At 29.2% G+C, this 122,673-nt stretch overlaps 8 protein-coding genes across 10 annotated transcripts; 3 read left to right on the plus strand and 5 right to left on the minus strand.

Moving 5' to 3' along the window:
• Positions 1 to 1,155: 1,155 nt before the first annotated feature.
• On the plus strand, positions 1,156 to 28,371 carry LOC105254340. The gene is made up of 2 exons (XM_011262962.3): positions 1,156 to 1,317; positions 26,780 to 28,371. Exons 1-2 carry the CDS (start codon positions 1,301 to 1,303, stop codon positions 27,744 to 27,746), a joined length of 984 nt encoding a protein of 327 aa, XP_011261264.1. The 5' UTR covers positions 1,156 to 1,300; the 3' UTR covers positions 27,747 to 28,371.
• A 4,774-nt stretch (positions 28,372 to 33,145) lies between these two features.
• On the minus strand, positions 33,146 to 58,723 carry LOC112638430. Its single transcript, XM_025410150.1, has 2 exons — positions 58,306 to 58,723; positions 33,146 to 34,727 (listed from the first exon to the last, which is right to left on the minus strand). The coding sequence occupies exon 2, from the start codon at positions 34,714 to 34,716 to the stop codon at positions 33,766 to 33,768; it is 951 nt and encodes a 316-aa protein (XP_025265935.1). The 5' UTR covers positions 34,717 to 34,727; positions 58,306 to 58,723; the 3' UTR covers positions 33,146 to 33,765.
• Positions 58,724 to 65,091: 6,368 nt separating this feature from the next.
• On the minus strand, positions 65,092 to 68,949 carry LOC105254342 (DNA primase small subunit). Its single transcript, XM_011262964.3, has 7 exons — positions 68,766 to 68,949; positions 68,441 to 68,591; positions 67,784 to 67,959; positions 67,509 to 67,707; positions 66,372 to 66,582; positions 65,899 to 66,292; positions 65,092 to 65,796 (listed from the first exon to the last, which is right to left on the minus strand). The coding sequence occupies exons 1-7, from the start codon at positions 68,860 to 68,862 to the stop codon at positions 65,771 to 65,773; spliced, it is 1,254 nt and encodes a 417-aa protein (XP_011261266.1). The 5' UTR covers positions 68,863 to 68,949; the 3' UTR covers positions 65,092 to 65,770.
• A 2,012-nt stretch (positions 68,950 to 70,961) lies between these two features.
• Positions 70,962 to 82,838, minus strand: LOC105254343 (cyclic AMP response element-binding protein A). The gene is made up of 5 exons (XM_011262965.2): positions 82,364 to 82,838; positions 78,627 to 79,077; positions 78,219 to 78,490; positions 76,254 to 76,794; positions 70,962 to 71,640 (listed from the first exon to the last, which is right to left on the minus strand). The coding sequence occupies exons 1-5, from the start codon at positions 82,469 to 82,471 to the stop codon at positions 71,225 to 71,227; spliced, it is 1,788 nt and encodes a 595-aa protein (XP_011261267.1). The 5' UTR covers positions 82,472 to 82,838; the 3' UTR covers positions 70,962 to 71,224.
• An 8,566-nt stretch (positions 82,839 to 91,404) lies between these two features.
• Positions 91,405 to 98,501, plus strand: LOC105254344 (tyrosine-protein phosphatase corkscrew). The gene is made up of 11 exons (XM_011262966.3): positions 91,405 to 91,640; positions 92,358 to 92,480; positions 92,593 to 92,787; positions 92,944 to 93,106; positions 95,091 to 95,203; positions 95,386 to 95,734; positions 96,184 to 96,351; positions 96,422 to 96,598; positions 97,389 to 97,605; positions 97,881 to 98,032; positions 98,118 to 98,501. The coding sequence occupies exons 1-11, from the start codon at positions 91,627 to 91,629 to the stop codon at positions 98,274 to 98,276; spliced, it is 1,830 nt and encodes a 609-aa protein (XP_011261268.1). The 5' UTR covers positions 91,405 to 91,626; the 3' UTR covers positions 98,277 to 98,501.
• Positions 98,502 to 99,743: 1,242 nt separating this feature from the next.
• LOC105254347 (transmembrane protein 26) lies at positions 99,744 to 105,243 on the plus strand. The gene is made up of 6 exons (XM_025410111.1): positions 99,744 to 99,940; positions 102,070 to 102,247; positions 102,801 to 103,205; positions 103,512 to 103,879; positions 104,147 to 104,473; positions 105,080 to 105,243. Exons 1-6 carry the CDS (start codon positions 99,747 to 99,749, stop codon positions 105,123 to 105,125), a joined length of 1,518 nt encoding a protein of 505 aa, XP_025265896.1. The 5' UTR covers positions 99,744 to 99,746; the 3' UTR covers positions 105,126 to 105,243.
• A 2,192-nt stretch (positions 105,244 to 107,435) lies between these two features.
• Positions 107,436 to 111,387, minus strand: LOC112638414. Its single transcript, XM_025410074.1, has 3 exons — positions 110,888 to 111,387; positions 109,843 to 110,128; positions 107,436 to 109,168 (listed from the first exon to the last, which is right to left on the minus strand). The coding sequence occupies exons 1-3, from the start codon at positions 111,385 to 111,387 to the stop codon at positions 107,453 to 107,455; spliced, it is 2,502 nt and encodes an 833-aa protein (XP_025265859.1). The 3' UTR covers positions 107,436 to 107,452.
• A 1,343-nt stretch (positions 111,388 to 112,730) lies between these two features.
• LOC105254345 lies at positions 112,731 to 116,318 on the minus strand. 3 transcript variants are annotated; one of them, XM_011262968.3, is made up of 5 exons: positions 115,974 to 116,318; positions 114,568 to 114,725; positions 114,384 to 114,495; positions 113,640 to 113,848; positions 112,731 to 113,060 (listed from the first exon to the last, which is right to left on the minus strand). In XM_011262968.3, the coding sequence occupies exons 1-5, from the start codon at positions 116,078 to 116,080 to the stop codon at positions 112,954 to 112,956; spliced, it is 693 nt and encodes a 230-aa protein (XP_011261270.1). In that variant the 5' UTR covers positions 116,081 to 116,318; the 3' UTR covers positions 112,731 to 112,953. The 3 variants fall into 3 exon arrangements, with proteins under 3 accessions (XP_011261270.1, XP_011261269.1, XP_025265831.1); XM_011262967.3 differs by having other exon boundaries at positions 113,640 to 113,851; XM_025410046.1 differs by having other exon boundaries at positions 113,640 to 113,869.
• Positions 116,319 to 122,673: the final 6,355 nt, after the last annotated feature.

Genomic DNA, 122,673 nt, shown 5'->3' on the forward strand with positions numbered 1-122,673 from the left:
AGGTTATCCGATTTTATGGATTTTTGACTATGATAATTTTTACGTATTTTTGCGTGGGATCTAGTTTTATTTTGCTTAAACATTTTGACAAAATTTAGTATCCGAATAATTTATTCATAATAAAGTAAAAATTATTTAAATCTTCTATTTAAAATTGTGATAAACATAAGTTGCAAATTTTTATTGAAATAATTCCTCCCTAAAATAATCGTTATTATTTTGTTTACCAACTATATCCTTTAATCAATTATCCCTATCATCTTATTTAATAATTTATTTTATTGAACGTCTAATTATTTTCGAATTCATTCAGATAATCAGGAGTTATATATTTTATTCCATATAATTATTATTATTACATTTTATTATTATTATCATTATTATTATTATTATATTCTATATAATTATTATATAGGTATATGCTATATATTTTATATAATTAATGTATAGTTTGTTTACAAAATAAGAATTGTAGTAATTGTATAAAATGAATGATTTTAGTGATTCTTGACTCGCGTGCGTCGCAAATATTTTAGAGCAAAATATTGAAAAAAGGCAGAAAAAGAGGGAGAGGGGTCTTAAGGACGTTCGGGCATTAAGTTTATTATTAGATAAAAATTCAAATCTTTGATATTTAGCAAGAATAATAACATTGTGATCGCTCTTACAAAATTCGTGGTATGTTATCCGTCACTAAAAATAGTTATTAACGATGAAAAATGTTTTTCTTAACATAGGCTGTTATGAAAAACCATAACTTTTTACGTTTCAAATTTAAGAAAAAAATATTATTCATATATTATTAAAATATTATTTAATATTATTTAAATATTATTTATTTAATTAATTTAATTTATTTATTATTGAAATATTTTTAAACAATTAACAAACTGTAAATAAAATTTGTAAATGATAGTCCTCATTTGACTCACGATTACCGCATGAACGTCCTTAACGCATGTAAATAAAAAAAAAAAGTGAGAAGCACTGTCGCATACTCTCATATATTCGAGCAAAGTTTACAAATAAAAGATCGAGACGAGAGACCGCGATACAATCGGCTTTTCAAACGTAACCTCGGCCATCTTCGGCGCACTTCGTGCCGGTCTGACTCGCGCCCGGTTTACCCGGAGCCAGTGGGAGTCCAGTCGTCGTCGTGCGCTCGTTTGGTTCGCGTTGAATTTACGTCGATCCGAGTGAAACCTCCTCCGACTTTCGCGCAAACATTAGAATCAGCGACACCGAAATCCAATCGGCCGGGTTATCCTTGAAGTTGTCTGCTCATCGCCGAGGGAAAAATATGTCCAGTGAACTTAGGTAAGATTGGCCTTTTAACCTTAAGTTTTTTCGTCTCGTTATTTTGGTTCTGTCAAAAAATTTTAATTGGAGGAGAAATTTCGTTTCTTTCGTAAAAATGTTCTCCTTTCGTAAGCAACGTAAGATGGGAATTTTAATAAGAGTTTCGGCGAAAGAAAATCTATCGATTTAACAATGGCTGCCCATGAAATAAGCGCGCTAGAAATATGCGCGAGCCTTCTCCGAATTTATTATATTTTCACGCATTATCATTTTTTTGCGCTCGATAGTAACATTTTTAAAAATTCCTTATGAATATTAATAATTTGAGCAAAGTTCCCCTCGACTGTCAAAATACATTGTCAATGCAAACAACGTGATTACGAACATTTTCTCCTTCCGTACCGCACCTATTCCCCGTAACATTTATTATTTATGCCTCATTACTTATGCATGAATTTTCAAAATCGCTTATTTTTCATATAAGTCAAATTTATATACGCCACATTTGCATCATTTTCACATCATTTTATCGAGATTTATGCGACAAAAATTTTATCTCGCGTTGCTCGTTTTCTTCCAGAAAAATAAATAAATCGTACTTCAACCTCGAGCGAAATTTCACCTATTTTTCACGCGCGTGAATTTGAATTTAAATTTCAAATAACTCGAGAGAATTCGAATTCGAATCTCGCTCGCTGTTAACACACCGCCGTGTATTATTACCCCTTTCGCAACTCGGCCCCGCGGCTTTTTCGCGACGCGTATAGGATATCGAAAAGCCATAAACGCGCACGACATGCGCACGATGAAGTAAGTTTTACCCAGACGCACTTTCGGCATCCGATAAATTTTAATACCGGCAATAATTTTGACGTATCTCATCGCGCACAATATTGACTTTCCGGTCTCTCGCTCCGCCTGTTCGTTCGCCCCCTCGCCCCCTCCCTCCCCCTCCCCCCTTCTCATCCCCCATCACCGTCTCGCTCGTTCCCATACATTTTATCTCATTTTTCTCTTTTCTCTTTTCTCTTTTGACTTTATTGCGCTTGGCCCTTCCTCGTTTCCCTTTTCTTCAGGCTTCAGGCACCGAAACAGCTACACGACTTACCTTTAGGTGCTTTTATCGCATAAGATATATTACTTTATATACAGAGTGTCCCAAAAGTCCCGGACCGGAAAGAAAAAAATATGTAATTTGCAATTAACAATTACATATTTTTTTTTTTAAACAACTATGTGTTTTCTTTACACCAATTGATTCCTCTCATTATTTTGTACATAAAATTAATAAGGTAAGATAATCGAAAAATGAATATTTCACAAGATATTTTACGGTTTATGTAAAATTAAGAAATGATTTCAAGCCTCATAACTCGAAAAGTAATCAATGAAGAAATACTTTATTATAGTGTTTTGGAAAGCTCTCGAGATAAGCTACACGAATATGTAATAAAAAATAGGGGGTTCCATTTAAGAAATTGACGGTGATCTTCACGTGACTTTCAAATGACTCTCCCACGTCAAATCATTGCCACTGTCTGATGGCCCCCTTCAAGCCATACAACTTTTGTCTGAAACATTTCTTTCTAAAGTGCATAGTTTATGAAATATTCGACCGGTCCGGGACTTTTGGAACACTCTGTATATTTACATGGAATTTTATATATGTGTATACAGGGTGGGCCAGATTCGTGGAGTTGATTCTACGCCTCGAGATAAATCACTTGGATGCGTTTTGAAACGTAGAATCACCTCCCTGGGTGTGATTCATCTTGTTGAATTCTGGCCCATCCTGGTATACATGTAAGAATAAACAGATTAAGAAAGGGCGAGAGTCTCGCGCATGACTCGCGTAACATGTCTGAAATGATGTCGAAGAAGTCGTTGCGAGCGTTGCACACAATCCATAGAATTCACGTAGATTATGCGTAGAACGTCTACTGGCGGCGCCAGAGTCTACGGGAGTCTATGGTCAATATTAACTTGGAATGGAGTCCACGGAGATGAGGATTACACGAGAGTACCGATACCGCGGCTGTGTTTGCCGCGAGGCCTTGGGATTATACGACGCATAAATCATCATTAGACGATCCCTTTCGCGTTACTTTGAAACGAGCCCGAAGATATAGCGATCACCGCACTTCCAATTCCATCATTGATTGCATCATCGATCAGCTGTCGTGGCCCGATACAATCTCTGTCTTGGCTAAAGTACGACACTTAACGTGTACGTGGGGATGTTTGGCAGCTCGTGAATGAAAATTGAACGTGTTACACTGCAGTGTTTGCTGTAGATAATTTCAAAATTATCTAGGTAAAGATAAAGATAAAAATCCGTAAATTTAGCTTAGATGAGATAAAGATGATTTTGTTTTTACTTAATCTAGATGAAAGATGAGATGATTATTGCGATAATCTAGATAATTATCTAGATATTTTTGTTTATTTTATAAGACTATAAATATTTGTAAAAAATGTGAAACAGATTATAAATGGGATATTAAAATCATAAACACATATTCTTTCTCTTTTCCTAAAGAATATTTAAATAATAACAAAAAAGTATATAAATGATATGATAAATATTTATTTATTAATTTATATTTATAATATATTTATTAATATAATATATTTATTAACATATATTAATATAATAATCAATGTGTAACAATACATATATTATTTTTATAAAATATTAATACATTGCACAAATTTAAGTACAAAACAAGTACAAGATAAAGTATATTTGTAATATTATTTTCCAAATAAATATATTTTAGATATTTTAGATAGATTTTTAGAAGCTTGCCTGGAAAACTCTTTTGCATAATGAAAATGAGATTCCATCTTAGACAATTTTTAGATAAAATGACATATATTTTTTATCTAAGATAAAGATAAAGATACTTTGTATTTCTTCATCTAGCTAAAGATAAAGATGATCAATTTCATTATCTAGATAATTATCTAGATACCAGCAAACACTGCGTTATACATGCTAACTCATCGACGTGATTTACAAGGAGATTTTTCAATCTTGGACATGACACAAGTGTACGAGAATCCGAGAGAAAAATATTATTATCGAGGAGTAAAAGATATAAAGGAGAGATCGACGCAACGTATCTCCGTCCAGGCGTGCAATTTGGCGCAAGTGCATATTTTTCCTCCTTTTCTTTTCGTCAGGGGTCGCCCACGCACCGCTCCACTCGTCGTTTTTCTCTTGACGGGGTGCAATCGCCGTTGAAGGCACCACCAGCCACCTCGGCTGCGTTAGTCATCAAGACTACCGAGGGTGGAAAAAAGACTGGACCCCTCGTTACACGAGGGGGGGAAAATGAGCGAAAGAAGAAAGGTGGTATAAGAGAGCCCCTACCCCCGTGAACACGCTCTAACCGTGCAAAGTGCGTTTATTTATCTCTGTTTTTTTCCCCTCCACGCGCGCTGCATGTCAAGAGCATAATCATCCCCGTCTCGGGTCATTACGCGGATGGAAACTTCACACGATGCCCTATAATTTGCATTTGCGCCCTTTCAATTATCCTCTCTTTCGTTAAAGGAGCAAGTATCTCGATTAATCGCAACATGACAATAAAAGTATGCGCGTATCAGGGCGTTTACATGAAAATGAAATTTGAAATTGCACGTTTAAATTCTCTGCCTAAGAGGCCAAGTGTGTTGTCCGTAAAAATATAAAATATATAAAAATATATTTAATAATAAATATATAAAAATACATATATAAAAAATATATAAAAATATATAAATAAATATATAAAAATATATATAAAAATATATTTAATATATAAAAGAAAAATATATATAAAATATATAAAAATATATAATTAATTTTATTGAGAAACTTTATTTTATGAGAACCGAATATATAATATCATCAGCATTATTATTATTATTATTATTATATTTTAGCATTTATCTAATATAATAATTATCCATAATATCTTATTGCAATTAATCCATAATATCTTTTTGGACGGATGATATTTTGAAATGGTACTCCATAAGGAGGCACTTTCAAGGCAAGTGGAATCATATCATATGACCTTGAAATGAATTTTTAGACCTTTAGATTACAAAGTGTCAGATTTCTTCAGCATTATCTAAGATTCCCTACGTAAAAGTGAAATCTGACAAGCATCCCTCGTGTATATACAGGGTGTCCCAAACCATCCCTTTTAAAATGAAAATAAATGGCTTTTATCAAAAATCGCGAACAATTTCTAAGTAACTCGGATACGCTCTATCAAATGGTGATCTTTTCAATTTTTGATTCCAACCAGAAATACGCAAAATACAAAAATTGACCTTGAAAGTAACTGTGATGAAATAATGAACTTTCAATTTTAAGATTGACAGAGGCACTTTCAGAAAAAACGTTTGATACAAAAGTTTCTTACTTTTTCACGTACAATTCGATTCTGTAATAAAAAGTACCATATTTCCCTAAAAAAATTCAATTTCCGATCCGGATGGCGTATTTCCGGTCGGAATCAAAAGTTGAAAATATCACCATTTGATGGAGCGTACCTGATTTACTTCAAACTTGTTCGTGATTTTTGATAAAAGCCATTTATTTTCATTTTAAAAGGGTGGTCTGGGACACCTTGTATACTTTAAATATTAAGAAGTCTTTATCCATGAAATCTTTATCCATGAAGTCTTTATTTTTATTCCCATACAGCACGGAACATTTTTGTAATATTACAGCAATATTGCAGCAATATTGTTCTGTGTTGTATAGGCTATAAGGTACACATTCAGAGATTGTCTTCTTTATATATTCCATAATTTTAATTTGAAAAATTTTCCAATATCAATTATTTATTTATGAATTATTGAAGTGTATTATTTTATTTAGAATGTATATATTAAACACCATGATAATTAAGAAACGAGCAATAAGAGCCTTATATATTAAATATACGAGATTTATATTTATATATTATAAATATACTTGTTTCTTTTAAATAAAATAATTATTGTACGTGTGCAATAATACGCAGACGTAGGAGCTGTATCATTTTGACGCGCATGCGTACGTGACATCTCTTGTAAGCTCAACAATCGTTATATAGAAATATAGAAATTTTAAACAAATGTTTTTATCATATTAGAATCTTTAACCAATCGTTAATAACGAATATATCAGAAATGTGCATCACAATGCGATGAAAGTAACGCGATCGCAGCTCTTATATGCAAGCGCATAATGCAGAATATATGTATATATATATATATATATATATATATATATATATATATGAAAAGGAGAGAAAGAAAACAGAGAGTGAGACCATTTTCAGACGGCAGGTCTATTTGTTGGGTTAGGAGACCCTCGAGTAAAGGAGGAGTGAACGGAACGTGGGGTAGCACTTCGATTAGGACACGCGATATATTACGTGCTCGGCACGTACGTACGTATATACGTGCTGGCTGCGATGTACACAAGTAGGCACATAAATAGGATCGTAAATGCATGTCTAACAGCATGAGAGCACCGATTGGCACGTGAGCAATGCGAACATGCACATTTTAAGGATTTCCTGTGTTTCTTATTCTTCCACCGCTTATTCGTCATATTTGTCACCGATGTCGATGTCAAATTCCCTCTTCTTCATTATATCCTTTTTTATATATTTTTCGATGTATAAAGATTATATAATATCAATATATTCCATCGATAATCTAGATTATCAATTCGAAAAAATTGCAGTTTTTATATTTGTCTCTTACACGGTAAAAAACATTTTGTATTTCTGTTAAAATTTTCTCGTGTAAAAATTTTTGTGTTAAATTTTTAACATACTCTTATGTTAATATAACATATTATCATTGCGTTATTTTGACATTTCTGCGTTGAGTTAATATTCACCGTTTCTAAGAGTTAAAACAACACATTTAATATGTAAATGCACGAATTTTTGATGAAATATGTTATATGTTAAAATAAACAGATAAATTGTGTTATTTTTCTCTCTATAACAGTTTCCATATGTTAAATCGACATATCTTTTCTGTTATTTATCATAAAAATGTAAGAATAATATTTTCTTTTAATTAAATTTAACATTATAAATATGTTAATTTAACATAAACTTTATTTCCAGATAAAGTTTAAGTGTTACACTTTTGTGTTAATTTTTAAACATATTACTTGTGTTATTTATTTACATACTTGCCTTCTGTTAAATTAACATTAAAATTAGAGTGGATAAATTGGGACATGTGAAATATGTTAAATTTAACACAAAATTTTTTACTGTGTACTTGAATTCATTTGAAGATGCGATAAAAATAAGATATAAATTTCCAAAAAATTTTTTGCTTCCGTTTTATTATTTTCGATGAAGGAAGAGATACAAGACAATTTTTATAGGGGAAAATTATCCTTTTAAGATTAATGGTGTTTTTAAAAATTATCAATTTCCTAAAATTTATTTCTTTAAAATGGATAGCAAAAATAACGAATTATTAAATATATATTTGCATAAATTTTTGAATTTCCGAACTGAGCAGTTAGTTAATGCATCTTAAAATTCCTGTCATCGTGTTAGAATTAAATTGAAGAATTTTGTCGTGTTTCGCAAGGCTTGTTACTGTCTTGGAGCTTTTCGCAAGCAGCAAGGTCATAGTGATTCAAATACAAAAATTCTTCTTGTACAGAACGAATCGCAAATAACAGCCTGGCATAGGATTACCGTACATTCTGTGGGACTTGGGGAAAAATGACACTCCTACGTATTTAGAAATAATTGCAGGCTTGTGCCTGCGAATGCCCGTGAACATACATTGATATGTAGGCATTTTGCCGATGCACGTATTGAAATCTTGAAATGACAATGCTCGGTGTCTGCGAGATTGTGATGGTGCATAAATGTACCTTGTAGCGAGAAACATTCTAACTCCCTCGCTTAGATTGTTATTACAATTTTATTTTATTTTATTTTATTTTAGTTTATTCTATTTTATTTTATTTTATTCTATTTTATTTTATTTTATTTTATTATTTTATTTTACTGTATCTGATCCTTAAGATTTTTATTTCGGAGAAAGAACGAAATTTGTGAAATTCAATGTCTCTTATTCGTTGGCTGTGTTCTTCATGAGACAGTATTTTATTTTATTTTATTTTATTTTATTTTATTTTATTATTTTATTTTACTGTATCTGATCCTTAAGATTTTTATTTCGAAGAAAGAGCGAAATTTGTGAAATTCAATGTCTCTTATTCGTTGACTGTTCTTCATGAGACAGTTGAGATCTCATCGCAGGCCAGAGACGAGTCGACGTATTTTTTTCTGAATCGCAAAGATCGATCTTACGTCGTTTCTAAGAGACTCAAGAAACTTTGGTCCATATCGAGAACTTACGGTATACCGGCGACTTATCCTTATATGAATATAGTGACATAATAGGCAAACGTCCAGGCCGATGCACCGTTATGCAGAATGGTGCTGAGGTCAAAGAGCCGATATAAATGGGAGGGAAGAAGCGGCGGAGTCTGGGATTCGTTCGGAGTATGCATCGGATATGCTCGTTCGGCTGATTCACTACTCATGAATATTTCAACAGTCCACAAAGCGAAGCGAAAATGTGGTAAATGACCACATGGGTGAGTGAGTAAATTTTTATTCGACGATGAACGTGGCCGATCCAACTGGAATTACATTGTTTAGGCTCATACAATTTTGTTGCACGTTTCGTTTATTCAATTGCAAGAAGATTCTGAATCTCTTGTATATTGTATATTTTTATTTTTTCTACTATTTAAAGTTTCTACAAAACAATTAAAAATTAATATGTACACAAAATAAATAATATAATTTTAAAATTGTATTTTTTTAAAATTATTTCTATAATAATTGTTTCCTTGTTTCCAAAAATAAAATTTATAAAATATTAAATCGAAATTATATCGAAATTATATTCGAATTAATGCGAGATCTGATATCTTTGAAAAAATCATTTTTTGCATAATTTATCAAAAAAATATAGTCATAATATATTTATATTATACTTTTCATTGAAATGTATGCAATATATAATAAAATAAAATATATAATGAAATATATATAATATTTAATATTTAATAATATTAATAATATTAATAATATTTAATAATATTTAATAATATTTAATATTTAATATATATAATATTTATGATATATAATATTTAATTGACGAATAATTTCATCGGAAAGGTGACGCTATAAAAAGATGCTATAAAAGGATACATTGTCATCGAATGTAATTTGAAATTATTTAAATCTTGGTTGTTGACACTGATTTAATAAACGTTGATCGTTCCCGGACGACCATTCTCGATACAAGCGTGTGCGCGCACTCAAGTATTATGCGTATGCACGACTCTCGACTCGCACGCGCTCGTTTGCATGGCACTATAGCCATTAAAGCCATTTGATAGATACTCCGGTACACCTCTCACGAGATTGTTGAACCATGATTGACGAATCACCGCTGTGAAAATACTGTTAACTTGTGTTTCTGAATTACAGGTAATGGAACTTAATTGACTGCAAAATGATGGAAGAAATAACACATAATGTAATACTATCAATTAATTCGTTCCAATATTTTTTTCTATCTCAAAATTACCTAGCTCGGTATTTTATCCCGACACATCGGCAGTTTATAGCAGTTAATTTATACTCGCGGGGAAAAAAGTCCAAATATATAATCAAAAGTAAATATATATAATTATATGAAATATCGACGTTTTTTTCTCTCGAGTGTATCATGTATAAATTTATGTAGAATTATATGTATGGGCAATTTTTTCTCACTTCTTTTATTAAAAGAAAACAATACAAAAATTATTTTCATAATTATCTTTCAATTATTCTTCTTATTATTGTACAAAAAAACACATACGTGGATTATTTTAGATATAATTACATATATTTATATTTGTGTGATTATATATCGACTTTTATATGGATAATATATTGGAATAATTTATTGGACAAATAGAAATTAAAATTTAAAGAAATAAAACAAAACAAAAATCTCAAAAATATTCATAATTTGTACTTAAATTTTTAAATTATATTCTTTTATAAAATTCCATTTGAATATTAAACACAAAACTTTCTTGATTACTTGTAATTTCAATCTATAAATAATATGAATTAAATATATATGTAGATGAAATATTAAAGATGTATACATATTTATAATTTTCCAAACAATCTCCGATGTTTGATAGTAGCTTGGAGTAATTAAATGATGCAACATTAATGTAATTACTCGAAAGTATGTGTGCGCTCGTTTCATATTAACTCACGTAAATTTTAATTCACTCATGAATTTTTTTTTCTTTTGTACGCTTGCATCTTTCACTAATGTAATCATGGAACTGAAATTATTTCCGCCGAGTAATTTCAAAGCCACAATGCTCTTTTAATTATGCACTTTATATTGACTCCTGTTTACATATATGCAACTAATTTATATGAATACTAAATTAAACTCTCTTTAAATTTACGAGAAAAAAAGTAAAGCATAAATATTTAATGAAACTGATGATTTATCAGCGAGAAAAATTGAGAAGAGAGGAAAATGTTATTTCCATAAATTTTCTGCAGCTCAAACTTGCGCCGATATTTGAAAAATTCGGCGCTGAAAAGACGATCTCGCTTTTCTTAGAACTTTTACATCTTCAATTATCGGTGATAACGACGTCTCTCGGCGTGATCTCATGTTCTTCCTTCTTTTGCACTTTTTCGAATTTCTTCCTCAACGTTCGAAACGTATAATCAAAGTTTACTGCCGAAGATGCGTAATGACAGGGTCAGGTCTAGCGGAATTAAGAGTCTGAATCTCCCGAAACCTTCAGGCATTGTACAGACTTTCGATCGCGCAATTACATGTCTATAAAACCTAAGTATTCGATAGTGCTTTACGAAATTTTACGCTGTTTTCTCCGTATCCGATTTAATTATTAACCTTACACCGTATTATTATTTTTGACATCTTCAAAGTAGGAAGGATTATTTTTGTCCGATGCGTTCTTAAAAATGTTCAAAAAAATCTAAAAAAGTTCATATCATCTTTGATCCTTCCAAAAAAAAAGCTAGAATAAATTTGCAAAATAACTTGCTTTAATATATTATTTAATATATTTTTTAATATATTTAATATATTTTTATTATAAATATATAAAACGAAATGCTTAAAGTGCATCGCCATGAAATATTGATTAGTGAAAAAATGAAGTAAGAATTAAAAATAATATTGCAAAAACAACAATGTAAATTTTCATTTATTCATTGCTGGTTAAATTATTATTGTAAATTTTTTAAACATATAAATTCATATAAAATAACACATTGATTGATCGATTGACGTCATTGAATGTTTGATTGAAATATTTTCAGTCAAATTCGCTTGGCAATTTAAACGATGATAATTCGGCTAACGAGAATGGGTCAGAATCGCACAGACCAGATTCACCACTCGAGTCCCTCCTCTCTTTTTTTTCGTGCCGATTGCGGTTCGATTCGAGCGCAAGTTAAATCCCTCGGTAGGAAGTCTACAGAAAAGAAAGAGGAAAAAGGGCAAAAAAGATTTTTAGGACAAATGGAGGAGATGGTAAAAGAAAAGAATCAAGTATCAGAGAAAGGAGAGAGAAAAAATATTGCGAGCGGATGTTTCAGACGTGGCTGGCTGCTTCGAGAGAGTTCAGACTCCATCCTTATATATTCTCGTCCCTTTATGGCTTAGCTTCTTCTTAGTTCGAGACTACATAGTATCGTTTTATCGTTGCTTTCTTCTCTTCCACTGTTTCCACTGCTTGATATTAACGACTGTAAAATGTGGACATTTTTCACGCAATCTTTCTACTATTTAAGCACATTGATATATATATATATATATATATATATATATATATATATATCGTCGAAAAATATCTTAAATAAATATTTAAAATAAATATTTTTCTAAAAATATTTCTAAAAATATTTATTAAAATAAAATAAATATTTTTCTAAAAGAAAGTTATTTATTTTTCTGCTAAACAAAATTTTTATCAAATTAATTTGAACGGTGGAAAAATAAAAGTAAATCAACGTTATAATGATAAATTTATTTTTGCATTATTTTTTTACAAATTAGCCATGCGAGTATTCCAAGGTTGTCCGTTCGATGACTGTTTCTTGTACTAAGAATGCGAACAGGAACCTCTATTCTTCTGGTTAACAATAAGATTCCTTTGTGTTTCTTCTTCCAATCTATCAATGGACACGTGCATGACTGAGCAACCGATGGCTCTTGCGCTGTTCTAGGCAAATATTCTTATCTCTCTCGTTGTTCGAGGGCACTACAGTCTCATGAGCAAACTCTTCTTCCTTCTAGCCTCAATCCTTTAGGGAGTTACTCTTTTCAATACCATGTTTTTTTCCAAGACTTGATATTCCAAGAATGTAGATACAGAAAAAAATGCCGAACATTGTAATCAATAAAGTCAAATATTTAAAAAATGTTAAATTGGACAATTTTTTATAATAATTAATTATTATAAATTATTATAAATAATAATAATAATAATAATAATATAAATAATAATAATAATATACATTATTATAAATAATAATAATAATAATAATAATAATAATAATAATAATAATAATGATAATAATTTATTAGAATTTTAAATAATTTATTTACTTTCTAATAATAATAATTAACAACAATTTATTATTATTATAAATTATTATATAATATTATTATAAATTATTTATATAACAGTTTCGAGAAGAAGGAAAAAGAAAATAAGATTATCAAAAAATCAATAATTTATAAGAATATAAATATGTATACATAATATAAATTCTTGTATAATTATAGATTATAGATTATGCGAAGAGAACTAGATTCTACATGTATACATATGTATATTATTTGCATTCCGGACTTTCTTCTCTCATCCTTCTCACATCCTTCTCACGTATCTTACCTCCAATTCCTCAAAAAGCACGCTCGAGCGAACACCATTCAACTTTCCCGACTCGATATACAGGTAAAAACAGAAATCGATACTTTCCTTCCACAACTTTTAGTTGTTAAAGTGTCGCACATTACGCCAAGAATGTAAAATGACGTATTTATTCACGCGTCTACCTGTCACCGACTATCTTCTATCACGTACAAATAATTTATGTCTCAATTTGTTGAGATTTTTTATTCACATAAATTGATTTTACGAGTTCGTTTTCTCTCAAGTTAATTTACTGAAGGCATACTTGAAATATATATTATTAATACATTGCAATTAAAGCAATCAACGTCATTTGTGTAAGTAATTGCTCGCACATTATTTGCTCGCACATATTTTTATATTCTTTTAATTCTTATTTACAAAGTGACGTATAATTAATGTATATTAATATTAATCTATTGATTTTATTTATTTAAAGTATTTACTTATATTTAAAACATCTGTTATATAACTATATCCTTAAAAAAATATTATTTGTAGATTTTAAACACATATTCATATCTTTCTATATAAATAACTCGTAAATAATGTGAGATATAATATTCTTTTAAAAGAAATTATTTAGTGTATTTGAAATTTTGTTTTAATAAATGATATTTTCACTGATTTAATTTAATTTAGTATTTCTAGCATATTTTAATTTCACAATTAGATATATTTTTCTTATCCAGATCGTTCTTATTTTGCGGTTGACATTCAAGTATATCATCAGACATTTTTTTAAATTACTTTTCTTATGTCACACGACTTAACTTTTAAATGATATTGTCTCTTGAACAGGATACAATTGCCTTAAAAAGTAAAACAACTGTCTCAAGATACGTAGTTTAAGTGGAAATCCAGGAACACGTGCAAATGTTCCTTTCTGCTTCCTATTTTTCCTTTTATAAAATACTTTTTATCAGATACTAGGAAACCAGTCACTGATTTGTAGACACAATCAAGTGATAGAACATTTTGAACTTGAGAACAAAAGGAAATATTTTCCCTGTTAATCATTGAACTATCAACATATTAAAGTAAATTTTGTTTATTTATTATTCAGAATATATAAATATATTTATTGTATTTTTCTTGTTTGAAAACATAAAAAAAGGGTTAAAATGTACTCAATTTTACATTAATAAAATAAGATTTAATTTTAAATTTATGATAAGTGTATCAAATATGTAAAATTGCAGATTTGTGAGAAAAATATTCAACATAGTTGGAAAATATTTTATATAAAGAATAGAATTCATTTTCATTCATTTGCAGTCATTATTATTGTTGTTTCTCACAGTTATTCAGAAAACTAAGAGTAAAATATTTAAAAATGTTTATTCTGTTCAAGATTACAAAACTATTATCACATAAGTGCAACACTTGCTGCTTGTGTTGCCGTTCGCAAACTATTCTTACACTGACAGCAGTAATTAATTATAGTGTCTGAGAGTTGTTGATTATTATCTAGAGAATATAAAATATAATTAAACTTCTTGTTCTCTTAATACATCAAAATTGAAGCCTTTTACAATTTCTTCTATTTATTTCTATTTATTATTTATTATATATTTCTATTTATTATATGTTTTTACGCATGCAAATAGTGACGTAAGTGAAAGAATAAATGTTAAGTGTACGGATATTGAATGTGATAAAAATAAGAGGATATTAAAAAAAAGGAAATCGATCGTGTTTTAATTTATTGAGTGACGTGATTAAATTCAAAAATAAAAAAGATTGGAAGTTAATTCTTATATCGTTTTCGTCGACTTTGTTGGAAAAAAATGGAATAGAATAGACGGAATAATAATAAATCCTGTAAATTCTTTTAGCCTCAAAAATAGTTCTGTAAAAAATTTACTACAATAATAATCATCAGGATTCAATCCCATTAAAAATAATAATCGAAAGAACACATTATTTATACACATGCCTCGCTTTAGAACAGCTTATTATTGGACACGTGCTCCGAAAAAAACGACTTTAAACAATTTTGATCAATCAAAAATTTTGATTTAAAAAAATTGAGTCTAAAATCGACCCTCCTTTCTCGATAGATTAGCAAATATTCAATCTTTAGGCTCAGCATTTTTCGTTACAAAGTTTCTCTCGCGCGACGTGATCAAAAGAATGCGTTCGCATCTGTGTACGAAGAGGCGGAAGCTTGAGCAGAATGGAAAATGGCGCTCGTGAGAACGAGATTCTCGAGATCGTTCGCACTTCCTCCTCGTATGATCAGCGACATAGAAGCTCCGTTAAAACAGTTCTCTGTGTTCATCTCGTTTCCGATACGCACCTTGCTTGCATGCACGTTGCATCGTATGTGTCGCAGACGTTTTATAAAGATAACTGCTATAATTGTAGTATCTCTCTTGATCGATATAAATGCGAAATTGTTAATTCGCATTTGTACAAAGTGCATTTTATACTCACTGTGTATATGTATTTTTTTGTGTATTAATATAATTTCTATATCAATAATTAATATTTCAATAATTCTATTATTTAATATTACAAGACTCGTAATTTTCTGAAGAAACTCTATAACTATTATTTATTTTTTTCGATAAAATTAGAGTGAATTAAACGGAGGAATTAAAAACTCAAGATTTTAGTTTAAAATCGTAGCATATAATTGATCATATATTTCGTAATAATTAGAATAATTTCCACCTCTTTAAAACTACTTATAAAAATTACTTAAAAAAGAAAACTAGAGATGAAAAAAATTAATATTATTCAATCTGAATAAAATTAAAATATTAATTAAAATAATATATAATATTAATTATAATATTAATAAATAATATTAATATTAATTAAAATATTATAATTTAAAGGATTTTTGTTATTATCTTTAATGTTATAATAAATAATTATAAATAAATCAATGTCATAATTATAAATAAATAAAACCAGATATAGCTAAACATTCATTAAAAATGGAGCATTAATCAATTAGATAATTTATTTGAAAAAATGTATGAATATTTATTCTCATGAAATTCGTCAGCAGCCATTTTATTTTCTCAGTGTCGAAGGAACGCTTGCTAAAGTTCCTTGTAAATTTGACTGGGTAAAATTCTCGAGTTGGCAATGTTGCTTTACTTAGGCCAGAAGAAGCTGGATCTGGTCGTGTTCGGGTCTGCATCGAAGCCAATTACATAGATTATACAAGATTCTAGTCTCGGACTCGCCATGAGCGTCCGTTCGGGACGAGTTTTGCCCTGACCCGGCTTCGTCCACCGATGAAAAATGATTTCTTTTCTATCCTCTCGGATTATCGTTAGACGGTGATAACGAATTGTCGCGCGCAACAAGATATCGCAGTAAAACTTATCTTCTTAACTGGTAAAGCGACAGATCAACGTAATAATCCAATTAGTTAATTAACGTGGAATCTCCGCGAGCACGTAACTGCGCCAATTAGCGCGCCTATCGGCGCAGAAAATGGTCGTCGTCGGAGATTGCCAGCGAAATCCTTAGCCTTACTTAGTCCCCGAGTCCCAGGGAAAGTAACAGGTTTCGTCGATCATTAGAGGAGAGGATCAATGCGCGGGATTACCTATCTCTCGTAACACGGGCTGAGGGGCTACGTGACCGAAACAATACCTAAGGGAGGCCAAGCCTGCGAGCCTGATGTGTGAGTCGCGTTACTCGCGTGTTTGCTGAACCTTCTTCCCTCTCCTTTTTCTACCTATTTATCTATTTTTGTCCCTCGCTTTTGTTCCTCGTTGCCATCTGTTCAATAGCGAAAAAAATCAGCCTTAGATTGAATCGAATAATCGAACAATGGCAATAACGTAACAGGAGTTTAATTAACTTCCTGGAGTAATTTAAGACCCTGACCCCTTTATAGTCTGCCTTCGCCTCTGGTAATTAACTCTTTGAAGCCATAAATCTATACTCCAACATTTTCGACGCGATATTTTAAACCCTTGCAACCTGCAAATTACGAGACTCGAATATCCTTAGAGGCTTTCAGAGGTTTCTGCGTACAAAAGGACGCGAGGCATAACGTATATTATGTAGCTTGAGCAATTCCAATATCTTGATTGTTGACGTTAAGAAATGTGACAGATTCTCTTTATATTTTAGTGTTCATAATTTATGATTCTCTTAAGCAAGCTTACGATTTTGAAATTTTTCTTATTGGCATCTCTTTAATGCCTGAATCCTTCGAAATTTTTTCCGATTCTATTAGGACAATTTATTTCGCTGTAAAATATTTTATTTTATAAATAATATAATATTATAAATAATATATTATTTTTATTATTTATTTAACTTATATTTTGGACTCTTAAGTTTAAATACTATTAATGGAAAAAATAAATAAAGATTGTCAATTCCCTCAAGAGAGGAAACTTCCTTATTACTAAAAAATTGAGTTACATAAATTACTATTACTTAATTTTATTAATTCAATAAATAATTCAATCAAATAAAATTAAATAAATAATTAATTTAATTAATTAAATTATTTATTAAGTTTTCAAGAAGTATCAATCCGATAATTGATGCCGATGCATTTCACATGAGATTATCTATTGCAATATATGCGCAATATCTTGCAGGAGTGTACGACACGTTGGTAAATTTATGGACGATGTAAATACGAAAATGACGTCGCAAAGGATATGACTTTTTCCATCTTCTCATGTTTCTTCCTTCGTTTTACCGACACTCGAAAGACAGACGTTTCCTATGCTAATTCTTCTGCAGTTTTCCATACTATTATAATTATTAAAATTTATTTATTTGTTATTTATTTATTATTTATTTATTATTTAATTATTTCTTATTTATTATAATTATTAAAGCTATTATAATTATAAAATTTATTAACAATTATTTAATACAATAACAATTTTGGAGAATTTTCTTATCAACATCTGATGAAAGAGAACATGGAAATTTTGTTTGTTGAAACAAAAATTGGTTTTTCTTCGAATATTATTTATTTGCGTAAAAGTTTCGCCTTCTCCTTAATTGCTTCGCTTGAAACGAGAATATCTTGGACGCTCGTTTGCGCGATAATTTACCTGTGATTCTTTTACACCAACTTATGCGCGTAATCGTATCTCAAGACGCGGGCCGCAAATTGCCGAGTGGAATAGAGCAGAGGAAATCGGACCTACGGATTAATTAGTAACGCATACGAACGTTAATAGTCGCGTTGAATCAACTCCGCGATAATAAAGCGTAGCGCGTGTTGATGGCGATGATTAAGGTTACGTCTTTGATTACGCGAGGTAGAGTTATTACGACGCTTTCTAACGAGAGCCGTTCAATGTTAATACGTCCACTGAACGTCCACCTCTTGCTCTCGGTGTGACCATGGCAAAAAGCACGTCGTTCATTACTTCCGCGCTCCTTCCTTTCCATTCAAGATCCGCTTAGAACTTGAGAACATGCCTGCGCGAGCATGCAAGCCGTTCAAGTTTTTTCGCGGTTCCAGCCTCTTTCTCTCTTTCATGTACGTCTGCCCACCAATGTCGTTTCCTCGGCAATGGCTTGTGGATTTAATGAGCCGTAAGAAAGCGCTAGTATTATACAGGGTGTCCCAGACCACCCGTACACCCCTTTTAAAATAAATGGCTTTTATCCAAAAATCGCGAATCATTTTTAAGTAAATCGGGTACGTTCTATCAAATGGTGATATTTTCAACTTTTGATTCCGACCGGAAATACGTCGTACGGATCGGAAGTTGAATTTTTTTAGGGGAACATAGTGCTTTTTATTACAAATTCGAATTGTACGTGAAAAAATGAGAAACTTTTGTATCAAACATTTTTTCTGAAAGTGCCTCTGTCAATCTTAAAATTGAAAGTTCATTATTTCATCACAGTTACTTTCAAGGTCAACTTTAAGATTGACAGAAGCATTGATAGAGCGTATCCGATTTACTTAAAAATTGTTTGCCATTTTTGATCAAAGCCATTTATTTTAATTTTAAGAGGTGTACGGATGGTCTTGGACACCTTGTATATACGAAATGTTCCAAAATGGTCGGAATATCTCTCAAAATGTAAGTTTTATAGAAAAATGTCTAATACAAAAGTTGTAAGGTTTAAGAAGGTCTATTTAGTGGCTTTATCGATTTGATTTTGGGTTTCGTAGTCAAAGTAAAAACAAGTTCATCGTGAATTTTCTTAATTGAACTCCCTAATTTTTATTACATATTCTTATAGCCCTTCTCGAGATCTTTTCAAAACACTATAATTTTATTCGCTTTAAATCAGTAATTTCGAAATTATCGAGCTTTTTATGAGATACCGGCGACGGTCAAGATTCCAAAATATCTGAAAGAGGTTAAGTTTTCAATTGAAAACTTAAAATAATCTAAAATCTGACCTCCATCAGATAATTCTCTTTATTTCAGTAATCCATCAGATAATTCTCTTTATTTCAGTAATTTTTGTATTAAACATTTTTTTATGAAACTTGTGTTTTTCGAGATATTCCGAGGTACCTTTTTGGAACACCCTGTATATGTAAGCTGGTTGGTACAGTGCGGAATCGATGATGTCGTTTGGACGATCACTGTCGCCGCGGATTCATTGCCTTTCGCTGATTTTTGTTTACATTCACTTTATTCAATTAATTAATTTAATTGTAGGATGTATCAAATAAAGTTTTGAAACCTTGTAATATTTATTTCCTTCATTTTCAGTAATTTTTTTCATTCCGAGGTCGTTGTAATTTTTGCCCATTTACATTCCATCCAAGAATATTTAAACATTAAAAAAGCAAGAGTAAACTTCAAGATTGGAATCAATATTAGATTTAATTGAGTAAAGCTCTTTACATTTTAATGTTTTCTCTCCTGACAACTTCAATCGTGACATATTAATATTATCACTGTCAAGGTTGTTAGAAGAGGAAACATTAATGTATTGAATGATCATCGAAAGATTGTATCTGTAGTTTATTGAAAGATTATTAACACATGAAATCAAATCAACCTTGCAAATCAATCAAAGTTTGAATAGAATGAAAGATTCAATAATGATACAATAATCGTTAAAGACAATATTGATTTTTATTCAATATACAGAAATTTTTAACCTCACCAATGTTTGCAAAACAATGCATTTCGCTTCATTATTTGCAATAAAAATATATTGAAGCAAATTATTTTGCAAATTTATTAATCTAGCCTTTTTTTAGAAGAATCAAGGAAGGCGTATAAATATTTTCGAAGTTCTTGAACATTTTTACTTTAAAAAATGACACCCCTTGTACACTTTAAAAGTACCGAAAATAACAATACGATGTAAGAATTAAAATAAAAAAATTAATTAACATTTTTTGACTTGTATCTTATATTTTTTCAATTTCTAGAATAATAATTGGACGCTGAATTTATCAAATTCTTTCTAGAAACACCGTAATAATTTGTAAACATAAAACAATGCAAAGTACGCATATTACAATCTGAGAAGCTAGTGAAATTAAACTTTAAATTATATTAATTTGTTTCCTTTACGAAAGACACATATTTTGCTTTCATGAAGACTAGTGGATTCTACCGTGGACAGAAAGATGCAATTTAATTATAGTTGCGCTGAGATTTACGGACAGCATATCCGTTTGCTTCTCTTCAGGTCCAATGTGAATCAGAACAAATGCAGCATGCAAATGCAGCATGTTCGCGGTTTTATGTATATAGTCGCGTTATGGGAGTAAATCAATAGATGCTTCCGTTCATGTCGATGAACTGGATTTTTCGATACGCGTAGCTATTTATTATTGTTGTACTTACGGACGCATTCTTTTTTTTCTCACACGTAAGTCCTCGCGAAATAGGACTTTTATCGCGCGGATAAATCCTGGAGATAAAGATTTATATTAATTTAATAATTGCTTTTATTTGACTTGTTTTTTTTCCATTCATCTATCTATCGAACTTGCATAAGAAATTATTTTTGAAAACAGTGCAATTCTTATTATTATTATTACATATAACGTAAAAAAATTATTAAATTATTAAATTATTTTCGATTGATGGAGCACAAATAAAGTTTTGTAAAAATAAAGAAAAAAGAATCGGAGGAAAGAAAAAATTTCCTTCTTATAATATATATAATTTTTTATATTATATTTTATATTATATTTTATTTCATATTATATTTTATATTTAATTTTTATATTTATTTTTATATTTTTCATATTAAATTTTATATTAATTTTTCATATAATTTTTTATATATTACATTTTATATTTTATATACATATAAATATTATATATCGTAATTTTTGTCATGAGAATTAATTTAACTTTGCTTATTCAATTTTTCTATTATTTTTTAATTATTTAATTTTTTTATTACAGCTTTATTTAATTCTGACAATTTATTTGATGCATTTACTTCTTCGTGAATTAAACTACAAAAAATTGTAATAAATAACGTATAAATATTATGTTATAATCTACTATAAAAATCGAGAAATCCAGGATACAATCATCTGCAAAGAATTTTGATATATTTTGTATCAATGGGAGAATATTTTCGCTATCGAGATACTAGAAACTTTTCTCGCATAAAGTGTCATAAATCGTGCACGTGTACACAAGCACTTTCGCGATGCACCTGATCATATTCACACGACCTCGACAGCCGGGATATGCAGGCAATCCAGACGTTTATAGGCACTACACGGTAAAGATATACGCGAAACATAGTGAATTTCATGAATGTTCCATCAACCTGTTTCGAAAGGTGCTTTTCACACCTTCGAGGCGCGTCTTTTTTCAAATGAGGCTCTCGATAAATCGATGGAACCACCTCATCGTGTGTGCAGTCGAACAAACAAACCGTGGGTCAACGTACCTTACACACGTGCATTGACGAAATACGAAAGCTGGGAGGTTTAACGTAGTTAGAGGGAGGGATAACGAGAGAATTCTCGAGAATTAAACGCCTCGATATTCGTTAAATCGAGTTAGAGGCGACCGCACACCTCCGATCGGACGATCATGAAGATTGATCTCCAGTCATCGCGATCGCGCCAACGTTTCGATGTTTCCTGCCATCCTTCATTCCGGCCAGACGTTGCACGTCTTTCCGTCCTCTCTCCACCGATATACACGTCGTTGGGTTTCCAACTGTGGGCTTTTCTCACGCATACCTACCTGTACCTGGGCGCGAATGCACGTGCTCGCACTCCGCGGCTACTTTCCGCTCCTCTTTTATTCCTCCTCTTCACACTTCTCGAGCTCTCCCCTCGTCAAGCTAATTCGAACTCTCCTCTTCGAATCCTCTTCCGCGTTCTTTCGAGCTGCTGCGCGTGTACTTCCCTGCCGGCTGTTATTTCCCGCAAATATACATGTTTTGTGTATATTTGAACGTGGAGTAACAAATGAAATTATTGAGCAAAATTTTTATTCCTTCTTTCGTTCATGTATCTTGTTCATCTATATTGTGATTTTCTTTAATTATCTTTCATTATTTTTAATTATCTCTATTTTTAATCTTTAATCTTTATTTTTAATTATCTTTAATTATTTTTAATTATTTTATTTTCAATTTTGATTATTACTATTTTTATTTTTATTTTTAATTTTATTTTTTAATTTTAATTTTAATTTTAATTTTTAATTTTAATTTTAATTTTTAATTTTATTTTTTAATTTTAATTTTAATTTTAATTTTTAATTATTTTATTTTATTATACATATTGTGTATATTATACATATTATATATTATACATATTGTATATTATTGTATATTATTTTTTTAATTTTATTTTTATTTTTATTTTTATTTTTAATTATTTTATTTTATTATACATATTGTATATTATACAAATATTTTATAACTCTTTAATTTATTAAAAATAATTATAACTTAAATATGAAAAACCTACAAAAAAAATTAAATATATATTTTTATAATTTTTTGTTGTAAAAAAACTAATACAAAATTGTTAACTTTTTCGCTAAAAACTTGTTAATGGCAACATAATTCCAAAAATAGTCGCACGCATAACGATCTTAAATTCGACGTATAACTGTGCGTCGATTAGAATCTTAATGAGCACAAAGGCGTTGTCTTGAAACATTTATTTACGCCACTACATCTCGGTCAGTACATTTTTAGGTCGAAATCAAAATGTGGTAAACACCTATTAACACTGTATATTTTATAAAAGATATTTCAAAAATTCATTTATTGTATTTTTGTCCGATTATTCGTTAATTACAAGTAAAATAAGATATATATACAGAAAAAGAAACATTCTCGTTTTGAAAATATATTTAGTTTTAACATGAAAATCTTGAAATGAGACTATATTGCGTTAATTAAAGAAAAATATAATTGCTTGAATAATTGCTTACTTGAATGAAGCCATTTTATATAGTTTAATCAAGAAAAATATGTTCTTGTGATTTAACATTTAATTTTCTTGAACGGAAAAGAAACAATGTTAGATAGAAAATAACATTTTTCAATCAAAGATTATAATTTTCTTAAAGTAGAATTAAATAATTATATATTCTTGAGATGACAAAATTACAATATTAAAATAAGACTATAATATTGTTGAAATTTAAAATTTCATTTATTAAATTCTTCTAAGAAGATTATAAATCGTTTGTACGAAACAACGAACGCGTTAGTTTAAGTATATAAGTTTTGATTTGACACTTATTTTTTTCTGTGCATATGAGAATCTTCCTCCCTCTCTTTCTCCCTGTCTCTCTCTTTCTTTCTTATCTCATTAATATTTTATAATTAACTATAATTATTAAATTTAAAAAAAAAACGTTCGATTATTACCTGGAGGCGTGACGTAACTTTCTTTCTCTTTCATTCTCATATTCATTCTTCCAGCTTCTTTGCCGGACGTATGAGCGTCGCGTTGTCGTGAATAACCACGTCAAGTATCTCGCTGGATGGAGGAATAATTTCACGAGGGAGATGCTTGGCTGGCATATTAATTTACGGCTATTGCATGATGGACGTTCCAACTTTCAGGTCCGATGAACATTGTGACTTACTAAATACAATCACCGAACAAGCGAATACTTTATTATTCCTCATTGGTTAACGCAAATGCGTTTTTTGTAATTATATGTCTCTCGCATCTTTATCGTGCAAATTTATTTTTTTCGATTTCTCGAATATTGAAAAAAATAATCCCGATATTATTATAACTTGCGTGCATTTTGTTATAAAATCATAGAAAATTTTTTTTTTTCATTTGCTCAGTTATCAAGTTTGCCAACGACGAGCTGTTGAAAATTGTTGATTTTGTTAAAGACGCATCCTATCGTAAAAATATAAGAGAAAAAATAACCATCGTGCTTTAGCCTGGGTGCAGCAAGCAATTAAGCAAGAAGAAAGGGTTATTTATCGCGCAGTTTACTAGCAAACACAAAACGCTGTTCGTAAAAGTGGAATGACGAATTGACACGTATTTATTTTCGCGATATTTCAGATTCCTCATCTTATAAAATTTCTAAATTGCTTTTTGACAGACAATTATCGCTTATATATATCATATACTCGTCCTGAAAATTCGTTTTATTAACTTATTTATATTTTCCCGACGATACCTAGCCAGGTTTAAAAACAACCAGCTGAAGAATTAGACACCGCGTTCCTTCCCTTGAATTTCTTGTACATACCACTAGTGCTCAGGGTCATGGTTAGGCGACTTCTTCCGTCGGTTCCGTGCGTTGTAGCCATCGTGACTCATGATGAATCGTTCCTTGACGTAATTCTGCCTTTTCTTCATCTAGATCTCGAGACTTTCGAGTGCAAACGCTGGAATCTTGTTCACGCGAGTCTTTCGAATAAGGCGACAATTGTCATAATTTTCAAATCCTTACGTTCGCAACACGTGACAGCGATCCTTAATCTGTCCCATAATTACTATTTATACGAACTTAGATCTATTATTATCTTGATCTATTATTATCTATGTAAACGAAATTATTTATAATTTATATATAAAATATAAACAACAATTTATATATAAATTATACTATAACATAATTATTATAACAATAATAGTTATATAATTATTATATATAATTATTATATAACTATTATATAATGAGATTACAATCATTATTATAATTATTATAATAATGTATTATTATTATTATTATTATTATATACAGGGTGTTTCAGACCACCAGCACACCCCTTTTAAAATGAAAATAAATGGCTTTTATCAAAAATTGCGAACAATTTTTAAGTAAATTGGGTACGCTCTATCAAATGATGATATTTTCAACTTTTGATTTCGACCGCAAGGTAAAAAACATTTTGTATTTCTGTTAAAATTTTCTTGTGTAAAAAATTTTGTGTTAAATTTTTAACATATTCTTATGTTAATGTAACATATTATCATTGCATTATTTTGACATTTCTGTGTTGAGTTAATATTCACCGTTTCTAAGAGTTAAAACAACACAATTAATACACGAATTTTTGATGAAATATGTTATATGTTAAAATGAACAGATAAGTTGTGTTAGTTTTCTCTCTATAACAGTTTCCATATGTTAAATCGACATATCTCTTCTGTTATTTATCATAAAAACGTAAGAATAATATTTTCTTTTAATTAAATTTAACATTATAAATATGTTAATTTACATAAACTTTATTTTCACATAAACTTTATTTCCAGATAAAGTTTAAGTGTCACACTTTTGTGTTAATTTTTAAACATATTACTTGTGTTATTTATTTACGTACTTGCCTTCTGTTAAATTAACATTAAAATTAGAGTGGATAAATTGGGACATGTGAAATATGTTAAATTTAATACAAAATTTTTTACTGTGCGGAAATACGCCATCTGAATCGGAAGTTGAATTTTTTTAGGGGAACATGGTGCTTTTTATTACAGATTCGAATTGTACGTAAAAAATAAGAAACTTTTGTATCAAACATTTTTTCTAAAAATGCTTCTGTCAATCTTAAAATTGACTTCGAAAGTGAACTGTGATGAAATAATGAACTTTCAATTTTAAGATTGACAGAGGCACTTTCAGAAAAAACGTTTCATACAAAAGTTTCTTATTTTTTCACGTACTATTCGAATCTGTAATGAAAAGTACCATGTTCTCCTAAAAAAAATTCAACTTCCGATCCGGATGACGTATTTCCGGTCGGAATCCAAAGTTGAAAATATCACATTTGATAGAGCCTACTCGATTTACTTAAAAATTGTTCGCGATTTTTTATAAAAGCCATTTATTTTCATTTTAAAAGGAGTGTAGTCGGATAGTCTGGGACACCCTGTATCTATGTAACTATATAATATTATACGAATGATTTATATAATAATTTATATAATATATTTATATAATATTTATATAATATTTTTTATAATAATTTTTATATAAATTTTTTTATAATATATATTTATATAATATTTATATAATAAATTTATAAAATAATTACATTGAAATGTAATTTTTGTTTTAGATTATTACTTTTGAGTGGCTTCCTGCTGATGTTCTCCAGCCATCTTGCTGTGGCAACCATTTCCGCGGAAAATACATCCGATTTCGAGACGGTTCGTACGAGCAACGCGGCTATCCTAAATCGACTCGGGCTCGCGCCTCTTCAAATACCCGACGGGCATCACAAGAAGCGGTTAGCCGGGCCTGAACCACCGGGACTCAGCTCGCAAACGCGTATACATCAGCCTTACAGTCGTCGTCACGGTCACCGCGACAGTCACATTTACATCGTGAAGCTTCCGGCCAGTCCGCCGTACTATACCATTACGAAGCCTCACAAATCTGTCAACGATGATAAAGTGACCAAGACTGGGCCGAGCTTTCCGGTGGGATTTCAAGGGAATGGCAAGCCCGCCAAGATTTATCACTGGAATTTACCGGTCGTCAAGAAAATGACGGAGAAGAAGCGTCTCCAGCTGAATCAATTGATTATGGACCAGGCGAGAAAGGGTTTGGACGATACGAGGAAACGCCAAAAAACGTCCTCCACGAAAGCCATAATGAACAAACTTTATCCCTTCGATGCGACCAGCAAGAATAGCGAATATCACGCCGGCAACGATAAGCTTCATTCTTACCAAAAACCACTAATGGCCAAACACGTGAGGAACAACGACAAGAGGCTTACCTACCCGGACAATAACAATTTCAAGTTCGAATTGACGAAGAAAAGCGACGACAAGGTATACAGACTGGACGATTTGAAGGTTCAGCACAGGATCCATCTGGCTAACGATTTCCACGGGTCGAAAAACGCCATGAAGATGAAGAAGCATCGAAAGAAAGCCGCGTCCTATTACGCGCCAATTTCCATCAAGACAGGTTCTACCAGCATCCACAAAAATTTCCCCGGAAATGGCAAACCTAAGGCTTTTTACATTATGGAGAAAAGTCGCAAACCAGTGTACTATCATCCTCTCCTACCTTAATCCTTGACTGTTCGTGTAATTGTGCACAATCATGTAACGTGTTAAGTGGCCCGTGAGCCTCTGTTAGCCTAAGTAGACGCGTATAATACTCTGTTTGTATAGGATCAGGGGTCGCCGTTCGAATAGAGACAACGATGAAGAGAAGACAAGAGAGAGAGAGAGAAACAGAGACTTTCATACTTATACCGCATATGATAGTTCTTATTTAAGGCCACGTGCATTTTGCTGTTCCAGCTTCTGTTATAGATGTATATCGTTATCATTTTTTTTTTACTTAAAAAATCTATCGATAAGTAAATGTTACACAAATGCAATGAATCTCATTATCGTAGCTTGTCGATAATTCATTTTTTTATATACAGAGTGTCCCAGATCACCCGCACACCCCTTTTGAAATGAAAATAAATGGCTTTAAAAAATCGCGAATAATTTTTAAGTAAATCGGGTACGTTCTATCAAATGGTGATGTTTTCAACTTTTGATTCCGACCGGAAATACGCCATCCGGATCGGAAGTTGAACTTTTTTAAGGGAACATGGTACTTTTTATTACAGATTCGAATTGTACGTCAAAACACAAGAAACTTTTGTATCAAACGTTTTTTCTAAAAATGCCTCTGTCAATCTTAAAATTGACCTTGAAAGTAACTGTGATGAAATAATAAACTTTCAATTTTAAGATTGACAGAAACACTTTCAGAAAAAACGTTTGATACAAAAGTTTCTTATTTGTTCGCGTACAATTCGAATCTGAAATAAAAAGTACCATGTTCCCCTAAAAAAATTCAATTTCCGATCCGGATGACGTATTTCCGGTCGGAATCAAAAGTTGAAAATATCACCATTTGATAGAGCCTACTCGATTTACTTAAAAATTGTTCGCGATTTTTGATAAAAGCCATTTATTTTCATTTTAAAAGGGGTGTGCAAGTGATCTGGGACACCTTGTATATTTTATTTTATATACGATGTTATAATATATTGATAATTTAATACATTCCACAGATCGCAAGAAAAACTGAGATTGATAACATTGACATTTTTATTGCTATATTATTAAATTTATATTCATGAAGCAGCAAGTGAATGAGCATATCATGTTTTTTCAAATGTTGTATTATATATCTATCGACACATACTCATACATACACACATATACGTATATAAATAATTATACATATATATTGAATTGTTCGCATAAAAGTTCGTAGTGATTTTTAATAGATGATTGAACATATCGTAACCTGTCATAGAGAGAGAAAGAGCTATTTAAGTCATACAACATACGTACATGTTTTGAAAATATCTGACATAACAAAAATATAAATGAAACAAAAATTAATCCCAAGTAAGTTTTAATGATTATCTGCAATTTTAAAAATATAAAAAGTAAGATACATTTTTTTCTAACGATACTTTTTTATTATTAAAAAGGCAAAAAGTCATACAATTAAGAAAGAAAGATGCTATTTATAATTATGTTTATTTTTTAATCAACTGTTCGTTGAAGCTTTATTTAAAACTGATTATTTCAAACAGTTTATATCCCGAAATTTAACCGACTGAAAATAATATAATAATTGTGACGAGAAGCATCCAGAATTGAATAATAAAAAAGCGTCATCTTTTTTTAAAGTAATGTTCAATCTCATGTTTCTTTGCAGAATGCATCGAAAATTCATGCAGCTAAACTGAAATAATCTACGCTAAATTATACTAGATGTTTACAAGATTTAATATTGATTATTATTTATTAATTAGATTAATTAAGATTAATATTTGATTATTATTTATTAATTTTTGAGAAATTCTTTAACAGTAAAAACTTGCGAAATCTAACATTGGTATCTTTCGCTCTAAAAAATAGCTTCAGAAAGATTTTTAAGGTTTATTTAAAAATAATAAAAGATCGTCAACAAAAACAATAAAGCATAAAGATTATCGAATATATAAAGAGAAATATATAAGAGGTATATTATTTTTTATTTTTTTATAAAAAGCACTATGAACTTTCTAAGCGATTCAATATATAAATTATTTTTTACTGTATCCTATATACGATATTTTTCAATTATAAAATCCTTATTTCAATTATAGGATAATCGCGGGTTATATTCTTTTTAAATTGTTTTTAAACGCGCAAGTTTTAACCCTTATCTGATGTCAAAAGTGAAAATATTCAACCTTACATGTCCCTCGATTTTATTTTTGTTGCCGAAACAATTCCTGAAAAATAAATAAATTAGCTCTTTGATTATAAGATCGCAATCGGTTCCAAGCAACAATCTTATAACTAAAGAGCATTTGCTAACTTAAAATCGCTAACTTAAAAAGCGCGATAGTATTTACACTGAGATCAATTCTCTCATCCAATCCATTTCATTAAATGACACTATTTACATTTGATATGCATATTGATTAATATAATGTCTAAATCATATGTACCTTAGCTTTTTTATCCATTTGCTCCTTTTTTTATTTATATAAGACTCATAACAAAATAGTAAGAAATGTTATATATTTCTACTTATATAGATTAGGTTTGAGCCTCGAGTAGATTAGATTTTATTTTTGAGCAAGTCTCTGATTAAGCGCAAAGTTTTGCAATTGATCGGATTTTTTTTAAATGCTAGAGAAAGAGAAAGAGAGAGAGAGAGAGAAATCAGCGATCGCATTTCAAATGTTACTTCCTGCTGAAAGATCGCCTATGATCCTATAATCAAATTTTGTATCGCTAAGTTAAGTTAATTAATATTGTTAATCGCTAATTAACGCTGTATAGTATATTTTTATAAGTATAACACGCGGATATACTATTTCTGCGTCCGCTGTTTCATGCGTAATCATTGATTGATTAATTGGTCGAATCCTCGATCAATGCGACATGATTATAGGCGGACCTTTTATGAAGACTGGACAATACATATTTTCACGTAATATGTGCAGCGACGCGAAAATCTTTTTTATTAAATACTTTTTTCTATCTTCGTATACGTATATTATTATATAAATCGTAGGTAAGAATGCTCGATTGTAATAAGGTATTCAATATAACGAATAAAAATATTTATAATCCTTTGTATATACAATTTGCTCCAGTCAATATTTTTGAAATACTCATGTGTACATTTTGTATTTTTTTATTTTACTTTTTATTTTATTTTTTTATTTTATTTTGTATTTTTTGTGTATTTTTATATATATATATAATCGATATATTATTAATGATCTTATTATTAGTGATTCTTTAAGATAATATTCACTAGTATTATTATTATTCTTATGTTGTGCGTAAAATGATAAGTTATTATTATTTTTATTTTTTATAAAGTCAGATTTACATTTGATACTTAAAAATGATAATATCTCTAATCTTCGATGTACTCTAGTAATTATATATTTAATTCTTTTCTTGAATTTTGGCTTGGAATTTTTTAACAGATCACAAATTTAGGCCGAGTAATTTTGCCAAGAGATCTTTTTTTCATATAAACTCATTAGCATTAATTGAATTATTATTTGTGATAATATAATTTTATTAATTAAGATCTATTAAGATTCTTTCCTGTTCTTATTTGGATCATGGTTCCTTTGATTCTAAATCTACGATACGCGCATTAAAGTGTATTAATTACGATTGTGATAATTTAACGTACTGTTTCTTCTAATAATCATGGTGTGGGATAATGAAGCTACCGATCGAATGCATTGCAATCATTAATGAGAATTATTAATCTTTTCTCTTTATTTAACCTATTAATATAGCAAAGATCGGAATTTTCCACCAATATGTAATCAAATGTATACAATGTATAACGCATTTAAAATTAATAATCAATATTTAAAAATTAATTAATTAATTAACATTTAAAAATTTTTCTATTTTATGGGATCCTCAATATTTTCGTAGAAAATTTCTCTATTTTTTTCTTACAAAATTTAATTAATAAAAAAGTTTGCGCATAAGGAACAGTAATTTTTATTAAATTATAAATGACTTAAAGATAAATAAATAGCTTATTAATGCCTTATGTATACATTATTATTATAATTTATTAAATTGCGACACTCTTCATGTTCTAAAACAGCAATAAAAGTGTGAAAAAGCTTCAATGAGACATAGCGAAAAAAAAGAAACAGAAATAATGATGAATCTGCTCAGCTCTGTTTATGGTCCTGTTCGGCCGCTTTGTACCTGAATGAGAACCGCTTACAACCCGTTACAACGCATTTACTTTAATATCTGCAAGCAACGGCCGACGCCGACGACGACGAGCTCGCCTCCGAACCACATTTTTTGGTAATTGAAGACCGTATAAATTTGAAATACTAAGGAGAACCTCTTTTTTCGCCAGCACAGGCGACTGCTCTTGCATCATTCTTGTACCGTTTCGCGTGTAACGCGAGCAAAAGCATTTTATTGCTGGACGATTACGCGGGTTACATGCGTATTATGCGAATTTTTTTTGCAAAAACTCGACGAGCAAAGTGAGAATCATCATCATCGTCGATTATCGCTCAAACGAGATTCATCGTAATCGCATTTCTCACATTATATAAAATTATTCAAATTAAATATACGCGTGCGTGGGAGGGGTTCGTAGATAAAAAGTCAGGTCGCAACGAAATAATCTTGGTCGAATCCCCTTGCGTGTCTAATCTGAACCGCGCATGTTTGTAACCAGACAGGATATAGTCCAGACAATCTGACCAAACTCATATCCCAAGTCAATATTTATATTACGCACAAGGGACGACGAAATGTGCTTTTCGCTTTGCCGCAATATCGTGAGGAAAATTAAAAATAATACGCGAGCGCTCATGTAATCTGGCTCTTAAAATCACTTTTTATGTATATTTCACATATTTACAAGTTTCTCATTACATTGTATCAATAAATATTCTTCGATATAAAACTAATTGTAAGACAATAATTTTTTTTATCTAAGGTTATGAAATTTGCTTATGACATAAACACACATATATCAAACATACAGCCCAACAGACGCCAAATAACAGTTGTATAATTGTTAGTTGTAATTTCCCACTAGAAAAAATAACTGTTACATGTTATGTAACAGTTATATTGCGAAATTATAACAAACAATTATATAAATGTTACTTGGTGTTTGCTGGGATATATCATGAATATAAAACACATAACACTCACATACATCGCATATACATGTATACACACGAATAGACACGCGTTATATGAATATGTAATAAACAAATATTACAAGGATATATTGGCAATAAGTAATTTTTAAAAAATTGTGCAATTATTTAAAAAATTATTTTATATTTAAAATATTATTGTTAGAATATTATATTTAAAATATATTATTTCTTTTGTACGTTCTATAAAAAGCTATAGAATGTTATTGAATATTACTGAATTATTGAAAATTGATTATTGAGCAGTAAATGCAAAATTGCATTACACGTGACACACCATCGTTACTTATAAATAATTCTAACACACTCACATCAATAATAATGAAGTAACGTAATATGATATAATTCTCTCGGAAAATGTTATTTCAAACAAAATGCGAGTCGAGCAAAATGATGTTTGTAAATGTAATATGATTTTTAACGAGCCATCGAAAAACGATAAAATGAATTTAATTTAGCAAACTTATAATTGGAACACAATACTTTTTTCGCAACTTGGTTCACAATACTTTTTTCGCAACTTGGTTCTATATACAATCAATTGGATTTCAATAATTACGATTTTAATACAATATAATAATATAAATATAACAATGATAAGGTATATAAATTACAAATATTGCAGCGCGTTAATTATAAGCTACAACTTCGGAACATCGTTCAACATTATTTTTATATGAGATTGGTTTCTTCAGATTCACTCGGTTGCACATGTCGAGAGATTCGCGAGTAACATTCACTCAAATCCAGCTTGACGATTTACTTGTCACATCTCCACCTTGGAGACAAATTTCGCGATCGGCTCCAATTGAATAGAATACGTACATCGTGACCAGATGAACTCAGTAATACGTGTTTTGATAATCGGGATACCGGATAGACTGGTGCATCGAGGTGGATCCATCCGGCCCAAGCAGATACAAGCTGGTCAATTTGCCATTGAAGGTGTAAGGTTCCATATCAAGATTATTAAGCGAATCATCCGGCCTCTTTGCTGGCTTGTGATTCGCCTGCCACTGATAAATGGAGGTCGGCTTACCGTTGCTCACAAAATCGGCCGACAGATTGTCCAGGTTCGTAATTGGACTGTCGGCCGGTTTCTTGTTGATAGGTTTCTTTTGCCATTGATAGACGGAGATAGGCTTGCCGTTGCTCACAAAGTCTATGGGCACTTTGATGAAGGGATTAATGGTCTGCTGAGGGACCGGTTGAGGTCGTCCTACTGGCCTTACGTAGGGTAGCTGGAATAGCTCCGTTACAAGAGGTATTTGAGGCTTTAAGGAGGTCGAATAGGTAGGTGGCTGCGAGATGTATCCGAGGCCGGGTACGAATGTGTACGGAGTGGGTGGAAGTCGAATGTAGAAGATGTTGCTTTCTTGGTATCTTTTTTCAAACTCCCCTGACAATCTGTCCTTTGCTGCAGCCTCCGAATCGTCGTTGTAGTCGACTTTGTACGTGGATACCCTTGGGTAATGAGACACATGGGGTACCAGAGGATAGTCCAATAGTATGGCTTTGTGTTTTCGTCCTTGGGTTAATTTTTCGCCGGCTTCGTTATCGTATGCTTCCGAATCTTTAGGACGATCGGCCGTACGCTTTAAGTTCGACAGCGTTTTATTTATATTTTCCACCATCTTATCCGCTTTACTCGGACTCTCGTCTATTGTGTCCAAACGGCTCTCCGCGGGATGCAGAGTTTTTTGGATTTGAAGAATCAATCGGTTGTCCAATGAGCTTTGAAAAGGATTCGCCGTCGCAAATCCGATTATAGGAATCAGCAAAACCAGTACCATCGTCGTAGTGTCTGAAAAGGAATAAATTGTTTTAGAAAAAAACATTAAGCGTCAGTTGCGCGACATATATATTTGCAAAATATAAATCTAACCTAAAATAAAAACCTAATTTAACCTAAGAATAAAAGATTAAAAAATGTATAAAAATTATCTGTTTAGAAGCAGATGAAAAATCATTAATTGTAAAAGACGGATTAATAATACCCAACATGAAATATTACAACTTATATATTTCATGCGCAAGATATCTCATAAAATCAAAATTCTTGATATCATTTTATTTATCCCACTATAAATTATTGCAACACTACGTCTGCTTATCATAAACTTACTTTTTTCGTCGAAAAATTATTTTTTAGATTATATAAATAATCAACAATTAAAGATACATTTTACTATTCGCAGGGCCGGATTTAAAGGTGTGGAGAACCTGGGGCAATGAAGAGGTGAAGACTCCTAACTATTTTTAAATTAAAATTAAATAGAAATTTTTATGTTGTTTAAATAATATTTATTGTAAAATAATAAGGTCAAGCAATATACATAAATCTTGTAAGTGTTGTATACCATTCGATAGGAAATTTTACTCAAAAACTTGTGTTGTGGAGGCCTCCCTCTTATGGAGACCTCTGGGCTTCAGCCCCTGTTGCCCCCCACAAAATCCGGCTCTGGTCAAATATAAATCATTCGTGACTCTTTATCTATTTTTCGATTATTTAAATGTAATTCAGATTGAGATCGTGCAGTAAAACGATCGAATCGTAAATATAAATGTATATTTTACATAATGAAAGTAATCCTTCAATAAATAATCATATAATTAATCTATATCATTTAAAATCTAAATTTCTATACTTTAAAATATTTCGCGTATATATTTGTCAAAATACGTAAAATATTTCGAACAGATAATAACACAATGTTTGGTCTTGACGGCGTATACAATAGCGCGCTAATGTTTACATTCCGCGGTCTTGATATTATTCATACGGCGACACTCGAGCAAGATAGGTGCGAAACGATACTCTTCGTATATTATCGAATTTACTAATTGGACGATTATCATGATTTTCAATTAGATTAATCTTTCGATTTTATAATTCGTGTTAATATAATATTAATAAAACGGAGCATTTGTAATGAGTAGTGCATGAATTTGAAACTTTATATAAATATCGAACGAAAATAGTACTTCTCTCGTGTCTTCTGTTTCTTACGATATGTTAAAAAGTGCGTTTCTCATGTAATTATTCCGCGATCGGGAGTGTCATGCAAAGTATCTCGCGATCGTTCCATATATAATTAATTATTATTATTCGTATTTTCGGAAGTGAATGTGAATGCTACGAAGAAGCAAAGAATGAAAAAGAGATAAAAGAGAGAAAAGCATCGAACAACACATATGGAACAACGAAATATAAAATGTAAGTCATTTATAAATTATTTATCATTCATGTTACTTTTAGACATATTGCCTGTTGCTTTTTCACCTTTTCGAATTTATTCCTAATTATCATCTAACATATAACGCATATATAAAAAATATTTCAGTTTTTATTTTAAAATATTCCAAATAATATAATAAAATATTTTTCGTGTTAATTGATATTTCAAAATAGTTCAATATTTTATAAAATTTTTCACAATAATGTAATTATTATATACTTTATATATAAGAATTAGATATTTTTAAATAGACTAAATTTTTATTAAAAGTTTATATTCAAGATAATGCTAATTTACAATATTATAATTTACAATAATATACAATCAATGTCATCTGTATAAATGTTTAGATATACATATATTCTTTTGTTTTTCAGCTATAAAATATTGTTGTAATTAACATACATTAATTCATTGATAATTTCGATTTGCATTTAGAAAAAAATATATTTAAAACATTTTAACTATATCTTCTAAAAAATTATTTGCAGATTTTAAAAACACATTTATTGTTCAATATAAATAATTCGCAAAAAATGTTATAAAATGACACAATGCTTACTTAAATGAGAGATACGTTGTGTTACATTTTTAATCAATAAAAATTTTCATTGATTCAGTTTAAGATAGTATGTTTTATATACGAGTACAATTAGACAGTTTTCTTATCCAAATTGCTTTTATCTTTCGCATATAGGAACGGAAATAAATAATAAGAAAAAGAGTTAAGCAATTATGTATTAATATGAACGCTGTTGCAAATCTAAGCAGTAATTATGATAATAATTATTATATATAATATATACAATATAATATTATATACAATATAATTATTATATAATTTTCTCATTGTTATTTATTATTCTAACATCTCTGTGAATTGGATTCTAATTTTCCTTTATTAAAGAAAATGATCGTCGTGTACCTAATCTTTTATTCAATAATATTCATATAAGTAGACATTACAATGAGAAACAAAATTTTTATTTTAACTAAATGCTCACATACTTATTTCGTACATGACGTAAAAATCGGAAGCGCTATAATGAGTCAGATTACATTATTGAATGATATAATCAATCCCACACACAAATTATATAAAATTATATATAATATAAATTTCTCTCTTTTTCACATATATAAATTATATTATATTATAAATTTATATAATGCAACCCCCCACGGGTACACCTTGACGCGGTGGGGTGGCTCAGTACTTGGATGGTGCCTTGAGGTTTATTTTAAATTTTTTTATTTAGGATAAATCTCAAGGAGCCCTGAAGGGGAAGCTAAGTACCCAGCATTGCCACGAGTCGCACAAAGGCTCATTGCATCGCATTGCGTCGTCGACTTTCCGTCGTCGGTGCCGTCAACGTGTCGCGGATGGTGGCGTCTCGTTACCGTATTTTCGCGCTTAGCTTTCTCGCGTTTTCGCGCTTCCGTGTTGGACTTTTCATATAAAAATCCCAATTTTATTATTGTCACGAGTCTCCACTTCCGATGCCAATTAACTAGGATTTCGAGTTTGCACACGTTGCGCTATGCAACTATAAACGTACTCTCATGCTTTTCGTGCTCCGTCAAGTGATTCGGTCCGAATTGGTTAGAACTCGATCGATTGTTCGGAATGATCGTCAATGGGTCCCTTCTCTTTACTCGTGTCTACGGTCACACGCACTGCGTGTGTTAACCCTGTCGAGGAGGGTGGATTCCGCTAGGCACGATTTTCGCTCGGTAAAAGAGGTTGCCTCCCCATTTTCTAAATTGCTGATTGCTAGCATTTAAAAAATGTGGGTATCCTCTTCTTTTGCCGTCTACCAGTCTGGTAGACAGCAAATAGCAACCGCGGGAGGCATAATATGTCCGGGCGGAGCACCTGAAATCGTGCTTAGCGGATCCAGGTTCGATACGAGATAGGATAATTATGCGCGAAAAAAAATTGGTGAACTTCATTTTCCTCTACTTCCGTCAATCGTTTCGTCTTCTTTCCGGTTTGGACTTAATCCATGCTCGTTGTATCGTTGCATTCCTGACCTGTTGACTCGAAGTGGATTCTCGTAAGTGAAATGGGATTTTCGCTCGTACCGAAACCGGGAGTGCCGTTAAAAGTATATACATATTAAGTATATACATCGCGCAAATATAAAATTTTTAATCGCATCGAAATAGTGCGGGAGTGCCGTTCAGTATCGCGCGTAAAAGTGCGAAAATAGCGATAAAAATATCGCTCATGAGTGCGAGAGTGCCGTAAAGTATCGCGCGTCTAAGACTGAGAGGAGGCGCAGGCCTAGGAAAGGCATCCTGCATCGGCGGAACAACCTGATGGTGAGTACTATTTATATTATTTATTTATATTAATTATTATATCGTACATGTATTTTAGTCATAGTAATTTGAGTTATTTATTTGAATGATGAAACAAGAAAGATTCCAAGAAAAAAGGTTGTATGTAAATAATCCTATAAAACTTTCTATTTAAAAAAATAGGTTTCAGAATTTAAAAAATTATTGCATCTTTATTTATTTGTTTATTATTGCACATATCGGATATAAAATTCGGTGCGTACAATAATAATTAAATATAATGAAAGATTAATTATTTTAAGAGCTGCTAATTATATGAATTTTATGTTTGTATGTTACAGACAACGTAGCTTCAATATTGACAACTCCGCTGTTGCGCATCAGTGTTGGTAAGTGAAAAATTTTTATTTTAAGGTAACGGATTTGTGTAGAGTTTGTAGATTGTAGATGTAGATTGTAGATTGTAGGTCCGTTACCTTAAAATGGATGGACTAGAACAAATTAAATCATATAATTTTTTAAAGTTTTTTTTTCAATATACATTAAAGCTTGTTAAAAATGCAAAATTGAAATATTATTTAAAGGAAAATTTCATTTTTTTATTAATTTTTTATTAATTTTTTTTATTAAATTTTTTTTTAAATTAAAGGAAAATTTCATTTTTTTATTAATTTTACATTATAATCAATTATTTATTTTAAATAAAGTCCATCATTTTTATGTAGTGTAACATTAAAAAACTTTGCTTTAATTGATATAAATCTAAGTAAGTTATCAATCTATTAAACCATATGTAATGTTTAAAAAGTCCAATGAATGATACTATAGACTGAAAATATAGTAGAAAATGTATAAATGATGTGGAATTAATTTATTTTATCGTAAATCTTTATTATAAATTTTTTATTATAAATAATATTATATATTGTAAAAATTGCAATCATTTAATTTTGATTAACTTGACACTATATAGCATTATATTAATTAAAGCAAAGTTATATTAAAACGATAACAAACAGTCATAATATTACGACTGTAAATGAGCGTAAAATTAGGCTCATGTACCGGTGAAAATAAATAGCCAGCGGAAGGAGTTTTTCTCCTTCATTGATCTATACAGATCAAAGCTACTTTATCCTTGGCTAAAAATAGTCAAATGCTGGAAATTCGAAAAGTAAGTTAATCTAAAAACGTGCAATAGCACATAATAAACGCGTAAATTAAACGGATAAAATAAACGGGTACGCATAAAATAAATAATAACATATAAAAATAAACTCAGAAACTCGCAAAAAATAAAGAAACACTGCGTTCGTGTAATAAAATCCTAATTAAGGCATATTCCCCAAATCTCAAAAAATCGCATATTTCCGCTGGTTTAATTTGCAGAGCAATTAGGGCTGTTAGGATCATTGAAACTATTAGGATCGTTAAAGTTGTCAGGATCCCTTAGTAGGATAGTTAGGTAGGATCATTAAGGTTATTATGATCGTTAGGATTGTTAAGATCACTAGGATTGTTAGGATCACCAAAATTGTTTAGGATGATTAGGATTGTTAGAATTGCTAGATATAATATTTTATATAGTAGGATTATCTATTTATTATAACTTTATTATATTATAATTTATTATACTTAATTTTAATATACTATAAGGCTTTTCTTACAGAATATTAAAATTAAAAGTTATAATATAAGATCAAAAAATTATATATTATTTTTACAAAGCTATACAATCAAGATTAATGTATAATGTTCGACATCATTCTTGATTTTTAAAAATATTTACATTGCATATATAATGCGAATTATATGTAATGTGAATGTTTAATTTTTACGTTGTTTAAATAATTTATTACGAAATAACAAGGTCAAGCAATATACATAAACCTTGTAAGTATTGTATATTATTCGATAGGAAATTTTACCCAAAAATTTGTGGAGGTCCCCCCCTCTTGTGGAGGGCCATAAATCCGACCCTAATTATTCGCTTTAAAGTGAACTTCTACTTCTAACGCATCGATATTAGCGTCAGGATAAGACAATATATTTTATAAGTAGGTTCGAAAATTATTTTATTGCGGAGCAGAAATTTTTGTACCATGAAGAAATCTCGCGCAAATGTCGGTAGATCAGCGGAGCCAGCAAACGAGCCAAAACAAATTGTTCGCTCGTTGGGGTAGATGTTCTTTACGAGAGGCGCGTTTCCTGTCTGTCTAGCCACGCACACCATTATCGGGCATACCTCCTCACTTCTTCGCAGTCGCTCGCGATTGTACATCTGACGTCGAATAAATCACGTCCCTATGTAGAGTACGGGCGAGAAAAAGGCAGGGAAGAAAAGGGATAAGGAGACAAACGCGATGCGACGCCATGAGGCGGCATTTGGACATTCCATGCCTTCTGCTCGCGCGCTATGGTGTTTTCTCCCTCCTTTTCCTCCTCCTCTTCTTCTTTCTCCTCTTCTTCTTCTTCTGCCGCAGTGATGGCGCGAAACGAATGAAACAAGAGCACCAAGAATAGTAATTGAAAGCGGGTTATAAAATCGTCGAGTCACGCATTCCAGTCGCGAAGTCTTTCCGTGCTCGCCGGAGGACCTTGCAGAAGGTCGGGTAACAGAACGCATAAGAAATGACCTTTTGGCATTTATCCCCCTCCCTCTCCTTTCATAGATATTACTTTTGATTAATCACGAAACAATGTTATTTTGATTTTCGTTTTTCCAAAAATAAATCTAGTCTATATTTTTACTGAAAATGCTTTCATATGTGTCTTACATTCTACATATGTACGTAGTATTGATTCAGGGAAAAATATTAATCTTTCATTATTATGTAATAATTATTATTAAATTTAAATTATATGCATGAAAATAATTATTAATATTAATGTCATATTTTATTAATTTTTACTACTAATAATTTTTCAGAGAGATAAACATCTCAGCTGTCCTTTTTCTTATTTAGTATTTATTTTTGCCCTTTTGCCGAGAATACGCACACACATAACTCGATATTTTATTTTCGCTCTATGCTGTCTACTTATCACTTTTTGCGATCTGGAAGATGGCAGCTTTTTCATCGGTTATATCGGTGCAATCGCTCAATGATAGCCCTCGATAGACGATGTTTATTGCAGATTAATAGCTACACCATTATATATACATTAACTATTAGCAGCTCGTTACTCACTAATCCAATTTGCTCCAGTAAGTCTGTCGAACTTCATTCGCATCAATCATTCAATAACTTTTTCGACCAACTTTATAGAACGAAGTTTTTAAAACGAAGTTTTTAAAATAGAAATTTATATATTTGTAAATTTTATATTTTTATAAATATGCAGGGCATTATGGATAAATAAGATTTCCTATATTTATAAAGTTTAAGATTCTAATTTTATTTACACAACTATCTTTTATTATACAGAGTGTCCCAAAAGTGTCCCAGACCGATCGAATATTTCATAAACTATGCACTTTGGAAAGAAATGTTTCAAACAAAAGTTGTATGGCTTGAAGGGGCCCATCAGATAGGGGCAATGATTTGACATGGGAGAGTCATTTGAAAGTCACATGAAGATCACCGGCAATTTCTTAAATGGAACCCCCTATTTTTTATTACATATTCGTGTAGCTTATCTCGAGAGCTTTCCAAAACACTATAATAAAGTATTTCTTCATTGAGTATTTTTCGAATTATGAGGCTTGAAATCATTTCTTAATTTTGCATAAACCATAAAATATCTAGTAAAATATTCATTTCTCGATTATCTTACCTTAATACTTTTATGAACAAAATAATGAGAGGAATCAATTGGTGTAAAGAAAACACATAGTTGTTTTAAAAAAAAAATGTAATTGTTAATTGCAAATTACATATTTTTTTCTTAAAAACAACTACGTTTTTTCTTTACACCAATTAATTCCTTTCATTATTTTGTACATAAAAGTATGAAGGTAAGATAATCGAAAAATGAATATGATATTTTACAAGATATTTTATGGTTTATGCAAAATTAAGAAATGATTTCAAGCCTCATAACTCGAAAAGTACTCAATAAAGAAATACTTTATTATAATGTTTTGGAAAGCTCTCGAGATAAGCTACACGAATATGTAATAAAAAATAGGGGATTCCATTTAAGAAATTGACGGTGATCTTCACGTAACTTTCAAATGACTCTCCCATGTCAAATCATTGCCTCTATCTGATTGCCCCCTTCAAGCCATACAACTTTTGTTTTAAACATTTCTTTCTAAAGTGCATAGTTTATGAAATATTTGTCCGGTCCGGGACTTTTGGGACACTCTGTATATACTTGATATTATTTTATGTATCTTTTTTAAATTTACTATAAATTTCCCAAAAAAGATAGGCTTATTACGAAAATAAAGACAAATAACGCAAGATTATTGACCAAAGATTGTACCGTAAATTTCACAAGATTGCATTTATATTTCGGCAACGAACATAATAATAACATAGTGTTCGGTCTTTATGGCACATAGCACGCTAATATTACGTGCTTCGGCTCTATTATCATCCGCGTAAGACGATATTCGCGAAGGAAAGTGTAAGTCGAATTTCTTTCTGAAACACGATCGTGATAAGTATCGAAAGATAATTTGATATAATTAATACAATTAATACAATTAATAATTATCTTTTATATACGTTAAATAATATGTAATTATAGATATACGTAATCATAAATCTCAATGATAGACCTCGTGATACGTATTCCGCATAATGTATACATTTAATCAATAATTGAAGCGTGACAGGAATCAAAATTATAAGTTATCCTTTTATTGCTATTTTTATGATCAATAATTATTCCTTTAATGATACTAGAATCCAGTATATTTCTTCCACACGATGCTTTATCGTTCCATTTTTCAATCTGAATATAATTCGATCTAAATATAATTCGGATTACACACAATTAATTAAATCATGGATCCAAATAATTAGCATGACAGATGACTTTATAATTTGTCAATCGTTTAGTAATAATCTAATTAATTTAATATTTCGCGCACACGCATATATGATCGAATCTCGCTAACTCGAACCTTAAGAGAACAGAAAATAAATAATTCGAGTTTTCGAGTTATTTTTTGAATTATAAAATCAAAAATATTTTAGTTAGAGTTATAGAAATGTAAAAAAAATTCGACTTATAGAAGTTTTGACGGAAATTAATTTTGACACTAGTACATGAAAATGTACATTGAAATTATATACAAATAATTCGTAATTACAATAAAAAGCAGAGTAACAAAAAAAGATTTCAATAATTTTAATAACTTTTAAAGAAATCAATTTATATTTATTTATAAAGATATATATATAATATTATTTATATGCTATGTTATTTACAATAAAGACAATAAGATGCTGATTTAAAAAGCACTGCAGCGTTCCTGACAATGAAACGTTATTGCTGTTTGTTCGATTGTTTTAATAACCGACAGAAAAAGAAGAAAGAAAGAGACAGAAACTGATGAAGAATCTTTTTATTTCGAGTTATAAAGGTTTTATTGATCAAACTTTAGATGTAAAGGTATAGAGATACAGAGGTCAATTCATATTATTGACTTTTATATCTCAAAACAATTCCAGTTATAGAGATGAATTAAGGTAATTGATATGCTAGAAAAATACTTCGAATTAATCCCGTATTTTCCTCTGACCTGGAGGTTTCCTTCGACTTATTTCCAGAGAATAAAGAAAAATTGTAGAATTTTTCGAATTAATGAGGTTCGACTGAATACGTATATATGTCATAGTACGTAAAATATTTTGGACAAAGGAGGGGCTATTTAACTAGATAACTCACTTAGTAAGAGTTTGTCCGGAAAGCGAAGATTTAAGATCCAGCCATTTACGTTTCACATATTTTTTTAGTCCGCAAATATTGTTTAAACAATTATCTGTTAGAAAATATCAATTAGTTTATTTCTTTTAGCTGAACTGCACTAGTTCATTATACGTTTTATAAAAAATTATAAATAATTTTTATTAATTAACTTGCTACATCATACGCTTACATCACCGAACATATTTCTACAAGTCACTTCAAATATGTAATTTATGCAAAAAACATTCCTTAAATGAAGAATTTTTGGAGCACATATTTGGAGTAAGAAATACAATTTGTGGTGTTTCTCATATAATGTAGCATATTACATGAAAATATCCATTTAGATAGAATAGACGAAACATGTAGATTTTCTAATGGAAGAGAAGAGGAGTTTTAAAGCGACCCGCATTTTTCCAACGAATAATTGTTAGAAAACAATGTTTGCAGACTAGAAATATATGTTACGCGCAAATGGCTGGGATCGGGAATAGAACTAGAGTCTCTCGCCAGGCAACTGCTCTTACCACTTAGCTATATTCAAACCTCACACTTTACGCAGGTTCTTAACATAGTTATAAAGTGATACGATTCCAGAGCGATGTTGGAATCTCAATGGATGCAATGCTACAGAGATGGATATATATATATATATATATATATATATATAAATTTATTTATTATTAATTATTTATATTAATCATTAATAATGTATTTTAATAAGTATTTAATTATTTATAATATCTTAATTAATTTTATTATTAATTTATATTTCCCTAAATTTTCTTTAAGTTATTAATAATTTATTTGAAGATTAATAATTTATTTTATATTAATCATTAATAATAAGATTATAATAAGTTAAATATATAAGTATTAAATGTTTATTAAATATTTAATATTTAATTTATGATATACAATATTTATTAATAATTAAATAATTATATATTAATAATATTTATCAATAAATTTAATTAATTTTTATATTAATATAATTAATATAATTTCATAAATTTCATTAATTTTTATTTATTTTTTTTATGTTTTCCCCATTTTTTTCTGTTTATATATTTTATTTTTTTTAATTTAGAATTTACATTTTTATTCGAAAATTTATTTTAACCTATAAAATAACTTTGCTTTTTAAATTTTTTAATAATATATTTAATTTAATAATTTACATTTATTATATATATAAATATCCCTACTTTTTATATATTTAATTTTATTTTAAATTTTAAATTCATTTAAAATATTAAAATATTAAAATTCTTGTTATCATTCGCACTGCGACATTCGATCAATAAAGTAATGGAGCAAAACGCATATATTGTTGAATTCTTGTCTTAAACGCGATCTGCATAAATATTGAAACATAACTAGCTACAATTTTTACAATTAATTAAACGATATGAAAATCACGATTGATAAACCTTTATCGAAGCGCGATCCTTCATTATTGCCAGTAAAAATCGGAACAATGGATTATAAATTTCCTCACGATCTTTCTATTATCGAGCCTTTAGATAATAATTGTTACTTTAACAATATTTAGAGTCAAAGATGAGTTGTTCAATGCTTTAAATATCTATAAAAAAACGCGAAAAAGAATTAATTCTTTAAATTAATTCTTAATTAAACGACTGCTATAGCGCGATTTTTCATTATTTAGTCTGTAAATTTAACATTCATGTTATTATGCGTACTGCATATATATATACATTAAATAAAGATTGTTGACGATTAACATATGATTTTACTTTCATATAAACATCGAGCGAATCATACTTTTCGTGTGTGTTGGTTCTTTTACAATAGAATAAAGTGCCTACGCATATCTCATGCGTTTGTTTCGCAATCGAGAGTACCGTGCAAAGTATCTCGCGATCGTTGCGCATACGATTAATCATAATTAATCGTATTTTCGCGAGTGAATGTGAATGCCACGAGGAAGCAACAAAGGATGAACAAGAGAGGAAAAGAAGATCTAAAAGAGCATCTGGCATATACAAAGTAATGAGAGAGATATGCGGTAAGCAATTTATAAATTATTTATCATTATGTGTATGCATGTGTTTGTGTGTGGATATGTATATAATATATATATATAAATTTATTTTTCATTTTTGTGAAATCAAATTTATTAAATTCTTTATAGACTTTTTCGTAAAATTGTAACATGAGCAAAAAATAAGAAAAAGATTTTCGACGTATCATTAAATTCCTTCTCGATATACAAAGTAATATGTTAAATATAATTTATATTATTTATAATTTATATTATTTTATATTATTTACATATATAAACATAAATCATTATGTTGCATTTTAATTTGTTATTGATTAATAGGTAATAACTTTTTATGTGATAATCAATATTATCGACCAATGAAAAGTATATATTGCAAATGTTTTAGCATCAGTCGATATTTGACTGATTGTCAATTTTAAAGTAACATTAATAAATAATAATTTTTAAAGTAATATTAATAAATAATATTTTAGGCACAAATTTGTTTGATAAATTTATAATTTTTATCTCAACAAAAATTAAATGTAAATAATTTTCAATTGTTAAACGTGAAATATTTTATAATTAATATTACATATTCAGAATTATAGACTTGAATAAAAAATTGAATTTTAAAAATGTATTATCTTTATTGGATTCTATAAAAGTAAAACTGAATTATTCACATAAATAACGCTTTTAATTTCGCTTTTAATTTTGATATTTAAAAAATAATAAATTACACATGCATGCAACGTACACACATGGACGTTAAAATTGTTAGAGCCAAATCCTATGCGATATATGACACACTTTGCTTTAATTTTTTCGTCGCTTTAGCTGTCGTGTCGCATTACGCATTGTACGTTGCGCGTACGGACCGTTATTTCTCTGAAACAAAGCACCGGTACATATGTAGATACATACATGTGTCACTATGAGCATTACATAATAATGTGTGGTATTTCGTAACGCGTAAGGCGAGGCGTACATTACAAATATTCAGTTTCATGAAAGAGAAAAAAGAGAAAGAGAAAGAGAGAATTATGCTCGTGACATGAAATAACGTTAAAGTATTATTTATTTTCAAATGTAATTTCTCCCACAAAAATTCTTTAAAATTTAACGAAAATAATTTAAGCAACCAAATAATTCAAATAAAAAATTCAAATGATTTAGATAATGATTCTAAATGAGTATACATATAAAAAGATTTTTATTATACAAGATATTTAATCGAAATAACGTTGAAATATATATATGTAATAATAATATAAAAATAATTTTCTTATATATAAAATCGTATACACACTACGAGTAATTGTAATCTTCTGATCTGAATATATTATAAAAATTTTAAATCTTGTACATGTAATGTATTTGCATTTGAATCATGTAGAGCTACTGAAAATTCTATTTTAATTGAAAAGAAGTAAAGATTCTGATGTTTTAGATTAATATAAGAATGATTAATGAAATATAAAACATTATAATATATAAGTTTTTTTTCATCTTTATTTATTTATTTTAAAAAATATATCGTATACATTAATAAATGGAATAATTAAACTTTTTAATGGAATAATTACTTTTTAGACATGCACAATCTTTTTATTTTTATTTTATACTAAAAATGTATTCTATATGAAAAATGTAAAGTAATAAAAAACAAAAAAAAGAGAAGCAATAAAGAATAAACAGATATAAAATAAAGAATACAATGTTAAAAAAGTTTAATTGCATTTAATACAAATATTTTACGGTATATATATATTTTACGGTATATATATATTTTACGATATATATATATTTTACGGTATATATTATAAATATAAGAAAAGCATTTATTTCAATTTATTTAACTTCAAGTCTCTTATATTTTTTCTATTTTTTACAAAGACAAAGAATAATATATATATAATAAAGTTAGTCAATTTTAAAAAACATGAAAAATTTAAACGCTAGACATACATGTATGTTAAACATTTTGCAAAAAAAAAATAAATAATGCATGTAAAAATGTAGGATTAAAATTAAAGATGTGGGAAAATTACATTTTTAAAAATATTATTTATGTTAAATTTTATTTAAATTATTAATCCTTCCATATTGCGCTAAAGGAGCATATTTAGGACATCACAAGAAGTTAATAAAAAGGAAAGAGAAGTTTCTGAATTTAAATTATCTGTTTTTAACAAATTAATAAATAGATAAAGAAATTAGGCTTTGTAATGTATTAAACAACAACAATTCGAGAAAAGGAGCGATTAAGAGACACCGCGGATGGTAGTGCGTAAAATTTTTTAGAAAATTAGCGAAAATTAAAACGTGTGAAAGACATATGCCTATATTTTACTTGGTGCATTAACCAAGATATAAAGTCTCAATTCGAGAATACTTTAAGACCCCTCTTTACCCCCCCCTGAAGAGACTTATCAGTTTTTATTCTCTTATACTTTTTTATTGGTAGCACTTTAACTGTTTAATTTCTCTATTTTTTCTACACACATAGATATAATTTCCCTATATTTCTTCATATATGTAGATCACATAAAAATCATGTAAAAGTTAAATGCAATAATAAACGCAATATTTCCGATGGAAAGGAAGATATCGATTAGAAAGTCGTGTATGCTCGCAATAAATGGAATCTAACGTATTATTTTCTCATCAATAGCTAAAGATATATTTAACTTACATTTAACTAAGAAGCGTTGAAGAAAACAGGAAAACATACATTATTTCCTGCCATAGATTGCATTTCATTAACTTTTTATAATCATTTTCTCCACATTAACCTGTTTTACATTTAATCTGTGTTTCCATCGAAAAATTCAATAATAACAGAAGTAAATCTTTCATCAGGACATTTTATTAACATATTTATTTATTTAAATCATTGGCAATATGTTTGATTCTCATGATTATCGGTCTTATCTTTCGTTAACAATTTTCGTCTCATTTGGAAAATAAGAAAAAAAATTGCTGCTTCTTCTCGACATGTCCAATGGTCATCGAAGCATACCAGAAATACCATATCTATTCCAATGGAACATAAGCACGCGAAATTAGTTTCCAAATTACTACCGTTTGCCAATGCATCAGTGACAATAGACACTAAATGTCACCGTAGATAGAAAAGTTGTATTATTAAATCGTACTTGGATTCTCGACAGAATAGATTCCCCTTTTCGCGTATGCCAGCGTACAATCAACCTTCAATTTCAACGGAAGCCAATGGGAGAGAGTTGGCTATCGGGTAATAAACACATAGCCTCGGGATCCCATTGTTGACCCGAATAATTGCATGTTAATCACACTTGAACTCCGTGAAGCGGAAACGGGGCCATTTTTTTTACCGTCTCTGAGCAAAGAAAGACTGCTACGTTTGGTGAAAATCACACACGAGTCCACTCTTTCGTTTTTTTTTTATCGCTTGCCAGAAGAACATTTAAAATAATATCGCGTCAGAGGTCGAGGCTAAATAGCTGCCAGGTGTTTCTGAGGCGCTCTTTAAGACGTTCACGTCGTTAACGTGAGAAGTAACAATGACATTTCGGCATAAACCGATCTATGAATAGCGACAGCTAAAGACTTGATTGACAGACGAATAAAAATAAAGTTATTACACCCCTAAAATTAAAAAGAAATCTACCTTCCGTCTAACATAATAAATACATGATTAAGAAAATGATGAAGCAGTAATGCGGCGATTCAATTTGACATTTGGATAAATTATTATTGACGCGTGTCGTTCTTCGACACAAAATAGGGAAGCAAAGATTGCTATCGCATTTCGAGATACTCGTTCTTATTTGCTGTTTCCTTAATCATCCAATTTTACGCCACTGATTTCAGCATAGATGTCAGATATAGCGTAGATGTACTTGGAATCTTGCAGGATGTAGAGCAGAAGTTCGTGATTCATTGTCCATTCAAGAAAGAATCCTTTATTTTTTAAGTTAAGTGTCATGACTGCTTCAACTTTCAAAAGTCAAAATATCTCAGGAACTATTAATTTTTAAATTCATTCTAACATTTTTTATTTAGAATTTGCCACTCTATAAAATTCTACTATAAAAAATTATCATTCCATTAAAAAAAATTAAATTAAGTAATTTTTAAGTCTCTTTCATATTTTTATTTACAACTATTGTCATGTGACATTTATTTCAAAACGTAAAGCTTTTTAAATTGCCTAAAATAGGATAATAAAATTAATGGATCACCTTAATGACATATGGTATAGATACCGAGATATAAAATAATTTCAGAAACATTTAAAAAAAATAAGAAAAAGATTTTCGATGAATCATTAAATTCCTTAACCGATATACAAAGTAATATGTTAAACATAACTTATATTATTTAAATATATAAACGTAAATCATTATTTTGCCTAATTTATTATTGATTAATAGATAATAACTTTTATGTGATAATCAATATTATCAATATTAACATGTTTTATTTAGAATTTTCCACTCTATAAAATTCTACTATAAAAAATCATCATTCCATTAAAAAAAACTGAGTTAAGTAATCTTTAAGTCTCTTTCACGTCTTCATTTACAACTATTATCATGTGACATTTATTTCAAAACGTAAAGCTTTTTAAATTGCCTAAAATAGGATAATAAAATTAATGGATCACCTTAATGACATATGGTATAAATACCGAGATATAAAATAATTTCAGAAACATTTAAAAAAAATAAGAAAAAGATTTTCGATGAATCATTAAATTCCTTAACCGATATACAAAGTAATATGTTAAATATAATTTATATTATTTAAATATATAAACGTAAATCATTATTTTGCCTAATTTATTATTGATTAATAGATAATAACTTTTATGTGATAATCAATATTATCAATATTAACATGTTTTATTTAGAATTTTCCACTCTATAAAACTCTACTATAAAAAATCATCATTCCATTAAAAAAAAACTGAGTTAAGTAATCTTTAAGTCTCTTTCACGTCTTCATTTACAACTATTATCATGTGACATTTATTTCGAATCGTAAAGCTTTCTAAAATTGCCTAAAATAGGATAATAAAATTAATGAATCACCTTAATGACATACGGTATAAATACCGAGATATAAAATAACTTCAGAAACATGTTAAATATTAATATTTTAATCCAAGTATCTCACATATCATCTTCAATATTTATGCAATTTTATGGAAACATATGTTAGTCGTCAGAATTATAAGAATTCAACTTTGAACAAATCTTCTTTTTTATTTAGGATACTATTTGTCGGATAATGTGTTTCTTTAATTATTTAGTGCGCGTAATCATGTTTTGTTAAACGAAAGCAATTCAGCACACGATAATTTATGCAAAAGAAAACGGTGAAGGATATCTCGGAAATTAGATATCACCTAATTAGGCTTGCCGTTGGAGTAGCACGTGGCTTTCCTAATGAGCGACAAGGTTCTTTCTCTCATATATAATTGCAACAGACAACGAAGGACTCTTCGAGATGCAGGTGCTTCCTCTGAAGATTACGATCGTGCGAGCGAATCTATTTGCCGTTTGTCATTCCTATCATTATCGCGAATCACGGGAAGCTCGATTTAAAGAATGCTGATTGTTGGAATTTAGCAGTTTTGATCTGCAAGAATTTTTAATTAAAATTTATGCTTTAATTTTAAGACTATGCGAATGTATTGGGTGGCTCTCCAATCTTGCAGTAATCTCACATACAAATTATTTCGAGAGATACAAAATCGCTTGCGAAGGTGCTCGGTCGACCGTTACCGTAGATACTGACCTACGATTCTATGTGATTCTATCAGGAATGCTTAATTTCTTTTTCAAGATACGTACCATCTTAAGTAAAAAATATTGTATCTCGAATAAATACGATAATTATTTCCGGCATTTTACTATCGTATTTTCTTTCCTCGCTATAAATGTGAGATCCTGCAGGCAATTTCAATAAATGTTGCATATTATTATATTATTAATTATATTACAATATATTATTATATTAATATATTAATATATTATTAATTATAATATATTACAATATATTATTAATTATATTCTTATAATTCCTATAATTCTATATTCTTATAATTATAATTGTAGTATTTATATGCAAAGCAAATGAAAATGCTTCATAGAAATATCTATGTGAGCTTTATTTTTTGATGTGTGACCAGCTTCCCGGATTCGAGCGATCGTAAAGCGGTTTTTTTTCTACGATTTTGCAAAAATAATTCTTTAATATCACTGGTTTTTATATTAATCCGGTATATCGATGGCGAAAAGCCGTGACGAATGGCCGACAAGAGTCGATAGAAAAAAGAGAAACACGATGATGAGTGTCCTGTAACATAAATTTCGCTATAACTGGGGGATCCATTACGACTGAAAGTGCTCATCTCGTCAAACAAGATGCTTTTTTGTATCAACATATTCTGAAATCGCCATATGACTACTGATTTTTTTCTCCAAATAGAAACATTAAAGCTGAAAATATAGGGAATATATTACTCCGGAAAAAGATATAATATATTTTGTCAATAATTTTACGGCTAATTTTAAATAAAAAATGTCATATTGACATAAGTTTGATTTTAAATGATTACTCAAGCATTTTAATATTTGCTAAAGGACTTAGAAAATCTTGTATTTCGAGATACACATGACAATAGTTTTGTTGCGAGTAAAAACCGAAGGAGATTTGAAGAATAGCTTAATTTTTTTAATGTTAATTTTTAATATTAATTAATTAATTTTTTTAATGACTTAATTTCCTTTATAGAATGACAATTTTTTATGATAGAATTCTACGGAAATTCTAAATAAAAAATATTAGGATGCATTCAAAAAATTAATAGTTTTCGAGATATTCAAGTTCCAAGTTGAAGCAGTCATAATGTTTAACTTGTACGACAATTACTTGGATTCAATTAACAGAGTCAATACATAAAAAAGAAACAGAATAGAAATGTCAAGTTCACGTCAGTTGATGTAGTAAGTTATTTAACATTTCCTAGAAGAAAAAATCGAATAGCATTAGATTGAAAGAATGAAGTGTCCATAAAATTGATCCTCCATATGCTATCCATTCATCGGAATAAATTTCCTCCTACGTTCATCAAGCGTTAACCAACGCAAGTTACATGTTGACTCTGTTAATTGAATCCGTTGTGGGACAAGTGTCTTAATTAATGTTAGCTTAGAAAAATTGAATTTCTCAGAAAGTAAAATTAATTTTAATATTCTTTTATATCTCGAGAATATTTTATTATTACAACAGGTATTTGTTTTGAAACCCATTTACTCTAACATTTTTTTTCTCTTCAGAATTTGCCGCTAAAAAATTATCATAAAAAATTCCCATCGCATCCAAAGACAAAAATAAAACTGACGCTCTAGCTTCAATTGTTCGAAAGAGTAGAGATGTCTCGGGTGAAAAATTAGTGAATCATTCTATATATTTTGAAAACCGTGAAATGTAGTACACATTCTTTCAGATGGAATAAACCGTTAGCGTTTATTAACACTATTATAATCGTTCTATGATCAAATATACTGATTACATTGAGAACTAATTCCACATTAATTTTGGAATGTATAGCACAATCAAAGGTATTGCGATTTAATGTGATAGTTCAATGTTGGTTATAATATTTAGGTCTTAAGAATCATTAAAAATCTCACACACACACATTCTTGAATTCACATAACATTCTTGTAATATTTTTCACAAAATTACCTTTAGAATCTGCTGATAAAATATTTATATTTTACTTCCGAATTATTCTGTATATACTTAAAAAATGAGTATCTTATAAATTTATAAATTTTGTAAGATTATAAATTTTGTTATAAAATTATAAATGTTAAAAAACTAATATTAAACACTGCACATGTCACCTTTTTTTCTTTTATATAATGTTACTTTTATAAATTTCATAAGAAATAATTTTTAGCTGTCTAATTTAATAAAATAAAATATATATATATGAAATAAACAGAACGTGTCATGACGTTTTTCGTTTCCTCTTTTGTAATAATTTGCCAGTTTTTTCGTCTGATTTAATGCGAAACTGTAGTTTTAGTAAGAACCTGTTTAACCTAAATACGTGCTTTTGTTAAATATTCTTACTCATCCTTTGCACTAAATTTTCATAATTTTTAAATGGAACCGCATTTTTCCCAAGATCTTCAAGACAAACTAATATTTATGGATTCTTTTAATTAAATTAAAAATAATTAAAAGATTGATCTATGTTTGGAATTTTAAAATAATACAAAAATCCGCAACTTTTCTTAATCTTCCCAAAAATTATTTGTTACTTAAGAATGTGCAAAATATTAATGACATAAAACAACAATATACATGATTTATTGTGCGATTTATTCACACAAATCATATCTGGATTTCCTAGAGCGACGACATATTTATGTACAAAATGTTGTCTTTTTTTAAAAATATGTCGTCTCTCTCTTAAAATATAATTATTTAATTGAAAATTTTATCGACGACATTATTAAATAATTATGAGTAAAATCAAAAGTTTAGCACCAGAGAAGTCGAATAAATTTACGATACATGATTTAATTATCATACATTTTCATACATTATTTTTGTATCTTAAAATCTCTCCTCTTATTGAAATATCTAATAATAATAATAATAATAATAATAATAATAATAATAATAATAATAATAATAATAAGTTAAATTACAAGAACGGTATTTTCTTCGGTAATTAATAATTATGTTATCATTCGCAAAAGTCATAGTAGAGCGCGTCATGTTTTATTCTATCAACTATGTTATGCCTTTTTACTCCTAACATTAACGTTCCTTATTTTAATACCGATAGCTATAACTTGCTCAAAACTCGCATTCGTTTCGATTTATAATAAACGTTTTTTTTTTCGTTTCCTAAATCGCTGGCAATTTATTGCAACTGTCTCGTTTGATGAAGAAAAAGGCGTTGGATATCGAATCTGTGAAAATTTTTCAGTCTCGATGATACAAGAGTTAAACTGATAAAATATATTTTTTAATTTTAATATATTTCTTTAATTTTAATATATTTTAATTTTAATATATTTTTTAAATTTATATTTAAAATCTATTTTTTAACATAAAATAAATTGTTTAATCGATTCCACATTCTGTGTAGAGAGAATAATCGATACTTCCTGGTCGTACAATGCTATGCGCCGCTCCTTTACACAAAGTGCGGTCGTAACGATCTTATTAAGTTCAACGATCGCATCTTGCTTACTATCCTAAATTCCTGTTTCACGAATGCCATGCGAAATAACACTCAATTTAAAAATCAATACAGTTTATTCTCATGCCCTGCTGTCTAAAAACTTTCACCTTATTTCATTTCTCTCGACAGATGTAGAAAATTACTAACCGGCAATAAATTGTAAAACTGATGCCATTTATAATAAATAAATAGTGCCCTTCTTTTTTATATATGAATTATATTCGATAAATAAGAAACAAATACATATGGGTGCTCGCAATTTTCGGCAACAATTAAATATAAATGTCGTCTTTCGAGGAGACAAAAATAGTCGAATAATCTGTATCTCGTTTTCCGAATATTTTATACGAAGGTTCCCACGTGATACGTTTTACTTTCATTTTATCGCTTTGTAGCCAGTATACTCGTATGTCGAACATTGTGACAACTTAGTAGAAAAAATTGCTTATTTATTACAGACGCTATTAAATTTGGAATCATTAGGAAGTGAAATTCTCAAGTCCGAATCTCAAACCGGTTATACTGCTAACGAATACAAAAATTTGTCTGGTATACGAGCGGTCCTTATGATCCACCTCACGAACCAACGATCGAGTCCGTAAATAGAAAACGAGCTTTTACATCGTATTCATGACGGCGAAGGTAAAGAATGATTCTCATAGAAAGAAACAGCGACATCGACAAAAAAAAATTTAACAATAATTTCGAATAATATACGAAAAATGAAAACAGCAGGCTAGAAGGGATTTAACACAATTGTATTAATCGATAAATCGATCATTGCAGTAAATATTGTACACGAAAAAAATTTTTCGTTAAATTTTAACGCAAATTTTATTATAAATTTTCGTGTTTTATAGAAATCTTAGAACAATTTGACATCTATGTAAATTTTTAAATAGCTTTAGACAATAAAATTTCCACGTAATTTTTATAAATAAAGATTGTATTCTTTTTTATTAATATTAATATTATTATATTATTGTATTATTTTTAGTATTATATTATTATATTATTTTTAATATTATTATATTTTTATTAATATATTTTTATTATATTTATTAATTAATTTATTATATTTATATTATTATATTTTTATTAATATATTTTATATTGTACTTTTATTAATATTTTATATATTATCAATGAGCAGCATGAGTGTTAAAAGTATTTATAAAATTAATACAGTATCTTACATTTCTATTATTATTTTATATTTTTTTTATTTGAAAAAGTAAAATATCACAAACTCTTTAACATCTTTTTAAATTATTAAAATTTTATAAGGTACACTTTAATAAAATTTAACCGAATTTGTGCATTTAATATTTTATTATATTAATAAAAATTTTTTAAATATATAAAATACTTTAAAAAATATATGAAATACTTTAAAATTTAGATTGTTTTCTAAAATAAATCTTAAGAGAGAATTCTCTCCGCATAAAGCATCGAGGGAAAAAATTTCTAGGAAAAAAACTGGACTGAATCATTGATCTGATTGATTTGTAACTTGAAATACGAATCAGTTTTTGCGACCATAGTACATTGAATGTACGACACATTCTAAATAAAGTCAGTAATTGAGTCAGTTGAATTTACAAAAGGCGATTCAAAAACACACTTTGTGAATTAATCGCGAGTTAAGTGGGCAGAAGAAAAAGTGTATTTTCGCGTTTTATCATTCACAAGCAACGCGTGACATGAAGATATCGATCACGTAAATAAAAAAGAAGAATTCTTCGCGATTTTCCCATGCTCGACTCCCATGCTAGCCATTCGGATCTCGTTGGACATTACTGGAATTTCAATCGATAGAACGGTGATAGAGATCGTGATCGACATGTCGTTATCATTTCGATCACTTGCAGAAGGTCGCACGTGATTGCACTAAATCCCGTATTGCTGGATAAAAATAATCGCAACGCACGGGTGGTACCATCGATAAGAGATTTTTTGATAATATAACACAGATTTTTTTATTCATATATATAATCAAAATTTTGTACATGGCAATTTATATGTTTAAACTAATTTATTGTTGGATTATTTCCTTTTTTTTATAAGAATCATTTAAACATTTTGAATATAAAGATAATATTTTAATAAATAATATCGCCGAAATCTTGAATTATACTAGAAATTAAATAATGATTTAAAAAAGTACAGAAAAAGAGATGTGGCCCATCAAAAATTGAATAATAATCTTATGATAATATCAGATTTTAATTAATAAATTGTAAAATTGACAAATTGTAAGCGTGGAAAAATAATTGAAATAGTAAAGAATTATCCAAAAAAATAGTCCAGAATTTTTTAAGCACACAAGTCTTCTTTAAATTTAAATTTTCTTGTATTTTAGTAATTTTATTAATTATTTGATAATTTTTCATATAACATTTTTTTTTATTTTTATTGATTATTTAATAATTAATTATTTAATTATTTTTCATATATAATTTTTTTTTATTTTTATTGATTTATTTTTGTATTATATTTTTTTACTTTTATATTTTTATATCATACACACTTTTCCATGCCATGTACCTATCCACGTTGCGTTTCTCGATCGAGATTTATGGAATCATAATTTCGTAGAATTTCTGCGCAATTATTCACAATTATATAATTGCGCGTTTCAGAGCAATTGTTCAATTCGCGCGCAAAAACTTGTGAAAGAAACGGGCAATTTACTCACCGAGTTATCCTAATCTCGCAAGTAGAAATACTGGGTGGGAGGATCAAGCCTCGAACGTCTCTTCTCTTCTCCTCGAATGAATATGTATGTTTTCTCCAAATGCATCCGAGCATCCGGTCCTCCGGGAGGAACTTCCGTTTCTTTCCTCCTACACTTCTCCGTCCGCGAACAGCTGAGCGCGTGGAAGCCGTCGATCGCGCAAATTCACCGGTTCTTTGGATTTGCGATCTGCTATCAGAATGAAAGCTTTTCTTAAGGCCGTGTTGTACTTATGTGGCTACCCCCACTTGCGTGGCGAACGAACACTTTGGACTCTTCGTGGCGTTTAAAGAAGTCTATGCTCCCCTCTAGAACAAGTTGATACGAAACGGCACACTTTCGTCCGTTTACTCCTCTTCCCGACATTTCACTCTTGCTGATGCATCTTCACTCTTCATGACACTTTTGCTTTTGATACGGACAGTCCTTTAGATCCGTACGAGTTCGGTTATCATGAGTCTGAGTCATTTTAATGACAAATCGATCGTTCCATCGAGTCTTCTTCTGTCATTTTCTGACAGCTCGCTCTTTCTTCAATTTTCCGATAGCAATCAAATTTATTTTTATTAATTTATAATTTATTTTATAAATTATTGTTTTCAATTTTTTAATCATTAATTGTTTATTTTAAACGCTATTAATATACAGGGTGTTTCAAAAGTCCCGGACCGGTCGAATATTTATAAACTATGCACTTTAGAAAGAAATGTTTCAGACAAAAGTTGTATGGCTTGAAAAGGGCCAGAAAACACATGGTGTAAAGAAAACACATAGTTGTTTAAAAAAAAAATATGTAATTGTTAATTGCAAATTATATATTTTTTTTAAAACAACTATGTGTTTTCTTTACCAATTGATTCCTCTCATTATTTTGTACATGAAATTATTAAGATAAGATAATCGAAAAATGAATATTTTACTCGATATTTTATGATTTTTGCAAAATTAAAAAATGATTTCAAGCCTCATAACTCGAAAAGTACTTAATGAAGAAATATTTAATTATAGTGTTTTGGAAAGCTCTCGAGATAAGCTACACGAATATGTAATAAAAAGTAGGGAGTTCCATTTAAGAAATTGACGGTGATCTTCACGTGACTTTCAAATGACTCTCTCATGTCAAATCATTGCCATTATCTGATGGGCCCCTTCAAGCCATACAACTTTTGTTTGAAACATTTCTTTCTAAAGTGCATAGTTTATGAAATATTCGACCGGTCCGGGATTTTTGGGACACTCTGTATATTCTCGAAAGAAAATGACTCGAACTAAAGCTTCTCTAACACTTTCAGAATGATAAAAAAACAATCTCTTCCAGAATGATAAAAAAACAATCTCTTGTGACATAATAATTAAAATTTTATTTTTGCAAAATTTTTTCCGTTTGTTCGATACACTTTATGTTCGATTATATGCCATATTTATTTATTTAATTGTTACATTTGATCACTTGCTCTGTCACGGATAATCAATACCGTATCCTTGCGCTTTTGTCAGCTTCTTAGCTTCATCGAGTTAATTTTTTGTCGTGATCGATTATTTATCTTCCAGTATTAGTGCCTTTACTAACTCATTGAGCCCAGAATATCGACTTTCTCTACACTCTCACTATATCAATGAATGCCACAGTTGCCATATATATGCACTTAACAAGTATAATGGCAGGAAAAGCTAACTATTTTATCGTAAATACATTAAGTAATTTGACAAGCTGTACATATAATAAAGTTGGTCAATTTATACAATAAATAAGTAAATTACAATAAAAAAAATAAATATATAATAAATAAATAGATAAATAGATAAATACATAAATAGATAAGTGAACAAAATAAATAAATATATAAATAGATAAATGAATAAATAAATAAATAAATAAGTAGATAAAAATAAGTATAAATAATAAATAAATAAATTACATTATAAAATATCTCTAGCATTTACATCTTCTAGATGCGTAAACAATTGATCGGTGGAAAATAAAAAAATTTCATAAATTCCGCAGAAACCGTCATTTTCGCGCGACGTCAAGTTTGAAATAATAGTACGTAAGAAGATGCATAAGCCATTACATAAGTCTCCACAGAGCGACTACCGCAATATAAACGAATATATTCGCACGAGAGTTTCGAGGACACGAGACTCGTATCAAGACGCTTCGTTAAACTTTCATAAAGACGACGCGAGACAGGAAGAGACAGGAGGCATAAATTCGCGCGAACCATTCGAGAGAAAGATGATGATGAACGGTGATTGGTAACAAATCGTTTCCGACTGACCGAAATTATATTCCGAGATTTATGCCCGCAATCTAATTTTCCAAGGTGATAAATAGATATTTCTAGTCAGATATTATCGCGCTCTCGATTATACACCGCGACTCCTTGGCACATTATTGTTTGCATTCTCGGTTACGCGGTAAATTTCTAATTTTCTCGCGAGAACGGACACGGAGCGGAGTTGCAGCCGAGACAGAATAATTTCCTTCCAGGAATATTTAAACAATGTGTAACCTCGTTTCCTCGTCTTTCAATCTTCTTTATTGTAATTCATTTCGAGGAGCGATGCCACCGTGCTGGTGAAAAAATTGATGATTTAAAACATATTAACGTGACTTATAAGACATACATATACAGGGTGGCTGATAACTTTTTGCAATCGCGAAGTGTGAAGGTAGATTGGCTCAAATTAAGAAGAAAAGTTGGCTGATCTTCTTTAACCCTTTGAGGGGCGGTGTATCATATATGATTCACCTATTTATCTTTAGTATTTTCCTCATTATGGATGTATTACGACAGTTATATGCATGCAATCAAGTTCCTTAGACTTCTGATTACCTACATATTGTAATCTTCCATCACTTTTCACTGGGGGGTTGACAATAATTAATTAATAAATAATCAATATGAAAAAAGCATTATTTTTTCGGAAAAAAATCAATTTTGAATACAGGTCTTGTTGAATCAACCCCAAATTGCACATATATAGATTTTCGGAGTCTTTGATCACAATGCCGGCCTCAGATTTTGGAAATCCAAGATGGCGGATCCAATATGGCGGATGACATATGTAAAATCTGATAATTTTCAATTTTAAAAAATCTTATCATATTTTGCATATAATTTGAAGAAGAAAGTATTCTTGATGTTTTTTCGATTAGATGTGTAGTTTTTGAGAAAAAAATTTATGAATTATAGAATTTCTTCTGGCTTTATTATCCGCCATCTTGAATTTCAAAAATCCAAAGCCGGATTCGTGATCAGCGACCCTGAAAACCCCTATATATGTGATTTCATCTGAAAATATCAAGTTTGTCAATATTTCTAATTGTAAGATATAATCCGCCATCTTGAATTTTGAAATTATGGTGCCAGATTCGTAATCAGTGATCCCAAAAACCTATAAAACTATCATGATCTTTGTTGTTGATCTCACACAAAAAATGTGCCCCTAAAAGGGTTAATTAATTTTTCGTTAATTATTGCGAATATCGCAAAACAGTAAAGGACCTTCCTTTTTAATTTAAGCCGATCTACCTTCCCACTTCGGGATTGCAAAAAGTTATCAGACACCCTGTATATTTGTAATCACTCGCTATTTATCATTTTTAGAGATGAAAAATATGTAAAATAATATCATTTATTCAGATTACACGCAATGGTAGCTTTCGACGATGCAATCTCCGGTAAAAATCGATAAAATACTTATATCCTTGATCTGAAAAAAATCTAGTCCGCTGCGTTTACGGGAAAAGCTAGCGACTCGGTTTCTCGCGTGAAACTGACGGCATGACATTACTTATTATTTTGTTCGACGTGTTACCGTTGTGTTGAACCGCATAATTTAACGGCAAACATGAGAGACGACGAGACATGAAATGACGATGTTCCGTCAAGAAAAGAAACGATCGAAGCGTCGTTTCCCGAATACCGAGTAATCAATTGATTCAAACATTGAGACGCGGAGATAGTTAGATATCGCTTTCTGTGTCTAAAATATGTTCCTTTAATAACGATTTCCGCTCTTCTCATTTCGCCGAATGCAAAAAAAGATTCAGCATGGTGAGAAAATTGAATATGATGTGTCTTCAATAAAATAAAACGTATTTTCTCGGGCAATTAAAAATTTTAATTACTCTGCGAGAGAACTGTATTTTAAAAATGTATACTTTTTAATTAAAAATCATTAATTTTGCTGCAAAATAATAAAACTTGATCAATTTCATTTTGCGCTTGTTAATTTGTAAAAACGTAACTCGAAGCAAGATTTATCAAACAGACATTAAGTGTACAACCCTGGTGAAAATCTCATAATTTCTTAAAAAATTTTTTGTAATTTAAATTTATGAAGAATTCTCGTAATTTAAATTTATTAATATATTTAATTATCATTATTTATTTATTTTTATTATTTATTTAATTATTAATTATTATATTAATATTGTTATATTAATATTAATTTAATTATATTAATATTAGAAATGTTAAATATTCTGAGATATTTATTCTAAAATTTTTCGTAACTTAAATTTATGAAAAAAAAAATATAACAAATTTATTCAGATTTTCTGATATTATTTTAAAAAATTAAAGAATGAATATCTCAAAATATTTAACATTTATAATATTAACATAATTAATACAATATTAATATAATTCTAACAAAATTTACATGCATCTACGGTAAAGATATGAAACATCTTCATTTCTTTTCTAAAGATTTTTGTAAAGTGTGCCAATTCATACAGAAAATATTAATATAATTTTTATAAAAAATCTGCAAATTATGAGAAATTCTGTAAATAATTTTCATCAGGGAAATGATACACAAAAATCTGTTATAAATTCGTATGATGCCATCATTCGTACGATTGTTCCGGTAGTTATTGGTAAAGGAGAAAGCGCGTAAGAGAAAACATAATTCATCTCTAAAAAAGAGATTATTTTTGTCGGACTTTATTCCATTTCGAATGAATTACTACTCCGAATTAAGATCCGTATCCATTTTCAAGCGAAAATAAGATACAGGATTTGGATACAATTAATTTTAACACAAAAGTCTCGATGTACAAATCGCATGCTATTTTTGTAATATTTGTATGATTTAAAAATCTTATAAAAATATTTTAATAAATATTATATAAATATTATATAATAAAATACTATATAAAATATTATGTAACTCTAAAATAATAATAAAAATAATTTATCTATATATAATCTATATATATTTATCTATATAAATTTATCTATAACTTATTTATAATAATTATTTATAATAATTATCGATATTATCTATTATCTATAATGATCACTGATAAAATTGGTTAAATACCATTAATAAGATCAATAACAATGATCGGTGAAAGGCAACAGTAGCAGACAACGCGCTTCCTGGGGGAAAATAGTTGTGTTTATTATAATAAAAACATATGCGCACACAATAACACATGTTTTCTCTGACTTATTATCACTGCGTGATGCCTGTAATTACATGATCTAAGAATTACGAGGGCATGTAATTATTATTTGCAGACGGTAACATGCGTATCAATCTACAGTAGATGTGCACGCACCTTACGTACGTATAATGCGTGGATATTTCCCTTAAAAACGCGTTCATTCAGACAATATTGTAATCCGCATCACGATTATACCATTCATATTTTTTAATAATAATTAGATTCTTTCGCAATTGTAGAAATAATAAATTATTGAAGCATTAGTTTTAAATTAATCTCAAAATTAAATTGAGAATTAAAAGTTAAAAGATTGAAATTAAAAATTAAAATTTAAAAAAATTTTAAATTAATCTTAAAAAATACAAATCAACACTTTTCCCTTTTTCTGGATGTTCCGAGGTTCCGCGTTACGGAAACGCAGTCCGGCGTTACGAGATATTTCAAATTCGACGAGGTGTGCGCGCATCTTTTTCTTCTCTTTGCACGCACGCACGTGAGTGCGTTGTAGATTCCACACGATGAAAAAGCGGGAGCAAATCGCCGTTATAAATATTGATCGCGCTCAAATATCATGGGAATTAATTATACGTTTCATTCCGCTGAGAAACAAAAGTAGCGAGAGCCCGCGACCCTCGATACGTCCGTTTCTTAGTTTCGGCTGTATTTCGACCGTGAAACGGGCCAAGGCCTCGTAATCGGAAAAAAAACGCTGCTATAACAGCGTGCTTATAAGATTTTGTACAGATCTCTCTAATTAGGACGATGAAAAAATTAGGCCAATTGTAAAGCCACCAAAAAATAGCAAAAATGCATCGAATTTTGCTAATAAAAATAATGATAAATTGAAGTTATTATTATAAAATATATAAATCATTATTAAATATATTATTTTTTTTTAACAAATAATTATATCACACAGAAAATAGTAAAAAGCATCCAATTTATTAATAATAAAAATAACGATACATTGAAGCCATTATTTAAAAATTATATAAATTATCATTAAATATTATTTTTAACAAATAATTATAAATAATTATAAATAATTATAAATCCCAAGAAATAGTAAAAAACATCGAATTTTGCTAATAATAAAAATAATGATAAATTATTGAAGTAATTATTGAAGTAATTATTGAAATATAAATCATTATTAAATATTATTTTTAACATATAATTAATAAAAAAAAATCACAAAAAAATGATAAAGATTATTAAATTTTGTTAATAATAAAAATAATATTTCCTTATTTAAATATATATATTATTTTTAATTATTTCTTCTCGTGACGAATGAATAGAGATCTCGCTCTATTCCGTTCTTTTTTAACGATTTTCGTATTAAAACGACAGAAACAAATGGCACACAATCTCGACACGATCGAAAAATGACACGGCCTTCGCGAGAATCGAAAAAACGTCAAAGCAATTAATTCCACTCTCTTATATTTACTGGTTAATACAACTCGTACATCCGATTTAACGGGAACGTAACATCGCCGGCAAAGGAATCTCACGATAATTCACAAGAAAGAGCGAGTTACTTTTGTCCGCATGTCCGGAACCTCTCATCTCGTCAAGTCAAAAAGTGGAGTAGAGACGCTTCACAATCGGAGAGATCTCGTTAACGCGCCTCTCAAAGCGATTTTTAAGAGCGTGTGTTTCGGTTTCGCTGGAAAAATTCGAAAGTCACGATTTTTGCTCGATCGCTATCAAGATCCCAAGTGATGTGTCCCTCTTTGCTCTTCTATCAGCCCTACTTTTGTTAGTAATAACTTAACGAGAGACTATATATATAAAAGCGAAAGCAAAACTCGAAGATAGATGTTCTTTTTTTTTCATTTTTACAAAAGTATATTTTAATTGTATATTTTATCTCTTATAAATAATATATTATTATATCAAATGTATTTATGATGGAAAGAAAGAGCGAAGAGGGAGGGAAAAGAGAGAGAGAGAGATCTCCTAAAATTCCATGCTATCGACTGAAACTAAAAATAAACACATTAGAAATTGCAATTATATAAAAAATTAAATAAAAAATAAAAAATTATATAAATTATATAAAAATTAATAATTTATCTAATACTTACGTTTCCCTTTTAATCTCTCCTCTCGCCTCTCGGCTTCCAAATGTCGCAAGAATTCTTGAAAAACGTGCAGTGATTTATTTAAACTTGTCTTCTTGTAATCTTTTATTCGTTTTTTATTTAACTCGTACGTTTCTTCCTCAGCTTTATCCCGTACGTCGTATGCGTTGATCTCCTCTATTAACGTCATTATTGTAGGAACCTTGTCAGGATCAAATTTGTCCACCACGTTCGCATTGAACGGTATGCAGATTTTGCCAGTTTTCGGATGGACGCAGAAAGGAGACTTTAACAGGTGATTTAAGCCTTTGCTCACATTTATGTCCAATCTTGGATATGAGTACTGCAATTTTACTTCCTCTATTAAGTGACGATACAAGTACCACTTTCGGTCTCCCTGAAAATGCACAAATAATTTCAATATTTCGATTTGAAATGTGATAAACAATTGTAAAGAGTTGTAAAGGATATCGTACCTCTGTTCGTTTAGACTCGATATATTGTACGAATGCGTGCCATCTTGCTTCACTGGTACTTTCTTTGTTGAACAAGGCTTTCATTTCTTGTTTGTCTTCCTCGTTAGGCAATATTGGGAGAAACTTCTCGATTCCTTCCTCCGTACCCAACATGTTCTGCTCTTTAACGCACATTTCGACAAAGATGGGATCAATTATATCAAGAGCACGTCTGCAATATGTATGTAATGTCAATTTTATTTTTGATTTATACAGGGTGTCTCATTTTAAAAGTTCCACCCTCATAACTTTTTTAATTTTGATTGTAGAAAAAAATGTTTCAGACAAAAGATATATGGCTCAAAGGGGGACATAAGATGGTGTCATTAGTTTGACATTGAAGAGTCACCTGAAGATTACATGAAGGTCACATCCAACTTTTTAATAGGGACACACTATATGCTTTTGCATGTTCTTATAGTTCATCTCGAGAGCTTTCCAAAACACTATAATAAATTATTTTTCCATGAAGTACTTTTCGAGTTATGAGGCTTAAAATCATTCCTTAATTTTACATAAATCGTAATATATCTAGTAAAATATTTATTTTTCAATTATCTTGCCTTAATACTTTTATGTACACAATAAAACACATAGTTGTTTAAAAAAAAAATATGTAATTGTTAATTGCAAATTACATATTTTTTTTTTTTTTAAACAACTATGTTTTTTCTTTACACCAATTGATTCCTCTCATTATTTTGTACACAAAAGTATTAAGGCAAGAGAATCGAAAAATGAATATTTTACTAGATATATTACGATTTATATAAAATTAGGGAATGATTTCAAACCTCATAACTCGGCAAATACTTAATAAAAACTAACTTAATTATAGTATTTTGGAAAGCTCTCGAGATGAACTATAAGAACATGCAAAAGCATATAGTGTCCCATTTAAAAAGTTGGATGTGACCTTCAGGTGACTCTTCAATGTCAAACTAATGATACCATCTTATGTCTCCCTTCAAGCCATATAACTTTCGTCTGAAACATTTTTTTCTACAATCAAAATTAAAAAAGTTATGAGGGTGGAACTTTTAAAATGAAACACCCTGTATATAGGATATTATTATAAGCGTTCTCATAAAGACCTACTTAATAGAATGGTGAATTTTATCGCCTGTAAGATGTACTTTCTTTTTCATAAATTCTCCTCCGCCTATAACTTGCAAATATTCGGCAACTGCTGCTCGTACTTGTCCTGACAAAGTGCGAGCTGCGGAGTCACATACCCAACAATGAATGCCTCTTCTGCCAGAGAAGACCCACAAAATATGTTTATATCCAAAGTCCACTGTAAAAATCAAGCATTGAATCACTTAGGAATTGTTTTTAATGCTAAAGATATAATGATATTATGGATATCTTACACCTCAATGCGCTATCCAATATCTTGCAAGCAAGTGACATGAATTTCCAACATTTGTTACAAATATCAGCTCCTTTACAGCATGTTCTTACTTCGTCATAATCAGTCATATCTATGTCGAATACTAATTCTCTCTCTACTGGCTGAAAATTGGGACCTCTCCTCTGATCTTTTGGTCTAAAAATTAGATACAAAATGTTTTTAAAAAATTAGATATAAAATGTTATTTGCTTTTACACTTTTTTATTGTGTTTATGATATGTAAAAATTAATGATTCGTTTAAATATTTTTAATGAAATATAAATAAGTCTATCAATTATCGTACTTTCTTTTTTTAATTAATATTATTAATTAATATTAATTAATATTTTATTATTATTCTTTTTCTGATTCGCACTTTCTTTCTTATTATCTTTATTTTTAACTATTATTAATATATTAGAATTAATATAATGAGATGATTAAATACATTGTTTTAAAAGAATTTATTTAATGGCTTTAAATAGTAAAATTTTTAATAGCAAAATTTAAAAATTATAATAAATAGCAATTAATTATGCATTAACTGTTTTGAGCTGTAAATAAATTCTGTTAAAGAATGTGTTACTGAAAAATGTGGCGAATCTAAAATACATCTTGTATACAATGATACTTTACTGGGCATTATAAACTGCTCCAATATCAATTTTATGTGGCAGTAATCTCTTAATTTCATCCGACAGTCCCTTTTGATCGTGGAAAGACTGGTAACGTATATAAATATCATCGGAAAGTGTGAAGGAGAATTCTCTCTTGCTAAATGTTGCCGCTAAAAAAAGAAATTAAAAACATGAAACACTATCATATGTTATTATAAGTAGAAAAATATTATTTTTACAAAAATATTATTTTTATTAGTACAAATATATTCTATTAAAAATATATTATTATAAAAATATTATATATTATTATAAATACAAAAATTAATCTTTTAATCCCTTACCATTCCCATAACTTAGCCATCTGTGATAATCAGCAAATGGGAATAATCTTGAATAATAAACTGGCAGCAAATCCAATAAATCTGACACATCACCCATTGTAATGTTAATATAAATCTGTTTATATATAAGGTTATCACGTACAACTTAAGATATATTTTCAATTATTATTACAAGTGTCTTATTTATTTAAAGATATTGAAAATGATATAATGTAAATGTGTGAAAAAAAATAAACTGCATATCATCAAATTACAAAATTCAACACAGATCAAGATTAAACAAGACCGATGGAAAACTGGCGCGAAATTTATATGACTCGAGTCAGATAAGGTCAGGTTGGGTCAGGTTAAATTAGGTTGCATTCTTGCTATTTTAATTTTATATTTCAATTCTATAATTAACTTGGATAATAATTCAACGTTTTTTAATTTCTGCCAGTTTTTTGATTTTTTTTTATAATTGAATTATCATTTATTTATTTATCATTGAATCATAAATATAAGTCAAACTTAAAAATATTTTATAATTTATACTATTTGAGAAAAATATATATTATTAAAATATAAAATAAAATGTTTGTATTTTAATATTATATATATTATTTTTTAATACTAAATTAACTTCTAAATGGAACGAATTTCAAGCACATTTAATTTTTTCATAAATGTGGGTAGTATTAAGTTTAATTACTAATTACATTGGAATATATATATGCAAAATAAATTTTTGTTTAATTAATTTAAATCTTGTATATATTACATCTCCATGATTTTCTTGTCTCAATACCTTAATAACATCTTTGTATCATAATATATAAATAATAATAAAAACTAATCTAAAAACTTGTATTTTAACAACATATTTTATTTACAATTTCGTGCACGTAGCATATATATCTATATAATTAAGTGTATTACATATTTTATATTAATATAAGTGAAAAGTAATTCAAGATTTATCCTAACTTAATCTAATATAAAAAAAATACTTTTATATTATGAAAGTAATATTTCCAGATAAAATCAAAATATATATTTTCTTTATAATACAGTCTTTAAACGTAACAAAAACCATGCCGTGTTTCTATTTGTCTTAATTATCTGTTAATTATCATGCAAAATTATAGAGTCAACTCGTTTCTCATTATATTGTGTAACTTTTATTTTGCATGGATAATTTACACACACAAATGATTTACATCGTCAGATTTGTATGACGATTATATACGACTCCTATGTGCCCATCATATTTATTCTAAATATTATCTTTTGATAAAATAAATATCACATAGAAGTGTAATTAAAGGGAGGAGGGGGGAGAGAGAGGGAGAGAGAGAGAAATTACTACGTATATATATTTAAAAACAATTTGATGTCCAACAAATTATGATTTAATTGTACAAGTTATAATTTTCTTCACTTTTATATTACCTCTATTCTTATATAAAAAAAAGATTTGTATAGAAAAAGATTTGTATTGGATATCAAAATGTTTTAGACAATATTAAAATTATACCTCAATTATAAAGATATTAAATGAAACTAACACAAGAGAGAGAGAGAGAGAGAGAGAGAGAGAGTGCAAAAATTCAGTGAAATAAAAAAAAATCAAAACTATTGGCTAACAAAACATATTAGCACATACATACACCATACTATTTGTTACATGTTTATGCCTTCTTTTTTTTTCAAGATAAGTGTCATTCGCATATATATGTGTAAATATATTTACATATATATCTAATCATACATGTGTGTGATTCATTAATTGTGAAGCTATATTGCATTTATCATTAATATTAAAGCTATAATAATATATAATAAATTTTATGACAACATTATAACTATTTACAAATATTCTTTCATATAATTTCAAAATAATGCTTAATATAATAATCATAAAATTCTCTTAATAAGTAATCATATCATTTTTATAAATAAATATTTAATATTGTCTAATCCTTAAAAATTTGTGAACAAATTTCTACACAATTCCCACACTATATATGTGTATATAGATTATACTTAAAGAAAATATTCTTTAAAAATATATGGCTATGTCCGCCAGCGGTTTAATATTTAATAAATCATCATATCATAAATAATAGAGTAAATAGAAGATATATTTAAAAGATATATTTATTAGCTGCATTTAGAAAATATATAAATTGAGAAAAAAATAAAAAAATTATTCTCTCAAAAAATTATTCTGATAGCTAGATGCATATATAATATTGTTATTCAATGGTTACATTAACCATTGTATTTTCTGAATGCAGCTATTGCTTCGGATATAAAAGATTTGCTTTAACATTAGACTAATTAGTTATTAATAATATCTTAAAACAGGGGAAGTAAATTTATCCCACTTGTCGTTGTCGTTCTGTTAGCTAACATATGATTATTTTTTCATGGATTATCAAGCTAACAGGTTGCACCATTGCAACCAGAAATATGTTTTATTTATCATGAGGCATCTGGACGAGAACTGTTCTAGTCCCTTCAGAGATATTAATTTTGAGCTCGTTAGTAAGCGTTTCAATCTTGTTTATTACCTTGGCCGTGTTTTGCCCGCCAGGATTTGGCGGTGGCCATATATCGTCCAATGGTGGCTCGATATACTGTTTATTCGTTTTTGAAATGGCAAGATATGGATTTAAACCAAGCGTTCCTCCCACGTGGTTCATAGAAGAGATGTACTTGGGGCTACTTGCGGCTTCATTATCAATGCGGGCACGTTTGTAAAGAGGCATCTGCATTACTGGACTGTAATCATGGTCCAGAAGACCTTCAACTTCCTGCAACAGCTCTTCGCCATATTGCTGTAGTTCTTCATCCATTAGTTGCTTCGTATACAATAGAGTCCTTGAGCGACCTAAAATTAAAACATATTAATAAAAACACCATAATAAAATAATATAAAAAGTGTTTATTATATCATGAATAGAATACTCGAGTATCTCTTTTAATAAAGGATTGTAAAAATAAATGAAAATTTAAATTATACTTTGGAAAGCAAATTTTCGAATATTTTATTCATAATTTTATGCAGAATTTTAATTTAATGACTTCGTTAAAAAAACAAAGCAATTGTACTTTTCCAGTACATTGTACTTTTGTATTGTATTTTCATTGCACTTAAGAAAAAATAAGATAGAAAAATAATCATTGTTACAGGTATTGTATTCAGGTTTTCTTTTTGGCATTATTTTAATGTCAATAATATTTTCATACAATAAAAAAAATTAGAAAAATTAAAAATAAAAATAAAAATTTTTTTTAATTGGGAAACCCACGATTTTATAAAAGAACTTGTGTGAGCTAAGCACTTAAAGTAAATCTATTTTGATTAAAACTTAATTATAAATAAATTAAATAAGATAATTATAAGTAGATTTTTAGAAAAGAAAGCGGAAAAAGGAAAAAAGAACAGAAATGACTGGAATGGAAATAAAAAACGAGGCAATTAAAAATATTTAAACTACACTTTACAAAAAAATAATAAAATGGAATGATATATAAAGAAATATGGGGAACAAAAACATATACAAAGAAAGTTTGGGAATTTCAGAAGAAGAATATGAATATTTGATTATTTAGGCAAAAGCATCCTAATGTATAAAGCCGAATAGATACGAAGATGGAAAGAACATAGTTATAGACAGATAAATAGATCAAGATAAGTATATAGAGTCCCAAAAGTCCCGGACCGGTTGAATATTTCATAAACTATGCACTTTAGAAAAAAATGTTTCAGACAAAAATTGTATGGCTTGAAGAGGGCCATCAGATAGTGACAATGATTTGACATGGGAGAGTCATTTGAAAGTCACGTGAAGATCACCGTCAATTTCTTAAATGGAACTCCCTATTTTTTATTACATATTCGTGTAGCTTATTTCGAGAGCTTTCCAAAACACCATAATAAAGTATTTCTTCATTGATTACTTTTCGAGTTATGAGGCTTGAAATCATTTCTTAATTTTACATAAACCGTAAAATATCTTGTAAAATATTCATTTTTTGATTATCTTACCTTAATAATTTTATGTACAAAATAATGAGAAGAATCAATTGGTGTAAAGGAAAAACATAGTTGTTTTTAAGAAAAAAATATGTAATTTGCAATTAACAATTACATATTTTTTTTTTTAAACAACTATGTGTTTTCTTTACACCAATTGATTCCTCTCATTATTTTGTACATAAAAGTATTAAGGTAAGATAATCGAAAAATGAATATTTCACAAGATATTTTATGGTTTATGCAAGATAATCGAAAAATGAATATTTCACAAGATATTTTATGGTGATCTTCACGTGACTTTCAAATGACTCTCCCATGTCAAATCATTGCCACTATCTGATGGCCCTCTTCAAGCCATACAACTTTTGTCTGAAACATTTCTATCTAAAGTGCATAGTTTATGAAATATTCGACCGGTCCGGGACTTTTGGGACACCCTGTATAAGTATATAATAGACACTAGGCTTAGATTGTGTTTTTATCATGTATCTCTGGATACATGATAAAAAAAATAGAAAGGCTGGTATCGGAAATAGAGACAGATAAAAGAGTAGTAAAATTTGAAGCAAAGATACTAACTTAGAAAAGATACTGCTATCTACTATTTAGTTTAGGATAATTTTTTAAGGAAATACTTAAAAATATAGAAAAATATAGAAAAAAGTCCTACATAAGATCGAAAAAGAAAAATATTTTCGGAGAAACAGAATCAACAGTTTGGACATTGAAAGACAAAGAGAAAGAAGTAGTATCACTAAAAGATATAGATTAAATGATTTTAAATATGAACAAATTAGATAATCACAAAACGAACAATGACAGCACAATAAAACGCAGGAGGCTGTAATGAAAGATATAAAGAATGAATATATGTAGATATCTAAAAAGATAAACAAAATAACTCGGTCACTGAATTATCATCACATCGTGCACCAATTTTTTCGCTGATGACATCGTGCACCAATTTTTTCGCTGATGACCCAAAGAATGGGTCGAAACGTACGTCATTATAAGATTATATTTCGACATTTGTATAATAAAAATTTTTTGTATACCAAGAACAACTCATATTAGGCTGTCAATTTAATTTAATTTAATTTAATTTTTTATATTTGATATTATATTGATTTTATATTATAATTTCTCGAGTCTGTCATCTTTATTGTTTTATAATAACAGAAGAATCACTAGAAAAAGATTAGCGAGATTTAGGTGCGTGGGTGTGAAGAACTTAAAAATAGATTCTGGCAAAAACAGAGAGACAATCTGCGCAGATTGTGTTTGAGAGAAATGGAATCGATTGAACATATGGCAAAGAATTGCATCAGAAAACTAAGAAGTAACAATTCGACGACCTCTTCGCTCAACATGAGAAATAAAATTGGTCGGACAAAAAATATTTTCAGAAAAAAAAAAGAAAAAAGAAAATTTATTTTATTATTTTTAAATTGAATTATACTTGACGGACTGAATTTTTTAGAATAATAATTATTAATTATTGTGACAATAATTATTAATAATTATTAATTAAATTAATAATTATTAATAAGTATTATTAATTATTAATAATTATTAATTATATTAATAATTATTAATAAGTATTATTAATTATTAATAATCATTATTAATACTTATTAATAATTATTAATTATTCTCACAATGTTAGGAAAATGCAAAGAAACAAGCATGTAAATAATGTAATATCTACCAACGGTATAAAATAAACTGCTGTTATATTTTGATTGAAATATCAACGTTGCGTGAAGGAAAAAGCGTCTGAATAATAAATGGACCAGCGAAAGGAGATCAGTGCTCTCTTGCCTTTATTTAGAAAGTGGTGAGACTACTTTTTAACAATTTTACAGAACGTTCCGCTTTTTGGATGATATACATATAGGATATCTCATTAAAATTAATATAATAAAATATTTCAAAAACATTGCATTTTCGGAAAAAAAAAAATATTTCAGAGGAAAGTTGCAAAATTTGGAAAAAAATAAAAAAAGTCAGAAGAATGATGTATTGTTAATCTTTAAAAGTCACGTCAAGACTATTTTATATAACTTTTACACGCTTTCCATTTGATTCATAAACGACAATGCATAATAAAAAGCCGTTTTCTAATTTGTTTTCATATTTGAATCATGCAATTTAATTTAAATTAAATCTACTTCCTTTTTTATTTTGATATTAGTTCTCTCTCTTTCATATTTATATTTCCAATTTTCTCAATATATATATATATATATATATATATATATATATATTTTTTTTTTTTGTTTTGTTTAAACTTAGAAAAAATCAAAATAATGTTTTCAAAAATTGGAAAAAATAAAATAATTATAAATAAAAAATAACGAAATATTATCTTCAAAAAACATGTTTACTGCCTTCTTGACGAGTGTGGACAACGTAGGAAATTCCATTATTTCATGCAATGTGCAACTACAACGAAATTGGAGAACATTGATTCGTGAGAATTCATGAAGTTTGTTTTTTTACTACTCAATACTATGAAATAAGCTTGAAGAAACTTGATAAGAAATTATATACACAAATTACATATATGTATAGTGGGCGCCAATAATGCCTTAACATATAAAATTGGTCGCATTCGGGATTAATAATGACTAGTTATTATTATTAGTTATTATTAAATTATTATTAATTTTTTTTCCAAATTCAAATTAGCAATGTTATTATACTATCGTATTTATATCTCTTATTTATATCTTTTTAAAATAAATAAACGCATATCTTTAAGCAAATCATTAAATAAATTAATAACAATTTTTATTTTTTTACAGATTTTTTTATCTTTAAACAAATTTTAATAATTTTAATTTTTTTAATGCAATTTTTTTAAGAAATCCCGAATTAAAAAAACACATTAACACATGTCTGTTATTACATAAAGTCTTGTAAATATTCTTATCAATGTCTGTAACTTACTGATATCGTTATTGACACTTCGTCTGTGTGTTTCATGATTATACAAATAATGATATGATATCAAGAACAAATACTCAAAAATTCTAGATGTTATTCATAAAAAGATATTTACAAATGTGTTATTATTTTTAAATTTATATTAAAATCGTGCATCTACTTATTGTGTCATATCTTGTTATATTTCAACTATATTTTATGTAATCATAATTTTATATATTTATTTTACTTAAATTTGTAACAGCTGGTATACATGACTTGTCAATATAAAAATAAAAAGTTTACAAAAAATAAAATAAAAGAAGCGAAATATTTAAAACAAAGATATTAATTTCTTCATTTTTAATTTCTTAGAATTGAACATCTCGAAATAATCCGTGATAAAAAAAATGCATGTCATTATCAATGTAACCATTTACAGAACTTGGATTATCGGTAACAAAGTGCAGAGTTAAGAGAGACAGACGATCCACTTTTTGTGATAAATATAAAAAAAAGATAATAGAACTTACCCGCCAATGATGCTTTCTCCGATTGCTCCTGCTTTTGAGTTAGATCATTGTTAGTATTGTTGGAATGTGATCGCAAGTTTGGCAAAGCGACGAGAGCCAACGAAAGCAGCAAGACCATCAGACAAGTTGCTGGCTGAGCGCTCTTGTTGCCTTTTTGTATAAGCGCTTGGAGTCGCTTTAATTGACCAGCCAGACTTTGATTTTGCGACTGTAAGGCCTTAATCCGCTTCAATAAGCTTATATTCTCTTCCGTGCACTGCTTCACGCGATCTTCCAGGCCGTCCACGTATTCCTTTTTCCTCTTACGAGAATCTTGCGCGGATATCTTGTTGCGAATCTTACGTCTGATTCTCTTTAATTCACGCTCCTCGTGCTTCGTTAACGGATAATGACTCGGCAGCGTGATGCCCTCTTTTTGCAATAATCGTTTCTCTTCGGCGTTCAACTTAAGTCGCGGATAAGGTGAATCAGTTTCCGATGGCACCTCGTCACTCGAGTTACAACTTTTATCGCTGCTAGAATCCTCTTGCTTAATAGTCATCTAATTTAATTGCAACATGATAAAGTTACAAAACATATACACGTCATTTAATGTAACGTCAGTGTAATTATGTCTTTTATATGAATATATATAAAAAAGGACAAACATCATGATATACAGAGTGTCCCAAAAGTCCCGGATCGGTCGAATATTTCATAAACTATGCACTTTAGAAAGAAATGTTTCGAACAAAAGTTGTATGGCTTGAAGGGGGCGATCAGATAGTGGCAATGATTTGACATGGGAGAGTTATTTGAAAGTCACGTGAAGATCACCGTCAATTTCTTAAATGGAACCCCCTATTTTTTATTACATATTCGTGTAGCTTATCTCGAGAGCTTTCCAAAACACTATTAAAGTCATATAACTTTTGTGTGAAACATTTCTTTCTAAAGTGCATAGTTTATGAAATATTCGACCGGTCCAGGACTTTTGGGACACTCTGTATAATATGATTGTGATTAATGGTTGTATAACTTTCATATGTGTATACAGGGTGTTTCAGACTACCCGTACTACCCATTTAAAAACTAGAGAAGTGGTTATTTAAAAAAAGTAAAAACATTTTTTTTATAAATTGGGTGCGCTCTATCGAATGGTGATATTTTCAACTTTCGGTTCCGATCGGAAATAGGCGATTCAGACCGGCATTTTTTTAAATGGAACCCCCTATTTTTAATTGCATATTTTTGTAGCTTACTTCGAGAGCTTTCTAAAACACTATAATAAATTATTTTTTCATGAAGTACTTTTCGAGTTATGAGGCTTAAAATCTCTTAATTTTACATAAATCATAAAATATCTTGTAAAATATTCATTTTTCGATTACTTTACCTTAATACTTTTATGTACAAAATAATGAGAGGAATCAATTGGTGTAAACACATAGTTGTTTCGAAGAAAAAATATGTAATTTGCAATTAACAATTCCATATTTTTTCTTAAAAACAACTGTATGTTTTCTTTGCACCAATTGATTCCTCTCATTATTTTGTACATAAAAGTATTAAAGTAAGATAATCGAAAAATGAATATTTTACAAGATATTTTATGGTTTATATAAAATTAAGAAATGATTTCAAGCCTCATAACTCGAAAAGTACTTCATGGAAAAATAATTTATTACAGTGTTTTGGAAAGCTCTCGAGGTAAGCTACAAGAATATGCAATGAAAAATAGGGGGTTTCATTTTAAAAAATGCACTTTCGGTCTGAATCGCCTATTTCCGGCCGGAAGTTGAAAATATCACCATTTGATAGAGCGCACCCGATTTATGAAGATTATGTTTTTACTTTTTTGAAATAACCACTTTTCTAGTTTTTAAATGGGTGGTACGGATGCTCTGAAACACCCTGTATAGATAAATATAGATTTAAGAAATGATTAAAAATCTATTTAAATACTACACTTTGCATAAAACTTACCTGAACAGGTTTATTGATAATGTTTGCCTGATTGATTTTAAAGCCTTTCAGATTTTTCGCTTGACTGGCAGTCATGATTTTAATAGTCCGAACTTCCTTCATGTCTTTCAGACTCACCGGCAATAGAATAGACCGTGGATTACCGGACCCATTACTCACAGGAGTGACGCGTATCAATTGTCGAATATTCTGCTTTCCATTACATGTCAAATTACGGACATTCACGCTATTTTCCTGCGGTGTAATACGAATTTCCTGCTTAGGTGTTGAATCTGTAACACGCAAACGTGTGTCTCATTTTCTTCACCTGACATTGATCTTTCCTTATAAGAATAAACAGGTTAAGGAAAGAAATGTTACACATTAATATTATTAAAAAATATTTCGCACGACGTGATAGAATCTTACCAACATCAAAGGTCGCTGGCTCTGTGGCAATAGTACCCGTGTTTGGCATAGTATTGTTTGGTGTAACAACTGCAACCAGAGTTTGCTCGTAGTCCATTTCTTCAACCACGTCAGTAGCTGGTGATCCGATATTAGAGCTCATGACAGATCTGACGGGGCTGTCCACGCTGCCCAAAGACGGACTAGCCGCTGGCTCGAAGTCCACAAAGTCTTGTGGACTGCTCAAGTCGGAATTGCTGATCTCGATCTCATCCTTGTCCACCCTCGACAAGAACGGGCTTAATTGCTGTTCATAGGAGAGACTTAGTATACTGGAGAGTCCACTGTCTGACGAGGAGGACGGAACTGTTTCCAGATCCCTGCCGATCAAGTTGAAGTCGAGTTGCGAATCTTCCTCCAGTTTCAAGATCGAGGCGAATAAGTCGTCGGGATTCGTCGGACATTCTTCCGCCTGTAATAATCATGTGTTTATCATTCTTTTTCTTTTATAATATTTCCATAATAATACTTCCATACCGATAATATTTCTATATCCATAAATAATATAATAATAATATTTTATTAATATTAATATAAAAGTTTATATTGTACTTAATATACAGAGTGTCCCAAAAGTCCCGGACCGGTCGAATATTTCAGAAACTATGCATTTAGACAGAAATGTTTCAGACAAAAGTATGGCTTGAAGGGGGCCATCAGTGACAATGATTTGACATGGGAGAGTCATTTGAAAGTCACGTGAAGATCACCGTCAATTTCTTAAATGGAACTCCCTATTTTTTATTACATATTCGTGTAACTTATCTCGAGAGCTTTCCAAAACATTATAATTAAATATTTCTTCATTGAGTACTTTTCGAATTTGAGGCTTGAAATCATTTCTTAATTTTACATAAACCGTAAAATATCTTATAAAATATTCATTTTTCGATTATCTTACCTTAATAATTTTATGTACAAAATAATGAGAGGAATCAATTGATGTAAAGAAAAAACATAGTTGTTTTTAAGAAAAAAATATGTAATTTGCAATTAACAATTACATATTTTTTTTTGAAACAACTATGTGTGCATAGTTTATGAAATATTCGACCGGTCCGGGACTTTTGGAACACCCTGTGTATGTGGCTTTTATTACACTTTATATTACATTATAATATTATATTAGTATATATATATATATATATATATATATATATATATATTATACTTATAATATTATACTTATGATATTATATTAATATTATATTTATAAAATTACATTACTTAATTATAAAAAGATTGAAAAGTGTAGGGATCGAACAAGTTTCATTTTAACAATTAAGGAATGAGAATGTAAAATTAAGATAAATTAAAAAATAGAGAAAACTGATAGGCAAATGACTTTTGTAATCAAAACAACGATTTTATTTTCGCTCGAATATTTGTATTATCATATATATTATCATATATATATTATTATGCTGTAAATAAGATGATGCCATATATTAGACTTATCAGAAAAATAATAAGCAAACAATTTTTTTTCTTTTCCTCAAATTATAACGTAATTTTATTAATTTTAATAGTTAGAAAAATAATTTTATTAATTTAAATATTATATATATATATATATATATATATATATATATATTAATATCGCATATACGCCGCATCACGTGAAAATAAATAATATAAATTTCGAGATAATATAATATATCGGTATGCAATGTAGGGTTAAAACAGGCAACGAAGAGTTCCGTAATCTAACGGTATCCATTCGAGGGTCATTCGCCGTGTAGTTTGTATGTATATGATTGTAAGGCTCAAAAAAGTTGGAGAAGAAATTCTTTACGTATATTAGGTACTATTGTAATACGAAAAATAATTTATATATATATATATATATATATATATATATATTCGAGAAAAAAATATTATTCAATAATAATTTACAATATAAATAATTTAATTAATTATATCGACAAAATATATAAATATATAAATAATTTAATTAATTATAACGACAAAAGAAACAACACACACACATATATATATATATATATATATATATATATATAAAAATATAAAATATTAATTTTAACACATATTATATAAAATATTATTATGTATGTATAAAATATAAATATATAATAAACAATATTAAAAAAAAATGTAATATATAATATATTAATAAAAAGAATTTTAACATTTAATGTACATTAGGGTACATTAAGGTACATTTATTTTTCGCAAAAAAATTCAGGAAAACAAATCTAAATGCTATAAATAAGAAACAAATCTAATCTGGTATTCATTTTAGCGGCAGATTCGCGACGCGAGCACGTGGACTTTTAGCGCCATATGTTAATTAAAAAATCGACTCCAATCAAACCGTTTCCGAAAGATACACTCGTACCTTCTGCGATATTGTTCCCTAACGAATTATGAGGCGCGAATTTTTTGCGAAATAATTTTTTATGTCATATATCATTATTTTATTATGATATCAATAACGATATTAATTATTGTATTTTTGCACGAGAAATTTGAACTTGGTACAATTACGATATAAATTGTTTATGAAAAATGTAAAATTTTAAATAATAATAAATTATTATTAAATTAATTAAATTAAACAAATGCAATTCATATTCATTTTTGTTGGCGGGCATTTCATACTTGCAGAGCATGTGCGTGCATCTATCTGCCATATGTTAACGTAGATTGAACGCGGTTTTGCAACGTAATCGAATTTATTGACAAATGCACGTGTGGTTTTTAATCATGAACAAAATTATCCTTGGAAAAGTCAATAAAGCTGCGACTTTAGACGCAGTTTCAATTGTTGATTATATTATGAAATGTCGATGCTGAAATGTATCATTTTTACGCTAATCGGTTCAACTCTGTCATTTGTTTCTTAAAAATAAAAATAATAATAATAATAATAGTTTTTATTATTAATAATAATATTAATAAAAGAAAAATTATTCACCAACTTAATCGGCAAAAATTGATTCTAGTTAAGTTTCAAATTACTTAAATAAGTGTTTTTCACACTCGAAGCTTTTACTTGTTAATTATTGCGAAAAAAATTGAAAAATAAGTAGAATATATAAAATATATCTCGCTGCAATTTTTCTACGAAAAATTTTCCAAATATTAACTCTCTTCTCTAGAAATATATAACTGTCAGCATTTCAATCAAGATCATAAATTAATAATTTATTTTTCAGAATTATAATTCTAAAATTCATAGAAATTTAATTCTTCCATTTTATTAAACACAAAATATATTTCTCATAAATTAATAAATACACAATCATAAGGTTAAACAAATGGCTCTCTTCTGAAAAAAAGAGATGACAGATGTTACAAAAAAGTAAACACTGTAAATTTTAAGTATTTTTCATTGTTTTTAATTAAATATTATTTCATTAAATATATTTATTATTTAATTAATTTATTATTTATTAATTAATTTATTAATTTATTTTATTATTTATTAATTTATTATTTAATTAAATATTAAATATTTAATATTTAATTAAATATTTAATTAAATAATAAAATAATAAATTTAATTAAATAATAATAAATATTAAATATTTAATTAAATATTAGAAACTAAATGAATATTAAACAGGCATTTTTTTCTGTGTGTGTCAATTTAAGTTTGAGGCGGTGATTAAAGCCGACACCACGTGCACGCTAGAAACTTAACAAACGAGATGAGGGTGGCCCGGGAGACTCACCGAGGCGATGACATCGTCGCCATAATTATCGACGAGCAGCTCGTCCTTAACTTCCTCCTTGAGAAACGTGTCCTCGAACAAATCGTACAGGTTCATGTCTGACGACATCACTGTCTGACCTAACGTAAGTGCAAGATACTCGCCGTGCAAGTTTCTCTCACGCTGCCATTAAACGAGGCAGACCGAAGCCACGGGACGATCAACGCGAGTCACTCGATCGTATCTGGCTGGTGCGAGTCGCGATTCGAGGAAGAGCCGACGAGCCTCGGAACCTGTCCTCGCCCCACTTCGAGACTTCGCGCGCGAACCGCTTTGACACTTGACACTTGACGCTTGACGTTCTTTCGCGCTGACGTTTTCACATTTTCGCCCGAAGCCGTCGTCCTGAGGGCGTTGAACGAGGAAAACCGATGAGGTTCACGCACGAGTTCCCCTCGAGGAAAATCGCGTAGCGCTAGAGACTCGATTGCCAACGTGGCATATCTGGCGTATCTGGCCAGCGCACACGCGCAGCAACATATATGTGTATACACAGTGTCATTATAGTACGAGCATCGATCAGGTGTTTTGAAGAGGGTTGAGTTGATCGGAAATTCGTGTAGTTCTTGGAAATTTCGTTGCGCTTGGGACTAGTGTTGCCAATTTAGCTACTTTGTAGCTAGATATAGGGTGCTTTCCAGCTATGGTAACACAGGGTGCTTTCCAATTGAGATATCCCTAGACACTTTTATGCACACGGCGACACAAGTCGCGTTCCAATTGCCGTAATTGCCGACACAACTTTACACATCCGTACTCAGCTCGAGGGCTACTAGTCAACTTGTGTAACCTTCTGTTTTCTAGGGACAAATGAAATATGCGGTTACAGACTGACGGCGATTATGTTGGCAATTTTCTTTTCGTTTTATCCTTTTTAATTAAAAGACAACCATTAAAGTACACCATACAAATACAAAAATGGACAATAAAAATATTAAAAGTATCATTGAAGTAAGTAATTCAAATTAATGAGTTTTTGTACAATTAATTTTTTTATTATATTTAATAAATAAAATAAAATTGTCTCTTTTGCATATTTGCAGGTTAGATATATTACTGATTAAATTTTCATTCATATTTATATATTAATATAATATGCATTTATATATTTTATTTATATATTATTTATATATTATATAATATTATGCATATATACATCTATGTATGTTAATAACTTTGCTTCGAATTATTTACAGACTAATTACACAAATTTTACGTGTGCAACATGTTTTTCCCTTTTACCAAATGGAGAAGAATTGTATGAACATATTTGCTTTAAGGAAAAAACTATTTATTCGAATGAGGGCGTTATTTATTGTTTGAGTGATGATCAAGAAACTTTCATCGAATTTGATGCCTGTCTACACGCAATGGTCAATCCATTTTATATATCGATGCTATCACCCTCAGCATGGATTAAAAAATATCAAGATGGACATGGTTATGAAGAATCCTAACCCTCCACTCGAAAGTCGCACATTAACTTTGTTCCAATTGAGTCGTGCACATCGCTACACTTTGTGCCTTCCTGTGTATGTTTGTGTTAAGATGTGTTAAACAATTGGAAAGCACCCACAGTGATACACTGTGTGACACAGTGGGTCTGTTCTTTTTAGCTGCACTGCTACACTAGTGCAATAAGTTGAAAAAAGATAAACATACTTTCTTTCACTCTAACTAATTGCACTAGTGCAGCAGTGCAGATAAAAAGAACAAGCCCAGTGTTACACAGTGTCGACTTGTAGCTGGAACGCTTTTTAGCTTTCTTATTTTGCCACTAGAGTGCAGGGCAGTCACTTTTAATAGTTGTCACTAGGTCTAAATTTTCAGAACGTTCCCACACAACATTATGTCGTCTTAAAGACGTCTAGATGTCTTTAAGTCGTCTTTTTAGCGAATATAAAAGTTTGGTTATCTTCTATCACGCAATACCATTCTTAAAAAAATTAATGATACCAAATATGAAATGTTATGTTGGCACTCACTGGGGTGCTACAAAACGACGACACAGGCGAACACAGCATTTTTGCTGTGTACGATTGTGTCGACTTGTGTCGTAGTTGGAAAGCACTTGTATCGACACTGTAGCGACACAGTGTCGCCTGTGTCACTTGCTGGAAAGCACCCATAGCTATTTTTTCTTTCATCTGGCTTGTAAAAAATGGATTTAGCTATTTTTCTGGCTTTTTTTTTCATAAAAAGTTAAAACATTTTTGTACGGTATTAATGATTACAAATGTTTTAAAATTTTGGGTAAATATTCGGAAAATGGTACACCTCACCGATTTCATCGCTCTTTGGATATGTTGTAGAGGAAGTTATTCTGAGTAAACCTCCGCAAAAATCAAGTGGGGGACGACATTGGTTTAGGAGATATAACAAGTTGAAGTTTCAAAATTTTAATGCTTCTTGCCGCAATATCTCACCATTATACGACTCTATTCAAAAATGTAAACATGTTTACGTTCTCAAAAGCACATGTTTGCGTTACAAAGTACACGCCCAGACTGCACACCCCCCCACCCCACCCCCACCTCCCACCCCCCCGTTGCGAACCCATGTGAAATCTTCCTTTGCATGGAGTTTGCAACGGGGGGGGGGGGGGGGGGTGTGCAGTCTGGGCGTGTACTTGTAGGGGTGAACCTTGCTTCGCGTGAAAAGTACAATTATAGACCTCGCTTCGTACCGAAAGCAGGGGATGGTAAAGGTGGACCTCGCTTAGTACCGAAAGCAGAGGATGATAGAAGTGAATTTTGCAAATGTATAACACCGATATCACACAAAACTAAACATGTTTACATTTTTAAATAGAGTCGTATAATGGTGAGATATTGCGGCAACAAGCATTAAAATTTTGAAACTTTAACTTGTTATATCTCCTAAACCAATGTCGTCCCCCACTTGATTTTTGCAGAGATTTACTCAGAATAATTTTCTCCACAACATATCCAAAGAGCAATAAAATCGATGAGGTGTACCATTTTCCGAATAATTACCAAATTTTGAATTAAGGTCTTTGCATGTACAAAGATTTTGGTCGTAATCGTAAAATCGTAAGGAAACTGACAAATCATAGTCGAGTATTCTGATGAAAATCCTTTTAAGAACATTGCAGAAGTAGCTTTATTATTTCTAGTACTTCCAATCTCAAATGCAGAAGTTAAGCATATTTTCAGTTAACTCAACTTAATAAAAAATAAAACAAGAAATAATTTAAGTCTTAATATGATTAATTCAATATTAAAAATGTAATTTGCAATTAACAATTACATTTTTTTGTTCGAAGCAATTATGTGTTTTCTTTACACCAATTGATTCTTCTCATTATTTTGTACATAAAAGTATTAAGGTAAAATAATCGAAAAATGAATATTTTACAAGATATTTTACGGTTTATGTAAAATTAAAAAATGATTTCAAACCTCATAACTTGGAAAGTATTTAATGAAAACTAATATAATTGTAGTGTTTTGGAAAGCTCTTGAGATGAGCTACAAGAATATGCAAAAGCATATAAGGTGTCCCATTTAAAAAGTTGGAGCTGTCCTTCACGTGACCTTCGGGTGGCTCTTCAAGATTAAACTAATGACACCATCATATGTCCCCCTTGAAACCATACAACTTTTGTCTGAACAATTTTTTTGTATTCGGCTTACCAACGGAGTTATTCAGGTGGCCTGTTTTAGATGCCTCACCCTGTATATATATATATATATACCCAGCAAACACCAAGTAACAGTTATATAACTGTTAGTTGTAATTTCCCACTCAACAATATAACAGTTACATAACAGATATGTTATGTAACTGTTATATTGTTGAGTGGGAAATTACAACTAACAGTTATATAAATGTTACTTGGTGTTTGCTGGGTATGTATGTATATATATATATATATATATATATATATAATTTAAGTGAGAATTTAAATATATTAAAATAAATATATATACATATATGGATATATTTATTTATTTATATTGCTTAATAATAAAATTTAAATATTATAGCTTAAAAATAAAAATACAGAAATTTTTATAAAATATTTTATTCATTGAAATAAGCACCTTCATAATTTATAATTTTGTTTTCGAAGTACAAGTTTATAAATTTTTATCTTTATAAACTGTATTTTTAGAAATAAAAAGATTGGTAATTTTCATTTCATTCTGTACTCTGGACTTTAATTGTCATTTTTTAAAGAACAAATCTTACTGATAAGTATTATATAATAAAATCTTGCGTTAAATTTTAACTATTAATTTTAACTATTTGCGTTAAATTTTAACTATTAATCTAGTTATTATTTTTTCTTGACATTAAAATTTAGCTATTATCAGAGAGAAACCTGAGAGCGGCCACCAGCCTCGACGGGCACATTTCTCGATGCTTGACGCGCCGTCTGACAAAGTGGACGTGAACTATGTCCATTACACTCGGTAACGAAACATGGTTTGTGTCTATGATATGGGTTCATGTCCGAACTATTCAGAGATGGACAGTCGGATAAGAATCGATAATTCATCGTTCTGTCTTTGTCTCATCAATGACAGACCACGCGACTGCCACGCGACGAGCTTACGATTTTGCTTTCCTCTTTCTCTCGTCGCGCTTTCACGTTCTTCGTTATGATGTAATAACGAAATGATCTTCACATAATCCTAATTTTTTAAGGGTATTGGCAGACAAGTTTTCCAACTTTGTATGTCCTGTAACAAAAATACAACACATTATGAAAATTACGATTACATGCTTACTTCAAGCTGCCATAGCAATTGGTATACCGAATGTTTGATAAAAAAAATTTTTTTATGTCAGGCGTGTTGGTTATAATCAATTCGATAAAGTGTTACTTCATAATAGCGCGTAGCAGTGCAAGTAAGATGACTGCTTGTCACGGCGCTGACCCGAGTTCGAATCTCTCTGCTGTCGTTTTTTTTATTTTTATTTTATGAAATAATAAAATAACAAATAATATGTATTGAATTTGGGAGCAGAAAAGGCAAAAAATTAATAAAATAATGACAATTATTGCACAAAAACATACTTGTATTGCCTATCCATGTATTGCATCTTGTATCCTTCTGCATTGGAAATCGGAATAGCCGTTTCCTATGCGAAAATCTCCCATTCTTACATTCTTTACTTTATTTCTGTACACGCACTTATCATAATAACTATCTATAGGGCACTGGCTCGACATAGTGATTGTTTATTATAATGCAAAACAAAAAAATATAAAAATAAAATTAAAAAAACTTAAAAATAGAAATAAAAGAGAAATACAACACGTGATAAAAAAATAAAAAAATTACACAACCAACACAATAAAAGCATACACGCACGTACGTGTACACGCAGAAATATTTATAGATAATGTGTCGTGTTATATAAAAGAAACGATAATACGTGTTGCAAAATACACAGATCTTACAGATCGTTAAAAAAATATAAATTTAAAACAATAGAAGAGATCTGTTATGCACAGATAATGAAGTACCGCAGAAAAATCACGACAGTGAAACGTAATTCTTTTATATATTAATAAAAGATTAAAGAATTTGTTTATTGTTAATGTAAAGTTATTTTGTATATCATCATACAAAGAATTATAGTTTCACAAACTGATTTATCTATCTTTTTGTTATTATTTTCAAAATTAAATATAATTACATAAAAAATGATTACATAAAATTAATCATCCGAATTATCGATCTTATCAAGACATGAGCCAGGATGATATTTATCATAAAAACATGAAAAACATAATGTAATACAATATCTAGCGCATTGGATGCTGTATTGTGCCGTATATGTGTGAGCAATCTTATTAAAACTTTATTTTTTTACAAGAAAATTATTCACATCATTCGATACACTAGATGTTATATTACATTATGTTTTTCATGTCTAACACTAACACGCAAATGCATCAAAGTAAGATATCATTCGTATTGATATGTATATTTTTTTAATTAATTAATTATTTAAAAAATATATAAAATAAAATATTACTATAATAATATGAGAGTTGTAAGCATTTATGAAATACAGATATAATTATTTTAAATAAAAAGAAAAGGTTTTATTAAAAAACATTTTTAATAAATGTCTTTATAATAAATAAATAAATTTGTCTCTATATATTGGGCGCCCGAAGTCGTCTCGAAATCCTATCCGAATTATGTAAAATGTAGCGCGTGAAATATGAGACGGGGCCGACAAGGGATGGAAGGAGACATGAGCTTTACGATAGAAAATCACCGCTCGCCTCATGCCTACCGCCGCGTGATTTGCCATCATTGGTGAGACAAAAGCAGAACGATAGATTATCGGCTCTTGTCTAACTCTCATGTCCATCTCATGTGAATAATTCGGATATGAACCATAGCTCGGACATGAACCATAGCTCAGATACGAACCATGTATTATTATCGACTGTAATGGATGTAGTTGACGTCCACTTTGTCAGGCGGCGCATTAGGACAATGTGCCCGTTAAAGCGAGGTGGCCGCTCTCAGGTTTCTCTCTGATAATATTCTTGCGTAGTTAAAGGTGCATTTTCACGTGTCGCTGAAACTGATCATTTGAGCGACAAAAATGATCACGTGACGACTTTTGTCGCTAAACTATTACAGCGGTAGCTTGTGCACATGAAAAAAGATTGCAGCAATAAAGTTGTGTTGTAGAAAGCAATAATGGCAGCTTTCAAAAGCAGAAAATATTATAATTGGATATCAAATTGTAAGAAACTGACTGTGGGTGTTTACGACAATTAATCGGATCTCTGATCGGATTGAACAGTGGTACTCAGCGATAGACTTCCTAAATTTCCCTAGACTAATCCGGATCAATGATAAAGAAGACATACAGGGTGTTTACGACAATGGGTCTGTTCTTTTCAGCTGCACTGCTGTACTAGTGCAATTAGTTAGAGTGAAAGAAAGTATGTTTGTCTCTTGCTAACTTATTGTACTAGTGCAGCAGTACAGCTGAAAAGAACAGACCCAATTAATCGGATCTTTGATCAGACTGAACAGTGGTACTCAGCGATAGATAGCTTTCTAAATTTCCCTAGACTAATCCGGATCAATGATGTGTCTCTGAAGTAATCGAATTAGATTAATAGTCATCGAAAAAAATTGCGGTCGAGCTGATCGAAAAAATTGTGAAAAACATCATAAGAAATTATAGAAGATACTTTATTATTCTTTTAATTAATATATCTTTATTTATCAAATATATATTAATAAACAAATGTATTTTACTAGAATAAGATGTTTTCTATAAAATAAGAATAAGTTGTTAATCTAATTCGATTACTTCAGAGACACATCATTGATCCGGATTAGTCTAGGGAAATTTAGGAAGTCTATCGCTGAGTACCACTGTTCAGTCCGATCAGAGATCTGATTAATTGTCGTAAACATCTACATCTACTTGTTTTTAAGAAAAAATATGGAATTGTTAATTGTAAATTACATATTTTTTCTTAGAAACAACTATGTTTTCTTTACACAAATTGATTTCTTTCATTATTTTGTACATAAAAGTATTAAAGTAAAGTAATTGAAAAATGAATATTATACAAGATATTTTATGGTAAAATTAAGAAATGATTTCAAGGCTCATAACTCGAAAAGTACTTCATAGAAAAATAATTTATTATAGTGTTTTGGAAAGCTCTGAGGTAAGCTACAAGAATATGCAATAAAAAATAGGGGGTTCCATTTTAAAAAAATGTACTTCCGGACTGAATCGCCTATTTCCGGCCGGAACCAGAAGTTGAAAATATCACCATTCGATAAAGCGCATCCGATTTATAAAGAAAATGTTTTTACTTTTTTTAAATAACCACTTCTCTAGTTTTCAAATGGGTGGTACGGGTAATCTAAAACATCCTGCATATATAGATCATTATTAAAATTTCACCTTTATCTATAATACTTATTATTAATAATTATCATTTATATTCCAAATAATGAAAATTAATAATATTATAATATAAATTAAATTAAATAATTAAATAATTAAAATTTATATAATTTATATAATATTTTATATAATTTATATAATTTTAATATAATTTATATAATTTATATAATATGTAATATAATTTATATAATAAAATTTATTATAATATAAATTAAATTAAATAATTAAAATTTAAATGTGAGCGGGAAAATCTGTAAAAATGGCGAACCAATCAGATTGGCCCCCGATGGCCAATCTCTTAAGGTGCCTTTACATGGGAGCGTTTTAGCGTCGAGCGTTAAAGCGTCAAAAAGTGTGACATGCGCAGTGTGCCTAGTGATTTGTTGAAACGCTGGAGCAGTCAGTAAATCATCTAAATTGCGGAATATTATCAAATATTATCATTATTATCAATATTATCAATATTATCATTATTATCAAATATTATCAATAAAATGTCAGTTAATTATCGTTATCATCAATGGTTATTAGAATGCAGCAGCATTATTAATCATGAATATAAGAAACAAAAAAAAGTTACGTGCACACTCCACACGTTATATCCTATACAAAGAATACATTGTAATAAATAATATTCATGTTGTATTTAGAAAATATATATTTATGCCAATTATTCCTTCTGTTTGGTTATGTTGTAATACGCTACTAATCGCGCAATTCTATAATATATATTGTATAATGATATCTATTATATCTATTATATCTATTATATTTATTATATATTATATATATTAATACATTTTCTATTAAGAATATACAATCTACTTACCTCTACCGTATTTATTAAAATTTTGTTACTAGACATTGTTTTAGCGTCAAGATGCTGGAATCTGCCTGTTCAGAATTATGCGCAAGGGTGCTGCGCACGTGTTTTTGACGCTCGACGCTTGACGCTAAACGCTTCCATCTAAAGACGCCTTTATCAGAGGGTCTCCAACCAACACTGTCCCGTCTATGTATCTCGCACACGTCCACGACCTGTCCCGCATCTCTCTCGAGTGAGATGGTCGCCTTTTTTTATGTTTTCGCGTGCACCGAGTACAGCTGGATATCGCTAGACATGTCAAAGATGACAGCGATGGCGAAGCTATTCTCGGCCTGACACCGAGTCCCGCCCGGGGAGCGTCGTGCGACTCGACTCGCGTGCATTTCACTCGGAAATCGTTATGAATAATCGTTGACAGCGCTCGGCTTCTGTTCGCGAAGGCTGCTGCTCCGACAATCGCGACATGGCATCTCGCAGGTGAGGTATCTTTCGACGCGAGACAAGCGTAATATTCCACGATGATTCACTTCCTCGTGCTCTCGGGTGTCCTCGTCGACCACGGGGACGATCCTCTCCCGACCCTCGACATCCCCGATCCGTCCGAGCGAGTCGGTCGGAAAAAATGGCCCGCCTTTTTTCAAGTCGTTCGCGAATTTTTGCCGCCCTTATTTATTCAGCCGAGGCTCTCGGATTGACTTGAAACGATTCTCGCGATTTTTTAACGAGCCTCCTGCACCTCCTGTCATCGTCCATGGTAGAGTTTCACTCGCGAACAAATTCGTCATCGTTCGCGACGTTTGTGTCTTGTTACCATTTTTGGTATGATGCTGTTTCTGCCTGCTCCAATTGGTTTGCAACTCGTGTACTGCCTTCAATTACTCGGGCATTTGCGATTGTTCCTCGCCCACTGTTGCTGGGAATCGAGGTCCCTTGGATTTTCTTATACATTTGCAAGTAGATTATTTCAGAATAATTTCATGATAATTTATAATATTTTATTTCATATTTTATTTCATAATATTTTATAATAATTTATAATGATTTCAAACGTAAATAGTGTATTATACTTTCAAAATTAAAAGAAAATATATATATATATATGTATATAAGTGTAGTTGAACGATTAGTCGCAAATTATCGTGTATAGCGTAAAAAGATAGGACTAATGAGATGATAACGATATCCAAATTGCAGATGGTTTCATCCCAATATCACTGGTTTGGAAGCGGAACGTCTATTGATGGAACGAGGATTTGACAGTTCATTTTTAGCGCGACCGAGTTCCTCAAACCCTGGTGATTTCACATTATCTGTGAGGTAAGTGTGACAAAATTATCTTATTTTTGCGTAAACATACAAATTAATTAGCAAAGTTTACAAATTGCATAAATCAATGTAACACATTAGATATCTCTTATCTTTTCTTCAGGCGAAATGGCGAGGTGACTCATATTAAGATACAAAACACGGGAGACTTTTATGACCTTTACGGCGGTGAGAAGTTTGCCACGCTTTCCGAGTTGGTGCAGTTTTATATGGAAAATGGTGGGCAATTGCGTGAGAAAAACGGTGAAATTATCGAGCTCAAGTATCCTCTCAATTGCGCTGATCCTACAACCGAAAGGTATCTTTGCATAGATATGTGCACATGTTTCTCTGCTTAATATCTATCCTTTCGACATACATGGTTCACCCATTTCCTTGTTAATATTTTGAATATTTTTCAATATTTGAACACCAATTTAGTACAGCATATGCTAATAGTAAAATGTGGCTCAAGGTGGTTTCACGGTCACTTGTCAGCGAGAGAGGCGGAACGGTTAATGCTGGAACGTGGGAAAAATGGATCTTTTTTGGTGCGCGAGTCTCAAAGTAAACCAGGCGATTTCGTGCTGTCCGTACGCACCGACGATCGTGTCACTCACGTTATGATACGATCTCAGGTTGATAATTTCATATGTAACATCCTCATCAACATATTTAAGATTAGAATCAAATGTACGCATTGTGACCTCGTCGGAACCAAACAATATTTCTATGAAATTTTCGATGAATTTCTATGAATTTTTCTCTTGGTTTTCATTCTTATTTTAATGGCATACGCATAAAATTATAATGTCGTATATTTTGATTTTCATATAAAGAGCAGGGTTGGGTAATAACTAGTTGATTAGTTAAAAGTTAAAAAAAAATTAAAAAGTTAATAATTTTTAACTCAACTTAGTTATTTTAAAAAGAGTTAATTTTTAATTTTAACTAGTTATTTTTAAAACACATAAACTTAAACTTATTAACTTTTTCCCCAAATTTATTTGATGATTCATATTATTATTATTTAGAGTAATCTAATTTTAAAATTACAATCTAATTTAATATAAAGTGAAATAATGCTTTTCAAAATTTTAACTTTTATCTTAACTAACGTTAATTTAATCTTAATGTAACTTTTATTGAGTTAATTTTTTATTTGTATAACTTTTAACATAACTAAATTAATTTTTTAACCCATTAACTTTAACTTAATTTAGTTTAAAAAAAATATAAACTTACCCAACCCTGATAAAGAGAAAAAGACAAATAACTGGAAGGCAAATCATTCGTAGGTATACCGAAGAAGTGAAATTTTTTCTGCTGTGATTTTTTTCTGACATCAGTTTTTTTTACGTCTAAAAGCAGAATAATATACTGACACATATTTTATAAAATATATATATTTTAAAAAACATTATATATATATATATATATATATATATATATATATATACACAGGGTGGTCCCGAACGTTCCAGCCAGACTTTGAGATTTTATAGGAAATTTAATTCTGAACAAAAAATTTCCTATAAACATAGGTAGAAAAATGTTTCCTTAAAAAGTTATCGCTCAAAAACCTCTGATGAAGGAAGAGCAAAAGATGAAAAGAAAATGAAATAAAAAGAAAATGAAACTAAATAAATTTCTTGAAAAAAACGATAAAAATAAAAAATAAAAATCTTTTTCTTTTATGAAAATAAAATAATTTTTTTTTAACTAACTTTTATTTTCATAAAAGAAAAAGATTTTTATTTTTTATTTTCATCGTTTTTTTCAAGAAATTTATTTAGTTTCATTTTCTTTTTATTTCATTTTCTTTTCACCTTTTGTTCTTCCTTCATCAGAGGTTTTTGAGCGATAACTTCTTAAGGAAGTATTTTTCGACCCATGTTTATAGAAAATTTTTTGTTCAGAATTAAATTTCCTATAAGAATCCTATAAGAATCCTATAAGAAGATCTCAAAGTCTGGCTGGAACGTTCCGGGCCACCCTGTATATATAATTTTGGTGGCTGAAATATATGCATTGAACTTTACTTAAAAAAATAGTACAATATTGCAAACATGATGACACCTTAATCCAATTTATTACTTTGATTTACACTTTTCTTGCTCAATTAAGAATCTTATACTTTCTCCCTCCAGTTATTTTCTTTCTTCCATGTGATTTTTCACTCATTTCTTCATTATAATGTGATAGTATATGGCAAATAGAAAACAGTGCAAGACAAAAATTTACTTTATGAGTTTACAATGTCGAAATTCACAAAACAAACATTTGATTGTACACATGTATATACATTTTTAAAATTATTTTAAATATTCATTATTTTATAATACTAAATTTTTAATTATACATATATATATATATGTATGATAATTATACACATATATGTATATATATGTATAATAATTATACATACATATATGTATAATATATAATAATACATATGTTGAAAAATCAATGTAAATATATAAAATTAATTAATATTCTTAATTAAATATATTTTAACTTTTTAATTTAATTTAATTTAATATTATTAATTATATATAATAATGAAATATATAAATTAAATAATAATAAATAATTAATATTTAAAATTAATTAATATTGCAGGACAACAAGTATGACGTAGGTGGTGGTCACAAGTTTGACAGTCTCAGTGATTTAATAGATCACTATAAACGAAATCCCATGGTTGAAACAAGCGGAAGTGTTGTACATCTTCGGTAAGAAACATTTCTAATAAATAATATTTGTATACAATATTTATAATTAAGTAACATAGTTGAAGCCTTTTATATTAAAATATAAATGTATTAAAACATTTTCTTCAAACTTACCATACTTTTTCATTTTATCTTTTTTCAAAATTGATGTATAATATTCATCTAACAAATATTGTTTATAGGCAACCATTCAATGCAACACGTATTAATGCTAGTGGAATCGAGAGTAGAGTTAAGCAATTACATAAAGAAAATGGCTGTTCTAATGGTTGGCTATGGAATGGAACGACTGGAAATAATGAGGGCGGAGCCGGTCGTGGCAAAGGAAAAGCTGGATTTTGGGAAGAATTCGAATCGTTACAACAATTAGAGTGCCGACATTTATTTTCGAGGAAGGAAGGTTTACGCCCAGAGAATCGCGCAAAGAATCGTTACAAGAACATCTTACCCTTTGATGATACTAGAGTACGATTAAAAGATGTAGATCCAAACATCCCTGGAGCTGATTATATTAATGCTAACTATATAAAAGTAAGATCTCTTTTTGGCAAGATATCTCGGAAGTAATATATCTTTTAAGATAGTTTTTCCTTAGCAAAGATATTGAATGGATTAGTCATTTATTTGTGCTTTCACAATTCTTAACATTGAATTTATTCTTCATAATTTAGCTTATTAAGTTTATATTAAGAAAGTGAATTTTATGAAAGTACTCGAACATATATGATTGTTATCTTTCTCTCTGAATTTTAATTTATAATAATTAATTTATAATAATATAATTAATTAATAATATAATTAATTTATAATATAATTAATTTATAATAAATTTTTTATTTTCTGAGTCATCTGAACTATAGATACCTTGTTATTTTAATTGAAAAAAATTTATTTGAACAAGGAAAAATACATTTAATAATTTTGGAATTATATATATTTTCATAAGTTTATCAATTACATGATAGAATTATATTTTGTAGAACGAGGAAGACCCTATTAACAGTGGCAGCGATATAACAACATTTGGCAAATATTATATAGCCACACAAGGTTGTCTTCCAAATACCATACAAGACTTTTGGCACATGGTCTATCAAGAAAATACTCGCGTGATTGTTATGACTACAAAGGAAGTGGAGAGAGCAAAAGTATGTAGACTCTGAGTGCTGTCCCAAACAAAAAACGAAATTGGATATATCTTATTATTTTTCTTTCTAGAATAAATGCGCACGTTACTGGCCGGAAGAAGGAGAAGTTACTGAATATGGTAATGAATGGAAAGTGCGCGCTGTATCGCGAACCTCGACTGCTGATTATACTCTGCGTGAATTTCTCCTACAAGGAACCAAACCGAACTTTTCTGAATCTAGGAGAATTTATCATTACCATTTTCAAGTAATGTGTCTGATTATGATTATCTACTTCCTGTGATTTCTGTCAGATTCCTCAGGTTATTTAAACGAAAAGGAAAAAAAAACTTTAATACCAAAATGTTGAGATTAATAATATTTTTAATGAAAATTATTAAAAATTTGATTAATTAAATTGTCTAAAGTTTGCGTGTATTTTGGACACTAAATTATAAATATTTCTTATTTAATAATTATTATAGTCTCAGCATTTCTTTATTATTTTTTTATTTGCAAATAACTTTAGGAATTTGCCATTAATCGATAATTAAGTTTGCATGTATTTTGGACACTAAATTATAAATATTTCTTATTTAATAATTATTATAGTCTCAGCATTTCTTTATTATTTTTTTATTTGCAAATAACTTTAGGAATTTGCCATTAATCGATAACTAAATTACCATAGAAAATCTGAGATATCCTATATTATAATTATTATATACACACAAGATTCACTTTAATCTTCTCACAAAATATCTATTTTCAAGCACAGTAACTTTAAGATATTTTTTAACAATTATTTTAACAATCATTAATTTCGAGCATAATTACATAAAATATAAAAGAATGAAAGCAAATCATTCTGTTAATATAGGAAATATAAAAAATATATATGATAAATAAATTGTCATATACATTTTTTATATTTATTATACAGAATAATTTTATTTGTAATTATTAATAAATATTAAATATATTAAGTACATGAATTTTGTGTGCGTATGTATATATTAAATAATATTAGAATTAAATATCACATAATTAATTAATAGGCATGGCCTGATCATGGTGTTCCATCAGATCCTGGCTGTGTGCTGAATTTTCTGCACGATGTAAATGCCAGACAAGAATCAATTGCTGCATCTTTGGCTTCCAGCAATCAGAATGTACCATGCATAGGACCCATTCTTGTCCATTGTAGTGCCGGAATTGGTAGAACTGGCACATTCATTGTTATCGATATGATTTTAGACCAAATTAAACGTCACGGTAAGTCAAATAAGGACTAATAAACGATTCATCATTATTTAAAAATAACTAAAATTGTAAAATATATTTCAATTACATTTAATTACATATGGAGTTTCATGGAACATCTTTTATGATTTATTACAAGATGATATAACATCTTTCATAATTTATTACAAGATAATAACATCTTTTATGATTTATTACAAGATAATATTTTTATCAACCTACTATCCTCATTTACTATCATGTATATTAATAGCATGTTGCGCGCGCGCACTTGATATTTTGTTTAGGGCTCGATTGTGAAATTGATATTCAACGTACAATACAACGAGTACGCTCGCAAAGATCAGGAATGGTCCAGACGGAAGCGCAATATAAATTTGTTTACCTCGCCGTTCTGCATTATATCGATACTGTATCCCAACGAATGCAAGCAGAAAAGGTGAACTGAACTTAATATCGTGCGTTCTAAATAATTATGTTATAAATAATTGACTTATCCTTATTAATTGATCGTTTCTTTACAGAAATCACTTCAATTAGGCAGAGAATATACTAATATTCGTTACAAAAGCGAGACGAACGTTTCCACTAATTCTATCATGAGCGACACTTCCATTTCCACGAGCACACCGACAACCCTTTCAACATTGTCCACATCTACCTATAGTTTGAGGCCAAAGTAATTTTCGTTAGGCTCACACAATCGGTTTTACATATACTTGGGAAAGCAAAGAAGAGGCTTTTGCTTCCTCTCATTTTCTTTCTTTCTCTCACTCCTTGTTTTTTAATTCTCCGTCACTAGATGATGCTACAAGAAGATTGTAATGCGATATAATCACGTATCCCATTTATTCGGAGTCTTATTCGCCGACGAGAATTCACTTTTGCCTTTATTGTTAAATATACTTTTTATTAAGTATAAACTGATGATGCATTTTTTAAACAATTGGATTATATCCATATATATATATATATATATATATATATATATATATATATATATGTATATGTATATATAAGTTAAAAAGAAAAAGACAATTCGACGATTTTTACAATGTTACTTTTATGAATGGATAATGGATTACTGAAAATGTACTAAAGACTGCTGATACTCTCTATTTTCTCCTGTATGTATGTATATATACATATGTTCCATTCCATCTCGAAAATGTCGATAAAAGTATAATAAACATAATATAATAGGAATTCGGACTCGTTAGCAGAAATTAAAATTCTACGAAGACTGGAAATTCCTTGGAATCAAATAGTGAAAATTTGGGAGAAAATTTACGCAGATTTAAATTTTTTGCTAGTAGAGATTTACATTCACTTAGCATAGATTCAAATCCTATCTAGTGCAAATCCAAATATGTTTTTTCTTGAAGAAATGTGATACAACAACCAGCCTACTATTATACTCAAAGTCGATATTATTTAGTGAGTAATGATGCATTTTTGATTGTGAAGCAATCATAAAAATACTGAGGAAAAACATGTGTAATTCTTTATTGTAAGACATAAAATGTATGTTTTATCATAATATTAACTTATAAAATAATTTCATTACGATTATTTTTATGTTAATGTAACGCATATAGAGAAAAATATGTTTGATATCTAATTTTAATTATTTTTCAGCATTATAATTATATTTGTACAGTTAATTATAGACAATTAAACTTCAACTTTGGTTAATCTAACTTATCGTTTAATGCAATCAGTTATAGTGAATTATTTAGAAAATTTTTCACAAAATTTTTTTTTATGAAGAATCCTGAAAAAAGAGAAGATTCATGGAAGATCACGATTCATCCCTATCCAAAGAGCGCATGTGCGCATCGCGTTTAGCACGTAGTTTGTACTATTCTTTAGCGAGTTGTCTCTCGATCCTGTTCCTTCTCCGATTATTTTCTCATATTTCGTATCTCTTCTGATTATTGCACTTGATTAACTTTAATTTAATAATAATATTTTCATCTTTTCGACTCCTCTTTAGATATTTAAAAATATATAAAATGAATTTAAACGAATATTATATATATCAAATATGTATGCAACTTAAACGCGAGTGACTGTGTATGTAAGATCAGTTTTTTAATTATTTATTTACATTGAAATATACGCGTGTATACGAAGAATTACAGGTAACAATTATGACAAAGTTCTTGGCGACAGTTAAAGCAATACTTACGCGCCTGGTGTTCGCATCGCATGGCTTTATTGCTATTTGGCAAGTGACAACTTTCAAGAAGAATCCATTTTTCTGGTACCTGAGTTGTCCCATCGTGTTGCTGTTCTTCGAGGGCATTTTTACGCTAACTATAAAGGAAAGTCAAGAATGGAAATGGTACGTTAATTATCGATGCAGATCTATTTTTCAGAAATATTAATTGTACAAAAAAATGAAACTTTTTTTTATTTTACAAAACAAAAGCAAAGAAAAAAATAAAGGGGGGAGGATATCTTGATTTTTAGTTATTTATATTAAAACAACGAAAAAAAAAATAATATTGCTTAATAAACTGTTGTTTTAATATACTCTTGTATATAAATTTTTTGCATTAATTTTAATTTATATTCAATTTTTTAATTTATATTTAATTTTTTAATTTTAATTTTAATTTTAATTAAATTAAATTTTAATTTTTTTATTTTTTTTATTCTACAAAATAAAAGCAAAGAAGAAAATAAAAGGGGGAGGATGTCTTGATTTTTAGTTATTTATATTAAAACAACGAAAAGAAAAAAATAATATTACTGAATAAACTGTTGTTTTAATTTACTCTTGTATATAAATTTTTTGCATTAATTTTAATTTATATTTAATTATTTAATTTTAATTTATATTTCATTATTTATTTTTTATTTTAAGTATTTTATTCATATTAACTAGTCGTACAAAATCTCTGTAATTTTTTATATATATTTTCATATTCACACATACATACAATTCTTTTTTCTTTTCATAAATTGTAATAATTGTTATAAATAATATTTTATATGTGATAAAACTCTCAAAACTGACAGACTGAAATAAATAACTGATATAATACTTAAAATTATATAATACTTAAAATTTAAAATAATATCTATTCATATATGTATAAAATAATAGTTTCATCTTTTTTTTATAATTTATATGACAAGAAAACAATTATAAAGATCTACTTATATAGGTATTTATAATGTTTTCTTGACATATAAATTATAAAAAAAATGCAACTATATGGAATTTAATATATATTATATAGAAAAAAAACAGGCCTAATGTACACAATTCTAAAATATTGAAAGTTTGAAAAAGTTCTGTAAAAAGAAGAGACATAAATAAATAGAAGAGATATAGAGAGATATAGAAGAGATATAGAGATATGAGGAACATCCTAATTTAAGATATTATATATTTATATACATATATAAAAGAATTATTTAATATCATCAGGGTTGGGTAAGTTTATATATTTTTTAAACTAAATTAAGTTAAAGTTAATGGGTTAAAAAATTAATTTAGGTATGTTAAAAGTTATACAAATAAAAAATTAACTCAATAAAAGTTACGTTAAGATTAAATTAACGTTAGTTAAGATAAAAGTTAAAATTTTGAAAAGCATTATTTCACTTTATATTAAATTAGATTGTAATTTTAAAATTAGACTCTAAATAATAATAATATGAATCATCAAATAAATTTGGGGGAAATTGGGGGTTATTTTTAAAACACATAAACTTAAACTTATTAACTTTTCCCCCAAATTTATTTGATGATTCATATTAATCAACTAGTTATTACCCAACCCTGAATATCATTATATTCTTTTTAAATTTATATTTTAAATTTATACTTCTAATCATCGATTAGCTTGATTGCATATAGGAAATATTATAAATAGTGGTAAAAAGTTGCACTAGATTTTAGGATTGTCATTGTGAGATTAGTGTAAAAGGATGCTTTCGGAAAGGGTGTGTTTATTGTGAGAACGTCTCGGTTTGACAGACGGAAATTGGAGCAATTTATGTTAGTAACATGAGGCGCTGACGAAGAATCGCTGACGTTAGAATCCATTTTACTCGGGTTGTATATTGTATACGAGCCGAATCAAGAATTATCGATCTTTGAAAGCAAATCTGATTCTGTTTATCTTTAACTTATCGATAAATTTGTAATTAAACATTAGATACGGAATTCTGCATCGCGGCATATTACTAGAATCTCTTTGAATATTCCGATATAAAAATAATATCACAATAATATGATAAAATGATTATGTTAACACTATTTTTAAATAATAAAAATATGAAATGAAATTCTAGAGAATATTCATGAAATAAATAATAATATAAAAACATAAAATTAAACAAATAAAATTAAAAATATACATAAAGTAATAATTAAAAATAATTAATAATTAATAAATTAAAAAAATATATATATATATGTGCATAATTTGTTATTTATTTTTTACTATATCTCTACAGGTTTTGCCCATCTGTATTTTTATATCTCAGTAGTGTGGTGCCCGCAATTTGGCTATTGGAATTAGACAAAGTGGATAGAAGACTAAAATACCGCGAATCGAATATTAATATATCCGAGAATTTCGATTTATCCAATTTAGCAGCCGGTGATTTGAAGCATCTAGAAGATGCTCTCGGCGTACGTATGATTTTCTTTTCATAAAACTTAATGAAAAAAAGCTGCAAATGTTCTACTCACACAATTTTTGTCCAGCAAATTTAAATGAAACATCCTAAATATATATATTAATATGATACCTATATTATAATACTAATATTAATATATTAATACAATATGTATATTAATAATATATTAATATTATAATATATTAAATATATATTAATATTATAATATATTAATAATATATTAATATAATAGCTAATAATAATAAAAATAAAAATAATAAATTATAATTAGTAGAAAAAAATTAAGAATTATTAAAAAAATTAAATGAAACATCCTAAATATATATTAATATGATACCTATATTATAATACTAATATTAATATATTAATACAATATGTATATTAATAATATATTAATATTATAATATATTAAATATATATTAATATTATAATATATTAATAATATATTAATATAATAGCTAATAATAATAAAAATAAAAATAATAAATTATAATTAGTAGAAAAAAATTAAGAATTATTAAAAAAATTTCTCTTTAATTTTTCAGGTTGATATTCAATTACCGGATATTCAGATTTCTACGGAAACATGGGTCACTTTGATCGAACAATTTTTAATGTTGGTTCTAATAATCGGTCGCTGGATGTTACCGAAGGGTGACTTAACTCGCGATCAACTCAGTCAGCTTCTATTGGTCTACATCGGGACCGCGGCTGATATTATCGAGTTCTTCGACTCCTTCAAGGAGGACAGAATAGCGCGGGAGCCTGTGCTCGTCTATCTAACTCTAAGCATTTGGGCATGGTCCCTGATGCAATTTACGGTCGTGCTAACTGCCACTAAATCGAGAAAATCTCGACTTTCTAGCAGCGTTCCCAAGAAGAAGACCCGGACGGAAACCAGCTGCTGCAGTATCGATGTGTGGGGAATCGCCCTGAACATGATTCTTCAGGCATGTTAAATAATATTTTTAAAAATTTTTAAAAAACGTCTGAAAAACATTAGGCAACGAAATACGGAAAATATTGCTCTACATAATAGCTATCTAAATCGATAATCGTAAATCAATTTTTTCTGTTTTACAGCTGATGTTTATTGATAATAGGGAGATGATGTTTTATTGCTTTTAAAATTCTTCATCTTTTTTTCAAATGAATATAAAATTTTTGATTGGTAAATCTCTGATAAAAAGATCTCTCTCAAGAGTTTTAAGAGATTAATTTTATTTCATAAATATTTATTCTATTACATTTTGCAGGACGGACCGTTTCTGGCGTTTCGCTTGATATTGATAATTCATTATCAGATAGTCAGTTACATGAACATATTTTTCACATGCAAAAATACGCTTGTAATATTGCTGCAGTTGTACCGACTTTACGTTGTGCAAAGCGAAAATAAAAGCAAACGGAGTAAGAAATATAACAAAATGGAGATGTCAAATATCAGCATTATTTCCCGAGGCGACATGTACAAAGACGTAAGAATGAAAAATTCGCGAGATGATAATAGGCATAGAAGACGACGTGATAGAGACATAGAAGCAAATTACAGTGAAACCGAAGATTCGATGGAGGATAACGATAAGTTTGATTCATCCCCCAGGAACGTTGCTTGCTCCAAACGGTTGGCATATTTAAATTATCCTTAAATTATTTGTACATGTAAAAAATTAATTAAATTATTGAATTGAAGAAGAAATAAATGATAAAAAAATAATAAAAAAAATGATGGAAATTTATTTTATAAGAGTCAATGTATTTTAAATATCTTTTCTTTTTTGAAAAATATTATATAAAAATTTTGTATAAAGAAATAGCAAAAATATTGTATATTTTGTCTGCAAAATTATTACACAAATATTTTATATTTATTATATTAATTATATCGTAGGAAAAGTCGTCAAGATACCGGATACTCGACGTCGAGTTCCCGTAATTCTAGCAAACAGAGTAAATCGCAAAAACGCGAGAGGAAGAGAAGATTGTCGCGTAAAGAGGAAATGAGACACGATACATCTGACGAGGAGAGACGTAAGAGAAGAGAAGACAGAAAATCTTCCGAGAGAAGTGAAAGGAAGTCGACAAAGAGTAAGAATGACGACGGTCCTGGTAAAGCCCCTAATCGGAAGTATGACAGTGAAAATGAATCCTCCAGTGAAGAGCAAACCGAAAGTAAGACTATCAGCAAAGACAGCGAATCAGAATTTGACAGAAACAGGTGAAAATATTAACGCAGAATAGCCGTAATGTAATGTCTTAATCTTTATATGTCATAAAATTTTATGAAATTAAAAGACATGATGCTCAAAGAATTATGAATAAAAAAAAGATTTTAATCATTATAAGTGTAATAAAAAGAAAAAGCTTTTAATGAATTTTTAATATATATTTTTATTATAACAATTTTTATTATACGCTAATATATTTTTAATGTATTTATAAACACAAAAAATATTAGCTACTTTCTTTTTAAAAACTATTTTCTTCATAAAGAATATTTTTTTGTTTCTCAAAAGTCATTTTCAAAAGTTTTAAGATATTTTTGATAACATATTTTTTTTAAATACATATATATGTTATATATATTATATTTATATACATATATACATGGAATATTAATTAGAGTTTAATTAATTTTCTAAAATTTTTTAATATTAAATCTTTTATTTGCATTCGATTCGCTAAATTATAAATAAGTATTGAAAATATTTTGAATTTTATATTCTCTTTCTACTATAAGGTATAACATTTAACTTTGTTACAAAGTATTATTTTTATTATCTTCATATATTTATCTATTAATTACCTTTTTAATAATTTTCAGCGCTCGTAAATACACGCATCGCAAGCGGAGGCAGGACAGAGATTGACAGCGGAATTTGGGTATTATAGCATTGTTGTTCATTTATTCTGCAATTTTTATCAATTGCATCCTATTTATATATGCTGGAATTAATAACGGCATAATATTAATTACGAAAACGAGACAATTTTATCCTGAGAGATTGAACTATATAAATAATATCTATAAAGAAAGAAATTTATAGAGATGTTTAATATTTTCAAAATAGTAGAATATTATGAATGTTCATACATATTTATTAATTCATATTTTGAATACAAACATAGGAGATGGTTTTTAAATTTTTCTCTTAATTATCTGATTGCATAAAAGCTTACGCTATCTGACACTATTTGACAAAAAAGGAAATATTCGTAACTATTAGTATATTTTTCACTTCCATATATATTGTATAATTTGTTATTTATTGTGTTTATACATATCAAACATTTTACAAATGTTGAACTGTCAAATACAAGTCTAAATCTTGATGCATAATTAGACAGATTATATGTAGTACATAATTATTATTAAAATTTCTTTAATTAATACATAAAGTTATACACGATTGAGTTCTCAGACATGTATGTATAACTTTATGTATTAAGGAAGTCTTAATGATAATAAGTGTACATACATCAAAGATAAAAGCAAACAATTGACGAAAATATTGGAAAAATTTCACGAATTTAATTGTAACAAATATATCCCATTCGTCTCTTAAAACAAATGTATGTATATTTACCCAGTAAACACCAAATAACAATTATATAACTGTTAGTTATAATTTCTCACTCAACAATATAACGGTTACATGTTATGCAACAGTTACATAACAGTTATATAACAGTTATATTATTGAGAAATTATAACTAACAATTATATAAATGTTACTTGGTGTTTGATGGATAGGAATATATATATATATATATATATATATATATATATAAGAATATATTTGTTACACTTAAAATATAAGTAAATTTATAATTTTTAATATATATATATATATATATATATATATATTATTTATATCAATATTTCTATGTATGTTGCCTTTATAGATGGAAAAACATAAATAGAACTCAGACATTGCAGTAATATTGCAGTAATGTTGCTGCAATATTACAACAATATTCTGTGCTGCACAGGAAGGGAATATAAACTTATTATAGCTAAACTTCTCTACGAAATTATCTTGTAGATAAAAATTTCTGTAAATTTAAAATTTAACGATATAATACAGTATACAGTATACAGTATACATGTATACAGTAAAATATTATTTCCCAACAAATACTAAACAGTTACACAGTGTCCTAAAAGTCCCGGACCGGTCGAATATTTCATAAACTATGCACTTTAGAAAAAAATGTTTCAGACAAAAGTTGTATGGCTTGAAGGGGGCCATCAGATAGTGGCAATGATTTGATATGGGAGAGTCATTTGAAAGTCACGTGAAGATCACCGTTAATTTCTTAAATGGAACTCCCTATTTTTTATTACATATTCGTGTAGCTTATCTCGAGAGCTTTCCAAAACACTATAATAAAGTATTTCTTCATTGAGTATTTTTCGAGTTATGAGGCTTGAAATCATTTCTTATAATTTTACATAAACCGTAAAATATCTTGTAAAATATTCATTTTTCGATTATCTTACTTTAATAATTTTATGTACAAAATAATGAGAGGAATCAATTGGTGTAAAGAAAACACATAGTTGTTTAAAAAAAAAAAATGTAATTGTTAATTGCAAATTACATATTTTTTTTTTAAACAACTATGTGTTTTCTTTACACCAATTGATTCCTCTCATTATTTTGTACATAAAATTATTAAGGTAAGATAATCGAAAAATAAATATTTTACAAGATATTTTACGGTTTATGTAAAATTATAAGAAATGATTTCAAGCCTCATAACTCGAAAAGTACTCAATAAAGAAATACTTTATTATAGTGTTTTGGAAAGCTTTCGAAATAAGCTACACGAATATGTAATAAAAAATAGAGAGTTCCATTTAAGAAATTGACGGTGATCTTCACGTGACTTTCAAATGACTCTCCCATGTCAAATCATTGCTACTATCTGATGGCCCCCTTCAAGCCATACAACTTTTGTCTGAAACATTTCTTTCTGAAGTGCATAGTTTATGAAATATTCGACCGATCCGGAACTTTTGAGACACTCTGTATAACTATTTTATAACTGTTAATTATAATTTCCTACTCAGTAATATAACTGTTATGTAACTGTTACATAACATGTAACAGTTAAATTGTTGAGTGGGAAATTACAACTAACAATTATATAAATGTTATTTGGTGTTTGCTGGGTTTATGTTCAATTTTCTTCACATGGTTGAGTTATTCCGACTCTCTAGCCATTGAATGCTCTGCTTGCTGTCAAGAGTGTCAATATAGGTCGATAGGTCGTCTTGGTGAACTCCACTGGCAGCACAATATAAGATCGCAGTGTTCTCTAGCAATTCCTGCAACGGTTCTGTCGTCGAGACTTCAATCGCGTCTTCTGAATGCTCCGATTTTCCTTCCTGCGGTTTTGCTTCAGTCACAATAATTTCGCGCTCCTTATAAGATTTAGCAGGCTTCTCTCTCGCTTCTCTCTGTCTTAATGTATTTAGGTTCATCGATTGATCTATGAAAGGACTATTCTCTAATGATATTGAACAGCTGTTCCGAGCACTTTGAGTATTGCTAGCAATCTCTTTGAGCTGTTCTTTCAGCGCCATATTATATCTCTTCATAGAACATATATTTTCGTGTAAAAGAGAGAAGGTATCCGCGTATGCATTCGGAATTAGTTTGTTGAAGTTTTGACTTCCTTCTGCTGTCACATTCTTCTGCCAGAAGTCCTTCGGCGAAGCCTTGCCGCTTGAATCAGTCATGTATCCTTTCATACTTTTCGAAACACCTCGATGATGCATCGCAGATTGTCTCAACGAGCTGTTGTTGTATTCCGACAGGATTCTAGCGATTTCCGAGGTCTCACTGGCGCATTGCGCACTGTTCTTGCCGGAATTCACCATCAGAATTTCATCATTTGACTCTTTGTTCATCTTTGTTTTATCAGTATTTCTATTTTTATAATTCTCTTTAGCATGGACAGTCTTCTCGCTCTCCAATTGGTCCTCCAGAAAAATCTTCTTCGCTGTATTCTCTCGTCCACTTGTGGGATATCTCTTTACGGTGTACAAATTAGTTTTCACTGATGATTTCTCGCGACCCAAATCTGACTCGTCCGCTAAAACCAGGTTTTTATAGATCGACGACATGTTTGTTGGTGGTTTGTCGTCTGTAGATGACGTGTCTTTCAAGTTGACTAAATTGGAGACATCTTTTGGGATTGCTGTGCAGTTTTCATTGCTTGTTTTCGCGACCGAATTCCTTAGTAGGATCAAAGAGTTGCTTGAAGCATCTCGCAAAATCCGTTTTAGGCAGTTCATCTTAATCATATCTCCGCTCTGCGGAATAACTTTTGAGCCATCGCTCTCCACAATCGACTTCTGTGCCTCTGGTACATATGTGGCTGAAGCTGATGGATAAGTCGCAGTGATCCTTCGACCGCTTGGGTTGTTCGCGACACTTTTCTTCTGAACGTTTTGCGCTACATCAATGGCTTCAATTAACCTTGCTTTTTCGGCGTTTTGCGAAGAACTCGTAGCGTTATTCATGACATTTGCCGTTTCCAAAGAGCTCGTCTTTGGTGCAGAAATTGTTAACTTCGTCCTCTCTTCCATAACTTGCTTATACGCTGGTGTCATAAGTTGCGAGCAATAACCGAGTACGCAATGAAGACTTCCGTGCATGCATGTCTCGAAGGACTTGTCCTCTGCGACGAAGTAAGTGTTACGTGCATCTTTGGGGTTCGACGAACATTTGCTTTTCCCTTTTGTCTTTGCTTTTGGTTTCTTCTCGACAGAAGGAACTCGTCGATCGTGATACGGATCGACGGCGACCACCTCGATTTCCGGCTTGTCAATAATCTCACAATAGGATAATCCATCGAGGCTGGTGAAATATCTCCCTAGGTATTCCACTGCTAGACCAGCCTGGAGAATAAACAGATTATGTAAAAGAAATTGTACGAACATCATGAGAGGTCATATAAAAGGTGTCTGAAATAATGGGGTCGTTCACATTTTTTTTAACGAATTTGTAGCATTAAACTTTTTTCCTTTTTCTTTGCAAAAATTACTCATGAAAATTGCTATTTATTGTAGCTTTCTAAGTTTTCATAAATTGTATCCATATCTTATCTATCAAGAATTAAATTATATTAAAGAGGAGATATATAAATATTGTCTAAAAATTTTTAAAATTTTTAATTATTAAAATCACAATAATTACAATTAATCTTATTTGTTTCCTTGAAATTTTAGTTTATTAGGAAGTTTTTTTTACGTTAATTATTATTAACGCACTTTATTTTTATATTGAATTATTCGTCTTGAACTTCATAAGGTATTTATAATAAATATTATTTTAAAATAAAAAAAATTGAGATTTTTTTAAACTTAAAGGTTTTCAGTATTTTCAAATTTTAGAAAATATTACTAATTTTTTTTTTAAATTTATGATACCTTTGATGTGTGAAAGGTTAATATTTCATATAATTGATGTCTTTTAGGAATATAATTCGATACAAAGAATATGTGTGTGAAATATAATAATATTGTATCATTAAATATTATATTATATCATTAAAGAAGATAATTTTTTTTACTTGAGGATGGTAAACCGGTCTTTCGTGCATTCCATGCGCAGGCCATTCCTTCCATTCAGTCTCATCTTTTTTGGTAGGTGCCTGATAAGTTGCACCCACGTTATACATTTTCCGGGTGACCGATCTAGTTTTCATGTAAGGCATCGTGACTGATTTATTAGATTTGTAATTCGTGCAAATTTCTTTCTTATTATTGACCAATAGTCGTTTAGATCGAGTGAAATCCTTATCAATGTTTTTCTTGGATACCCGCATGGGATTTCGTCTCACCTCTACCGTTTCACGACTTGGAAAGTATATACATAAGAGATATATTAAAATTTGGGTCATATAAAGAAGTAAATGATTCTAATCTGATTAATATTAAATTTTTCATTTGTGAAATTTTTTATAATAATCTAACCGTATTATATAAACTATAAACCCGGCAAACACCAAATAACAGTTATATAACGATATAACAGTTATGTAACAATTATATTGTTGAGTGGGAAATTATAACTAACAGTTATATAAATGTTACTTGGTGTTTGGGAAGCTACTCTTCTTTTTCTTTATAATTGCTTTATAGTGTAAAGTCTTCTAAAAATATTAGTAAAAATATAAATATTAGTATTAAAAAATGACACTTAAAAATAGAAAATGTGTTGAAGTTTGTATACAATTATATGTATAGTATATGTATAAATAAATGTATATTTGCATAAATAATATATATGTATAAATATATGCTTCTTAACCTAATTTAACTTCGGCATCTTTTAAATTAACCCATAATTCTAACAATTTTAAAAGTTTTTAAAATATTATTTTTAAGTTGTTAAAATTTTTTTTAAAAGAAAGTAGTTAAAATAATCCAGAGCCTTGCAAACTTTGAAAAATTTTTTGAATGAAAATTATAATAATCTTAGTCGGGCTATTTTTACTATAATAATAATGATAATAATATTAATAATAGTTCCGAAATTACAGAATTTTATTTTCAAATTTCTTCGTTAGAAATCCTACATCGATTTATTCCAAAGATCTTTTAATAATTACTCACGTTTTGTTCCTGGCTCGGGTAAATCGTTTTGCTTTAGCAGTTGTGCAATCGGAAGTCGAGCTGCTTCCACTACTATTCGTTTCCATCAACTCCCTATAATCGCTATCCTCTCTACTTGCTCTCGCTTCTTGTCTTATCACGACGGTATCCGGCGGTAGTTTTCGCAAAATTTCCATATTTTCATAGTACGTCGCGTCGCTCCGCGAATTTGAACCTCCACGTTTCGCCATCTCTCTGAGCTGTCGTCGCAAAATCATCTTGGAGTCGCTATCGCTCAGCTCGATCACCTGGCGATTCGCTGTTTCCCTCGTCCCATCTTCTCGCTCTAATAAAATCACCTCTGTCTTTCCGTCAAATATTTTCTCTGGAATATGACTGACCGAACTCGAGAATAGATCGTGATAGGGAATATAACTCGCGTTTTCGATGACATCTTCCTCAGAGATTTCTCTTTTCCCTTGGGAAGAGCACTGCTCGAGCGAGTTTTTCGACAACTCCATTAAATAATAACCTAAATTATCGTAATATTTATGGTAAGATTTTATTGTATTTCGCGATAATCATTCATGATAGAAAGAAAGTTTGCTTCTCTGACATATCATTCAATCGATGTAGCTTACAGCTGATTTTAATTGAATAAGTTTCTTTTGGTTTTCTGTCTAGATAATTTTTATTTAAATCAAAAAATTGTAAAACTTATTTAATTTATGCTATTAATTGCATTTTATTATACTTTTTATTTTACTTTTAATTAGAATAAAAAAATTTCTCGTAAACGATGCAAGAAAATAGAAATAAATTAGCAAAATGATGCTACAACGCAGTTCGGAGCATACATACCTTATGCCTTCTTTAAAGTTTCGAGGAAGCTTATCTACCTTGAAATCTCTTTTTAACCAAATATATTACTTTCGTTAAGAATATAAAGTTTGTACTTTGAAGATCAATCGATATCGTTAATTCTTGAGATATTCCGAAATCTCTCACTCGAGATTCAGTAAAATTATAAATATTCAGATGAAGGAAGGTGATTGATATTGATCGAATGTAATAAAGGAATACTGAATGAAAATATGTTTGCGAGGAAACGGAGCACTTTGGTCGGCTATCACGGTAGTGTCGTCCTTCACATGTCTTGTCTCGCTTGTCGATTGCACACATGCACAAATCGATTCGGTGAGAAATCAACAATTGAAGATCTTGTGAAAAGAGAGCGGAGGTCAGATTTATCGGGTGTGATGTTTTATTTATTTATTTAATTGGAAGGTCTTGAAATGTAAGATAAACATATCTAAACATAACATTATTAAATATTTATTAAATATTTTTATTAAATATTATTATTTATTAAATATTTTTATTAAATATTATTATTTATTTTAAATATTATATTATTTAATGATATATTAGCAATCATCTCTTATTTTAAATCGGTGTAATAATAAACAATAATTAAAAATTAGCGAAATATTTGACTTCTTTATGGATTACGTTTGAAGAAAATTTATATGTAAATCTGATATCTGACTTCATCATGTACATACACATAATTGACCGTATGATTAACTTTCTTCTATAAAATATCTCTCTTATAGTAATAAAAATTAATTGAGAATCAATTAATTTGTAAATAACTTTTAATCATTTTTATGAAAATAATTTGTATTTAATTTAATAAGAAAAATATATAAATAGTATAAATTTCAATTTGAATGATTTTTATAATTCACGGATTGTAAGACAAAAAATATATAATTTTATGTAACACAATATTAATGCAAATAATAATAATATGCGGATAATAATAATATAGTAAGAAATAAAAGTAGTCAAGAGTTTCGAATAGCATCGATTTTATTCAAAAGCAAATACTATAAATTGTACTAACTAGTTCTTTTACACGTAGATACTGAATACAATACTCATCGTTTGTATTGCACGTGAAATTAAACGAGAAAAAGTTAACACTTTCTCTTGTCCTCTCTCTCTTTCTATCTTAATATGAAGGTATTTACAAAGAAAAGAAGAATTGCCGTGTGATTTACGAAAAACGTTTTGTTGGATGTTCAATTCATATTATCAGTTGTCAGTGCAAGGGTTGTAAGTACCGATCGTCGATTTGGATTTACTCCCAGATTCTCCCAATTTATCCAAGACAAGCGTGCTGTCAGATCTGCAACAATTATCGTAATATTTGGCATCTTGAGAAGTTGTAATTAATTACGAGATTTATGAATTAACATGTTATAAGGTAGATAAAAATTTATATAGCACGGATTATTTTAATCTTGATATATAGTGTAGCTATTTTAGAGGTGAAAATTTAATGAACATTTAATTCTCCTGTTTAATTTAATATTAAATCAAACGAACCTTTCATAAATATTTATTTGTCAACAGTGATAAATTTGCTACAAGAATAATTTTATACACAATTATTTAATGTAAGAAATATAATAATTAGTGTAAGGAATGGGATGCATTAATATTGTTAATTTAACATTAAATTTTGTGAATACAAAACAGTAGTGGAATTTTTCTTCATTGAAAAGGTCATAGCATATATATTTTTTCTGACATAATTTACATGTGTAATTATTCTCATAATAATATTTCGATGTTTTCTTTAAAAAAATGCTTTTACATAATATTATATATAATTTTACATGAATATGTATATGATATATGTGAGCGTGTAATCCTTAACATTCTTTTTCAAATACTTAAACTGCAATTAAAATTGAATATATACCACTTGTATTCCATTCGGCGCGTTCGCCGTTTATCTCACCCCTAAGGCACCTCTCGACGTATGTCAAAGGATCGAGCCTGGCCGCTAAGACCTCGCGCAACAGCGCAATGTACGCAATAGCCAAGCGCAAAGTATCGATTTTTGATAATCTCTTTTCATAGGGAAACGTCGGCACATGGACCCGGAGCTCGTCGAAAGCCGAGTTGATGCTGCTAAAAATTGCAATCACACTGACAATCCGCCCTTAGATTTCTTGTTAAAAAGAAAAATAAATTTAATTTTATATCTTAGAATGTATGTATGACACATCATATTGTGTGAATTAATATCAAATAAACAACTCATACAATAATCAAATTATTAATAAAATAAAATATTAAATATTAAAATAAAATATTAAAATATTAATGTTGTAACTCATAAAAATAATTTTTTTTCATAATAATGATTTGCAAAAGTAACTTGGAATTTTCATTTTATTTAATTTTATCGTCTTTATTTTTCTATTACTATTTTTTTTTATTTTCAAAAAATTTTTAGAATTATATTCATATTTTTTAATTTTGCTAAAAAAAATCACTTTCTTTGTTTGAAATAAAGTCTGCAATATATTATCATATTTTATAATTTGTAGTTTTCCTCAGTAACATATATTTGCATATATATTATTATAAATCTATTATACACATATTTATAAAATATATGTATATTATATTAATATTGTTACTTTAGAAAATTTCTTACCTGAGCATACGTTTTCTTTCACGAATATTAGCGGCATGTCGTTGAATTCTGTAGGGGCTACCATTTGGATAATAACCTTCTTCTACACCATTCATCTCTGTGTCATTATGATCTGAGAAAAATTCATACAATAATATTTAAACGATTAAATATTGAATTATTAAAATTATTTAACGTTTAATACCTGGCGTTGAAACTGGCATATGGTAATGCAAGGGAGAATGTGTGTGTGGCGATGTGTGCGTGACGTGTTGCGTAGATCTTCCTGCATAAACACATGAAGGTAATTCTGCCAAATCTTCTTCAGTGATATCATTATTGGGTCCCACGAAATATTGGGTACTGCAAAATTACGATAATATACAATTAATTTTATTAGAATAAAAGACACATGTGTATCATACATGTTTATTTCTTAATTATATATTTAAATCATATATTTTTATTTGTATTCGAATATTTAATTATGCAAAATTGCTCAAAAAATTGATAAAATTTTTAAAAAAATTTTTTAAATGGTACAGACATATTTATATTATATTTATAATATATATATTATTATCTTCTACGTATTTCTTGATTTAAGTAATTTGCTAGAAATAAATATTATTTTATAATTAGAATTTATTATATAATTTATTGAAAAATATGTGCATAGAAATATAATTTATTAGAAAATGCATCAAATGAATAAGTTTTATATATATAATATATTTTATTTAGATTAATATTACATAATATAATTTTAAGTTATACATAAGACACATTTTACTCATATATTCATTAAATCACTTAATATTAAATCATTTAAATTCTACTTTCTTTCTTTGTTTTATCTCACTAGACTTTACTTTGTTCCAAAAAATAAAATCTCTTGCTATATAACTTTTATTTTTGATTATTGTTAATAAAAATGGTCATAATATTATACTATTTAATTTTTGTTAATAAGAAACATTTTTAAGTTTATTTTAATTAATTTAATTAATAATTTGATTATTTAATATACATATATTTTTTAATTAATTTAACAACTCATTTAAATAATTTTTTATTTTTATTTTCTCTATTTGTTTACTTAGAAATTGTAACATAATTTTCATTTGTTCATTATGCGGCAAATAATATGCAATAAAAACCTTTTCTTTTTATATAAAATAAATGGTGATGATATAAAATAAATGAGTTTATTAGTATGAATATTTTTCTTTAGCTATAAATATTCAAAAACACTTTATAATCTATTATGTTCGTTTAAGTGCATTATTTTTCAAGTCAATATATCATTAATATTTGATTATGGAAAATTATAAATTGAAAAAGTATCAGAATAAATTATAATATATATATATCACAGAGATATAAAATAAATATCACAGAATATAAAAAATATTAAAGATTATACCTACATCTAGACCCAGACATAAAGACATAGAGACATAAAAACGTACATTAATTCACGCACATACTTTGTTGAAATTAATTATATGAAAATTAATGCTCTCTTTTAATTTTATATTAAATAAAGACAAGATTTTTTTAGATTTAATACGTCTAATTACGTGAAAAAGGAAAGCGTAAAGTTAGTACCTGGTGCATGCTACAGTGGAATCCGCGATTCTTGACGTGGTGCCGACCCGATGGCGGATTCTCTGGCTCTTATCCTCGAAATCGTACGCGGGATGATGATTCGCCATAATATAGACGTCTTCACAGTCTCATTCGTCGTCAGTATTCCCGCAAATTGGGAATACCCCACGAGTCAACGAGCAACCCCACTGAATATATAAACGTTTGCTTTTATTAATTTTTTTTCTTTGAAAAATTGCTGTTTCTTTCACGCGCCAATTTTTGGATCCTTTTGTCGATCTCGCCACGACTGATCGATCGATCGATCGAGTTCGAACGAGGGTATCAGTACGGAGAATACACGGATTTAGACTATCGGTGGTGTCCCTGGGGAGGCCGCTTTATATATGAAAAGCAGCGGGGTAGCACGAGGGATGATCGATACCAACCCCTGGGCGGGTTTGCAGCCAATGGCGAGCCGAGACGCATGTGGGGTGCGATTGTCAAACACGTACGGGATTGGTGGACGAACACTCTAGCGAGAGGGTTTCATCGGCCGAGATGCAACCCCGGAACGTAACCCCGTAGAGATTTTATTCGTCCCCACCCACTGTCGCTTGTCGTCACCTCGACGGTAGATGCGGGGGTGGATTTATTCGCAGGGGAGAGAAGAGCACGGTATAACGAGGGGTGGCGGGGCAATTTTTCAATTTCGCCAAACACGGATAAAATATTGCGAACATTCCTTTGATTTAAAAGCGATTCTTTTTGTTTTTTTATTTTTTATTTTTATTTATTTATTTATTTTTTCGATCAACTAAAATTAACAAAATATTCAATACAGAGATTAAATGTAGGATTATTCTAGAAAAGTTGTAAATTAAATCATTGATGGTCTATCGTCTACCTAATACTTTTTAATTATTTATTTAAACTTAAGAATTTTTTAAATTGAATATGAATGTGATAAATTCAATAACAAAATTGACATATTTAATTAAAATGTATTAAAATGTAATACATAGATTTTTGCATATATAGATAAATAAATTTCTAACATAAAATAAAACAAAATTTCAAATTTATTTTAAATTTCTAAAATAATTCTTAAAATATTTTAAATTTATTTAAAATTTTTAAATTTATATTAATTAAATGTCACACATTTTTTAAATCAATACTGACATCAAATTTGTAATCTAATAATTTAGAAACCTTTAGTTTAAATAAATATAAGGAGCTAAAAAGCTCTAATAATATAATTAACTATAATAACAATTTAATTTTGACTGCAATGAAACTTCTCCAATGTTTCATAAATTGTATAGATTTCTAAATTATTAGGATCAAATAGCTCTTTTGCAATTTTAATTACAAATTTCTTCATTCAATTATAATGGGACAATTTGGAAACTGGAATTGTATTCATTCTAAAAAAATTACAGAAAATGATTTGTTCTTTACTTGTATTCAAATTATTTTTTGTTACATTGTATAGTTGGAAAATCATTACGAGAAATATTATCAATAAGTCTTTTACTTTATTTATACTTTTATAAAAATATACGTGTCAAGATAGATTAGTATAAATTCCATATCACTGTATAATCCACTCCACTGCATCTGTTTCATCTGTAATCGATTAATGTGTTTATATTTTCCTTTTTTTCAACTTATATTTTACTGTAATTGATTTGCGTATTTCTTTTTTTCTTTATCTAATTTTTATGATCTAAATATAAGTATCAGTTTATGATATCGCAATATCATGCAATTTTGCGGGACCGTTCGAAGACCTTCTTTTTATGAAGAAATAAAAATAAAAAAAAGAAAAGGATGTATACACAAGTAATATATATATATATATATATATATATATATATATATATATATATTTAAATTTAATATGCATTAAATTTATTTGTAAGACAAGTCAGACAGAAATGATTTTCTTTAAAAATATTTAAGTTAATATAAATACATCACTTCTGTATAAATTACACAATAACGCTAAAGAGGAAAATATTTATTTATATAGACTCAGCAGTTATATTGAAAAAGAAATACACGCAAAAGAGCAAACAAGTTAAAAAAAACAAAATAAAAACAAGAAAGATATAATGAATATAAAAAGAAAATAAGAAAGATACGATAATATTATAAAATAATATATTATAAAAATTAATCATGTACTTCTTCAAAATGTACTTCTTTAATATCTCAAGTTACTATTCTTACTATAAAAACTAATTTTTCTCTCAGTGAAAAATTTATCATTCTTATCAATTAAACTTGTCATATCTGTTTTAATTAACAAAGAAAAAATAATTCAACTCTTTTATTGAGATATTGAGAATCGCAAATCAACTTGCATTAACTTTAATTAGAAAAGATGCGTTTAAGCTATCAATATAAAAAATATTAGAAAAATTTAGTATTATTCTTATCTAAATTGGTTTCTGTATCATATACAGGGTGTCCTAGACCACCCGTACGTCCCTTTTAAAATGAAAATAAATGGTTTTTATCAAAAATCGCGAACAATTTTTAAATAAATCGGGTACGCTCTATCAAATGGTGATATTTTCAACTTTTGATTCCGATCGGAAATTCGCCATCCGGATCGAAAGTTGAATTTTTTTAAGAGAACATAATACTTTTTATTACAGATTCGAATTGTACGTGAAAAAAATAAGAAACTTTTGTATCAAACGCTTTATCTGGAAATGCCTCTGTCAATCTTAAAATTGACCTTGAAAGTAATTGTGATGAAATAATAAGGTCAATTTTAAGATTGACAGAGGCACTTTCAGAAAAAACGTTTGATACAAAAGTTTCTTATTTTGGCACGTTCAATTCAAATCTGTAATAAAAAGTACCATGTTCCCCTGAAAAAATTCAACTTCCGATCCGAATGACGTGTTTCCGGTCGGAATCAAAAGTTGAAAATATTACCATTTGATAGAGCGTACCCGATTTACTTCAAAATTGTTCGCGATTTTTGATAAAAGCCATTTATTTTCATTTTAAAAGGGGCGTACGGGTGATCTGGAACAGCCCGTATAACTTGTACTCACAAGGAATCCTTGGGGAGCTTTGTACAAATGCAAAAAAATTAATAAAGTATATCTAGAAACGAGCAAATGTCGGTGATCGAAATGTCGGCCATTCGCAAAATTGTCAAAATTGTGACAGCCTGAGAAAGCCTCGTCCAAGATGACATCTGTAGAATAGCGGCAACCGAAATTGATCGGCGACGGCAGTGCCTCTCTTTTAAGAGCGCGATTATTAGCCTTCCCAATGGTATGAATGGGCCAATATTCAAATGAGCCGTGTTTAGTGCACGCGCGACGAGAGAAACGCGACGGTGCAATTATGCGAGGTGTTAATACGATCACAATGGTGGTTGTACGCCGGGGTTGTACCTATCTACACGTAGACTGGACAAAGTTTTGTCCCCGTTCGGAGCGAGGGAAAGAGGGAGGGATTCGCGGTTGATCCTCGCCGAAGGCATCACCGATTTATTATTGGCTGACCCACACAGAGCAACGATATGCATAAATTAGGCCTTCGAACCTGTGAGAATATCAGAATCCTTATTCCTTACGCAACCCTTCACCATGAAAGATTTATCCTTTGACAGCTCAACGCTCAATCTGCATATTTTGATACTATCTCGTGGTGAAAAATCAATTTGGAATTAATAGAAGGAGAGAGAGAGAGATCGAGGTGATTGATATTACTAAAATTATTTTAGACAGAGAAGGAAAAGAGATTATTCTTTTATCATACATGAAAGTGATAAATAAATCGAAACTAATTTTGTCTTCATTAATTTTTGATCATAAATATTGTTTTTAAATATTTTATGTCATTTTTTGAGTTTCGGAAAAATTTAGTTTGGTCTATAAACATTGAATGTATGGAATCCTAATGAAATGTTTTTCCCTTGTATTTTGCCAAAATTATGTGCATCATGTAACAAAACCAGATGCTAACTCGAGTGCGTATCGTTTCATTCGCGCAATCGATCCGCAATTACTTGGGAGCGTGCCGTTTCGAGTATACACCATGACAAATTTCGAGTGTGTGAGCTTTGTGTCCTCGCAAACCACTATTTATCTCAATTTGTCGCGTCTATTTAAGGGGCTTCCAGAATAGGACTGCACATCACTTTCTCCTTTTTTTCTTTCTTTATCCCAGCCAACACCGAGTAACATTTATATAACTGCTAGTTACAATTTCCTACTCAAAAATATAAATTGTTACATGTTATGTAACTGTTACATAACAGTTATATTGTTGAGTGGAAAATTATAACTAACAGTTATATAATTGTTATTTGCTGTTTGCTGGAATACTATATTTCTCCCTTTGTAACATTTACAATATTTGCAATATTTGCATATTGATTTGATATAAATAATATATATATATATATATATATATATATATATATATATATTTCTCAGTATAAATGTTTGTCAAATAGAAATCAAACTTATATAAAATATGAACAAATATGTGTTTCGTATTAAATTTTTTTTACTTTATTTTATTGTTTTTGTACTTTTTTATTATACTATTATTTTCTATTTTATAATATTACTTTATATCTATCCTTTACATTTTACGCGCGCGCGTGTTTCATATAAAATATTCGTAAATTATGGATTTTATATTTTTATTTGTATGAAATGAATTATTTTAAAACAGATTTTATATCCTTAAGCTGATGAAGTTTCAACAAAAAAGGAGTAATGTGTAGCCTTAGTATTACTTTTTTTTTCACTTTCAATGTAATATTATTAATTTAATATTATATTAATTTAATTTAATATTATTATTATCTTAATTTAATATTATTAATTTTATATTATATTTACTCAATTAAAAAGAAATGCACAAGTAACATAATCAATAATTTCCTACAATTTTCTAAATTCTACATTCTTTTTCTACATTCTTCTCTTCTCAATCAATATTAATCAATATTAAAAGATCAGTTTTATTATTTCACATATATATCAACGGGAATTATGATACACCCTGCATATAAAATCCATCCTTTCTTCAATTACGCAATAATATCTTGTTTAACCAAAAATAAATTACAGTTAACAGTCAAACATTTCGATTAATGCATCTATTATTTAACAATAAATGTATATCGCAAGAAACAGACCTCCCCAAAGATATAATATAATTGTACATACACAGTAAACAATTTTGTGTTAAATTTAATATTTCACATGTCCCAATTTATCCACTCTAATTTTAATGTTAATTTAGCAGAAGGCAAGTATGTAAATAAATAACACAAGTAATATGTTTAAAAATTAACACAAAAGTGTAACACTTAAACTTTATCTGGAAATAAAGTTTATGTTAAATTAACATATTTATAATGTTAAATTTAATTAAAAGAAAATGTTATTCTTACATTTTTATGAATATAAATAACAGAAGAGATATGTCGATTTAACATATGCAAACTGTTATAGAGAGAAAAATAACACAACTTATCTGTTCATTTTAACATATAACATATTTCATCAAAAATTCCTGCATTTACATATTAATTGTGTTGTTTTAACTCTTAGAAACGGTGAATATTAACTCAACGCAGAAATGTCAAAATAACGCAATAATAATATGTTACATTAACATAAGACATGTTAAAAATTTAACACAAAAATTTTTACACGAGAAAATTTTAACAGAAATACAAAATGTTTTTTTACCGTGTATTAGAATTGTCGGAGTCAAATCCACTTCCGATTGGATTTCCTTGGTCGAGAGGTCCCCTCGGAGGAGATCGTCGATATCCGAGCAAACATTTAATTCGCGATTACATTATTTTCGAGGGGCGAGGACCGGCCGATTACCCCTTGTCAGCGCCAGTGCATCCCCCTTGGCACGCACACGCGCGTCTCCGTCCAACGGTTCTCCCCGACCCCCTCGGAATAATAGAGATTTCACGCCGCGGGGCCCACTTCGGTTCTCACAGTAGGGATCCGACCGTCGAACGGCTTTCTGTTGTCCTACAATTCAATCTGCATTCGCCCTCGCCGTGAGACATTTCATTCGCCGGGTCGCGGAAGCGCGTGCCTCTAAGTATCTGTTTATAGTCTCTGGGGATCAATTTGTTTGCGAAATTATTTATTGGTCAAACGAGAGAGCGGCGCCTCGCGCCGCGAATCTGTTTGATCTGCGATTGGAAACGCGGTTTGGGAAAGATAAACATTACGATCTGCGTTTCGTCGATTCTATTTATCTGACGAACCGCCATGTTCATAAGTACATAAGTGGGGCTGATGATTTTCCTCGAGGACTTCGATATTAAAATCTTCGAAGGAGATCAACATTTTTGAAAAAATCGAAATTTTAAAGTTTCAAAAATTATATTACCATGATAAACATACATTTATAAAATTATATTCAAGACAAAATCTGAGCAAAATGTTGCAATTATGTTGCCAAATCGAGAAATATAAACCTATGTACAAATTCTGATTTTTAATGATTTTTGCTAATTTTTTAACAGTTTTGTTTTTAAATAATTTGTTATGTACATGTATTATTAATTAATTCACTTTTATTTACAATATTCTCAATATTTCTTACATAAATTTGCATGAACATATTTTTCGAAGCTTTTCGAGATTTCAAACCTACTTTGAATTCTTTCGAGCTGTTCTTCTTACTAATTCTTTTCTAT

The sequence above is a fragment of the Camponotus floridanus genome, unplaced genomic scaffold, assembly GCF_003227725.1.
Source record: "Camponotus floridanus strain SB8 unplaced genomic scaffold, Cflo_v7.5 scaffold3, whole genome shotgun sequence".
In the NCBI taxonomy this organism is placed as follows: domain Eukaryota; kingdom Metazoa; phylum Arthropoda; class Insecta; order Hymenoptera; family Formicidae; genus Camponotus; species Camponotus floridanus.

What these genes read in the sequence shown, in the direction of transcription:
- LOC105254345 (XM_025410046.1), bottom strand. Translation starts at nt 116,080, where the DNA reads ATGGCGAATCATCATCCCGCGTACGATTTCGAGGATAAGAGCCAGAGA. An exon ending in TATGCCAGTTTCAACGCCAG is followed by an intron (nt 114,496 to 114,567) that starts GTATTAAACGTT and finishes AATTTTTCTCAG; the next exon opens with ATCATAATGACACAGAGATG. An exon ending in CGCCGAATGGAATACAAGTG is followed by an intron (nt 113,061 to 113,639) that starts GTATATATTCAA and finishes TAATTGTTGCAG; the next exon opens with ATCTGACAGCACGCTTGTCT.
- LOC105254343 (XM_011262965.2), bottom strand. Translation starts at nt 82,471, where the DNA reads ATGTCGTCAGACATGAACCTGTACGATTTGTTCGAGGACACGTTTCTC. An exon ending in GCCAGCGACCTTTGATGTTG is followed by an intron (nt 78,491 to 78,626) that starts GTAAGATTCTAT and finishes TGCGTGTTACAG; the next exon opens with ATTCAACACCTAAGCAGGAA. An exon ending in GGAGAAAGCATCATTGGCGG is followed by an intron (nt 71,641 to 76,253) that starts GTAAGTTCTATT and finishes TTTTAATTTTAG; the next exon opens with GTCGCTCAAGGACTCTATTG.
- LOC112638414 (XM_025410074.1), bottom strand. Translation starts at nt 111,387, where the DNA reads ATGGAGTTGTCGAAAAACTCGCTCGAGCAGTGCTCTTCCCAAGGGAAA. An exon ending in ACCCGAGCCAGGAACAAAAC is followed by an intron (nt 110,129 to 110,887) that starts GTGAGTAATTAT and finishes ATACTTTCCAAG; the next exon opens with TCGTGAAACGGTAGAGGTGA. An exon ending in GACCGGTTTACCATCCTCAA is followed by an intron (nt 109,169 to 109,842) that starts GTAAAAAAAATT and finishes TTTATTCTCCAG; the next exon opens with GCTGGTCTAGCAGTGGAATA.
- LOC105254347 (XM_025410111.1), top strand. Translation starts at nt 99,747, where the DNA reads ATGACAAAGTTCTTGGCGACAGTTAAAGCAATACTTACGCGCCTGGTG. An exon ending in GAAAGTCAAGAATGGAAATG is followed by an intron (nt 99,941 to 102,069) that starts GTACGTTAATTA and finishes ATATCTCTACAG; the next exon opens with GTTTTGCCCATCTGTATTTT. An exon ending in CCCTGAACATGATTCTTCAG is followed by an intron (nt 103,206 to 103,511) that starts GCATGTTAAATA and finishes TACATTTTGCAG; the next exon opens with GACGGACCGTTTCTGGCGTT.
- LOC105254342 (XM_011262964.3), bottom strand. Translation starts at nt 68,862, where the DNA reads ATGGGTGATGTGTCAGATTTATTGGATTTGCTGCCAGTTTATTATTCA. An exon ending in ATGGCTAAGTTATGGGAATG is followed by an intron (nt 68,592 to 68,765) that starts GTAAGGGATTAA and finishes TTCTTTTTTTAG; the next exon opens with CGGCAACATTTAGCAAGAGA. An exon ending in GGAGAGATTAAAAGGGAAAC is followed by an intron (nt 65,797 to 65,898) that starts GTAAGTATTAGA and finishes GTTTATTTTTAG; the next exon opens with TTTCAGTCGATAGCATGGAA.
- LOC105254344 (XM_011262966.3), top strand. An exon ending in GATTTCACATTATCTGTGAG is followed by an intron (nt 92,481 to 92,592) that starts GTAAGTGTGACA and finishes TCTTTTCTTCAG; the next exon opens with GCGAAATGGCGAGGTGACTC. An exon ending in AGACCAAATTAAACGTCACG is followed by an intron (nt 97,606 to 97,880) that starts GTAAGTCAAATA and finishes TATTTTGTTTAG; the next exon opens with GGCTCGATTGTGAAATTGAT.
- LOC112638430 (XM_025410150.1), bottom strand. Translation starts at nt 34,716, where the DNA reads ATGGTACTGGTTTTGCTGATTCCTATAATCGGATTTGCGACGGCGAAT.